The sequence below is a fragment of the Serinus canaria genome, chromosome Z (genome assembly GCF_022539315.1).
Source record: "Serinus canaria isolate serCan28SL12 chromosome Z, serCan2020, whole genome shotgun sequence".
NCBI classification, from domain to species: Eukaryota; Metazoa; Chordata; class Aves; order Passeriformes; family Fringillidae; genus Serinus; species Serinus canaria.
The window spans coordinates 50,945,047-51,089,225 of NC_066343.1; the positions used below are offsets into that span (position 1 = coordinate 50,945,047).

Below are 144,179 nucleotides of genomic sequence, written 5' to 3' on the forward strand. Positions count from 1 at the left end.
GCTTCCAGTAAAGTACTTTGGGGCTGGATGTAGAGGAAAGGTGCTATAAGATGGTTGAAAGCCATCCCTAACCTGGCTGCACCCCATCAACCTCAACCTCTTTTCCATCTGGCAAGTTTAACTTTCCGAAGTCCTGATCAACCCATAACCAGCAGGTTCTCTCTGTAATTTTGTCCCTACTTCCTTGAATAGATGATTTTTAGTGATCAGCCACACAAAGCAAAAACAATGAAAAGTTTCAAATTTTAGAAATGAATGCACACATATGTAAAGTCATGAAATTCTTGGTGAAAGACACGGGATGGTAATGGGGTTTTACTGGCTTCTTTCTCTCCTTTAGTGTTTTGAGAAATAATTCACTTTTCCACAGAAATGAGAGGGGAACTCGTCTTCAAGGCAAAAATGTTCATATGAATGAGTCAATTGAGTCAGGCATGTTCCTCTCCCAGGTGAAAACACAAAACCCTTTGCTTCAATGGCAATCTTTTTATATCCTTTCCTGACCCCTTTCCCATTGGTTGGGTACTTAGAGACTTAACAGTCTCTCCCACCGCCCACCTTTCTTTCCTCTCCCGTTTCACCTTTCTCCTCTTTTGGTTAGTGTTCAACATAGCTTCTTTCTTGGTTCCCAACAGCACTTAACAGTTTCAACGAACAGATCAAATTAACCATACCTAAACTCTAGGTAACAAGTAGAAAACAGAATTAACACTTTTCCTTCATTTACCCCATAGTTCTTTTGTGCTGAAGCAAAATCCTCTTTCATCTCTCACAGGGAGGTATCTTTTTAACCTCTGCTATGTTACAGCAGTCTGATTTGCTTAATATTAATCTAATGCTGTTACAGAGAAAGTATGCTGTCCATCTACAGCAGACAGGTTATGAATTAAGTTACAGTGGAGCAAGAGGACACTTGTTGAGACTTGCTCAGTCTCTACCCCCAGTCTGATACTCCTAACCCCACGTCTTCAGTGCTTCACTGTCCTTAACCAGTGAAACGTGGGCAGAAAAGCCTTTGGGAGTCAACATTAGATGGCTTTAAGAGCAGGTGAAGTTACATATCACGTATACCTAGCGGCTGAGAAGGTAAGGATGGCGTGGTTTGTCTGGGTCCATGCACTATGCAACACGAAACACGTGTGGAAGGGCTGGGCAGCAGGCTGTTCAACCAGCCCCTTTCGTGGGCAGCTCCCAGCTCAGGGCTGGTGCCTGCGGGGAGCGGAGCGGAGCGCTCCAGGCACCGAGCGGGAGCTCGGGGGGTGCCCCGCCCCACCGCGAGCGCGCACCCTGCGCTCCGCCGGAGGATGGCAGCGCTCTCCCTTCCCGAGGGCGCCGGGGGCTCCCTCACCCGTGGCCGGGTCGCCGTCGGTGCCGCGCACCAGTCCCCGCAGGGCTCCCGCCGCGCATTCCCTGTCCTATCTGGGAATGCTCCCTATCGAGCAGTTCGGGATCTGCTCTCCGGGAGCCTCCCAGCGCCGGGGGCTGTCACAAAGCGCCTTTGTTATCCTGGTCCCGCGGGCTGCCGGGGCGGGGGCGGCGCATCCGCGGGCCCGGGCGTGCCCCGCAGCGCTCCCGCGGGCGGCTCGGCGGCACCGCCTCCCTGCCCGCCTCCCTCCGTCCCTCCCTGCCCGGCGGCGGCGGAGCCTACCCGATACGCCACGCACAGGTAAGGCGGCGCTGCCGCGGAGGGCAAGCGAGGCCCGCGGCACCTGCTGCCCCGTGGGGCCGCGCTCGCTGGGCGGGGGGCGGTGGATTGTCCCGAAACTCCGAGGAGCCGCGGCGATTTTCCGCCGGCTGGGACCGCGCCCCGGCGGGCTCCGCTAGTGTCCGCGCAAAGCCTTTGCATGCGCTGTCATTCTCCTTCAGAGCCCCAAAAGGCGCAGAGGGATTTGAGTGTGGCTTTGTCGTTTTTTAATATATGTTGTTGTTGTTTGTTTTTCTGTTTTAAGTTCACTACTTTGCCATAAAATCTACTCTCTTCCCCCCCACCTAGTTTTTGCCTCAATGGGGACGAGGTATTCGGTCTTAATCATAAAGGTGCTTGCCTTTCTCATGCAGAGCAAAAGAAGTTTTGAACTACGTTACTCTTAACTTTTTTAATAGCCAAGAATGTAAAGGAAATGAAAGCTTTTCTGATGGTAAAATTCTGAGAAACACCTTTCAAAAGAAACACCTTTCGTTGGGGCACTGCTGTGCGCAGCTTAGAGATGTGCCAGGCTCTAAAAATCCTTCTTCATTTTTATGGACTTAACTCCTGCCTCTGTATCTGATCTTATACAAAAATGGATGAAGTTCTTCTCATAAATCTTTTAAGGTACACAGATGTGACTGAAAATCTACCACATGTTTTATTTTACAGAAGTAATTTGCTCTTTACTGCATGTTGTGGAAATAGGATATCAGGGGGCATTATACTAAGCGGGATTTTTCCACATAAGTAAAGATGGAACTGTATTCTGTAAACTCGGTATGAAAAATTGACAGGACAACATCTGGTGGAAATACTGAACTACTTAAATGCTTTTATTTTTCCACAATGGGTTTGAATATTAACTGAAACAAAGAAACTGATTGTGTAGGTGTATCTTGATATAATAGGCGACTCATCTAATTTGCAAGTTAACTTCTCAGTTAACTTGCAAATTAGACATTTATGCCTATGATTTACAGAATTTTCAAAAACTTACAGATTCTCCTACCAATTAGTTAAGTTGTATCTTTCAGGCTTAGCATCATTAAGACAAGCAGACATCACCAAACTACATCAATAGTTAAAAGAGGACTATGAGGTGGAATAGTTGCACTTCTCAATGGAAACTGCGCTTTCATTATTAGAACTATGTTTAATGAATTTTGGTATTATTTTTTTTTCTGGTTCTTAGTGTAGAGCTTGTAGCCCAGTTCTAGCTGTCCATGAAGGAGAAATACCAATTACAAAAGTATCTTTAAATACACAGAATATCTTCTTGCTTTGTTAATTATAGCAGTTTGGTGGATGGCCAAGCCTGAGGAATGATGAAGTGTCACAAGCTAGCACTGGAGCCCTCATTTGGATGAATTTGTAGAACCATGAGTTTCTGATCTGTTTCTTTGCTACCTTGTCATTCAGCTGTACAAGTGTGCTGCATGAACTCTTTAAAGGGCTTGCTCTTGTGCTGGTCCCATGGGTTCACAGTGCCCAAACTAGGGAATGCTAGTAGTAAATGTTAAAGCCAATAAAATTTCATAATTAGAAAGCTACTGTCTCTGTCAAAACAGATGTTAAAAGAGTGAGATAATACAGGTATCTCACAACATTATGAAACATTTTTTTTTTTTTTTTTTTGTTTCAGTAGCCTTAGTAATACATTTGATTTTATTTTTGTCTTTTGGTAATGTATAACCCACATTTCACATTTTTCAGGTTTCTTCACTCTAGGGCCCCATTTTCTTTTTAATTGAAATGAAAACGCTACATTAAGAAGGTTGATATGGGAATAGATAAAGAATGTATTTTGCCAACCTTGACAGCAGGCTTCTGTCAGAAGAGAAATTCTTCTGTGTTCTAAAACCCAAGACTGTTCTTTAAAGAGGTGAAGAAGTGTGGTCCTTTTTTGGAGACTCTTGAATTTCCATCTTAGGATTGCAAAATGGCTATGCTTTTAACAAATTAATTTGTACATATTTTGGTATTTTAATAGCCCTGAATAGGGTGATTTTTTATTTAAATAAGATTTAAGCTTCTGTTTGTCTCAAACTGTTGAGAAGAGTGACATTTTCAAAGGTGGTTAGCTGCACTACTTCTGTTCAGTTGCCTTCAAGAGCAGCTAATGTCTGGTGAAGTAATCAACACTAGTGCAAACTGCTTGATGATAAATGTGATAGGCAAAGGTTTATTTCACCTCTCAGTTTGAATAGTGTTAGAAGACAGTAAATGAATGTGCTTGTGAAGCTATGAGCTGAGGGTTCTGCTTTGTCCCCTCCCTATCCTCCAATGCTCTAGATATTCAGGAGACCCCAGTGGAAAAATGGAAGATCATGTCAAAAACCTTAGCTGTAAAGTTAAATCTATTACTTCTGTGAATGTAGTATTTATTATGCATTATTTTCAGCTTGCTCATTTTTCCCCTTTCATTTATTTTGTCCAAGATTGTACTTAAAAGAATGTTCTGTACCATATTTGACCTGATGGCTGTGCAGTGTTGTTCCTGGTGCTGGGGAAGCTGTGAGCGAGTCTTTGGTGTACGAACATAATGTAACTCAGGTGGCATCTATAAATTCAAGAACACAGTTTAGTTCTGTTGCTGTGCTTTTATAGTGGGAGCTGTGGGATGAGTGTTATTAATGGAGTCTGGCTTGCCTGTGAGCACCATACTGAAATCTCACAGGTTTTTAAGAGTATTAAGATCTGAGAAATTTAAACAGACTTTTTGCATGGTAAAAAAAAAAAAAAAAAAAAAAAAAAAAAAAAAAAGGTGATAATGGTTAGTTATGCAATCAATATGCAGAAGAGAGCTCAGTAGAAGACCTCTTGATCTGCATGTGTGCTAGACTTCTACAAGACATTTTGGTAGGACAAATATATTGGATTTTAAAGTATTACAAATGATGCTCTGAGTATTCCTGCTTGCCTTCCAGCAGCCTCTGGGTGGGATGTGTCCCTGCTTTATTGTTGTTTTGGTTGACTACAAATAGAGATTTAATGTGCCTGTCTTGAGGCACATATAGCAGTAATAAAACTAATTCTCAGTGTTTTATAGACATGAGTTTCTGTGTGACCATCACCAAAAAGAAATGTAGTTAAAAAGGAAGAATTGAATTCCAAGGCACCTCTGCAGCATTGTTTAGGGTTTATTTACATAACATATTTTTGGCATTCAGTCAGTTGCTTTGCTGTTATGAAGCAGCAGGTCTGTGGCACAGAGGTGGGGGATTGTGATCTGAAAGGAGAATATAGCAAACAGAAAAGACCTTATGTTTTGTTACATTTGAATTTATACCTGGGAGTATGAAATTCATGTTTTATACCACTGCCATCTGTCTGTAAGGCACAGTATTTTTGCACAAACTGATCCAGTGCAGCTTAATGAGCCGTGGAGGCTTGCTGGAGCAGCCACAGAGCATGAAGTTCAGTGAAGTTTGTACAAGTGATTGCTGGATTGCAGAGCAGCCTCAAAGCCAGAATCCTGTCTTCAACTTCTCTGTCTCTTTCTTCTACAGTGATATTCTTTATTTACAGGGAAGAGGAGAGAGGTGTGTTGCTGGTTGTGAGCTGGGTTGCTGAAGGATCAGGAAGTGCCCTTCTGTGTTTAGGAAAATGCTGTATAGACAGCAAATGCTAGGACAGCCAATAGTAGTCACAGTGTTGGCTGGTAGAAATACCTTTCTGCTGATCCTTAAATAATTCTTCGCCTTATCTAATTTCTTGGTGTGTACAGAGTAAAAATGTTTAATAACTGACATCTTACAGTGCAGATAAGTAAATAATGGATTTTTTAATTTTCCATTGGTTTATTTTCTTATTGTGGTCCTTCTAACATATCATAATAATTGGGGAACTGATGCTGTAAAATGCTAAAATTTATAATGTTGAAAAAAATTGAATATATGACAGTCTCATAATTGACAACCAGTAAATAAAATATTGCGTGAAGAATATTGGAATTATATATTCCAGCTATGACTGAAACCTCTGCTGCAAGTCTTTCCAGTTTGCACCACATCACAATATATGATTCTATTAACTTCTCAGCTGTTAAACAGGATGCTGAGAAGAGGGGTTTTTTTGTGTGTATAGATAAATTCTGCTACTGCTGTCATTGACAGTGTGGGCAATGCCTGAAACCAGACCTGTTTGTTTGTGCTGGTTTCTGTGTCAGACGCACAGATGTCAGAGGAAGGGATCAGGTGTTGCTCTGTGGAATTATGTGCATTCATGATGTTGGGAGCTTGACCCTGCCCTTGCTGTGTGGGGTAGGACTCTGCCTTAGCACTGGAGAGACTTTGTCTGTGTGGCATCTTGTGTGTGCTGGGGGCCCTGCCTTTTGTGGATGTGGGCAGTTCTTTGCTGTGCAGAGGAGGTGAATGGTGAGTAGTAAGCTGCATGTGTTGTGTCTCTTTCAGTCCCTTGACCTGAAATGGAGATTGCACAAGTGCTGTGCTGTAGCCAGAGCTGAGTATTTCCTCCCTACGTGCATCCTCTTCTTCCTGCCTCTCCCAGTCACTTCCAGCAGCCAGGCTGAGTTACTGTAAGCCCCAGACAGAGGAAAGACGTGAGCCATTCATGTGCTTTTTTTGCTAAACAACCAGCATTCTTCAGAGTGTGAGAAAAGCAAAAGAAGCCACTTAGTGCTGTGTGTTGATATTTATTGATTCTTCTGCAGAAAGCAATGAGTACCATTAGATACTCCTTTGCATCCAGGAATCCATGATGAGCTGGTTTGTCAGGCCAAGTACACAGGGAAAGTACTGATACTCTTTCAGCATGGTTCTGTTCTTGTCAGCGCTTGGTTGGTTCTGATGAGCTTATTCATCCACTCAGGATTCATGGTGAGCTAGGTACTTAGTATTTCCGATTGCTCAGGCTCCCGGGGGTTCCACAGTGTGATGCAAGCAAAGGGTGGAAGTAAGCCAGGATGGCACCCTCTCTCCAGAGAGTTGTGTTTATAATACAAAACAAGTTTGTTGTGCTGGTGATGAAATTTTTATCCTCCAAAGGAAGAGTTAAGTTATGTTTTCTTGCCCACACTTTCTGTAGAATAGGGAGACGAGACTGGATACCTGCCTATCGCATCCTTGCAGAGGAGGTAGATGTTGAGATACATCTCTTAAGGCTTTGGAGATCAGAATAATGATTTGACAAAAGCATCCAAGAGCAGTTCTTACTTGCTTGGCATGGTATAATGATTGTAATGTGCTCATGTTTTCTTGTAGTGGAGATGGTGGGTTTTAGTTTGGATGTGTTCCTTTAAAGATTGAGAACCATTGTAGTTGGAGGAGTTTTATACATTGGAATAGAGCAATGGTGTCACGTGGCTGACTGATGTGTCTCTTGTTTCAAACAGCCATGAAGTGATGCCCACTTCAGAGGAGCAGCAGTAATTGTGAGGGCTGGGGTAGATATTAATTTACATCATCTATTTTTGTCAATTGGCACTTGTGGAAGATTCTGCTGTAAACCACTCCTTGTGGAACTAATGTTACTGTTTCTTAACTTCTCTTGTAACTCTGTTTTCTTCTGTACCAACAGGGCTGTGCTTCCAGCGCTGGTGCTCTTAAGGTTGGGCTCCTGGAAACTGCAGAGCTTTGTCTGTGGAAGTGAGATGCCATGGAGTCAGCTGGAGGATACCTCCTTTTTGCACAGAAAATAAGAAGCCCCTCTGTCTGAATCTTGCTGCTGAATAGGCTGGCTGGATTAGTGTTCGCCTTGATATCTTTTTCTTCCAGTACGAAAGGTTTGGATGCTTTTTGGCTGAATCTTTGTGACCAGTGATTTTGTAAGGGATTTTGCCTTGTTTTAGAACTGCAGGAATGTGTGGATTTGTGAATGTACTTGGATTGATGGTCACCCGAAGATGAGAATTAACAAATTTGAGGTTTAAAAGGACTGTATGCATGGATGGTAATCTTTGGCTTCAACTGAAGCCATGCATTTAATTTCTGCATTTGTAGGCAGAGAACTTCTCAAATCCTATCTGACTCATACAATGCTGTGTATATACATTAACGTGCAATGAGCTGCACAAATGTGTTGTTCTTGGAAACTGTTCCCCTGTGAAAACAAGGCCACATCTGAGCTGAGACAGCCCTCTTTTAAGACGGGCTTCTTTTTGCGTAGCCTGTTTCAGCAAGTTGAAGAAGTCTTGTGCATAGTTGTTGAGCCCACCTTGCTGCTTGTAAAGTGTTGCTTCTGGTATGCTTTTTCCAAGAAAGGAATACCACTTTTAATCTATGAATTTTGAGGGTGTAGTGAATCTCAAGTATAATGATGGAAGTCAGAGTTGCTGTGCTGACTGTCACTGTATTAGATCTGGTGATGACTTGTCTCAGTAGTTTTCTGTTTATGGTAGTTGAGACAACCTGCCCTGGCTATGACTTCTATGAAGTTGCTGAAAAAAATCAACACCAGATACTTGGGATATTGGTGGGGAGCAAAATTTGCTACAATGCAGTTCAAGTTCAATTTTTTTACTTTGAGGGATAAATGCTGAAATTCCTGCTAATTAACTGGCTGCAGCTAGGAGTGTCTCAGCAGCTGGGCTCAGCCTGACCTGTTTTATTCACTGTTTCTATTATCTGAAATGCATGTGACATGTTAACTAATACCAGCTGCCCCTCCTCCAGCCTTACAAAGGCATTATTTCACCAGTGTTTTCTCATTCTGGGGAGATTTAGAGTAATTGATAAGCTTAATATCATTTCTCCACCTTGCCCCCACAATTCTGGAAGATACTGACCTAGTTTGCAGACTGAATTGCACATTATATCAAGGCCTCATCATGGGTATCTAGTAATTCCACTGGTTTATTCTGTTTGTAGATGCTGTGACAAGGGAGTTAAGCTGCTCTGAAGTACCTCTTTATGTAAGTCCTACAACACTAGGCTTCTGCCTGGAGAGTTGCTTTCTTTTGGGTAATAGCTCATTCAAAATCAGGATGAATGAAACTAAAATCCATTCTCTGATTTTCTGAGACTGGAGGTTGTTGAATGTTGCTGTCTGATGAGGCATGTGTGAAAGTGATAGTTTCCAGCACTGCAACTCAGCTCTCTGAAGGAAGTGTTAAATTATTTCCCCTTTGTGATAGTTATTTTGTTCTCCTTCTATTCTCAATTGCAGTTTTCAAAAGCAGTTTTATTGCTGGTAAAGAGACACCTCTCATTCACTTTCCCACAATTTTTGGTTGTTCTTTTTCCTTACAAAATTCCAAACTACCATTCTCTCAGTTTCCACAAAGCAGGAAATTTTGTGTTATGTAAAAAATTAAGTTGAAATTTATAACCAAATGGATTTTTTTTCTGTGAAACCTGAAATAATTGCTTAAAAGAGATGAACTCCAAGTTAAAAAACAAGTAGTAACATAGGTCAGGACATACATTGGATGACTTAAATTTTTTTTTGTGCCTTCAAGGGCATGTGATTGTGAGTATTAAAACTTGGTAACGCTGACAGTTATTATTAAGAAAAGTTATTGTGTTTTCTATACCTTTTCTGCTTTTCAATGAGGGTAGCAGGAGTACATGGATGATGCCTAGCAGGAAAATGAGAGAACACTGAATGGTTTTCAAAAGGGTGGTAAAAGATGAAACAAAGACAGAAACAAAGCAATTATCTGTTTATTGTCGTGAGATGGGGATGGAAAAGGAGGAGTACAAATAATCTGTACCCTGGAGTGTTTAAGGAACATATGATTGGTAATGCACCAGCATGATTTTTGATTGTATATGTCAGCTTCAGACTCGGAACCTCAGGCTTGCAAAAATTAGATGCAGTATCTTTAAAGACATCAGGAGAAAAGTATTTTTGAGGCCTGCTCATGTGATGTTTATTGTGTGGTGCAAGGCTTTAAAAACAAATTTTTACAAGAAAAGTAATAAGGGACATGGCAATATCTGATCTGACTGATCTGGTATCTTCTCACAGTAGGATAACCGACCATTTTGCAAAGGGCAATGCTGTGGTGTTTTATCCAGGTTGCTGAAAATGAAACATTTGATACTGTGTCTTGCAGGAAATTCTTATGGATGATAAAGAAGGGGAAGATTAATATAAAGAAAGATGTACAGGTACTGCAAGAGCTCTTGGGGTAGAGGTATTACAAGTGACAGTCCTTAAATGTCAGACTTAAGGCTACTTTAGTACCTTGATTGTAACTCTATGAGTCAGATGTAGGCTTGCAAATTATATGTAAACTTATTGACATCATAGTTTTGGGAGATGCTGGTTAGGACCGAGAAGAATTCAGTGATTACGTGGGAAGACTGAATTTTCCCACCTGCTATTCATGCCAGTGAAAAGTGGAAGGAATGGTTCAAAACTGTGCTTTTGAATACTAATAATGGTACATCTCTTATGAACAAGGGACTCACCAGGGGGAGGCTTGGAATGTTTTAGTCACTTGTAGTGTGTTGGATGAGAGAATGTGATTTCAGTTGTGAACATTCACCCCGGGCTTTGCACAGGTGAGAATCTGTACCAGATCTAAGTAAGCTTTGCTGGTTCTCGTCCTGTGCTTTGGTAACTTTCTTGTTGCGGTCTTCAGCCTCTCACCAGCCCAGGTGAATAAATACCAGAGAGGGCTCATAACTTGCTAGAAACCCAGTGAGGGCAGTTTGAATTGTCACCAACTCATTTTCTTGTGGGGGTAGCAGGTGGAGATGGTGTCTTTCTTGTGGGTCCCCAGTGTCCCAACATACCTGAGGTTAGTGAAGAAAAATGGACTGCCAGGGACTTGCAGTGAGAGTACCTGGGGTGATTTTCCCAGAACCTGTAGTAATTTTTTGAACAGTCTCCTATATTTATTTCTCTGTGTGTGTGGGGGAAAGATGGAAAGTTTTCTTTCAACCCACATCTGAAACTTGGAGAAATCTTAGCAGATCTTTTACTGACCATGTGAGGTTGATGTAGTTAATCTAATGAGTTGGTGTCTGAAAGTATTGCAGATTCACAATCTTGCACATCACAGTATTGTTCATAGTCAGAGTGCCTTTGCAGAATGTTTGGGAAGATCAAAGAGTTCTGAGTGTCCTAAAAGAGGGCAGTTACCTTCTTTAGTTAGATCAAATTATTTCATAAGTTCTGGGAACTCCTTCCAACTGCTTCTCCTTTACTTGAGTGACTTTGTTGGAAAACACAATCAAATCAGCATTTGAATTAAACATGAAAGCCCCTTCTGATTGTTCAGTTCCTTTGCCAGTTTTCATTAAGCAGCTCTCTGACAAGCTGAGCTTGTCTAAATGTTGTTCTGTCTCCATTGCCTGAATGCTACTTTCATGTTCCATAAGCAGGGATGGAGAAAACACCTCTGGAAAACTGAGGAAACATGACAAATACTTACACTGCTGTGAATTTGGGTTTCTCTTTGATGTATTCCAGTCCCTTCTAAAGGCCACAGTGGAACTCCAGAATACTGTGTCATGGCAGTTGCACACTGTGCACTTGTTGTAACTTCAAATATGTCACCATATGGTTCTAACACATTGTTTTCCACAGAAAAGTGGAAGAGATCAAAAGATAGCAAGTAATCTCTTCTTCCCAGCTTCTGTGAAAGCATTTTGTCCATTGAGGGAGGGAGAAATCTGCTGTATTCTGGATCCAAAATTAGGATATTTTTCACACTGTGTGTAAACCTGCTTAGCATCTATATCCACTGGATTTTACCCTCTTCTTTATGGTAATGATGCCAGTTTTGAGAGGTTTGTATTTCATGTCACATCGTCTGAGAATAACTGCAGTTTTGTGTTTATAATACACATTTTTAAAGATTATGTGTAGGATATTTTGTTGATTCACTGTTAACACAGCTGGAGCACATGTCCATACAGTGCAGCTGCTCCAAACTGTCACACTTCAGCATGAAGTGTGACACTGAATTGCTGAATTTCTTGGCAAATCTAAAATAGTATTTAATCCTGTTAGCCTAGTGATGGCTGTTCTGTTTTGTTACCTAAGAGGGAATGCTTTCCAAAAGCTCAAGGATCTTGCTGATTTGATATAATTTTTCTGAAATATAATTTAAGAATACTCTATGCAATTACTCTATTTTGAAAATACATTATTTAATACACTTCTTCTCTATTTAATTTTGGTGGCAGCAGTACATTAAAATCTAATTACAGCACACATCAGTGCCATGATTTAAAAAATAAATGGCAATGAAAAAGAAAATCAAGTATTTGAAGCACATTTCCTCAGTTAATTTGAGGAGCCTGTTTCTGCCTTCTAGAACAGCAAATTACTGTTAACCACTCTATAAAATTACTCTTTAAAAGCCAATCTAGTTTTCAGGATTGAGTAGCCAAGAATACATTGACAGTTCATAGACATCTCTTTTTTAAATGCTAATAATACATCTTTTAAGTATATAGAACTTGGATGTAAGTAGCTTTTGCCTTCCTAAATTATGCTTTTTTAAAGCTGATACAAATAAAATTATATTTAGCCAATTCTATCTGTAAGAGGAGCAGCAAGCTGAGTTTTTAATTTCATTGTGTACTTAAGACAGCATGTGGAATAAAACCTCGCTATCTTCTGGAAGACACTGGTCTCACTGTAGATGGAAAAAAGGCTATTCATGAAAGATGAAAGATAAAAGCAAAATATTTGATGAAGCACTCTTCAGATATTAAAGAATTTATGTACAGCAGTTGTTCCTCCTATTGTAAGCAGTTTTTAGTGTGGAGAAACAAATCTCCCTCATGGAAGTGTTCCTTCTTATTTAATGGTAAGTAACTGGTTTTTGTTAGTTTTGAATAACAGTTATTGATTACCAACTTTGATATTGGCAAAGAAATACCTTACATGGGGCAAACATACTGTGGAAGTAGTGGGCTCCCAAGAGCAGTATATAAGTGTTCTCAGATGTTTGTAAATTGTTTTCTGCTGGGAGCCTTAGGAATGTTTCCCATGGGAACTGGAGAGATAAATAAATAAATAAATAAAATAAATGCTGATCCACAGGATATATGCCCAGCAGTTTTGTGGAGACACCAAAGGGACCTCATCTCCCCAGGAGATGGTGCTGAAAGTTATGCATCTGTCTTTCCAAAGGAACTTTTCAATGTTAATTCTCTGTGAGGAGGCAGAATCAGAGGCTCCTGCCTTCAAGACTCACGATCTCCTGGAAATTATAACTTCCATTTGCTCTTGTGCTGCAAGGTGCTTACTATTCTTAAAATGTACATTCCTAAGGTATCACATGATCCTATGTAACCACTGGAGCTGGCTTAAAGCCCTCAAGGTCTAAGCCTAATTAACTTCTCTTGTGTTCTGTTACACAAAGTCTCCCTCTTAAGGTGTCCCTGCTCCAATGATTTTACTTGGGGACAGTTTTGTTTCTGACACTGTTACAGCTTCCTGGGCTAAGCATAGGTGCCCAGGAGAGAGAGGTGCTTAGTACTGATATATGGAAGTATTCCTACAGGGAAGTTTTGGGAGGGGGGGGGGGCGGTTCTCTGGCTGGGTTGGGGAGAGAGTAGGATGTGGCACCAGGCTGCTTGCAGCTGCAGTGTCTGAGGGCCTGGAGACTCTCAGACTTTGGGTAAGCTCAGTGATGGTCTTTGCCTGGGCTGGCTCTGCAAAGTGCCAAACACTATTCCAGCCTGCTTTTGCATGATTGGAGTGGGAAGTTACAGTAGGACTTAGATATTGATTGTGAGTAGTTGATTGATCCTTGCCAAGCTGTCTGCCTTCCCAGTTCCTCCATGCTGTAGTTGATGTTTGAAGAGAGGTGTAAGGGGATGATTTTCCATGGTTGGATTCAGCTTTTGTATTTGCTGTTCTTTCCAGGTAGTCAGTATCTTCTAGCATGCCCTTTGTGGAAAGAAGATGATTTCTAGCCTGTCTTGTCATTCTGTGCTTTCACATTCTTTACTCTTGCAGTGGGTCTGGCCATAATTCTGGGTCTGTCTGTGTAATCAGTGAGGCTGAAATGACTGTCTTACTTGGACTTCAAAACACAAAAAATAAGTGTGGTTTAAAATATAAATTTGTATTGGCCTGTCAGCATGCCTTTGCTAATGCACGGAGCTGTGTTGCACAGAGCTGATCCAGCTGTTGTCTGCTCTGGGAGCCTGGTCAGGTCAATCATGGGGCTGCACAAAATAGTATGCACAGGCTGGCCTCTGGGTGCCAGCTTGCTGCCAGAATGAGACTGAGAAAATGTATCTGAAGAATGGGACCTATTTTAAAAGATATGAAAGAAAAGAATGGGTGCTTCAAAGGGTGTCCATCAGCAGGCAGATAATTTTTGTTCCACTGGTATAGTAATTTTCTCCCCCTCAGTCCTTAATCGGATTTTTCTGGGCAGGGACTTTGTGTTCACATGTTTTTGTGTAGTGTCTGCAGCAGTAGAGCCCTGATGTTACACAGGACATGAGAATAATAACTAGTCTGATTTGTATATTTTAAATCAAGTCAACTGAAAGAGATTACTCCTTTTCTTTTAGTCAGCAGTTTCACGTCAGAAGGGAAGTTAATTTTCTTATTGCAGAAATTTTCTGACCTATGTTAACAGCTCTTTCTTAAGCTTCCTAATTCCACCATGCTACTTTATACATGAACATAAGTTGTTGTGTCCCTGACAGCAAAACACTGAATGATATTTTCAATGATAGATGAGCAAGAACATTAATGTATGTTTAGGCAACGGGTGTAAAATTTTTTCTATTTCTTCTGCTTTCTCCCTTCCCCTTTCTGATTTTTATTTTTATCCAGTGGTTCCAGAATTAAAAGATAACCCTTTTATTTATTTATTAATTACTTTTTTATGTTATGCTGTTACCATATAGGACTCTGAAAATTTTTTTCCAACTTAGCTGTTGTAACTGTTTGATAATAAGCTAAACACAGCTTTTAAAACTGGTGGTGGCAAGGTAAGGAAAATAAAGTCAGCTTGATATAAAGTGCTGATTTGCTATAAACTTGTGCTGTGGTTCAGATTGTTTAAAAACACTGATAGATTAATTCTGCATGAGTGGTCAGTTCCATGACTGTCTCTTATACTGCTGCTGACACAGAGCAGGCATAAAAAGCACAAAGCCAGCATAAGCTCTGTGTCATATGTTCTCACTTATGCCTTAGGAATTTAGTTTTTATATTTTTCATATATTTGTAATCCTGCAATTCTTTAGTGTATAGCCTTAAACTCCATACAGAGTGTTAGCTACTGCTTTCCCGTTTTGGCCAGACAATACAATTCCTCTCCAGGCCTGGGAATCAAGGACATCTCACTGTCTCAGGCCTTCAGAAATGTAAACAAAAGTGAGTTGTGGGGAGCAAACCTAGGGTAAATGACTTTATTACCTGAAACTGTAATTGGAGGATTAACTCCCAAAATGCAAATGGGCCAAACCTATAAAAGTATAAAAACCTGTGACCCGTCATCAATTTTGGGTGTCACCCTAAATGTACCTGGGGGCCCTTCAATAAATATAACTGCTTTTTATTCCTTTAATTTTGTCTGGTCTCTCTTTTTAGGTAGCTGCACCAGGCATCATCATTAATTCAGCAAAAATGAGGTTGTGTTCCCAGGTCTGACATGGGTCAGGTAGTGTGGCTGGATGTTGCTTGTGGTGACATGGAAGTGGTGTTGCTGCTAGCTGTATCTTAAATTGAGTAAAGGACTGGTTGAGAGGAATGGGGGCTAAACAGAAGAAATTCCTCAGGACTGAGGAGGACAATTTTTTTGTAATAATGCCATAGAAAATAAAGACCTGGAAAGCATTTGGACATACTGCATGTGCCCTAAATGAAAAGCATATGTCCAATACATGATTTTTAAAGTGCATAATGTTAGAGGCAGCTTAACAGCGTGCAGTAGCATAGAGACTTGCAGACATATGTATGTCATGACCTCTTACTTTGTTTCTTCTTATTAGAGGATTTTTTTCTTTTTTTTCTTTTTTTTTCTTTTTTTTTCTTTTTTTTTCTTTTTTTTTTCTTTTTTTTTTAAATTCAGTTGGATTCTAATTCCTATTGCTGGAGGCAAATCTTGCAGTTCTGAACAAAACCCCTGGTTTTTCTGTCTGTCTCTGAAGAGAGTGAACCTTTGGTGAGGCTAGTGAGGAGGTAGAAGGTGTAACTCATTTTGAGACATTGCCTTTGGGTAAAAGCCAGTGTATGCAATTTCAGAAACTTCCAATACAGCAGATGCATTTCAGTCTGTCACTGAAAAGGGAGTATTGCAATAAGCTTGACTGAAAACACAGGAGGTTTAAGGACGGTCTCCTATTAAACCCCATAAACAACATAAAACAACCCTTTATCTCTCTTCCCCTAATCAAGGCCAAAGACTTGTTAAGCCGAAGAAGCACCAAGTATGTACCAGGCACAGGAGGTGGGAGACGCCAGACAGGGATTGTTTGGGAGGGAGGAAGTTCACAGTGCTGTTTGTTCGGGGACTTGTGTGAGTGGTGTTTTCAAGCAGGGTGGGGAAAATCCATCTCTGAGGAGTAAACTTGGGCAGCTTTTATCCTGCTGTGAGGCAGAAGAGTCAGCTAGCTAATTTGTCAGTATCTCCTCCATCCTTCTTTGCTTGGATGGAGGAGATACCGACACTTTTGTGATACTGAGTACTTTTGTGGTACTCAGTACTGATACTGAGTACTTTTGTGGTCAGTTTGGATTTAATAGAGTATTTAATTTTTTCCCAGTTTAGGTGGGCTATTGACTCAAAAAGGTGGCTCTAACTTGTACCAGTACTTACTTTTTCTTTTAAAAAGGGACTGCATCTGAACCATAATGAGGAACTTCCTGCTTTTTCATATCAAAAGAGGGAAGCTTATTAGGAAATTAACTTCATTAGGAAATTTCTCTTTTAGTGCTTTTCCATTCAAGATAGTGCTGGGACCTTGCTAGAGGCATCCTTCAGATTTTGTTTTGGTGGTCACTGAACACTTCTCTTGCTCTTTTGTCAAGGGCACAGAGCTGCCTCAGCTGCTAGTCAGTGGACTTCCTGTGTGCTGTATTGCCTTAAGCACCTGTGGGGCTGATGCTTCTTAATTGTGCTGGAGGTATCTGTACAAATACATCATCTGCATTTCTCAGAAACCTGCCACATACTGAAGAGATACCGGCAGGTAGTTGGTGCATAAGGCTGATGTGGTTTGGAGAACCTGCCACGGTGCAATTCCCAATGTTGGCAGTGGCTTTTCCATTGGCTCAGGGGCTGAACACTGGCCTTGTGCTAATGAGTGAGTTTCTCTGGGTGCTGGTGGAGTTTTGCAGTGTGAATCAACAGAGGACTGGCTCTGAGAGAAGCAACTCTGCATGCATATTCAATTTTTATGGAAGTGTATGTGTGGGCTTTTGGACAATATGTAATGTTAAATATAACTCTATTAACACATGCTTGTCTCCAGGAATGTATGTGGAATTATGCTTATTACATTACTCTGGATAGAAGAAAAATCATACTCAGTTGCTTCTTTCTGTAAGTCATTAAATGGGGGGAAAATCCACCCTGGTTTTTACTGATATTTTTAGTTATAAAGTTAGAAAGCTAATGCTTCTAGAGAAATGTTCAGCTTTCTTCTCTTTTTTTGTTCAGTTTGTAACTTCTTCCCTTCCCTGAATGCAGTGTTGCTGTTTCATTGTGTGCTGAATCCCATTGCATTCAATTCAGTTGGAGGGCATGCTTTTTAAGCAAGTCCATGACTGCATTTACTGCAATCTGTAAACAAGATCTGTCTGGTGGACACTATAAAAACATCGCAGAACATTAGAAAGGCATATTTATAACTTTTTCGTGCTATTAATGTTTTGAATATGATTGACTTGTGTTCATTTAGAATTTCCCTACTGCTAAAATTTCCCTATTTTAGTATCTTTTGTGTAGAAGCGTTCACAGTTGCAGGTGAGTTGCAGAAGGGTCATTAAAACTGTATGGCTGCTACTGTTCTTGTCTAAGCCCAAGTAAACTATAAACATTTTCTGAAGTGACTCTTCTCAACAGTGACAAAATATTTATGTGAAATTGCAGAGGCCAATATCAGCTGACATAGAGGAAAATATTCCTGTTATTGCTGGCAATACTTGGAGATTTGCATTTACTTCAATGTGTTGGGACTTGTGTTTTGGGAACAATTAAGCCTTTGTTTTACCCCAGCACATAAATGTTTTTCTTACAGCATGTAATTACAAAGCTGGTATTTCTTTGTCCTGTTACATTTAGAGATGATATCCTTGAAAGCCCTGGATAAAACATTATTTCTCAAGCTATTATGCTGCATGCTTAGTTTAGTAAGGAAATTTTTAGTGTACTTTAGAGTGTGTTATTTTTATGGTAAAAAGCTGCTGGGAAAGTAGATTTATCCAGGCTATGTATACGTGGATAGAGAACAATTGTTGAAATTAAGCATAGTGGCTTGGATCTGGAAGCCCTCTAAAGATCTTTTTATGTTGCACCTGTTTTGCTGGGGCAGGTTCCTGGTGAGGAAGATGGTGGTTTTCAAAGTGGAAGAAGCTCAGCTCACCTTAATGGCCAGTTATTTATAGAGGGATGAAGTGTCTGGCAGCATGCCAGGGGTGAGGCATAGTGGAAGTGCCATGGTGATACCTTCAGCCCCTCCTGCCTGCCTGGATGCTGCTGTATTTCAGCTGTGAGGGATTCCTACCCCCATTGCCTCCTTCTCCTCACAAAGCCTGCTGGGATGCAGAACAGAGGCAGATGAGTGTCAGGAGGTGGAAGCTCTCCCAAGTCTGGACTTTGCTGCTTCCTACCCAGGACATGGGCTTCAGTGGACCCTGCTGCTGCATGCCTGACACTGTCACTGCTCAAGTGCCCTAGACAAACCAAGGGAAAATGTATGTCTGGAAAACCTGATTGGTGACACTGAAAGAGTGCATAGACCTATAAATCTTACTAAAAACACAAATCTTGCTAATCTCCTCCCTGGTGCCAGTGCCAGGACAGTGTCTTCCCTGGTAATAAAAGGTAGGCTTTACTTTATGGATCCCAGAGAGGTAAAAACTAACACTTCCTCAGCCACAGGTTTAATGTGTTTGGAGTTGAGTCTATGTCTCACTTAAGGTCCCCATAACTGCAATGTCTTCTCCCCAATTCCTGTGTATGCTTTTCTGTTTTTTATTTAAGGATTACAATGACAATCTTGGCTTTCTTTAAATTGATGTCAAAACTCCTCTTGGCTGCGATGGGCTGAGGACTTCTCCCATGTTCTTTTTCTTCTGTTTTCTGGTATCTTTTTGCAGTCAAAGGTGTTGATGCAGCTGAAGTTCTCTGCTGTTACAAGTCTGAAAGGTGTTTGAGAGATCTCCGGTTTCCATGTGTTCCTGTGGTGGTTCTGTAGAGATGAATACCTTTTTTTAGCCGTGCCTGTGTAAATCTAAGTAAGATAGTGGCTGGTCAGTCTCAGTAAGTGCTCTTTGACTTAAAAATTTGTTTTCTCTGCAAGTCCATCAGAATCAACATTCCCCTGCTCCTACCAGAGAAACGAGCTGTGGCCAGGGACTGTGTTTATTTGCTGAGATGGTGAAGTGGCACATCCTTCCCCTTGCTTTGATTAAGTGGGGACTGAACTATGTGAGGTTCACGTGGACCCTGAAAACATGCTTAAGCATACCTTCACATAGAAATCAAGCTCTTTCTGTTACATTTTTCCAAGTCTATGAGGATACAGGTAACCTTATTAAGGCAAGCAAAGACTTGGGAGAGAGGTTAGGCTGTTGATAAAAGGATGAATGAACCTGTTAAAATGGTTTCAAAGACATTTAGCAACTGGATTGTGAAGAATCTGGCTCTCCTGGATCCATGCTCTAACAGCTTTTTTGTATTCAGTATCCTTGGTCACTTTTCCAAAGATGAGGTTCCACTGTGACTTACCTCATTTGGGTTTTAGTATCTGGAGGATAAGCTTAAATTTTATTTTTAGAAATGTAGAAGAAAGAGTTGGGATGTGTTTCCAGTTTCAGTTTCTGGAACAAACTCAGACCAAACATCATTCTGTAGAAGGCTGAGAACGCTTTCTCATGTCAGGTGGTGTGTATACTCTAATCTATTTCTGTTGATTTTGCCCTTTTGTACTGATATGTGAGTTAGGGCTTAATTACTTACTTTTAAATGCCAATAACTGTAGTTTTAGTTTCTTTGTGCCTTAGTAGTAAAAGTCAGTGCCAGGGTTTTTTTTCAGACTTGAGATGGTGCTTTGGTCGTGCCTTGCAGAATGGGTTGTGAAGCAGTGGAGAAGACTTTCTCTCACATTTGGTGGCAGTGATGCTGGGCAAATGAGTTTTGTAAGTGTGAATTTCTCATGGAACTCCCCAAAAAGTGTTTCATTGCTGTTTATGCAGACCATTTAATTGCTGTAATAGTTAAGTGAATGTGCTTTGATAGAAAACCTGGATTGAGCACTCTGGCTCTGCCAGGAAGCAGTGCTTTCACAAAAGAGGTGTCATCTCCGAAAAAACTCCAGTAAAGCCTTGTGAAGCAGACAGACATTTCTTTGGTGGAAGACTAAATTACTGCATCTCATTGCAAGATCTAGCCAATGCTCCCCTCTTGACTGTGTGCCTTGTTAGGAAAGGAGGAGGAAGATGGGAGCTGGAATTGCTCCCACTCCTGTGACTCCGAGTTAATTTGTCCGTGGTGGAAAGATCTGTTCAGGTAGTTCCTGATGCAGCCTGCTCCTGGGGCTGGACTGACCTAGCCTGAGAGACTCAGGATATAAATACTTCTGCAGGGATTGAGTATAAAACTTGAATTACTTTCTCAAAGTATTTTTCTACGTAGGAGTTTTCTAGAATGGACTGCATGTGATCTTTTTAGGAAAAAAAGTGATTAAATAGGTCCTGTTACATATTTGGCTTCACACAGAGACAATTTGAAAGTAAACTGATACATGTTTTAGTAGCAGCAGCAGCAAGAAGAAATATGTTTGAAGGGAGCAACATGAAACAGGAATATCTGAAGTCAGGATAGAAAGTGCTGGAGACGATGATGATAGGAGCTTGCATGAATTAACTGTTTCTGATACCAGATGTGATAACTGTATAGCATCAAAAATAATATTCCACTATTACTTTCTGTGTTATCTCTGAATCATATACTGTATTATAGGGTTTAACCTCTTTGTGGATAATTTGGGGCTTTCCAATTGAATCACTTAATTGTTTGGCCAGACACAAGGTAGCTGCCAATTTGCCTTCTTTCTGTAAAATCTTTGCTTGAATGACCATGACTTTGATTTTCTTGAGTGTTGTAAGGAGTGAGATCTATAAAACTTGCTTTTTATTATGTACACATGAGCTTTCCACTGTCTTTTTTCCTCCAGACAAGGATTTGTGAAATTCTCCGTCATGCTTATACATTATGTAATGCAATTAGTTTTAGATGTTTCTCTGTCCTTTGTGAACCCTCGTTAACCTTTTTTAAAAAGGAGCAGTATGGCTAAAATTTGGCTTGAATTTTTTTCCCGCCATCAGTGGCCAACTAAGCGAGAAATGTTTCCACAGAATATCTCCCTTGTTTTGCATAGTTAGGGCAAAGAAAACAAGAAAGTTATGTGGCTATACACTTTCTCGGACTCAGGGGTCCAGAGGACATAGAGATGGTTTGGGAATTGTGGCCTCCAGTGCCCATGTGGAAGAAATTCTGCTGTGCTTCTGTTTACCAGGCAGCTGTCAGCTGAACGCACTGGAGCAGACTGTGGGGATCTTCAGAGACTTACCCTATTCCTGTATTCCACATTATTAATTCCACATTATTACTCAATAGACCCAAATGGTTATTCATAACTACAATAAATTATTTTTAAAAAGAGATTGTTTTAGTAACAACAGTAAAAACAGCAACTGCAATAATTATAAGACATGCTGGTTATAGTAGTGCAAAACCCAGAGAGAAATAGGAGAAAGTACTTTGCAGCCATAACAACACTTCAGGCCACTAAAAAGAGGGGTGTTATCAGTGTCTGGGGATGACAGGCATGTTTGCCCTCAGTACTGAACTCATAATGTTGTTTACATCTGTCCTTATGGGAAGAGGACAGATGTAAACAACATTATGAGGAAACAAAATCTGAGGAAGAATTTGTGCTTGAATCCAGCTTTTGCCTCTTCACCCCAGTTCATTAGATTTGTCTGCATTGAAGAGGAAAACACATGCAGAATTATAATTGTTATGAGTGACGCGAAGGATGTCCTTGGGGAAGGCAGGCTGAGATGTGAAGTTGTTGAGGGTGGCAAGAGTCACACCACAGTGAAGTGTTTGGCTTATAGTGAGCAGGGTAAGGACAGTCAGAGGCATAAGTGTGGTTTTCAGCCACAGAATTTTCTGTGGTACTGTGTTGTGCTTTGTTTTTTACGAGACTTGTTTATGGAGCTGGTGGGGTCAGTGCTGTGGTAGCTGTTTGAACAGAGCAGGGCAGACATCTTTGGAAATATGGCTTAGATATTATTCTAGCATGCTTTCTGCCAGGTGTTGGGGCAATTCTGCCTTATTTAGAACAACTGTGGCAGTCAGGAACTGTGCTGTAGCACACTGTCCTCCTCCTCAAGGAAATGCAGCTTGATCTAAATTTCCTCCCTCAGACTTGTCAGGCATTTGTTATTGTTTGCTGCTTCTTAGATCCTTTTCCTGTTCTTTTTTGAAGCTATTGTATGACAGGTTTTTCTTGGCTGGTTGCTTTCTATTTACTATAAAGAAACCCACAGACAGATATCTGGGAACTAGTGTTCTTTGAAACCGTTTGTAGAATTGTGTTGGTGCTTCTTTTTGAAAACTTAAGTCTAAGGTAATTTAAATCACTTCTGATTTTTTTTTTAATTTATTTTTTAAAACAAAACTTGCTTTTGTAAAAAACAAAATATTTGTGTTCAGGTTATTCTGATGCATTTTAAATAAAAAAGCCAATTATATTTGTGTGGGGTAAAATGAAAGGAATTGCATGAAAGACATTATTTAAAAGGCATTTTTTAAAATCAGCTTTGCTATTGCAGGCTTTAAAACAGTGTTGTTTTCTAAGTGGAAGTTAGAGACTGAAGATTTGTCACTGTATCAAAGCCTCTGTATAGTAGAGTTATGAAGATTACAATAAACTTAGACCTGAATTATACATCAGTGGGTCTGTTGAAGATGAGAAATTTACTGGATGTTTCAGAATGCCCTTTCAATTTCAGGGGCAAGCAAAATTTGACAAAGACATTTACCTCCTAGTGGATGCTGAGTTTTACTTTGTTTTTGACAGATCCCTGAAGAGACACAATATGTTTGCTGAGCAAGTTAGTGACAACACTCTTCAGTCCATAGCTCCAGGTGTGCCTTAGTTCATGTTTGTATTTTTCTGCTCTTTGCTCTACCCCAACTCCATTTCAAAGCTCAACATGACTGGACAGTTTGATATAACTGTTTTATGTCTCTGTGATGGAGAAAATGCAGGGATTTGAATGATGGGCTTTAGGATCCAGGCTGAGTTTGACTCTCCATAGGTGATCCTGCCTTTTGTAGCAATCCATGCCAATGCAGTATCAGATTAAGCTTTACTGGACTAGCACCATGGGGCATCCATTAAAGTACAGTCTTCAGGGATGACATAATTTTTAATGTGACTTGATCCCGTGCCACAACTGTTTGCCTCTGGTAATCCTAACACCTGCAAAAGTCCTGTTATTTCTGAGCCTTCTGTTGGTGCAGCTGTCAGCCTGGCTTGCAAGACCCTCCTGCTTGAGATGCTCAGAGTTCTGCTTGAGCTGCACATGGTACAGAAGTGTCTGGGAAACTGTTCCAGGGTGCCTCGCTGGAAACAGGCAGCTGTTACCTCCCAGCTGACTCTCTGCCCTGGGCTTGTCTCCCTCATAAATGTAACATACACCCTGCTTGTCACCTTTATTGTGTGCTTTGTGACCTTGTAATTTGTGTGAGATGTGGTGTACCTGTGCAATAGGATCTCCTTGTTTTCTCTTGTGTTCTAAAGGGGATTTAGAGTCTGAAAATAAGCGCAGAGTATGAAAAAGGGAAGTTCATTGCTGTTACGTAGTGGCTTCTCTGAACCTGTAAATGCTAAATAATTGTCATGGATTACAACTGGGGAAAATACAATGCTAGGCTTGTTCCAAGTTGGTTTTAATTTTGTCTGTAAAAATCTCAGCATATTCTGTGACACTGTTAAATAGTTGCTTCTGGGATAGGAGCAAAATCTGATGGCTACAGGCAGCCCTTAATCATGACAAAAGCCATGAACAGATTACAATAAAATGTGAGCTTAAACTATATCCCTGCTGATATTAGTGTTATTTTATGGTAGCCAAATTGCACATAAGGGAGCACAGAGCGCTTTATAAACAAGTAGTTGTGGTAAGTACATGCTTCCTTCTGCTGTTACTAGATTGCACATGTTCTTGTAGCTTTTCAGAGTACATTGGAAAACTTAAACTTGCCTTTAGTACATCGTGTTTAACTCTCCAGTGAGAGGTACAGCTTGCCCCTCTTTAAAATATCCTCTTTTAGGCATCCACCCTGCCTTAGATGTCAAAGAAGTAGGAGAGAAAAACAAAATGCTGAAGAGGTTAAAGGGAAAAACTCCCTGGAGTTGTTTTGAGGGTCCCAGCTGTAAGTAATAGAATTGGTGCAGCATTTAATCAAGTTTGCCAAGACCCTGAGCAGTGCATTAGTTAAAAGCTTTTGGGTTTTGGCCTGGGTAAATGCAAAGTCAGTTTTAATAAATAGATGTATTATTCAGAATTCATTTTGCAGGCCACAACCCCACTCTTTTCAAGAGCATCTAATTTTTCATAATATTCATCCAAGAATCTTTAATTCCTTCTACTGTGGTTGAAGAACCCTCACTTAGAAATACGAATTCTAGAATTAATCAAGTTGGTATTATTGGGAGGACTATCAATTTAAGTCTAATTGAATCCAAGTTCATCAGTATAAATGCTTGGTGCATGTCTAAGACAAATCAGTGTAATGAAAAGGAAGAATAAAATAATTCTGAATGAGCAGCCACAGCTCTTAGATGTGGATGAGAATGAAAAATAACTGATGTATTTTCCGAACACAGATGATGTTAGTGATTAATTTACATTATAATTACAGGCCATGGATACCAAGAAGCAGTTTCTGTGCCTGTGTTAGTGTGCACGGTGGGTTTCTCACCTGTGGTCCTTGGCAGCTGTCCCATCCCTTACAGAGAGAATCTGTCATGCAAGTTGTCTCACTTTCTGGTTGATCATGTAGAATGTGTCACCGCCAGTAATCACAAGATGTTGCTGGGTAAGTTTGGGCTAAGGATGAAAGATCTGCAGTCACTGGATAATGACTTGATGATGGCCGTTGCTTATGAAAACTTGCCTTCAACCTGGAACATCCTTGAAAGCTGCCCAGAAGGTGGTAGAGTTTGATTTGAAGTCAGAAAGCTTTTAACAGAGGTCTGGTGCACAGTTCAGAGCAGAATATCTCACTGTTTGGTCCAGTTTCTCTACTCTTGTGCTTTATTTTGTGGTTATTATGAAAAATTGTTCAAGTGTGAGAGGGGTAATAAGAGATTTTGTTTGTGCCCAGAGAGTTAAAAAGGATGGTTATTGTAACTCTGTCTCCATTGAAGGTTTTTCTGCCTTGATTCACTGTGAACACAGTTCTTTATTTATAATTAGAGCTGTTTGAAAGAAGCAAGAACTGTATCTTGAAGCTTTGCAGCCATAATTCTAACCAAGTGATGAGATATTTTATCTTGGGAGAAAAAGGTGGTAGTCAGAGGAGAATATGTTACTGTAGGCGGTTCAGTGTGCAGAGTGAACGTAATTTTTGCCATTGTTCTGTCAATGTTTATCCTTCATTTATGACTATGGTCATTCTTTGGGGAAAATATCATTAAACCAGTTTATAAGTTTTTTTTTTTTTTTTTTTAGTCATAGAGGAAGAGGAATGGAAATATCTGTGAAAATCTGTGTTAGGGTATGCTACTGAAAAACTCCATAACAAAATCAGGTGGGATTTTCCTAGTTTCAGGTTTCATTTCAAGCAAAAAATTGTAGTTAGGGTTTGCTGAAGAGTATATTTCTCTTTTGCAGAGTCAGCTGATTTATAGCTGAGGTTGGAAACTGTGTTATACTTGATTGCTTCACATGTTTTTCATTAAAAATTTGGTAGTTTGGGCTGTTTTCCTTTTAGTACTTTAAATTGCTGAAAATTAGAAGACAGGCAGTTTCCATGTCAGCCAGACTGAAAGAGATGCATGCAAGCTTTTGGGAAATAAAAACGTATCAGTTAAGCTCATTTCTTAGGCTAAGGGCTTTTTTCACAGTTTAAATCTTTCTACTTCTTAATGACTGGTAACTTAACATCTGAAGAATATTTTTTGTCTGTCTGTTGCAAACAGATGTAAAACCAATTGCCAAGTCTCATTCAAATATTGGCTAGACAGAGAAAAAATAAAGGCTGTTAGTTGTTTCATTTTATGTGGAGTAAATATTTGCTCAGCTTCTGAAAAATGTTTGCTCAGCTTCTGTATTTTAGCAATGAGGACTTTGTATCAAAGCCTGAAGAAATCAACTGTAGTTTTGTTCACAGGCTTATCTAAGCACTTCATCAGCTGAAACCCAACCCAGAAGCATCAGCAGGATGCCAGGGGTACTGAGAGATGCTTGGGCATAGCCAGCTGGGTACCTGCTTGCTTGAAACATGGGAAAAGGTTATCCTGGTTGTGTTGTGGCCAGAGAGTCAGAGATCATCTCAGCTGGTATCTGAGTAAGCTCTGCCAGGGCAACTGCTAGCCACATAGCAAAATTCTTTCAGTTGTGCTAATTGTTAATTTTCAGGTGTACTGTGATGTTTATATGGAAAAAGAATATGTTGCCCTTGCAAGACTTTTATCGATCTTGTATTTTTTGTTTCTATGTATTTTTCATACTTTGTTCACTTTTCTGATTAAAATACTGTACATAAATGAAATGTCATTGCAGCCAAAAAGGTTGGGACATGTGCCCCTATTGCCATACAGAGTCTCTGCGAACATTTGAAGTGTTAGACAAGCATGTCTTCAGCGTACTGTGGTGGGTCTGCCTCGTGGGCACAGTTGCACTTGAAGAGGTGACATCTCTTTTTGTGCAACAGATGCTGCTCTTCAGTGAAGCCAGGGTCTTTTGCCTGGTTTCTGAATAAGCAAAACAAATTCCTGGGACCTGGGAGTAATGCTCATTTACAGTGGGATCTGTTAGTACACTCCTGCCTGGGCAGTGCTTGGGCCCACCCTTGGTGAGGGACTCCTGAAAGCTTTCTGGACAGCTTTTTCTTCAACCCAAGGGAGGGTAGTCCTTTCCTGTGTCTCTCTCTGAGGTCCAGGCTTCGGCTGGGCTCATATCTATTTTGCTCTCCTCTAGGCAGATTGTATAATCTTTCTTTAACTTCTGTGTCCTTTCTCTCTCCTTTTGGAAAGTATCGTTTTGATCCTCTCTCCTGACTCTGAGCACCACCGACCGGAGTTGCTTCCTTGTGCTGTCCCCATCGCTGTATTTTTGTCCCCAAAGCCAAGAAAGCCGAGCAAAGCTGAGGGGTGACTGTGGCTGAGGGAGATCTGTGCACGGAGGGGGAGGAGAGGGAGGGAGAAGGGACTGGGGGAGAAGGACTGAGACTGGACAGTTCAGATGTCTCAGCACACGAGGAGAAGTCCATCTTCAACAGTGAGGTGATCAAGGGTTATCCCTGGACTCTTTTACATGCTCTGAGAGTTCAAAATGGGTGAGAAACAGGATCTAAAAATTTATGAGTATTTGGAAGTAGAATGAGAACTTTCCCTGCCTACTGTCCCTACAACTTCTCGTACCAAAGATTGGAGATGTCTTGACGCTTGACCTTGTCAGGATGCTCTTTTTAATATGAGTGTTATGAAAGATATGGGTGCTATCATCCGTCACTACTTAGGGCATAACACTATTGTGATTCAGTCAGTTTTCAGAGCTGCAGGGCTGTTTTTGTTGGAAAAAATACTTTTGAGTGACATGTTGTTGGAGAAAGCTATTGCACCATCTGCTGTTTTTTGGCCTCATTGATTTTTATGAGGATTTAGAAATGTAAGGGTTCATGGAAAGACAGAGGAACTATTTAGTCATAGGAGTTTTGGTGTTCAGGAAAAATGGTTGTATTCCTTTTATAAGGTGTAAGAAGGATTGGATAAAGAGAGCGAAGAGGTTGTCTAGAGGGCATTGCAAATAATTCAGGAATTTAGTGTAGTTGCACAGGTCAGGTGTAATTGGCCACATTATAGGAAGTTGAACAAAAGAAACAAGAAAGCATGACCCTTTTTGTAATCCTCACTTGTAACAGATGTCTGTGTGACAGCTGTGACAAGAGCTGCTCACTCCCACAGAGTGGTCAGATGCTGAGATCAGCATCTTGGTGCTAGAGAAAACTGGGGACTCAGCAAAGGTGCTATGCTTAGACATTTATTTGTTGGTGGGTTTCAGGAAAGGGGAAGGAGGGGTAGGGAGGAGGGAGAGGGAGAAGCCGATTTTGTTTATTGAGCTTTGATAAAGGATACTTTCCTTCTGAACTGGATTATTAAATTTATGGAGACAATCAGTATTAAATAATAAGCTAAGGACATTGTTAGTGCTGCCAGAAAAAAAGGAGAAGAGAATCTTCCCACAGTATTTTTGTTTACCAAAAATTTTTTTAAAAAAGGGAAATATGCAAAGAAGGAAGGGAGGAAAGAAAGACTAAAAAAAGAAAAAAAGAGAGAAACAAGAAATTAATCTGAATGAGAAAAATGCTTCCAAGTAATGCTTTTTTTCTTAGCACCATCAGGTTATGGCAGCCTTCCAGTACTGGCAGTCCCAAGAACCATCAGACATAGGTTCAGCATCTTTCTTGCAGCTTTTTTATCCTTGACAGATACAGGTTTACATTTCTCAGCTGTCAGAGGACGACTGGGAGCACGGGAGGGCACTTTGCAAGCAGTGCACTTTATGGACAAGGAGCTGAGGGCATCTTGGTTTCTGGTTGTTTTGGAGGCGCTGTCAAGAGAGTGAGTTCATGTTGTCTGGGTTACTTAACTGTGCTGGTAAACAAAGAAGAGCACTTGCTGCCAGCTTTGCCACAATTTACAGTTATTTTCAAGAGGAAGACTTCTCTTTTAGGTTTTTGTCTATTAATAGAAGCTATAATGTTACATCCTGAATTAAAACAAATTGCAGATCGTAGAGAAGGAAACAGTGTTTAGTTCCCTTTTGCGAACAAGGAGATTTTCAATTTTTTTTCATAAATGCATTGTAATTGTTTTCTAGGGATAGGTCTTGTGGAATGAAGCTACCATGTTGCTTTAGGGTCTGCCTTTGGGGCACACTTTCACATTTTCTGTGTCACTTTTTCCTTTATGGCTCTTTCCCTCTCCTTTTCTTCGTAATTAATGTTACTCTTTTCACTTGGTATTTCACATATTCCTTCTAAGGTGCACAAGCTCAAACCTGACTGATGCATGTCAGGGTTGTGTAAATTAAAGAAAACTCTGTCTGTGTCTTCTCTTCAGCTGGAATTTTAGGTTACTTTTTTTTCCCGTGGAAGGAAATGGAGAGGTGTGCAAAGTGCCTGATCTCCTTCACAGAATTAGAAAAACACTGGGAACAGTGGATAAGTGTGTCTAGGTCTAGTGAGATTTGTGAGGAGAGGTAATTCAGAGAATTCAGCAAGTTAGAGAAACAGATAAATCTTTGGCCCAGTAGAAGTTTGTCCTTTTGGAAACTGTGCCTGGCTGAGGGAGGAGGATGTTAGCCTGTGTGTTGTGAAGCAGATGAGTGTCTTCTAGAGCCTGCTGCTGACCCAGAAACCTGCATGGGGCAAGATATCGCAATCACGCTTCAAGCTATGGGTTTCCATCAAGTGTACGAGTCTCATCTCCTGCTCAGTGGAAGTAATGTCAGGGAGGAGGCATTTGAGATCCTTTTGACCATGAAGAGACTTTTTTGGGAAAAGCACTGAGCACTTGGAGATATACAGAGTGACAGGAGAGTGAGTACTCTAAGAGATACAGAAGATGGAAGTACAGAGAAATGGGGCTCTGGGGCCGTTCTACTGCTGAAGAGACCAGATACGAAGCCGTGGTCTGACCCAGACCTCAGCCTTCAGTTGGTACTGGGCTGGAGAGCCTTGCTCTTCTGGCTTGAAGGGTGTCCCAGCTGGTATTCTGCACTTGGGTGGAGCCCAACAAACAAGTGTCTTACACCAGACACCTCGAGGGAGTGTTTGGCTGCAGAACTAAAGGATGAGGAATACCCCTGCCGGCAACAGACACCATCTCCTGTGGTGTTTTGCATCATAGCTGGGGTCACCCAGTTAATAGAGTCACTTCATCTGAGGTGTAGGTGTGGCATGATGGTTCATGGGGCTGGTGGATGGGAGCGTTTTCTACCCCCCCTGCTGCTAAAACTGCTGGGGCAAGACTCCCTTTGCAATGGACCTATATCTTCTCTCCTTTTCTTCTGTAGGATTGATGCCAGTCTCTGGGAGTTGGTTCTCGTGGGTATGCTCTCATACCTGTCTGTCACATACCTGACTTCAAGCATTGTAGCCTGATGTCCCTCAACAAAACCACTTGTGTGGGTTTTTGCAGAGGTGGGGTGCACTGGAGACAACTTTATAAATAATCTCATTCCTAGTGGAGAAACGAAAAAATTAGCAGTAATGTGTAAAAGTATGAAGCCAGGAAAAAACATGAACTTGTCAGCCAGTTTTGATGTCTCCCTCTGCTTTTCAGTCTTGGAGTTTTTAGTCTCTTTCCAGGAAATGAATGAGATTCCGAGCCCAGAATGGGCTTAGTCATTTCTGTCAGAGAGAAATATTTGGTTTTAGTTTGTTTTTTTGGACATAGGAAGGGATTCAGGTGCAAGGAAGAACAAAAGGATTTTTTTTAAATGTTTAAAACAGACTGTTTGGCTCAGGTTTGTGTAACCCAAACAGAATGTTTTGGCTGGAAAACAGGGATGCAATGCAAAACAGTCTTGATAGTGCCTGTCATTTACAGCCCCACCTACCTTGCAGTAGCTGACCCTGTCTGAATCAGCCCGCAGCATGTCCTTCAAATCATTGGAGTGGTTTTGTTTGTACATTGGTGGAAAATGGCATTTTGTACCATTGAAATTAAATAGTATTTTATACCATCTAAATATGAATATATTGAAGAAGTCTTGTGCTTTCCTTCTTTTCCTTATTTTGTTCCAGCTTGCCACAGAATGCAGTTGAGTTATGTTGCATTTTTTTCCGCAAAATTGGTGGTGTATATGTTTATTTCTGGATAGTTCTCTTTCTGTTGTGTTTTCTTTGTGGTTCCCCCCTCTCTGCCTTTTTGCCACATTTAAATTCTTCCCCAGGAGTATGGGAAAATAAAGTGAGAAGTGTAGGAAAATGCCATTTGTTCTGCCACAGTGAGGAAGTATAAGAGATGGTGGTAAAAGAAGAGAACTGAAACTAGAAATTGTTCTTAAGGGAAAGAATTGCTAACCTCCTGTTGTTTCAGAACTTTACCATCTTTTGATGAAAATTTTTTCTTTATAGGCAGGTCTGTCTAAAAAAGCTTATTATCAGTCATCATCGTGTCTTTTTGATTTTTTTTTTTTTTTTGTTTTGTTTTGTTTTTGTTTTGGTACTGCTGATTCTGGAATAGGACAACAGCAGATTTTAGATGTAAGTGCCCCTGGAGGTGATGAGGTCCAGTGTCCCCAGAGATGATCTGGTCCTACCCTCCACTAGGAGCAGGGCTAGCTTTAGAGTTGTATCAGGTTGCTAAGGATCAGGTTTAGAACACCTCCAGGGACAGATAGTCTGTAACCTCTCTGGACCACCTGTCCCAGTGCTTCACCCTCCTTGTGGTGAAAAATCCCTGTACTGAAGAGCATGCTTACCTTTCCATTCATCCTTCTGAGTGGACAGTTTGAATTTCAGATTTTACTGTTGTGAAGGTATTAATAATTGCTTTATGTCGTTGGTTTCTGTTCACTCCTGGGCAAGCCATGTGGGACTAGTAAGAAGAGAGTAGCCCAGCAAACACATCATCTAGAGAGGTAAAGGACAGGGAGGAATGTGAGTGCTGTTTCTGACTAAGTGTATCGGGGCTGAGAGCAGACTGTGAACCTGCTGGGTGGTTCAGCTACCATGTGCATTCAAGCTGGCCATGAACAAATTTAGCATAAGGTTAGATGGAGGTTGTTAGGTTAGGCAGATAAAGATCAGTTACTAGACTATTTGTGGTGAGATAGTAGAAGTTATTGTTTTAGATGGTGGTTTCAGAAGACAAAGATTAATTACGGTTATTTTTAAAACTTGTTCTTTTGCAGCAGACTTATTCATACTGCATTGTTTATAACATTTGGCTGCCAGAAGAGTAACTTTATTTGCTGCAGTGTTGGAGCAGAGAAAAGGCTATTCCTCATCAGGGAGAGGGCTATCTAAGGGCTCCCTTTTTGCTGAGTGGGAAAGTGCTAATCTTATCATCCTCAGAGCAAGCTTATCTGGCTTTTTTTTTGCATTGTTATAGTATACATTGAAACCCAGTGGCCACAGGCCAATGTTCAGAGTAAAGTTTGCCTTTTTGTTTCAGTGCATTTAGTCTGAGGATGAGGGTTGCATCTACAGATACTTGGCATGCTTAATATTGAATTATATGTTTGCATGTGTTTTAATTAGATTAATTTGTCCGCTGTCTTGTAAGTTACAAACAGTGTAGTGTAGTATGGTCTAGTTGGAAGCATCTGAAGAACATAGCTTGATGTCTAAAGTGGGACTTTAGCAGAGTTTCAGTGTTCCAGATCAAGGAGCAATTCTGAAAAATTCTTCTTTTTTTTTTATTTTTTCCTGTGAATGTATAATATTTGTTCAGGGTCTGCATTGTGGACCACATAATTTCCTGGATATTTAAACGTGAACTCCCTGGTGTGCATATTAACACTCCAGACAAGGTTTTCTACTGGGGTCCAGATGGGTAGCACAGCCTTAAGTCTGCTGAAGTCCTTTCAGGGGAGACTCTGAAGTACTGAAATAGCACTGGAGCCACTGCTCTCCATGCAAAGCACATTGATGTTATCAATCTCTATTCAGATACACAGCTAGGGAAAGGGAAGATACTTGTTGAATTGTTGAATTGTTAGGTCGTTCTCCAAGTGAGTGAGAGATCCGGGCTTTGAGCATTGTTTTTCACTTCTGAGGATGGCATAATGAGAAAGGCATTACAAAGGCATCCACATCTAAACAGCAGAGACTTCTCCTAGCTGATTGTTGCATTGCAGTCAGCCTGCTGTTTTCTTGGTCTTGTGCCCTGCATCCCCTGGATTTCCCTCTGCACCATGCCCTGTTTTCAATTACTTGCAATGGAGGGAACATGGTATGCTTCCATGAGATGAAAACAGACTGGTTTTTTGGAGGAAATTTGAGGATATGTGTGTTCAAATCACATCTGGCTGAGGGGGAAATTGTACTGTGGTCTCTCATTTTTGAAGTAGCACATCATCCACAGGTTTTGGGAAGACTTAACTGTGCTTATTTAAATATTCCTCCATAGAAGAAGGTCTCAGATCCAGGTGGACAACGGTGTTTGATGAGAAGTGTTTGACTGGGCTTTGAAGCAGTGAGTTTCAGTCAGATCTGGGCTGCGTTGGTCAAGGCGAGGTTAGGTGGTGCTTTGAGAAACTTCCTCTAGTGGAAGCTGTCCCTGTCATGGTAGGGTCTTTGGAGTAGGTGGTCTTTGAAGTTTAATTCCAACCCAGGCGTTTCTGTGGTTCCATGTTGCTTATGGTTCCATTTAGCAAAGCAGTTTACACATGCTTGAGTTGGATTCAGTGGCATAAAGGCTGCACATGCTCAAAAACTTTGAAATATCTGTGCTATCTCATTTTATAGATGTGTAAACGCTATAGATCATGTAGGTGTTGGTAACTAAAATGTAGCAATGATCATCCTTTCCAAAGACTGAAATTAGAAACACTTTGTAGACCTTGGAGGAAAAAACTACCCCATGATTCACTACTTTCCTCTGTAGCTCTGGATCCTACAGCAGATCCTGTGCCCAGATGGACATATATTTTCCTACAACCTGAAATGGGAAGACCAAGAAAAAATTTTAAAGACTGAAACCTGTGGAAAAAATTGTTGCATAGGTGGGCTAGCAGGTCACATATTGGCTAGCCACAATAAGATGAAGTTTAAAAAAATAGTGGTGTGGCATTTTATATGTGTGTTCCACAAATATTTAGGTACATATTACGTAAATTTTTAGTGATATTCTGGTATAGAGAATTCTCCCTGTGTCTTGTTAATGTGTCTACTTCTGTTAGAACTGCAATAAAAATAGTTTTCAGATGCTACATTCAGGTGTGCCGGCTGTTAAAGTGCTAGAGTCTGTGCCCTGAAGCTCCCTTTTACTCTGATGCCTGTAACTTCTTTCATTTATTGAAGGAAGCATGGCGTGCTTTTTCTGGGATTTGACTGTCTGGAAGTTTTGATTCCACTTGAAATGGAAAGGTAAAAAGTCTGCATGGGTTGCCACCAAATAATCAATACCAAATGCTCAGATAAAAAACTGTATCACCAGAGGGGATCCTACAGTGATTTTCCCTCTGTAGTGGTAGGGAAAGTTCCTTAAGTTCCTTGCAATTCTGGCTCTATGGGATGTGGAGATAAATAATTTTTTTTAATATAATAACACTCTTAAGTCCAGCATTTTTGAAAGAGGCTAATGACTTTTCCCTCACTGCCTCCAAAGACATTCAGCTTTGTAGAAGGCAACTCTTCTGTTAGAATGTCCAGAGAGGATGTATTTGGCTGAGACATGACAGCAGCCTTCAATTATGTAAAAGGAAGCTGTGAAGGGAAAGGAGTGGAAATTTCAGTGACGTTTCTTAAATCACTGGAAACCTAACATATTTTTGCTGATTGTTCTGAAAACTGTAGAGCAATGGTCCCTAACTTGACCCTCATGGAGGAACCCTCATGTTTAACTTAATACCAAAATATCAGTGGAAGAAACTGGTTGAGTGGCACTTGAGAATATTTTATTGCCTTTAAGTTGCAGAGACCTTTTGTTTGAGAATATATGTATTAAGGCAAATAAATCCTTCCTTGAAGACAGGCCAGGGAATGGTGTGAATGATGCTTCACCATCCAGTGACTAAGTCATGGTTGTGTACTCTTCTATTTTAATCTTCATCCCCTTGACAATTATGTGCTAAAAAGTGGAGAGGAGAGGAAGGATTGGCACATGAAGTCACCTTTTGAGAAGAGAGAAGCAGGAATTATCTGGCGTATTCTATGTTTGTGTGTATTATTTTATAGCTTATAAGCTTACATGGATCTCTTACTGTCCTGATAAGAAGCCTTTCCTTGAGAAACCATATCCCTTTTTTTATTTTTTATTTTAGATACTTGGCTACGCTGCTGGATGTTTTGCTGAGGCGAGGCAAATTACAGGAAAATTGTTTTTTAACTATCTTCTACATTGGGACATTTACTGGTACTGAATGCTATATTACATACAGAGAATGAGAGAAATAATAAGTAGCTGGAATTATCTAATTCCAGCTGTTTTCTTTGACAAACAAATTAGATTGCATTTAGCTGTTCTTTAGCTCTGCATGTGCAATTAAGTATGTAACTGCTGGTTTTAGTGAAAGACCTAAAGTCTTGTGCCAAAAGAATTTTGTAGGCCTGAACCTGAGCTGTGTTATTTCTGCAGATGATAATAGGTGTCTTTTGACACTTACCAGCAAGTAAAATGTTGGGGTTTGTTGCTGATGATCTTGATCTGCTTGCTGTGGTTTTTTCTAAAAGCCTGAACAAAGAGAAACTCTTCTCCACCTTGTGATGAAGTTGGGCTTGGTTAAGCTTTCCCTGTTCTTGGCAGCCCAGCCTGGAGGGTCATCAGCATTAACATTACCTAATGAGGATGGAGCTACACTGTTAGATTTGGCTTTGAGGAATGCACGCTCCAAACTTGTTGAGATCTTTACAAAGTGCTCATAGTGGTTTGCTCTTTTCTATGAAAATGTCTTGTCATTTAAGGGATGTTGGGAGTACTGTTGTTTGTCTGGCAAAAGTTGCCTATTTTGTGCTGGTTTCTGCTTCTTTTTGCCAGTATTATAATTTTAATCGGTAAATTTGCATTTACAATTGTAAGTAGTTTATTATTTGTGTCCTTCTTTACATTAGAAGTCAGTTAATAGTCAATTAAATGACAGAGGACCAGCTGCACCATCAGGTACCTCTCTTACTTAGCACTGTGTCAGCTGAATCCTGACACACTAAAAACAAGTAAAGACATTCCTTAAAATATATATATATATATATATATATATATATATATATTTATATATATATATAAAGCAACAATGACAGTGCTGCAGTTATGACTCTGTTTTGCTGGAGAGCTGCCACACTGACAAGTAACTTCAAGGACAAGTGCTTTGTGGCACCTTTCATCTGTCTGGAGCTCTGTCTGTACAGTCCTGAGGAGCTGCATGGGGTGTATGTATGTGTCTTGGGATACCAAATGGTAAGCATCAGACACCCCTTCTTACTTTTGGCTTTTCTTTGCAAATAGAAATACGCAAGAATTGGGATACATTTTTATTTTGGTATGTGGTTCTTTCAGTTTTGGCTCCATGCAGCTTGTAGGTTATGTGAGACTTATCTGTACTTCAGCTTAAAAAAAAATACAGCATGGGTACAGTACATTATGTTATGACTGTCTCATTTGTTTGTTATGTCCAAACAATACTGTATTCCCTTGAGATACTTTCTGTTTTTCACTCTTGTGGGATAACAAATCTGCTAGCTGCCAGTTGTGTCCTACTGCTATATATGGCAACATTGACAGGAAAAGGTACTATTGCTCATTTACAGCAATAAGGAGAAATAGGTATTGTCACAGCTTGTTGTTCTGGCTTCTTTAAGTAGTGAAAAACTGTCTTGAGCTAACATTGTTTTTTCCCAGTTGATAGCTAGAAGTAGCTCTGTGTTCTTAAGGCTGAAAAGAGTCATTGGTACATTTTTGTTTGCCCAGCTGTGTTTTCAGTGGATGTTTCAGATTTTCTGACTCTGTTTTTTTGGGGTGGATGTGTTGGGGTCCTCGTGGGTTGTGCTGAGGGCGAGCCGGAAGCTCCCTGTGGCAGTGCTGTCATTCTGCCCATGTAGAGGGGATCTGCTGTGGCTAAAAGAGTTTGTCATTTCAGCTTCCAAGGCAGTCAGTCGCTTGACATTTCAAGAGCAGGGATCAGCGAGGGTGCCTGCATACAGTTTGTTCATTCATCTGGAGCTCTGGTGCTGACGTTCAGTCACACTGCACAGCACTTGCTGGAGTCAGACATTAAGCTCTTCAGAAAACACTTCTGGGACAGACCTCTTCTTTACCAGGTACCACAGACTTTCTTCATGATTTCCAGCTGCAGACTTTTCAGGCTGGATTTGTTTTGATTGGGTAGCCTTTTAATTTAAGCTGCCGTGTCACTGATCACCTGTATAATTTTGTGATCACTGCTGTGGGTTTCTGCTTTGTGTAGGTGTAGCACGTTGTATGTCCGAAGCTGGGGCATGAGAGGTGTTGAGAACTTTGTAAAAGCCTCTTTTGTCTCCCAAGTTGTTTTTTAATCATGGTGGACTCTAAAGGGAGTATCTTTCCCTGAAATCTGTGTCTTCAATTGCATTGCCATTGTATTCATGCTTGTACTTTGGAATATTTAATTTAGTTCCTTTCTTCCGGTAGTGTAATGCCTGTGAGCCTTTATCAAGAGCCAACCCTGGTCTATTATTTATAGCACAAATACAGAGTACAGACTTTTTCTATGGAGTTTAGTTTAGTTTTTCTTATTTTAATGTAAAATGTCTGAAGTACTGTTGTCATAGCCTCCAGGACATCTCTTGATTGAATAAAATAAAGAGAATGCTTGAATGTATAAGTTCTTTAATAGCAATACAGATGCTTACCTGTATTTTTAGATTGAGAGTGCACAACATACATAAGGCTTGTGATCTAAAAACACACTAATGTTGGCTTTTTTTCTGGTCTTGAAATTCAACTTTTCTTTTCCATTCTTAGCTTTGGGTTTCCTCAGTTGTGCACTGATTTTCCTTGTGTTATCTTTATTTCATGCTGCATTTTTTTAACCTTAGAAAATTATTTATATGTTATGTTTAATATAGAAATGTAAGGCATGGCATACTCTTTAGTCCTTATGTATAATCTTATGTAACTACGTTCCTGAGGTTTTGATTTGTTTCAGTACAAAAAGGTTACTCTCTGTAGTTTGCAGAATCCCTGCAATTTGTGTGTGGTTTTTCCATTAACAATAATGAACTCAAAAGGAAAACCAAGACTATAATCAAGAATGTATTGTTATTTATATGAATGCCTTTTTCTTGCACTCACAAAGTCCTTGTTTTTCATTCAGTCGTTGAAATGGAAAAAGAAAGCGTGGCATGTTAGATATTCTCAAAGTCTCTGAAAAGCTAGAAAATTTTGCATTTGGTATTTTAAGGAAAAAGCCTACTGCCCTGGATGTGTTGGTTCCCCTTTTGCCATTCCTCTAGTTGCAGCAGCCTAGGTTCTGTTGTGGGGACCTTATTCCCATCCTGCTCAGCATTAGTGTTGCAGCACTTTCAATCAAGCAGGAATAGACCAGAATAATTGGGAAATCATGTGGTTTATTTAGTTATTTTCTTATATACAAGCTGTTGTTTTTAGACTATGTATTATGTCCAAAAGGAAAGGTAAAATTAATTTTCCTTCTTTGCAAACAAGAATTTTGAACTCTTTGGTTGTATCTAAAGCATTGGGAGGCATTTATAAATTTTTGGTAGGTATTAGAGATTTCATAGTATGTAGTCTTTTTAAAATAGAGATAGAATTTACTGCTGTCCTGGAGTATTTCTTTCATCTACAGAAGACTAAGGCTGTACATCTGGTGTCTCAAGACTGTATAAATGACCACATTGCTGCTTTATGCTTGAGTCAGAAAGTCATGAACTGAAGAAAGGGAGCTTTGTCTCAGTTATGGTGGCATGTAGTGTTGGATTTTTGTGAGATGGTTGCCTCATCTACTCATGCAAGAAAAGCATGAATCTTTCTGAAGTATATTCTTCACTCTCTGCTGTGTCAGTTCTTTCAGTTCAAACAGCAATGGAAAAGTTAAAGCAAGCTGTCAGTAAGCTGAAGTCACTTGTATGGGAGCCATGCCGTCATTCAGCAGTTCAAAAGTAGAAACCCTGTGGCCACTCTAGGCAACAGAGATGGGGGAGATAGTTGACATTGCTGAAAAAGAATGTGAAATTGCAAAATTCTGTGTGACCTTCTTAGGGCAGAGATTGCTGTGTGGTGGTGGTGCCTGCCAGTGGGACGTTGTGGTTCATTGTGCACCTCCAGTAGAGACCTAGATGGCAGGAGAAGGTGAACCACGAGGCAGTCTGAGCTGCTGCAGGCGGCACAGCCAGTGCCGGGCAGAGGTCCTCTTGAGAGGAAGAGAGATCTGGGGACTGATGTGAAATGTGATTTGAAATGTGTCAGAGTAATAAAGGAAACCAGAATGGGCAAGCCAGGCTAGCCATCCAAAATGATTAAGATAGTTTATGATCATTTAAGTAATTTTTTTTGCCTGATGATGGACAGATTTAATAGTTTCCTAACTTTCTTTTGACTTTTTCTGCCTGTCAGGTGTTCAAGTGGGAAACTACCTAGCACAGCAAGAGATGAGCAGAGAAAAATGCAACTTGCCCCACTGAGATTGGGCTTCATGGCTTTCAAATTAGTTTGGCTGCAGTATTCAGCCCAGGATCAACCCTGGCTTTTTCTTTTGTGTTCAGGTTACCGTGTCTTTTCTCTGTTTGCAGCTCCTAGTAGCTGGCAAACGCACAGACAATCTACTAGAGGGAAAGACTAGAAGCAAGCAGAGTAGTAGATGAAAGGACGCCAAAGAATCCATTCTTTCTTCCTCCCACTTTGTTTTTCATTTCTGAGAGTAATTTTTAAAATAGGAGACTGTATCCCAGCCTCCTCTTCCTTTTGAGCAGGAATGATGTAGTTGGTGTGTTTCTGAGTGAGGGAGCAGCCTGGCCAGGGGCTACAGACATGGGGAGTGGAGTGTCTCCTGCCTTCCAGACTGGATCTATCATGTAGTTAGAGTTTAGTCCCAGTTTATTCTCTTTGTATTACCTAGCCATCAAAATTGCTTACTTTGCAGGGATGCTTTTAATGTAAGCGAGAATTCTGAACAGAGCTGTTGTGCAAAGCTGATGTGCTGCTTTTCTCATAGAGAAATAGGTTGTAAGCAGTGAAGTGCAAACGATAAATCTTTCAATCTTTCATGTATTGTAAGCAGGAGATGATTTCTCTGTGTAGTTAAAAATAATTGATTTGTTTTCCCCTTGAGAGATTGCTGTCAGTTTCCTCTGGAAGGTAGCCAATAAAATATTCCTTGTGGAATTTCTCTCAGTCATTTTGGCATTGCTCGTAACATAAGTGTTTGTCAGTCTTTGGTATTGCTCGTGAGTTTTCAGATAAATGTCATGGGCATCAAATACAGTTACTGTAATTTTGATTTTTTTAATAGAGTATTAATTCAAATGAAGTTGAGACAGTGGAAGGTCCAAAAATGCCCTGCAGTACAGCATGCTGTGTAGAAGGTACAGTGTTTTTATTCCATAATGTTGCAATCTTTCAAAGCTCTAGAAAGTTGGCACAGATTCATGCACTATTTATTTATTCAGAAAGATCATGTTTCATATGGTTTTAGAGACCTGTTAGTAAAGAGCAGTGGAATAGGTAAGTCATACATTACAAGAGTTTTGTAAATTATGATACTCCCTACAGAGCGTTGGTTTTCCAATGTCAAACTGAAACTGTTCACAAAATATTATGACGTTTATAGTGACTGGAAAAGCCTTAATTGATTCCATTTTAGGAGCTAGAAAAACGTCAGGTGGTTCCAGGAGAGGGCAGTGTTTAACTGAATGAACTCTCCTGCAAATTCCAGTAAAGCCTAATAAGTTAATAAAGATAGGAGCAGAGTAATGATTTATATGGGAGGTTCTGGGATATGGCCTAAACTTCTTAGTATGGCATAATTTGTTTCCATTAGATGTTCACTATTTTGGTGAGCAGTTTACCTCTGCAAGGAGTGTGGGATTGCCCTTGTGGGTGAGAATGCTCTTTCATTACCAAAATACCTCCCTGTGTACTTCAAAGCAGGCGTGCCTTAGAGCTGAAGAGAAAAATCACAGAAAAGTATCATTCTTCAGCATCAGAAGTATGAGGCTTGGGGACTTATATATGATTCTTAGGAATGAATTAAAAGTTTTTATCAGTTGTCCATTTGTTTATGTGGCTGGCATTGTACATTTGGATAAAGCAACAAGCTGAAAATTGAGAGCTCTGTGAGAGGCTTGGTTTTTCTCTTCAGCATCTGCTGGAGACAGCCTTCTTTGAGGGCAGCAGAAATCTGAGCACATGACAGGACCAGGACCAGGATCTGATGCAGGGAAAGAAAGGATGGGGACTAGCTGGAGGGCATCAGCTAGTAACTTCAAGTGAACGGGTAAAATAGGGACAAAGTCATGAAGTTAAATGTGTGTGCTGCCATTGCTAGTGCTGAAATAATAGCTTTATACCCAGTTTTTCTGGCCATCTTCAGGCAACAAGTATTCTGCCATTAGAAGTTGAATTTGCAGAGAAATAATAACCAGTTGTTAGCAGTTACAAGCTACATATCTGTTATTGTAAGTGCAAGTGAGAATTTATTCTACGGGTTTTGTGAATGACCTTGGTGACACAGGTGAAAATGCATATACTCTAGGTGTTCACCTGAGTGCTCTGCTCTGATCAGGGTGGTCTTTTTGCTGCTCCTTGGGGGACAGAAAGTGAATGGCCTTCATTTGCAGTACTATATGTGGCAGTCACTTGGCCAGTGTGACTTGTAGGTGATGATTACTTCCATATTTTTCATAAAAAGCAGCTTTAACTTGGTCAGACTTGCATAAGCAGAGTGCAAACATCAATGGGTATTCATACCCCAGAGAGAGACCATGAGAGTCTCCGGATCAGGACATCTACTCTCATTTTGGGTTCTGATAAGCAGCAGAGATATTTGGCATAGGCACACCTAGCTATATGTGTTTTGAATGGAAGCTGTATTCTTTTGTGCTTCAGGCATCAGAGTTACTTTGCACATGTTTTAAAAGAAAAAAAATTCATTTCAGCACCTGGAAAAGCAAGTTTGTAAGTATTGTAAGTATATTTTGTAAATAGCCAGGACCAACACAAACAGATTGTAGTAAACATGTTGCATGTTCTGTGCTCTGTGATATCTACTTGTAGACATGAGAAGTCTGTAACTACTGTTTGTATGGTTTTAGTCAACAAAGCTTTTTCATCTTCTGATATTTTGATATTTAATCGGTTACCTTATTTCTGCAAGGAAGACTGTTTTCTAACCGCCAAGTCAAAAAAATTAAAAATCACTGAATGGTGGATACTGGTGACTGGTGGCTTGTCTTAAAATTTCCATTTGCCAGCATTCAGGAGATCAAAAGAACTTTGTTCCAGATTGAGTTAAAATTTTTGCTGCTGGAAGCAAAAATTATATGAAATTATTGTGCTATTTTACTACCTTCTGAGTTGCATGCACTGAACTCCTTTATAAAGTGTGTGCTAGGTTCAGGACCTTATTTTGGCACACTCATGTCATGAAAGTATCCCCCTCAGATTTTAAAACTGCTGCCATTCCAAGAAGCAGTAGCTACTCACTCCTGAAGTCAAGATCAACAGGCCTTTAAAACCCCGTGCTGTCAGAACCAGTGAGCTGTTAATGAGAGGAGGCTGACATAGCCAACCTCCTCCATTTCTTGAGAAATGCCATCATATGAAAGCAGTGGGTCACTGTAAGGTGGTGCTCCTGTAGCAACTTAAATTCAAATATATGGAGTGATTAGTTATCCTGGCAGGATGCAGAACAAAAGGTGAAATAAATGGTATTTTGGCTAATTTTATAGTTTTTACTTTTCTCTTTTCTGACTTTGAAATTCCATGCCCATGAGTTGACTGAACACTGTTACCTGGAAGATAAGCCAATTGTTGCTATAATAGATATTGTCTAGACAAAATGGCTTTTTATTTCTGACAATTGTGGAACTGAATGATAATAATGACAAATGCATATCAATACTGTAGAAAAATCTTCTCATGGAAACTTTAAAGTAGGTGTCTGCACTTACAGAAGAAATTGTCTGTTCCTACTAGCTGAAAGGTGGTGTCTGGAATGTTTAGTTTAACAGCAAACAGGGATTTTGTGCTCTGAGGTTGTGCTGCATTAGAATGCAAGGAGAGATATATATGTGAGTGCTGCAGGAGTTTAATTAAAGAGGGTGGATTAATTAAAAATGAATGATTGTGGTACTGATCAGCATGGACCCAGTCCTAGCTCTTGCCACTGTCCAGGGGCCCTGCCAAAGTCAGGGACAGCAGGTTGCAATGGGCACACAACTGCATCCCAGAACTTCATGTCCAAGAGACCTGCTGGTCAGATTGTGTGAGTTAGGTAACGGGCAGCTGTCTTTGAATTGTTTTTCCCAAGATGTATTGATAGAACTCTTTTTTTTAAAACCTTGAGTGTATACTTTGTTCAATGCCAGTAAAGGTCCCCAAACTCCATATACACAAGGCACCCTATGCTGCCTGCTAAAGCATACTTTGTTTAACTGTTTGCTGGAGCTGGAGAAATGAAGAGAATATCTGAGAATTAATATGAACCTGGAGATGAAATATTCAGTATAAAATGAAGCATATTTACCACGATGATTCTATCTATCTGATTTCAATATTATTTTATTTTAAAATATGTTTGCTAAACAATAATGTTCCTGGAAGCATGAATGAGGCTTGTGTTCATTTATATTCCTGTATCGAAATTATTCTTCTTTGCTGTTTCACTGTAGTCTTTCAGGCTGCATTTAGGCAAGACTTGAAAAGTGTGGGAGGTGGGGTTTTTTTGGTGTTGTTGTCTCCTTCTCCACATCCCTTGGAAGAAAATAGAAACTAAAACCCAAACAAACAAAAAAAAGAGTGACAGTGAAGTGAAGATATTTTTTTACTTTTTGTGTTAAAAATGCAAAGTCTAATTTCAGAAAATGCATGACATGCCTGCAGATGAAAAGTGGAGTTCAACTGCTCTGTGGCACTGGTGTGAGGCACAGTCCTTGAGCTGTTGATTTTCTGGGTGTGTGGGGGTTAATCAGCCCAAACATAACTGTGACAATAACATAGCACTTGTTGTGCATCCAGCTTGCATGCTGCCCACAGGATCGCTGCTGCGCGGGGATGCATGGACTGCCCATGTCCTTTGTTCTGGCTTGCCTGCGTGCTTCTTGTGTCCCCTTTCCTTACTGATAAAGGAGAGAGACCAGCAGCAGAAAAAGCAGACCCGGACTGAATTTTCTTGGTATGAAAGGCAGCAATCATTGCTCTTGCAGGTCCTGTGAGCTTGGCTTCTGATGAGTTGTCCCAGGATGATACGAAGGTACAGATTTCTCTTTTTACCAATAGCTAAGCTTTATTTAGGCTGAGAAGCAGCAACCTCTGTGTGCCTACCTGAGCTAAGAAATAAATTCTAGCCTGCCCAGCAACACTTGCTACTATTTCTATGCTGCAGGAGTAGTTATGTGTGTAGATGATAATTATTTGAAAGAACCTGTGGGTTCTTTCTAGTTGTGGGTTGGAAAGCCGGGTTGCAGAAGCAAGCTCTGCTTTTGGACCAGAAAACTCCTGTATTTATGGTGAAGCTTAGTGCCTTTAGGGAGCTTGCAGCTGCCAGTTTGGGGTCAGCACCAGACCTACATCTAGCATAAGTTTCATCCTTCAGACAGCATGGTTTGTTACATCTGAAGAGTTAGTCTCTTAAGGGAGACCTTGTGGGTAGATGTGAGTCCTTAACGGGATGTAAATGGGAATAATGCTTGATGCAAAAAAATCCTGCATTTAATGACATTCCCATTGTCATCTGCTTGGAGGTATTTAAACAGCTTTGGGGAGAGACCAAAATATGTGAGAAGTGCCATTACATCTGTATTTCTGTCAGTTGTATTTGATCTCTAGTCTTATATTCTGCTTTTTATTTATATGTATTCATTTACAAAACTGGAAAATCTTTGTCTTGATGTTTCTTAAACACCTTTAAAACAGGAGCTTGATTAGTACCTTGGTGGGAATGAAGCTAAAATAATAATTTAGATCGAGAGGAACAAAATCTGGTAAAAGTGATGTCAATACCAAATGACTACTGTTTGTTTTGGGTTCTTTTAACAACATTTGAATGTAGTGGAATATTGCTCAGCTGACACGTAAGGTAATTTTTATAAATGTGGTAATCTCTTTAGGCTTTTTTTGTTTGGTTGCTTGAGTTTTTTTAATTTTTGTTGCCAGCTGTGAGGAAGATTGACCATTTGTTTGGAACTCACGTGTTGGTATTGTAATCTGTGACATCTCAGAATTAAATCTGCAGTATGCACACATTTTGGTGTCTATGCTGAAAGCGTGTGTTGGAACAGAGTGTTGCAGCTCATGAGTTTTGCAGGGGGGAAAAGAGTCTGGTACCATACTGATTGTCTCTTGTTTTGATCTGTCAGAAAGGCTATAAGAAATCTGAATGAACATTTCTATAGGTGTGAACAGCTCAGGCATTAGAAATATTTCTAATCATAGAAGATACAGTTCTTTTCTCTGTGGCTTGTAAGAGCACAATTAAACTTTGTAAGAGGCTGAAAATCAAAGTTTGCATGGGAAGTAAGATATGATTTGGTCTCTTTTTAGATTTTGGTTAGGATTTGAGTCCTTAAGGTTCACTTGCATACGGAAGTAGCATGCCGTATCAATTGCATTTATGAGAATGGCTAAAATGAAGTGGCTGCTGCTTGATAGTGTTTGAACTGAATTCTGGAAACCTTAGTTTGCAACTAAGCATAAATACAGTGAAGACAGTGTTCGTCTTCAGAAATATAGCTCAATTTTTCTGTTTCTAGCCTTTCTGAGATTTGGGGGTTCCCTCTAAAGAACATGAAGATCATGTCTTGTTGGCCATAGGTAAGAAAGAATTTAAAATTTTTACTTCCCAAAAGCTGCTGATAGGTAGTGTCATGTCAGTTACACACAAGATAGTTTCTTTCAAAGAGGAGAAGGTTATTGACATTGCAGAGTAACTTGCTGAAAGATCAGCCAGTTGCATCTATGTCAAAGAGAGAACCTCTTTTATCTTGAGCATATGTAGATGGTGTAACCAACAGTGCTGTGATGCCAGGACTTTTCAGTAATGTGTTAGGTGTTGTAGGAACAACCACCTTGAAAATAATATCTGATAGAGCAAACATATGGGACTGAAGCCGTATATGTGGCTGAAGGTGAAATAAAGTCTGTAGAAATGTTTAAATGACACAGTGAGTAGTCGTGGGCCTGGTAGGATAGTATAGCCAGCTGTGCTGGACAGCACATTTATAGACTGAAACTCCACTGGAAAGGTGTTTTCAAGCCTTGTGGAAAGCTACAAGAACAGTATACAAACATGGGCTCATGGAAAGCACAGCAAGTTGGAAAATATAATGTGTAACTAAGCTCTGCAAGTGGGAGCTGCTGTGCCAGGCAGAGACTGCCAATCTGACATCACTGGCCTGTGGTCCAGTGCTGAGCTCAGCCCAAATGGAGGCATTCTGCATGCAGATTTTGGTGGTGCAAAGTGAAGATTCACTTTGTGTGTGCAGGAAGGAAGGGAATAGATGTGCATGCATAGCGGGGATATATGTTAGAGGGAAATGAGCTGAGATCAACTAAGAGACAGTTCTAGGATAAGAAGCTGGCAGCCTATTTTATTACCTCTCACTAAACCAGCATCTAGTTATCTATTGTTTTAGTTATGCCAAATACCTGTACTTCAACTATTGGATGATGATTTTCTCACTGTCTCATACAGGAAATATGAGAGCACCATGAGGGAATTTGGGCTAGTAGCAAAAACCCTAATATTCATAGTCATTCTAACTTTGGTGCTTTTGAAAACAGGACACTGTACCACTCTTTGCCTTGCTCAAAAATGCAAGGTATGTGGGATGTTAGTGCCCATGTGTTCAAATCTGTTTTGTCATGCAAGACCAAAGTACTGGACTGTACCTCAGTGTAGGAGTGTGTGGAGCCACTGGGGAGTGATTATGGTTTGTTCATATGAAAGCCACATTTGCTCTGGTCTTTGTTCCACTTATACCATCTGGACAGAACATAAAGTAATTTAAAAGCTGACAAAGTAGAAGTTCTCCACCCTGAAATGATAACTGATATTTCTTTTTCTTACTCCTGAAAAGGACTCTTTCCTTCTAAGACATCATTTTCACAGAGTTGCTTGTGATAGCTGAAAGGCCCTCTGATAGTCAGGCCCTCTGGCTTATTCTCTGATGCTGGATTGGGCAGATGCATCAGACCCTAAGTCCTCTTGGAGGAACAAGCAAGTGACTTTGGCCATGGTTCGTACTGTTAGGAGAGGTAGTGCAGATTTTTAGAGAAGCTAAGAGGGTAAAAAGAGTGGTGAATTTGAGTATGATTTGAGTATGACAAGTTTTAGGTGCTTAAAATTTGATTTAAATAAATTTTCTTAGGCATCTTATTTGCATATAAAGTAAAATAATAATGTTATTATTATGTAGATACACATCTATGTGTTCTTACATGTGTGTATGTGAAGTGTGTCCTGAGCACAGGATTATCTTGTATTAAACTGAGAAAAATTCCTTGTTGTAATGCCTATATGTGAAAGAAGCAACCATCTGTCGCCCTCTTTATCTTAATTACTTTAGAGTATGTTTAAGAGTTGACTTGTTTGTGGAAAAGCTGCAGTGAAATCAGTTCTACTTGTTTTAGAAGTCTCTGTAACTGAGAGTTAGACTGCCCTGTGTAGGGACTGGAGCATGGACTTGCTGCTGGCCGTACTGTGGGCCCGTCTCCAGGCTGTGCACTCAGGCTGGCCAAAACACTCATCACACAGACATCCAATGGCACTTTGCCATTGACCTCAGCAGGGCCTGAAGGGCTTCCAGTGAGCACAGTGTATGAGATCTGATGGGGCTGAATTGCAGGCTAGGGAATGAGTGGACTGTTGAGTGTGCAATAAAAAGTGGAAGTGGAGAAGGATGAAGAAGGATGGAAATAGAGTTTGGTGACAGCCAGAAATTTGTAGGTTTACCAAAGCTATGTTCACTGTTTTATGTGAATGTAAAAATCAGCATATGTTCTAACCTGACTCATTTAACCATATTGCTAAATATCATAGGTTTCTTACCCTGAATTGTTTCAAACTCTTCTTATTAAAAAAAAAAAAAGTTTGCTTGGCAGTGCTGTTAAATGGCAGTGGTTTTGGCAGGAAAAGCACACAGTGGGGGATTAGAAGAGAAATTCAAATAGTTGACAGTGGGGGAGAGGGAAACAGCTAAAGGGGATTGAATGAAGAAGAATGAATAGAAATAAGCAAACTCTGGAATCTCACCAGTAGTTGGATGAGCAAATCAAAGAATACTTGTAAGAGTGAGAATGCGAGTGCTCTTTGAGTGGGGGTACAAAGTCCCCCACTTCTGTTTCTCCTTCCTTTCCTATGTGGTTTTTGCTTTAGAAATCTCCACAAAAAAAATCAATGTTATCATGGAATGGTTTCCATTGGAAGGGACCTACCTTTGAAGTAGCAGTGGCTACTGGAAGGGCTCTCCTGGTCCTGCTCTCTGTGTTCTTCCTCAGATATCCCTTTCAAGCATGTTGGTCATTATGGCACTTTCCCCACAATGTTTGGGAAGTGCCTTTGCAAAAGTGTTTTCAACATTTGGTAGGATACTAAAAGTGCACCAACTCTCCTTGCTCCCTATTTTCCTCATCTTTGGATTGGGACCTGGCTGCCTTAGCCACCAGGTCTAGTACTGAGTCTTGTAGTTTGGTTTTGAGAATTGTAGTTCAATTTTTTTAATGCAAAATGTTTCTCATCCTCCAGGATCTCTGAAGACCCCCAGGGATATCAGTCCTGGGAGTGTGATAGGCCAATAAGAAGCCAAGTAGATGATGAGATTTGGGTTTGCACTATTCAAGAATGGAAGGAATAGGAGTAGGGCACAACAGGATGCTAGACCAGGCTTAATGGGAGGCTGTAGGGAGACACTCCAGTGCTAGTCACACTTGCTGGTGTTCTTTCCCCTCTTTCTGTCTCCTTTGGAAATTGTTAGAGATCTGTTTTATGTTTACGAGAGAAAAAACTGCTAAACAAAACCCAAAACCAACCAATGAAACATTGCCTTCCCCATGGACTTTTTTTCCTTTCTATCATTTAAGGTAAACATGCTGGAAATGCTGAGAGAAAACCACTATCTGTTGGGAAGAACAAATAAAAGGAATAAATGGAAAGCAACAAAAAAAAGGATTTCTTTTTTCCTTTCAATATCATGCATGTGTTTTATTGCCAGGCATTGTCATCCTCAGAATCAGCAACCCTGTACATTTTGGGAAAAGTCTAGAAGGTGACAGCTGTATGCTGTTACTGCTGGGCATGTAACAGTGTGAGCAGGTCATGGGTTTTTAAACATTTTTAATTTCTTCCTGTTCTTCATAGCTGGTTGGGAAAAATAATGTTTACAGAACCATTTATAAAGCTGCAAAAGTTTCTCTTTTCCATTAAGAAAAGTGACCCAAACACCCAGTTTTTCTTCCAAGGAAATACAGCTTTCTGCCCCAACCCCCCCTAAACTTCAGGAGTGGCTGATGATGGTAATTTTTCAAAATAATTTCCATGATCTCCACGTTACATTGCCAGCAACATAGTGGTGTCAGTCTCTTCTATTCTGTTTGTTCTGCCAGTGATGAAAAACTCCTGGAAGCCATGTTTTGTCAGAGATAAAATTACTGATGCCAAATTTTTGGCAGTTCACTGTGTGACCAGGCAGCTACAAAATATTTTTAGTAGAGTCTGCCCTTTGATTTTCATGATTCCACAGACATCCCCATTTAACCACAGATCAGTTTAAGGAACGGAGCATAATTGCCATAATGATCTTTTTTTTCTGTATACCGGTGGGCCTGTACTGAAATATGCAGAAAAATCTGGTTTCAGTGTTGCTGTTTTGTTCTTTTCTTTGATTAGATGTCCTCACCATGGTGGGCAAGACTTAAAAGTGGTAAATTTTTTTTTCTTTTAAGATAGAAAAAAGCATGGTCGTGCTCTCTGGAGTTTTTTCTTTGTGCAGTTTTTGTTATGTCTGTAAAATTATTATATTCTGTACTTACTGTGGTCATATATATGTATTTTGCTCCTTTTTTTTTGTGGTGTTGTGGTTTCCTTGTTTTTTGTTCTTTTTTTCTTTCCTCTGGGATTTTTATGGTAGAATGTTTGCATTTGGAAGTGTTTGGAGTCAAGTGTGCCTGTTTTGACATTGGAACTACAGGAAATAATTTTATGGTTACTGATAGGTAAGAGTGAAAGTTAGTGTGTTAAGTGTTGCCAATTTGAGACAGCTACAAGAGTCCTCTGATTCAGGCTGTGCAGATCTTTTCTGTTTGCAGTCAAATTTATATTCTTCTGGCAGCTTTCCATCCTATGTTTGTTTTAGGTATGCTTTGAGAGAGGCAGAGTGATCCTGAACAGCATTTCTAGTCCAGGACCTGCAGACTTCTGCTTCAGTTTCTCTCTTTAACAGATTTCTAACAAGACTTTGGGCATATCACTTATCTTTTCTCTGCAACTCATTTTTTCCTGAAAGAAAGAGGACTGCAGAGAGCAAGGTGATAAAGGGGCACTACAGTACTTGGATGATTTGAGATATGCAAATACTCAGACTGGTTGTGCTAGTCCAAAGAAGTTCAGTTTGTGGTAAAGAAAAATTTAAACCCCCTAATTTTTAGTCAGAAGGTAGATGACTTGAAAGTTGCAGAGGGAAACAACCACTGAATAAAATTGCACAGTCACCACTGCTGCTAATGATGGTGACAATTGTACTCTGGGATTTTGGTCTGCAGCTCTGACATCTTTTTGCTGCTTCTTCCACTTCGCAAAACCTTTGGATAGCTCCTTGCACTAGAGATGTACCTTGGGGTTAGTCTGTCACAGTACTGCCAGCACCAACCCTTAATTTAAACATGACAGTAACTTATTTCTGTAGATAAAAATGTTCACATTTGTTTGGAGTGTCTATAAACAATGCAACATTGAAAACTGCAGAATAGTTAAGAGCTGCAGAAGATACAGGAAGTCACATTTTCCTGGGAAAATGTTCACAGTTCAGGCTGTGAGTTTAATTAAAAAGCTAGGGAGAAATCTGGAAGAAGCAGCATTAGGCATTGAAACAAGCTTGTTCTTGTTGCTTGGAGTTTCTTCCGCTCTCTTGATTTTCTGAGGCATTATAATTCAAGCTAACCTCAAAAGGAAGAAAGAAAGAAAGAAAAATCAACAAGCTACAAACATACGGTTTCTGGCTTCCCAGAATTTGTTCTATTCCTCTGCCTAAAATCTCGAATAAATTTGCTCAACAAAATAACCCTTCATAAAGGCGCTTTTTAAAAATTGATGTTTAAATTACCTTTTTTTTAGCCTGTCTTCTGCCCAGTTTCATTTCATGCTAACAAAAATGAGCAATCTGCAATGTATCTAATGTCAAGTTACTCTGTAAATATGAAATACAACCCAAAAATATAATATGAAGTAAACAGTTGTGGTCTTGAGCGTGCACACAAGAAAACATTTCTCAGCTTTCTTCCTGCTCAAGAGACAACCTTCCCTTGAAGTCTTCCCTGAAACAAAGAAAATTGGATTTTTAATGAGGTGGGTATTTGGTGAACTTTTTGGCATCACAGTCTGCCAGTGTGAGTGTAGACTCAATAACCAAGTCATTGGCACTGCTTCAGTAGAAGCGAGGTCCAAGTCAAACTTCGGTTTGCTTTCACATGAGGCAGTATGCACAGTCCCTGTTCCTGCTCTCACAGGCCTCCATGGAACTGAAACAAGGAAGACTAATCCCTTAGTTCTGCTGCTTTTGCAAATAATCTCTTATTTTCATCAGGGAGCTTTTCATCAGGATGCTGAACAAAAAAGCGACGAGCTTCCCACCCACATTTGTTCTGTGTTTCCCAGCTAGTCTTTTGATCTGAATAGATACTGGACAAGGAGATCATTTAAGCAAATTATCTCTATATGTGCTTTGCTTACTGGTTGTTTCAAGAGTCAGGGCACGCTGACCGCTGCCATGTGAAAGTAGTATTAATGAGCTTCTTATCCTAAACTGAGCTTGCTTGCTACCCTACAGTGATCTTGGTGTTTTATAAAAAGGATAAAAAAGTAAATATCTGCCATCAGCCATGAACCAGACATCAGAAAGGTCTGGGTTAGAGGAATGCTGTGAAATCCTAGCAGCATGTGAGTGACCACAAAGAGTTTGAGACAAAACCCAAGATGATGCAGAGTGTGTGCCCATGGGCTCTTTGGAGATACATTGAGTCAGTATTAGGCACAGGTCATGTTTTTGCCTAAGTTTTGTAAAAATATTGAACCCTTCTCTATCCCACTCTGGTCAGTGCTTTCCAAGGATCTTGGAGTACTAGTACAGTTTGTGCAAAGCCTTTTCTTTTAAATTTGTGAAGGACATTGCTTTTTAGTTTATCAAAGAAACAAGCCTGAAGTACCACTACTTAGAAACAGCTGCTTTTCAAGAGAGGTACCTATGGCTAAGACATCTTTGTAGGAGAATGCATCATTCATTGAATATCACAAACATAGTATTTTTATCATTTATACAAGTATTATTCTTATTAGAGGTGTTCCAAGTGTAGTTGTCACCCTGCTTTCAAAGAAAGCATTAGAAAAGGAACCTCAACAAATAATTTAGTAATTCACATTAAAATTTGAAATGTATCTGCTTGGGAATAGTAAGGAAGTCGATAGAAATTTAGATAGCATGGTCTTCTCTCAGTCTGGATGATTTGCTGCAACACTGTGATTCCATATGCCTTATCTGGGAATGATGAAAAGATAGAGCCATTTGGAAGTAAATGCAATTAGGCATAAAAACTCCTGGACTGGCAGTCCAGCTTAAAGCAATCAGAACGCATTGTGCATAGATTGCCTCTGCTTTTCCTGCAGCCTGCCATGATTGCAGTGTTTCAGTAAACTTGCTGTGTCTTAGAACAGTGCTTTTGGAGATGGATGGGGTGCTCTCCTGGTCTGTGAAGGCAGCAGCTGTTCTGTGTTCCTTTCAAGGCTAGTGTCCAAAAATTGCTCAAATAAGTAAATGAAAAATTGACCCAAATTTCTAGTGCTGCATTGTTATCTTATGTTTTTCATTATTATTTCTGTTATCTGTCTACACAAGATCTACAGAAGATCTACTTGTTACAGTAAGACAGGTCTCAAATGTGGATGAGTTTTGTCATCAGCTGTTTGAATGGAAGAGTGAAGAACAGAGCATGAGTGGGACATGTGAGCAGGAGATTTCTGGGCTGGCAGTCAGGGCCATTTAATCTCATGGCAGAATGTGGCTGGCTTTGATACCTAAGTCACCCAGGACTGTGCTTTTCTGGGAGTGCAAATTCTGCTGCTTTAAACTCGTAGTGGGAGGAAGAGGCTCTGTGATGCTGAATGGCTATGATCCTCCACCCTGTTGAAACCTGTGGCTTCATCAGGGTTGAAAGCCTGGAAAACAGGCATATACCTCATTAATGTGTATAAATTATGAAAGGGTGGGTGTCAAGAGGATGGACCAGGCTCTTCTCAGTGGTGACAGGCAATAGGGCAAGAGGCAGTGGGCAGAAACTGTTGCACAGGAAGTTTTATCTGAATTTGAGGAAGGATTTCTTTACTGTGTGGGTGACCGTGCTCTGGAGCAGATTGCCCAGAGGGTGTGGAGTCTCCTTCACTGCAGATACTCAAGAACCATCTGTGCTCAATCCTGTGCCATGTGCTCTCGAATGTCTGCCTGAGCAGGGAGATTAGACCCGGTGACCATTGTGGTCCCTCCCATCCTGGGGTTCTGTGATTCTGTTTGCAAGGAAAGCATGCGGTGCAAGAAACTCTGTGGTCTTCCTTCCCCTGCCCTTCCCAGCTCTGATCCCCTCTGGGTGATGTGTTGGTGGGTTCACAGGGTGCTGGAGAGGGAGATGGAATCCACCAAATAGTGCCGTAACATTGGGTACTGGTGGTGGACAGGGACTCCTGCCTGGACCATTTGAAATCCACTGCTGAACAGTTTAAATCCCAAACTACTGGGTTACTTGTGGGAGACCTCTGCTTGTGAAATAAGAAAATGATGGACCAGGTTCCTTAAACAAAGAGCCTGAATCTCCCATCAGAAACTTAGCAATAAGGAGGGTAATAACAACAGGTGAAGGAGGTTATCAACCAAGATCTCAAGGATCTGGGCTTGGTCCTTTGCTCTTTAGTGATTGGTTCATCAATGATTTGGGAAAGGGAGAAGGAGAGAATAGTGATGTAGCAAAGCTTTTCTAACTATTCCTATGTAGACTTCCATAAGAAAGACCCCAGTCTTTACTAGAGAAGAGGAATGGTAAAACTCATGTCTGTGACTGCCATCTTCCAAGACCTGTGAGGATGTTGACAGCCACAGTCTGCCACAGCATCATTGTTGTGGGCAAATAGAGTGTTTCAGTTGGAGGTTGCTTGGTGCCTGGCATCTGGTTGGTAATGTTTTCCTTTTAGTTGCCTTTAATTCACATTTGCTGAGTCTTTTTAAGGCTAATTAGGGTAAAGCAGATAGTTTGTGTAGGTATATTGTCTGATCCTCTCTGTGGGAAGATATGCTCTAATTAGTAAGAACAATGGAGTGAAGAAGGTAGGGAAGTGATGTGTGCCTGTGGATCACAGAGACCAGTGGCAAAGATCACCTAACCCTTTCTATTCTATTTTATCTTGTCAGATGCTTTGATACACTTTGAGAAAAGATTGCAGGCTTCACTGGGCCTGGGACAGAATCAAGCTGGGGGAAATAAATTTCATTGCTGATACCGGGGGAGACTGTTACTGGAGCAAAGTGAAGGGCAAAGACCCAGAGCAAAGGGTGCTATTGGCAGAGCTTTTGTTCAGGTGGCTTTCATTCTACCTGTGTCCAAAAGTGACCCTCTCCAGCTCTGTTTGTGGTCATTAACCACATTTTCCACCCTGTATATGTCCTTTCTCCATCTGGGGAAGGGGTGGTGGCTCAGGGCTGTCCCCTTCTGCTCTGCCTGAGAGAGAGCTGCCAGCTATGGTTTAGCAGTGTGTGGGGACAGGCAGCCCACCCACTCAGTACCATAGTGCTGCTCACTGCACGTGCAGGGAGGCAACAGTGCTCTTGCATGGAGTCTGCGGATGTGGTGACATTCCTTGGCTTCCTTCTGCCTTGCCATGAACCACAGGAATGGTCTGACAATAGACAATACACTGTACTATCTCTGAAAAACATTTAGATTTTATGAGTGTATTTAGGTAAGCATTGGTTGAAAGAATTTAAGGCATTACATTATTTATCAAAAGTGTTAGCCTTAGATAATACACATAAACCCCCATAGGTCTTTATCTTCCCATCTGTACCTTGGTATATATTATGAAAAATATTTTGTCAGTGCAAAGAGAGGTTAATATTTTCCAGCTAAAAGCACCTTTTATCTCGTAAGCAGTCAGATCTCTGCAGTAGCTGCCTGCAAATTCCCTTACTTTGGAAGGAAGGAGTGGCAGGTGGAAAGTGGGTTGGATCACCCTACAAAGTGCAAGAAACAAAATATTTTTAGTCAAAGACTGTAGGGCAAAGACCTTCTTTGTGACAAAGAACAGCATGACATCTTTCACGGTTTCTCCTTTCATAAAGGAGTTTTACAAATAAGAAAAAAGAAGCCTTTCACAAGGCCCAAACAGAGCAAGGAATGTGAGTGATATTCTATTAACCCTTCAAAAGTAGGGGTTAAGGTTGATAATTTATCTGCACTTTCAGACTGGCATTGACAAATTCCCGTGCAAGATCCTATTCAGGAGAGGTTGCAGTGTGCAGGTGAAAAGCCTAAGAACTTGGGCAAAAAAGAGATGATAAACAGCAGGAGTGCATGTTCAAGGTTTTATCACTGCCGAAATTTAGTTGTTGGATTCTCTGAGAATTATGTAATAGGGCTGCTGCTGAAAATTTATTTAACAATCTTAATTACTTGTTTGTGTTAGAATGAACGAGGCTTGTTTAAGGAAGGGAGGACAGGCAATAACTGAGCAGTCAGTGCAAACATTTACACAGTGTACAGAGGTCATTCAGGAAAGTAAATGTCTCGGCATGTAAAATATTTTAATGCTGTTAAATACATTGGCTGCATTTCCTCATGGTGACTGTTTTGTTCAGCTCGAGTCACCCCTCCCTAAACTGAACAGAAGTCCAGAAAGACCAATGAGAGTGAGTTCTTTTAGCTGAATCTATAAGTGAAAAAATCCAGATTTGCAGAAAATGTTCACAAATGGAAGTATCACAGAAGTAAGCAAATTTTACCATTTCTTATAAAACAGAAGAATAATTGATGAAATTGAAAGGTGAGAAATTTTACAACAGCTCTCTACATTTAAACTGCCCTTTTTCCATGGAACACTGCCGTTTATGTATGTCTGAAATGAAAACTTTTATTCTCGGTGGTTTTAAATATATCCAGTGAGCCAGACTGCCCACTTGTGTAGGAAAAATTACTGTGTAGAGGGGAAATCTTCTCTGTTGGAGCAGTTGGGAAAGCTTTCCTTGATATTCTCTGTCCTATCAATTTTTCAAACCATGGGCATGGTGGGAGGCAGGCGAGTGCCCTGGGTGGTGTGCAGGTGGGAAGGACTGCATCAGTGCCTGCGTTCCTGAATGCCCAAGGGATTTATCAGTGCAATTTGAACCTAACATTCCAGGGAGTGGAGATATTTTGAAGTGGATGCTTAAAGCATGGATTTATATCCTCCCTGTATTTTCCATTGTCTGTTGTAATTCCTTGGGGCTGTTAATTATACATATAAATCAAACAAAGTCTCTGAGAGTGTCTAATATTTAAAGTGAAAGTCTAAGGCTTCCAGTGTCTGGGGTGAATTATTCTTTTCAGGCCTAACAAAGCTGGCAGAACTTCAGTTGAGGGAAGGGCAGAACAATGATGTGTTTCAACTGTGTTTTATGTAATTTGTGCACTTTATGAAGGGCTTGTATAATTATTTTATCCCTGAAAAATATGATGGATATTTTTCTAATGGGTTTTGAATTAAATTTGCATTTGAATTGCGTTACTTCCTTCAACAAATACATTGTTATCTCTGACTGAAATGTGGATCAAAGAATCACTTGAAACATAATACAGAAGTAGCACTGCAGACCCTAGCAGCTTGAAAAATAATTGAAGTGGAGTAAGGAATGTTAACAAGCTCAAATGTCATCATCTTCCAAAACCTGACATTTAAGCTGATCCACATTCTCTCTCCTCCTTTATGTGGAATACAAAACCACATACATTGTGGGGTAACTAAAAGAAATGTTTGCTGGAGTTGGTTAGGAAACAGTGGACATGTTATTTTTGTGTTAGCTCTTGTATAGCCTCATATAAGCCTGTTTGAAAAAAATGTAGTTTGTGTAGCGTAAAGACGTTGGGGGGAGGGATAATGAGTTCCTACTGAATACTAATTGCCTATGAGTTGTTCAGGGAGACTGTATAAGAATGGAAGATTTGTTGTAAATTAGTCACTAGCTGTATTGTGCATTGCAGTGAGGTTAGACCAGAGCTGTAAAGGTGCCAGCTCTACAAAATCCTGATGATTCACTGTCTAACTTGGTGACTGTGTGGAGGAGAAATTACTGTGCAGACTAAATATTATTGGAAAAAATGCTTCTCTAATGACAGTGTAATCTTTCTTCACGACGGTTAAGTTTTAAGCTCAGTTGAGCTAGAAAGATGGGAGTGAAAGATTTTGAGTGAGTTATCACTGCTTTTCCAGATGCAACATCCCAAGGTCTGCCAAAATTATAAACGCTGAGAGGAGGGGTGTTGCTCTGGAGTGATACAGATCCCAGCAGATTGATTAGTCCTCATAGCTTGGTGTTCATCTTTGGCTTCCTTAGTTCCAGCATTTTGCCTGACCTTAATTTGAGATCTTCTAACCCCCACTTTTAACATGGAAACAAAGCTTTGCAATAGTTTATTTGCTTTTGAGAAGTATTTTCTCATTCCTTACCCGACTTCTATTGTTTTCATTTGCATCAAAATGGAAAGGTGAGTTAATGATTCATTGGCACACAGTGACCTTTCAAATAGCTCTGGACCACGATGCAGCAGCTCAGCTCGAAACTCTCATACTTCAGCCTTCTTGCCTTTGCTTTAATATTTGCAGCCGATCTGACTACATGCCTGGATGCCTGAAGAGAGCAAACATTTACAGCTTCTCCCTCCCCTGTGTTTAGTGGGCAATTTGATCCTTCTTTGTCCATTCGTTTATTCCACATTACTCTTAGGCTTGACTTGCTATTGAGAACAACAAAGCACGACTTTGGGAATCTGCTCTCTGTTTATTTAGCACAAAAATGGACTCAGACTCTGATTCACCTTTTAATTACTCTTGGCCTTCCTTACCTAAAATGAGGATTCGAAGAAGGGCATCCAAACCAGGTAGAAAAAGCTGTCTTCTTTTAAATGACTCTTGCTTTACAGCTCTGACTCCTTTTCATTTTCTGCTTCTGTGAAGGTGGCTCTATAAACAGCTTGTGTGAGGTAGATTTTTTTCCTATCAAAAGTCCATTTCACTGTTTTTAATGCTTTTTTAGATAATGGAGTTGGAATTCTATAAGAAAAAAGAAAGTATTTTTTCTCCAGATTATGTATTGTTCTTTACAATTGTTTTATTTCTTTACTCTCTTAAAGCTTTTTTTTCTCCTTCTTGATGTATGTGTAGCTCTAATGTGAACAATTCTGACACCCTGGAGCTGCAGCTGAAAAAGTTCTGCTGGTTGCAGTTATTTTCACTTAGGGAGAATTTGGTAATTCAATTATGCCTCAACAGCTAACAGGTCTTTGGTTGTTTTTTTGGTTTTTTTTTTTAATAATATGAAAAAAAGCATACCAGAATGAAGAGAAAAATGAAATGGGTCAGTTACTGTCTTTGCACAATTAGACATTATCCTTCTTTGTGGAGAAATCTTTGGGAGGTAGGGATTATAAATGCTGTCAGTGTGAGAAAGGAGGGTTTTAAGGAGGCTCAAAGACACTGACTGGTAAGTTTATGTAAGGAAAAACTATGATTGGAAGTTTTAATGAGGAAAGAATAATTTTTACTACATGTAAAAGGAAATTAATAAAGAAAAGAGTGGCAAAAAATATGATTTATGCTTCCTTTCATAGAATTGGGAGGGTTTTTATGTTTCAGAAAGGGAAAAAAACAGAGAAGGGAAAAAGGGAAAAAATCAGAGAAGTAAGGTGCATCAGTGTCATTAAATACAGTAAGCCAAGAGACTCATTTTTAGACAGACTGAGACTTTGACCTAGTTTAGAGTGGAAAATGTGTACAGAATGCATGTTTTAATGTGCCATGCACTTCCTCAACTTTTTCCTTCTTTTCGTGAGAAAATCCAGTATTTTCCCTCTGCACAGGAGTTTCTGCAGTGTGTATGAATGCAAATGCAAGGTGAAGAGGAGAAATGAGTTGCAAGTTGCACAGTATATGTTTACTCCATCTCAAAGGAGGATTCATTTAATCTGTAAATGCTGTAACTGTGCACTTACCCTTCATTCACCTGTGTTTAGACAGATCTTTTTAAAATACTTGAGCAGTTGTAAAGCACTGGATACAGATGTGGTGTTTGTGTGTTACGGTATTGCACCTTATTTTCCATCCCTGTTAATAGTATACCAACACAGTATACACACAGCTGACCTTATATGTGGGGGTGTTGGAGCAAGAAGGTGCTTTTGGGTACCTGTGCATATTTCAGTGGTTAAGTTCAAGGGTTTGTTTGTGCTTGGAGGATCGAAATTCTGTGTGTTGATGTGGTGGGAGAAATGCCTTCGGAAGGGGAGAGCAGGCTCATGACCTAAGCTTGTGATCTGTGTTTTTTTCTGCAAGTGTTTGAACATGGCCAGTTGATCCTGGCATGCAGGTGTGGGACACCTAGCTTATGGCTGCATTTCATTCCTATAGAGGTTCAGGTCTCAGTGAACTTGAGTCTCAGACTTGCAGTGCCTGGCAGGAAACAGTGCAGGGTTCTTCCAGCCACTCCACAAATCATGAAATCGTGTGTCTGTGCTGGGTGCTCCAGCTGTTCTGGACCATGAAACTTCAACTGCCACCCTTCCCCTCTGGAACATCAGGCTGTTGGTATCCTGACCAAGGGTTGCTCCTCTTGGGAGGCTGGGGAGCTTTGTAGACTGTCCCACTCTTTGGAATGGAGAGTCAAAGTTATGACACATCATTTCCCATCCTGTACATCAGTAATTTCACATTTTAAGGCCCGCTGCTCAGGAACCTTTCAGGCTGCGTGGGCAGCCCCTGCCCGTCCCTGAACTGGAGTCTGTCAGGAGCCAAGTGCAGACTTCTCTCCTTTGGGACGTGCATTGCAGATTGCCCTCTCCTGCTGAAGCTGCACAGGGGCAATTTAAAGGTAATTAGGCTACAGAGAGAATGGGAACATAACTTTTTCTTAGTGATTGGACGGGGAGATGATCTAGAATTTCTCCTTGTTGCAAGACACCAGAGGTATTTATTTTATTACTTTATGTGAAATTGTCACCAGGTATAGTCCTTACTCTGCACAGTCCTACCTGCTCAGAGACAGCCACTCTCTCAGCCTTTTTGTGAGCTTTAAAAATGTTCAGGGGTGCTGAGAAGATCTGTCTCTGATAAGTCTGTCCTAGTGCACTGGGAGGAGGGAGTTACACACTGAGTCCGCTCGTGCAGAGGTGTGAAGTGTAAACAAACATCCCATATAATGGAAAAGTTTGCTGGGTTTTTTTGTATACTGTTCTATAAAATGAGACACCAACTTATTTCTGTTTACATCTTCATTTGTGGAGTAGGTAAGGCACCTACTTCAGGGAGGGAGTCAAGACTGAATCCCAGGTTGGAAACAAACCACATTTAGGTAAGCAGGGCCAAAAGTCAGATTGACAACTGATTTTATTCTTAGTGGCTGCTTTAGGACTACATCTTGAACATGCTGGCATTATTTTCCAACATCTACATCCCTGATTCCCCTTGTTCAGTATATAGGTAACACAGTGTTTAATTTCCACTTTGTAGATTAAAGACAGTTAAAGACATCCATGACAGTAGGACTTCAAAGCCTTCCTAATTTACTCTCCATATAGGCTTATTCTCAAGTACTTGCTTGATTTTGCTGTCAGGAGAAGTTGTGCTGTCTGAATGAAGCCCTAAGAAACCTCAATTAAGGATGCAGTTCTTCCCCTGAAACTGATTGTATGGTTCATTCTGTAGATGCACAGGTCGTTTCAGTTGGACTCATGCTGGGAACTTCTTTCTAAAAATTCAGGTGACCTGTTTTTAGAGCAGTATATCTGCAGTCCTGCATGACCCATGCGCTTAGCTGTTTGTATTTTTCACTGACTTCCAATTACACATTAACCCCTGCTCAGATTGCTGGGGGTAAATGTGATGAGCTGTCTGAAAACTGTTCATGGTATCTAGAGAAGGGAATTTGTAATTTCTTTCCTGGCTCTTGGCTTGGTCATGTTGATGTATTTAACTGCTCTTTTGCTGTGTGTTCTCCCATGAAACAAGTTAAGTTTTGATTTTTGTGGGAGGAAAAAAAAAATCAGTGTTCTTGCTATTTTCTGACACGGGCCATCCAAGGCTCAAGGCTATACATTTTATTTCACCAACATAAAACATATTTTTAATTACTGCTATGATGATAATGTGTTTCTTTAAAGTTACAGAATTTGTATAAGCTTTGTGGCTGGCAAAATGCACAGACCTTGCTGTATAACTCTACAGTATTAGAGAAGATGTGAACTTGTGCTTAGTTAGTCTTTGATCAAGGTCTTTTATTTTACCCATGTTTGGAGATTATTGTTTCCAGCATGACATCTAAATAGCACGTACATCTATCTTGTCTGTTTATCAGGCAGATGGCAGAGAGCCACAGGGTCTTCTAAAGAAGGCATGTCTTTATTCTTTTTCTCTGATCACAGTGTAGAGCCAGAGGGTGTTCAGTTCTGGCAGAAGGATCAGCTTGTTGAGCTGTGCTTGCTAGGTTGTTTCAGTAGCAAAGGTAATTCTCCTCTGTTCTATTCAGATCATTTTTACTTTAGTAAGCATCTTGAAATCCATTTCCAATACCTTACAGAACCTAAAACCTTCTGGGGACACCTTTGCCAGTTTGCTCTGGCAGTCCTGTCTTTTCAAAAACTATGCTGAATTTTTGCATCTGCAATGTGAATAACCTTTTGGAATGCCCAGGGGAGATTTTTGAGACATTTTATTTGAAAATGGATTTTGTTGATAGTCTTCATCTTTCAGGCAAGTGCAACCTTGCTGCATATTACTGCTGGTGCCCAATTCACTGAGCTGTTACCTGCTGCCATGTTAACCTGGAGGGGAAGGTCTCTGATGGTCCCTGTAAGATCCAGAGCACTTGTAGCCAGCAAGGCAGGCCGGAGGCAGTTAATGAAGCTGTAGGAATGCAGTGTGGACATTTGCAATGATTTTGTCACTTTTTAAACTATGTGGGCCTTTCCAGTGGAAATAAGTCACTAGCGCAGTCAATGTGTAATTAACATTGCTCTCCCTCACATTCAGCAAGGCTTTAAACTTCTCATGTTACAAAGTTTGATGCTGTCATTCCTTCACATGTTTGAAATTGAGGGGGTGGATTAAAGAGTAAAGAGGTACAGTGGGGTCATACTGCCATTGCACTCAATGATCTTGAAGTTCTTTTCCAACATACGTAGTTCTATGATTCTATGAAGCCTGAAATAATTTTTTACCATTTAAAACCCCAATGAATATTTATTTAGTCATCTCACATTTAACCAGAGGCTAACTGGAGCATCTCCAGGAAAACATATGGCATTTAACACAGATAATTAATAAGGGTTTACAGAAGATACTGCAGGTAGCATATTGTGCTATAGCTTATACTTGCAGCATCTTTCTCTGGAATTTGTTACTTAGGTTTTTACTCTTGTACAGAATTTTAAAATAACACAACATGTTATTAGAAGGGGGATTTTTTTCTTTCTGGCTTGGGATGTTGCAGTCCACTAAGTGACTATGAAGACCCAATGTGACATGCAACTTGAAGGATAAGAAATCACCCAAAGTGCTTATAAATGCTTATGGTCAAAATGAATGGCAAAAGTCAGAGAGCCTACAAAAGCTTACAAAATTTTAGTAGAAAATTACAACGTGGCATGGAAGTTGTTATAAGGTAGTTCCTTATGTCCTCTTCTAAGCACACAGCAAGAGATGGGTTGAAAGGGAGGAGAGAGAAAGGGAGATGTACTAAAGAGGGGGAGAGAGAAAGAAAGGGAGATCACCACTCCTGGCTTCAATGTCAGTCCAGCTAGTGGGGTGTCCGGGGTCCTGGGGCTCACATACAGCCCAGCTCTGGAGGAGTGTGTTTATTTAGATAGCTTTTTTCATACTCAGGAGCTAAGTTTCTTGCTTTCTATACAAATAAGTTATCAGGCACAGTTCATTTTTCTAGATCTTTCTTGAACTGGGTAAGAGGGCTTTGGGGGTCTTGGGTTGTCTTGGCCCCTCCCCTACAGTCCATGCCTACTTCTTTACCTTGTTCCTGCACCTGAGCTGTATTGTGTTGTGCTTATCTCCAAGATCCAGAAGAATATTTGTCTCAGAAAAGTGCTGCCCCACCTCTTGAGCCACATCCTGTTCCTTCTCACAGCATGTCATTATGGACAATCCTTGACAGCTGGCTCTGCAGCTGTCTGTCTATTGGTGTTTGAGGCATACACATCAGCCCCCTTATCTTTGAGTCAAGATAGGGACTTGACTCTGTCAGTCAAGTAGGGACTGTTGCTGAAGTCAAGAAACTTCTTAGGCTCGGGTTTACACTGTGATGTGGGAATCCCTAATGCCTGGGTGGTTTTTGGGGGGTATGTGTTGCACCTTTGCCAGCCTAACACTGGAAATGTACACCACCCTTGCCTGTTGAACCCCGTGGGTTTATGTATGAGAGGGAGTGCAGGCTGGGGAAGGCATTAAGCATACAAGAAGCGATGGAGACTGACACTTTTTTGCCTGGTTGTTGGTTTAAGACCAACCCTTGGAAAGCTTTATTTGCCACAAGAAAGTACTGTCAATTTTGCCAAATCACATTTCCATATGATGGGAGCTGCCAGAGTTTGATGAGCTGCTGTAGAAAACAATGCTTTTATATTATTTATAAACAAAGGCTTTGGGATCTTGTCAGACATAAGGAAATGGTTTTCAGCTTTAGCAGTTCTCAATATGAGAGTCACTAAAATCATGTTAAAATTCTTGCATTGATGGAGAAACAAAATGAGATGTGCAAGGATGTTTTAATGGTATGAGATCCCACAAGGCCTGCCAGGACTTGAAACCAAATATTCATACTGTGATGGGAATTTCCATCTTTCTCTAAGTATAGAGGTTACTGTTCTTAGGCTTTATGAGATAGAATCTTAAAATTAAATAAAAGCTGTGGTGTATCATTGCAGATTTGGCAGTGGTCTGGGACTTTTTTTTTCAAAGCAACAAATGCACCATACCTTAATAAGTATTGTGTCTAATCCAGTTGTATTTTTTCGTTATGAATTTTCTTGCAATCTGATTCCTATAGGCATCTTGGATGGGCTTTGAGCAACCTGATCTAATGAAAGATGTCCCTGGGCATGGCTAGGGGGTTGGATTAGATAACCTTTAAACTTCTCTTTCAACACAAACCATGCTATATGGCTCTGTGACCTTCCAAAAGCAGTTAGGTTGCTATATTAATATAGTGTGAGGAAAGTCTTTAGTGATATCTTTTCCTTTACACCTCAGTAGAAAATAAATTTCTGATGCAGCATGAAAATATTTAAATAATAATATTCAATAACAGACAAATTCAAATTAAATTTATTGAGTGGTTTGATTTTGGATATTTTACTGGGTGCAATAGTTTCCTCTATCTCATCATTCTTACGCTGTTGTGTCTCCATTCATTTCCAATGCCAATGCTTGCCTTACAGCATTTTAAGGAAAACTGCATTATGACTGTGATTTTTTTTAGCCTGTTTTCACACAATTTGCAACAGCCTGGTTTTGTGCTTTGTTAAATTTTGTTTGTTTTACATTCAGAAGATAACCCAGCTCAAATGCTGGACTGGCACATGCTCATCATTCTTATAGCCAATTTTAGGAGAAGTGAGCCTGCAGGACAGGATTTTTGCTGCTCAAAGGCATAAAATACACTTCCTGTCCAGCTTTTTTTAATATTTGTAGTCATAAGCACACTTTCAAAAACTAAACTCTGGATTTCTTTTAATCATTTCTGGTGTAAGTGTTCAAAAGCAGATCAGATGCAATATTCATCCTAAACATCCTCTTAATGGATCAAGTCTTGCTTGATTGCTGTCACTCTGTAAATGCTGTATTAGTGGTATTTTATTTATAGCTCGTTTGCAATTTTATTAGTTTTTAAAAAAATTTTGGTTTTTTGTTTGGTTGGTTGGTTTTCTTTTAAGAACATCAATCTGATTCTTTGGTCTAAGGTTAGTATTTATGTGGCTGCCAGTGGGTAGAATGCTTTAGGAGAATCATTATTTGATTGCAATTGAACAGTATTTCATTTATTTAATGTATCAGATGTCAGGCATTTAATGTATAGGCAGAATCATGCATAATTCTTCCCAGCCCATAAATCTTGTCCTGTGTTCTTCTGCAACCACAAATCTCTGCAAAGTTCTACTTAGGTGGAAAATAGAAGCTTTTGCTAACCAATACACAGGAACATTTATTTTTTATTTATGTGAATGATTCTGTGGTAGCCTGGAGAGTCTTGTCAGCTATAGGCTTCCTGGAACATATAGCAAATGCTGGGTAGTTACGAAATGAGCACATTTTGCTGCGGTCACAGAAATATTACTCAAATTGTAATGCTAAGATCTGGTTCTTAATGCTTAACTTTGCCATTTTTATGGTAGTACATATACATAAGAAGGAAATGATTTAAGATTTAATGGAAAATTTCCCATACTTTTTATTTTCCAGAGCACAGACACTCTACCCTTGATGTTCTTAGGAAATTGAAGTCTGCCCCTACTTTCTTTGCTGCAACCAGACTTTCTCCCATGCTGAGTGGAAGTGATGAAGTATATGCAAACTGCATGGTAGTAGACCAAGTAAGCTTATATTTGAACTTCTGGCTAATTTTTCTTCATCTTCTGGTAATTTTAGTTGCATAATAGTAGGATCTTCTGGATCTGTCAGCAGTGCTGTCAATTAAAAAAAAAATAAATTAAAACCAGTAATATCTTACTCTTTTCAGCTATATTTTATGACCTTTATATGAGGTCTCTTTTAACAGATTCAGTTAATTATAGGAATTACTTTCCCTAGTCTGCAGGAAGAACTCTAAGGCAGGCTGTCTCTTCTGTGTGTTTGTGAGCTAAACAGCATGTACTTCTTAACAATATTACTTGTTCGTGTGCATTTCAGATTTTTGAGTTCTGTGTACATTCACAGTACAGACGAATTTGCTGGATAATTTCAGAATTTAATTATAAGCTCACAGTGAGGCTTACAGGCTCAACAAAAACAAGACATTGCTGAAAAGGTGAAGCTGATGTCCTGCAACTGTCATGGAGCATTCTGGTATTGGAGATCCTCACTAGAATTCCCATTTCTGATTTGTCACCAACCCTGAAGATGACCTAAAGTGGCATTTTACATCACCTGGAATCTTTCTTTCATAGTCACACTCAGATACCATAATTTAGGGTTTGCGCAAGAGTCTCACTAGTCACAACTTGTGTGTGGTGGCGGGGTCTAGCTGAAGAGATTCAGCTCTTGTGAATAAGCAGATTCTTGTGGTGTGTCGTTATTTTTCAGTGGTGCTCTAAGATGTTTATTTCTTTGTAACCTGCTTTGAGCTCTCCCATGCCTGAAAGTTGGAATATAGGAGTAAGAAATTATCAGATAATGTTAGAAGTCTGAGATTTTGCAAGTGTGATTTTTTCCCCCCCCTTTCTTTTCCTTCTGCCCACCCCTACCCCATTCCCTGAAACATTTCACCCAGTGCATTCACTGCAGATCCAGTTCATGTGACAGCTGGAATGGAAGTTTAAGTCAGAAGCTTTTTTGTGTTTAAAATGCCCTGAAAAGATGTAATATCTGTCGCACATATATCTGTAAGGTATATATCATATGTATCTGTAATATATCTATACCTGTCTGTATAAATAGATCTATATATCTGTAATATATATCACAGATGAATGTAAGAGATGAAGGTATGTAATAATGATGCATGAGTGAGCATCTGTCAGGGGACTACAAAGTGCAGTCTTTGAACCTTGATTTGAACAATAGCGAGGTTGGAAGGAAGAGCTGCAGAACTACATCTCCATTTCAGATGGAGATGTTACCCAAGTGTATTGCTCAGGGGGCCTTCAGCTTGGGTTGCTAACCTTTGCTCACTATGTGGCCAGATTCTACTTTTTAAAATTGCTGACTGGGGCCAAATTCTCCCTTAAGCACCACTCAGCAGGAGCCAGAGTGGCTGCTGGAGAAAGTCCCTCTGGTGCTGAGGAGGAACACTGCCCAGACAGGAATAACTTTTCAGGGAGGAACAGCTGCACAAGACCTGGGAAAAGCATTTTACCTTTGTGCGTGTCATGTGCACAGCGCAACAGAAGTATTTCCAGACTTGCACGTGCTGTATTTTTGAATGCAAATTCAAAATGGGCTGCTGTAAAAATGCCAGCAGTTCTTCCTGTCCTTTACTAAGAGAAGCATAATTAAGATGGGGATGAAAGCATATCTCAAGAGGATGTGAGAAAAGAGGAAGTAAGCAATCAGAAACACCAGGACTTTAGAGATGCTTGCAGTCCTTCCTTTATTCTTGATTTTATACAGGTGTTTTTTGGAGATGGAGTGTTTTAACTGGCAATGTGGCTTTTCAAAATTATTCAGTATCTAATTACATGACTGTTGCCTCTAGCTAAAAGACTCAGTGAACTGTATTTTAGTATCTTCTGCAGTCAACAGGGAATTATCTGTGACTAGAGTCTAAATCCTGATCCCTGTACCTAAGAAAACAGAATTTCCAAATCCATTCCTGTCTTTGTGCAAAAGGAGAGGTGCTTCAGGCCCCAGACTGCTTAATGGCAAAAAATAAGAGTAATTTCCCTTCCTTCCCTTGAGAAAGTCTGTTCCAGGTCATGTGTATTTATCTCAAAGCTTAGGAAACTGGTGCTGAAAAATCAAAAGTGCATTATGTGTAGGGTGATTTTTCCAATTTAAATTGCACAATGTTTGAATTCTCTTCCATATGTCTCCCACACTAATGTATTATGCATATTTTTTGCTCAAATTAAGGATAGTTTTTAAATAAAATCTATAAATATTCATATCAGTACATTTAAAAAAAGATATAAATATGAGTGAGAAATTCAGAAGACTTGGAAATACCAATTAATTTGCTCCTCTAATTAGGGAAAAAATTAATTTAAAGTCTAGAATCCCTTAGTCATATAAATTGCCTTAAATTCATGTGGTGTAAAAAGTAATAAGGAGAAAGCCCACAAAACATATAGCCACAAATAAAATGGCAAACTTCTCACGTCCTTGTTTCCTGACAATATGTGTTGTTGTTGCCTCTTACCAGCACTTATTTTTTACCTGCAGGCTGGAGACTTAAATCCCAACTGCATTCATGGCGATGGTGCCAGCAGTGAAATGTGTCTGAGCCCTTCCAGCTCAGTCTCCATGGATAAGAGCTCTTCATCTCTCTCCCTTGAGGAGAATGACCAATTTATGTATCTCCCGAATGAAGAAAGTCAAAGGCCAGTAAAAAAAGAAGAAAACACAGGATTAAAACCTGCCATTTCACCTTCTCATCTGTATGTAGCAGATTCGTATCTTCCATTCAACACCCATGGATTTATTAAGGATCGGGGCCAACTTTATGCTGACATGAAAAGAAGAAGGTATGAAACTGACTTGATGGTATGGCCAGAATAAGGATCATTTATTACCACCTTTTGTTTAAAAAGGTGAAGCAGAATCTGAAGTAATAACTAGTATTATTGGGGTGAAATCTCGGTTTTTCTTCACTAATATTTATTGTCTTAATAATCTGTTTTCATAAAATAGCTGTGAAGACATTTTTAATGCATAGAAGTGTCTTCTTAGTAAATGTATCTTGAAAGTAAATGGATACTTTTATACCTTTATTTCTTGTATGCAAATAGTCTTGATAAAATAACAAAAAAAAAAAAAAAAAAAAAGAATCAGTTCTTCACTGTCACTGCCCTTGTGGCATTTTTGACAGATTACAGAATTTCACTGTGGTTTTCCTCAGTTATACTTTCCATCAAGAAAATAATCAAAAATCTGTTGAAGTCTCTGGGAATCTTTCAAGTCTTTAAATAGGCCTGTAGAAGGCCTGCTCCTGATTGCATAGCTATTTATCTCAAAAGACACAGTGCAGAGTGCAGCTGCTGTTTATGACAGGTTCAGACTGTTTTCTTCTCTATTGCTGGTACACAAGGTTTGCTGCCATTTGTCTGAAGACCCTCCCTCAAATGGCTTCAGAAATGCAGAGAGCTTTGAAGACAGAACTATAAATTTGGTGATTAAACTTAGGGTTTTAACAATTAATTTAAAAATTGAGCAATTTAACAATAAATTTTCTTGATGAAAAAGCTTTATTACTTCTCTGAATGGATGAGATTCCTTCTTTTGCAGGAGGAAATCTGAATCTTGCTCACACCTTTTGGAGAGTATTAGGACTAGTTGGAGGTAGAGCATCAGATCTCTGTAAAAACAGCAAGGAAGAGAAGGGCCAGCCAATTATTATTTAAAGTGGGAAATAACATTTTCTCTACCTTAATTTTGAGTTTCTTATGTAACTATGAAGTCCCACTAGCAGGAGTATTTAGCACAGATAATATAAGAAATGTCAGATGGAGTTTTTCTTTCACACTCCTTTTTTGGTATTTGTTGTTGTTGTTTGGGTCTTTTTTTTGTTTGCTTTTTTTCTTGCTAGCTATAGGGATGTCATGTAGAATACTATAATCTTCCTGTGCCTCTAGTCAGAAACATCTTTATCCTGTGTATTTTTAGATAGCCCCATCCTTTTAAAGACCTTGGTTAGGTACCTGTATGAGAACTGTACGGGCATATACCTGTATGAGAGTGTATATAAATTTTTAGAGACATATGATTTGCCTTAAGATGTCACATGACAAATGTAATTGATCCAAATATTAGTCACAAAACAAGACTAGTAGTATGTAATTCTATTTTTAAACCAGCTTCTTATGTCAGAGAAGTTCCCTAGAGACGTTACCACAGTGAGTCATGGATACTTGTCTGTTGGCATAGACATGTACTGCTTTTTCAATTTTAACATGTGACAGTAACTGATAATGCGTTTATATAAGTTGTTTCTGATATGTCATGTGGGCTGTTATTCAGAAACATTGCAAAACATTGTCCCCAGAATTGTAATAAGGAAGTAGTTACAGACAGTAGTGATAGATTAGTGCTCCAAAAAAGTAGTGGTGTGTGAAGGAATTTTTGTGCTATTATCCATGGTAGGAACTCTGGCTATTTAGAAATACCACACATAATTTAAAGTTTTATGTTGTAAGGCTGGAATGCTATTGCAAGCAGTCAACCATTTCTTTCAGACACGCTGATGAAGGGACCATGAACTTGCTCTTGCAGGTAACAGGTCTCGTCCTGGGAAACTGATACTACTGACAGGCTTAGTGCACTTGCCTGCTCAGGAACCCTTTCCAATAAAATAGTCTCTACATGTCTGACATATTGATTTAGCCAGAGATTTTTCAGTCTGCTTGTTGCTCTCTATGTTTTTAGATGTCTATCTCTTGAACTAAACCTCATAAACTATCTCAAGACCCTTGTTAATCTTTTCTAGGTGTTTTTCTCTTCCATCTTCTGTCTTGAAGTCACAGATGTAGATAAAAATACATCTGTTAACAGCCATGTCATATCTTCCAAATACACACATGAACATAATATCCATCTATACTCACATATACTGAAATTGGAGGTAGTTCTCTCAGTTCCCCTCATTGTCTATGTTCTCCTTATCTTCTTTGAAGCACGACAGGTTTATGCCTGGAACAAAAAAATCTAATTTTTTGGGAGATGTTGAACATCTGTCTAACACTCATGCCCCAGAGGTGGCTGGCCGTGGTGGGAGAGTGCGTGATCATGGGTGATGCAAATATCTGCCTTGTAGATCCACGAGACTGCGTCAGAGGGTCCTGGACAGGGAAACTGACTACCTTGACCAGGTGGCTGCAGACCTGAGAGGCACCTCAGGGCATGGTTTACCTGACATAATCATGGTGGATTGGGCTGTCATTGGTCAGAGGACTCAGCCGTGTCTTGGCGTATTGCATTAAGGTTGAAGTAAGTTGCTGTGAGGAATTCAGGGAAGTTAAAGACTTTGTTGTCTTCTTCAGTTCAAGTCTTGATGATCTTGAAGTAGACAACGGAAGTGGAGGTGTGTTGGACAGATCCCATGTTCACTACCATCCCCTCAGCTCTTCAGAGGCCATGGCTTCTAGCAGAGATGGACTGGACTTACCTGCCAGTCTGCAGCCCAAGGTATTTGACCCTGTCTTGGTTTGAATTGTTTTCCTTTTAAGTAAATCACTGAAAATATACAAGAAATGTCTGAATCTGAAGGGGAAAGATGAGTTCCCAGCTGGCAGTGCTAGTCTCTCCAGGGACCACTCACATTGAGTTTTGAAGCTGAAACTCCCTGGCTGTGGCCGAGCTGGGCAGCTGCCATAGAAAGAAAGAGTCCGTCAGAGATTTACCTCAGCTTTAAAAAAAACACCATCTACCAGAAGTGTTTCAAAGGAAATATTTCAGGTTCAGTGGATCAGCATTTTTAAACCAAAATATATTTAGCGAGAAAATGTTTAACCAGTTCTAGTTATGTGAAAGAGCAATGCTTTGTGAAGTGTAAAACTGGCCTGCTGCCTGTTTTAAAACAGTTTCTACACTCAGGGAAATTCAGTTGGGGTATCCACTGATTGAAGTAAATCTCTTTGTTATGGTTTTCTGAAGTATCCTGTCTACACTGATTTTCATTAGACCATGGTGCAATTTCTGAGACCTTCAGACACATACATAGTTATTTTTTGTTTGCAGAGATTCTTCATGATTTTTAGATGCACTTGTTGCCACTGTATCTGACCTTCAGCAAATGATTTCAAGAAGGGAGAAAAAGAATTCAGTAAAAGCATTAATTATGTAAGGCTACTTTAAAAAACAATAAGGCAAGCACTTTACAGGAGTTTCAGGAATAGTCTCTATTTAAGTGTAAATGACATATGAAAAATAAGGGGGTTTCTTTCAGGTCTTATTGTTGAGATATTTGGTAACTGGAAAATGTTTTCAAATATATAATGATAAAAAAAGCAAAAAACCACATAGAGAAAAGAAAAAGAGGTCGCCTCCTTTCTTTGGAAACTCTGACATCAGTAATTACTAAGGCATGGCCAAAGTCTCCATGCAGTGTTCTTCAAGTATTAAAGTACTAAGATTAATGTCCTCCTCGGTAAAAGAAGATAGCTTGGTCATCAGAAGTAAGGATAATAATGATGGCCAACAATACTGTGTGGATGTCACCTGTTATCAAATTGGAGAAGAAGGTAAACTTTCTTGTATTCTCTTAGTCTAACTTGCACCCACAACTTATTTTCTGTAGCACACAAAAATTTTATCATGGTGGAAGTATGACAGACTTCCTAAGAATTCACATGAAGTTCTCAAAAATTCAACTTGAAGCCAGGAAATTTATGCGAGTGGTTAGTTGTTCCTGATTTGTTTTGTTTCTGTTGCTGATGCATTTCAAAATGACACAAGATTTCATTTGCTGCAATTTCTCATAGGAATGCACAGTGTTTGGGATTCGGTCACGCTCCTATTCCTACTCCTCATCCAAAGGTTTGGTAGGAAGACCTCGCGTTCCTCGCCACTTTGCAGTTGGGGATTCAAATGGAGGTCAGTTCTTTGGCTTTGTATTGTTCAATACCTGCCTGCTTCAGGCCCAGTGCTGCTGTGTTACTTTACAGAGCTCACCAGTTTGGTAGCCTTCAGGGCTAGTAGTAGCTGCTAGATGGTAGCCCTACTGTTTTGTGGAAGCAAACAAACTCCACAACTTTGTGGAAGTTGTAAAGCCGGTATGTTTATTGCAGCGCTGGACCCATGTGCACATTACTCTCCTTAAAAGACATGTACCTCTGGGAACCCCAGATCCTTTTTTATCCCCCTCTCAAATATATATGCATGCAATTTCACAATAGGTTTACACGTACTCATTTTTACAGATTTCATGTGACGTTTGCTGCTAATTCTTCTTTTTCAGAAAGAATTCCTGCATCAGGTTGACCTGCTCTTGTGGCAGTCTCTCTGTCTGCTCCCCCCTTTTTCTCTGTCCTTTGAGTGAAGCAGTTTTCTCTGAGCATAAGCTTTTTGCAAGAACAGGCAGTCAGAGTAAACAGCTATGTTTTTAAGCTACAGACAACTCAAAGATGTACATTTCTCCTAAATCAAAATGGATTTCTACTCTGGAAAATTTCCACTCTGTCTCACTACCATCATCCATCAATTTTCTCCCATCTACAGTCCCGTCATGCCCGCATCATGCCCATGATACAGCGACTGCCCTTGACAGGGCATACAGAGAGAGCAATAGCCAGAAAAACGAATGCAGACAAGGGCAGTAAGCCTCTTATTGGAAGATCCTTACCCTAGCCTCCTGCTAAGTGTCTGACAGAGACCAGGAGGAAGCTCAGAATGATGCAGAAGGGGCATCAGAGAGGACAGATGGTTCCAGCTTCTCACAGATCCTAAGCAATCTCTGAAAAGCAGGTGGACTGTGGTATCTCTACAAGCTGGGAAGCAAAACCCACCCACTTCATCAAGTGGAGTCAGAGATGTCTCTGAAAGAAGCTTGTAATTTTTTATGACTTGTTTCTGCCATGCTTTATTTCCAGACACATAGTTTCCTATTTAGAAGACAACACACACTTTTCTCGGTGAGGATATGAGTTATATTTAAAACCGTGCAAAGTGTGAGATGCATCACTGCGCTTTTCATACAGCTCACATCACTTAAAAAACACCTGCATTTCATTTGACCTCTGTCTCAGTAAGCCTGTCCATTGCCATACTTCCAGCTTGTTTATCACTCCAATATACCTTCAGTTTTTCACTATTCCAGGGCAAGAGACAGGACATGAGAGCCACAGTGAACAAAATGGATTGGACATCTGGAGAAGTTTTGGATGCTGTATCATTGGAAGTGTTCAAGGCCAGGTTGAATGGAGCTTTGAGCAACCTCATCTAGTGGTGGCATCTCTGCCTGTGGCAGAGGGGTTGGAAGTAGATAGAATAATGTAGTTAAGGTTGGAAATGACTCCAAGGTCTACCTATTCAATGAGGAAATTCTTCCTGACATCCAACTTGAACCTGCCTAGCAGCAGTTTGAGGCTGTTTTCTCTTGTGCTGTCACTTGTTGACTTGGAGAGCAGGCCAACCCCCACCTGGCTGCACACTCCTTTCAGGCAGTTGTAGAGAGTGACAAGGTCACCCCTGAGCCTCCTTTTCTCCAGGCTAAACACCCCCAGCTCCCTCAGCCGCTCCTCACAGGACTTACTCTCTAGACACTTCATCAGCTCTGCTGCCCTTCTCTGGACATCCTTTAGCACTTCAGTGTCCTCAGAGTTAGGGGCCTAAAATTCAGTACAGGATTCCAGGTGTGCCCTCACCAGTGCCCAGTGCAGGGAGACAATCCCTGCCCTGCTCCTGCTGGCCACACCATTGCTGATCCAGGCCAGGATGCCATTGGCCTTCTTGGCCACCTGGGCACACCCTGGCTCATGTTCAGCTGCTGGCACCAGCACCCCCAGCTCCTTTCCAGCCACTCTGCCCCAGCCTGTGGAACTGCCTGGGGCTGTTGTGACTCAGAGGCAGGACCCAGCACTGAGCCTTGTTGAACCTCACACCATTGGCCCCAGCCATGATCCAGCCTGTCCAGATCCCTCTGCAGAGCCTTCCTGCCCTCCAGCAGATCAGCACTCCGACCCAGCTTGGTGTCACCTGCAAACTGACTGAGGGTACACTCGATGTCCTCACCCAGATCAGGGTTAAAAACACCAAACATGATTGGCCTCAATGCTGCCCTGTAAGGAACAGTGCTGCTGACAGACTCAAAACTGGATATGACTCCTTTCACCTCCACTCTCTGGGCCCAGCCATTCAGACAGTTTTTTATCCAGTGGAATGCACCTGTCCAAGCCATGAACTGCCAGCTTCTGCAGGAGATGCTGGCTGGGTCTGATGATCTTGTTGTTGTGTATGTGCCTGCCATCACACCCAAGATATTCTGTCCCATAACCTTCCTCAACACTGAGGTCACCAAGGTCAAGCTGACAGGCTGTAGTTCCCCAGATCCTGCTTCTGACCCTTCTTGTAGGTGGGCACCACACTTGTAAATCTCCAGCTATCTGATGTGTCCCTGGTTAAGTAGAACTAATGATAAGTGATGCAGAGCTTGGAGAGCTCTTCTACTGAGGCCAGCTGCCTCAGTACTCCAGTGATCTTTGAGATCCTTTCCAACCCTAACCACTCTGATTCTTTGACATTCAATGTGCGTGAAACATACAAAAAGTGTGAAAATGTTATCATTAACTTTGAAAGAATTTAACAACTTCAAAAACTGTTGTGGGAGTGAGATACACAATGTATGCAGGCTTCTTTTTTCTTAGGAAGCTGAATTAAGCAGCGCAGCAAATAACTTCTTTGGCGTTACTCAAATTCATTGTATGATTTCATTTCACCTTGTAAGGAGGAGTAAGTAAGTATTGCAGCCTGCAGCATGCAGCTATGTTGTATTTTCATCATCTCCTAAAGTATTTGTAAGTATTTATATTCAACACTTTAGGTGAGAAGTCACTGAAAAAAACGAGGCAGAAGAAAGAGCTAAAAGTATGTCACAGAATTAAAACCTAGCAGAATAGTAAAGCCCTGTGTCATGCTTAAAGTTAAAACAGAATTCCTTTGACACTGCAGCTAAAGGACTTTGTTGGTGTCACAGCCCCTTAAGTTTCACCCAGTCACCAATACTTGCCCTGATTTGTTATGGGCTTGGTCTGTTTCCTTTTCATTCTTTCTCCCCTTCCTTCTGGGATAGTCATTGCTGGACCTTTACATGTCTTGTGGAGAAGGTGGAAACCCTTTCTTGTCCGGACTTCAGAAGCAGGGTGTTCTATGCCTGCACCACAGATGCGGTGTAATGCTGGGAGGGAGGGTGGTGGTCTGCTGAGCTTCCTGCTCGCACTTCCTTCCACCAGCACCTCCTGCACTGTGCCTCTTTTTGCCAGCATTTTGGAAGGATGGGAGCATTGAACACAATGTTTGGCGGCTGGCAGTGGTGATTATTGTGTGAGGCAGGCACACCCGTGCTCACTTTGAGCTGTTTTATCTGGGTATGAAACTAGCCCAGGAGCTTGGTCCAAGAAGCTGGCTCAGACAGTTCATCCTGATCCCTGTGGACTGCAGCAGAATTATGTCTGGTCCTGTGCAGGAGTCTGCACATGGAAGACCTCCCCCTTCACCTCTGCCTAGCTGCCAGCACTTTGGACACTGGCTTAGGGCTTAGCTATGCAAGAAAGAGGTGTAGCTGCCCTTGCACAATGCAAAAAAAAATTCTAAGCCAAAGCAGATGAATTCAGAATGACAACAGGATGTTTTTTTCCACACAAAATACAAGAAAGAAAGAGGCAAAACACCATCCTTTTCCTGTGGAAACTTTAAAATATGCTCAGGTTTAAAACATATTATCTGCCTTTATTTGAGAGGGTATTTCCAAGCTGTAACAGTAAAGGATTTGTGCCTGCTCTGTAGATGACGTGCTCATGAACAGTGGGTCATTCCTCCTCCAGGCCCTTACACTCTCTAAGTCTCAGCTCCATGGTGCTGTTTTGTATGAGGCTGTCTTCATCTCCCATGGATACATGGCATTGGTTTCTTACAGAAGTGTTCTGTGGCACAGGTTGTGCCTGACAACCAACTGAAATGCCCTTTTTGTTTTGCTGCCTCTTTGGTAAATATTCTATCTCTTGCTAAGCTGATGTCTACATGTGTCTGAAGAAGTGTGGACTCAGCAAAGGGTGTTCAGGCCTGTATCTAACTTGAAAGAAAGCATAGTCTGGTGCTTTGACTTAGGCAAGCACTTATCTTTCTGAACAATACCTGTGATAGCTTTGCTAAAAACATCTGCAAAAGGAAGGTGGCTTTTAATTTGGAAATGGTAGTGTTCTCTACAGTTTTGGGCTTATTTTCTTCCAAAACAACCCAACTGAGTTGTTTATCTTTTATTTTGCTTTTTAGAGAGCTTATGAAAAGTATCTCCTTGGGTCATCTGTTTATAGGATCACAGAATTGTAGAAGATACAAATTTGTAGCACATTAAACATCCTGGGCAGTACTTAGAGTAGTAGTATTCCTCTTTGTGTAGAAGGATTAATTTTTTTTTTTTTTTGGTAAAGCTGCATAAGATGTATAACTGCAAATGTTAGAAGAATGTCATTAAGATATTTTGTCGCAAATTATATAAAAAGCAAAAGTAAGGGAGAGTCATTCAAATCTGTGTTGTTAAGAAGAACAAAAGAAATAATTTTTGCTATTCTTAAAAGCAGACTGTTTGCAGAGACTGGCGTTCAGTGATAGCCTTCTCAGTTCTGTCAGAACCTGTCAACTAAAAGCCTAGTAGAAAGTGGTCTTAACCTAGAAAAAGCCGCTTCTAATGTATGTATGTTTTTGCCTTCCTAATTTTCAAATGACCTTGCAAGCCCTTAAAGGTGGGCTTACGGCTGGGTGGAGGCTGCGAATTTCAAACACCCGCGGTGACCTTGCAGTCTGAGTGTGGCTGTTTGTGTCTTGCAGAGCGCGCGTACAGCCTGCCCGAGCAGTCCTGCCAGCAAAGGTACGGGCGCGCGTCACCGAGAGCCGGGAGCGGGTCTGTGCAACAGTGCCATCCTGGGAGCCCTGGGGGCAGGAGCCTTCCACGTGGGCTTTGAGCAGTCGGGTAGAGGCCCCTGGCTTCTGTGAACTCGTGCTGAAGCCGTCTGCCAAGCTCAACCCAGCTTTCACCACGCACGTCCTGCAGCAGGGGTTTACTGGGACATGCAAAGTAGGGATGGGCTCCTGCCTGCTGCTGGGGCTCCGTCCGCTGCGGGAATGTCCAAACCACTGCAGTGAAAACAGGGGAGCCTTTGATACTAACTTAACATAGGCTGGCCTGTTACACATGGCACATGCAGAGCGCTTCTTTTGTCCAGGGATAGTGATCTTTTTCATAAAGTGTAAAAACCCACAGCAAAGCGTGTAATTGTAAATGTTGGTGAAACAAGCGCTGTCCAGATTCTGGTGTATCTTAATTAATGGAGTGTTTCCACTGGAATGAGGAACATTTTTTCACTGGTCTCTATTTTAGGATTCAGGAAGAGGGATGGAATAAATACGTTGTACCCTCAAAAAATGAGTCTGAGAAATATAAAGTGAGTCGGACTTTCAGCTTTCTGATGAACAGGATGACCAGTACACGGAATAAAGGCAAGGTAATTTGGGATTCATGTCCATATTATTGTGTATGATTATGTCACTCTAATTAAATGAATTATAGATGGAGTGCTAATTTTTCATGTAAAGATAAATTGTTTATTACAAAACCACAAAAGTCATATGAAGACTCTTTTCACTTTTCTTTTTTTTAAATTCAAAACACATGTAGGTTACCCTGAAATAGCCTTTGTATTAAAAACCAGCTTTCCTTTGATATCATTACTGATTCTGCTTGGTGATTTAGCCAATATTTAAATGTATGAATTACATTTAAGAAATACTTTCATTGTTAAATAAAATTAAGAGATATGGGCCTGTTCTTGGAATTGCACTCAAAATGTAATTGAGTATATAAGCTTATACATTAGGGTGTAATTAGCTGAATTTGCCTTATTTGAAGTTAATGGGAATTCTTGCATAAGTAAACAATGGATAGTGTTAAAGAGTTTGAGAATTGAGGCCTGCACAGTTGAACAGGCCTACTACGGGAGATAGATTACAACATTGTAGTTTAATTCTAAGACATCTTAATTTTAGATTAATGACATCAGTTAGCAGCTTGAAAGACAGCCTTGGCCTGCCTACAGGCTCTTTCTGTGTGGCCTTTTGATGGTTTTGCAGGCTGCCTAGTATGCCCTCCCGTGCCCCAGGACATCCTAAGGTGTACGGATGTGAAGGTGTTTGTCTGAGGCAGCACCTTCAGGAGTGTCAGAACTGACCATGAACATGTGAACATGTATGTCTGGTCATGCAGCTTGTGTCTGTGTGTTCTCCTAAAGTATAACAGTCAGTAACTCTAAGTGTAAGCTAAATATATAGTTATGCCAACAAGGGTACTGGAAAAATAGGCAGAATTTACTAAATTTTTTTACTACTCATTAGAAATATGTTGTTTCTAATGTCCTCTAAGATCCAAAGATAACTTTTCTAAATTTGCTAAACTGCACCTCTACCTGCAGAGGCATGAGCTAAATACACGTAGAGGATATGTACAGTGTGTACAGTGAATGAACAACACTTCTAAAATTTTGTTTCCTGTCCCTCCTCTTTTTTTAGATTTCTAAATGTATTTCTGCCAGTCTTCCTTGATAATGCTTCCAGGCCCAGCTGCCTGGGAAGTAAAAACAATGCCTATATGATTTTAGGGCTTCAGCAATATTGAGTGTAAGAGCACAGTGTGCTGTTGCAAGTCTTCCAGGACAGGGATTAAATATTCTAGAATCATTTGGTTTTATAAGGGAATATTTTATTGTTTTTAAAATTGAATAACTTATTTATTTGTTGAATAACAATTATTTTTTTTCCTGCCACTGTTTTTGGGGTTGAAGACAAAAAATAAAGATATCAGAGACAAGGAGAAACCAACCAGGCACAATTTTACAAATGGGACTTTCCCAGGAGTTATCCCATGTATGGTCTGTGAAAAGGCCCTCCTAGGAAAGGAGTCACTGCAGTGTTCTTGTAAGTAGCTGCTGGCTTTTACTTGTGCATCTACAGTGCCCTGAATGCTGTTCTGACATCCTGGTTCAGTGTGTTGTTTGAAACCTTGTCATCCTTTGGATGTACCTGCTTTATGGAATGAGCTGAGGTTGACAAGGGAAAGGGAGGAAGGACAGCAGGTAACAGATTCAGAAAGAATTGCTGGTCTTCTAGCCCTAGCACATTAGGCAGAAACTTCCCTCTAGCCTATATCTGTACTCAGAGAATCCTGAGGATCACTTTTATGAGTGAATATGAAAAAGGGAAAACTGAAGCCTCAGAGTACATTTTCTGCAGACTGGGGACCCTGCTTGGTGCCAGGCTTTGAAACATACCTTCTCTTTCAGATTGCAGCGTGATTGTGCATAAAAGCTGCAAGGAGTGCGCTCCTGTGTGCACCAAGGTAACCTCCTACACTGGTCTTACTAGAGGATACTTGCTTTCTGAGGGGCTGGAAACAATGAAGGAAAAAAGAAAATACACACAGGCTGCCCAGACCCAGTGTCTGTATGAAGGGCTGCAAGGGGGTCAGATTGGCTAATGTGAGCAACAGAGCAAACACTGCTTGCTCTGTTTGCTTGAATAACAATTTTTAGTTGGGGGTTGAAAATGAGTTTCAAGAAGTATTTATATTTTTGAAGGGTCGCAAGCTCAGACTGTGAAATGGTGTTCCTGGAGGGTTACAGAACGGATTGAAAAGAAAGGCTTCTCAAAACCCCAGAGAGAAAGAACCCTTGTGTACGGGGGGGATTCCATATGTTTGGAATAATGGAAGGCAGAAATGGAAGGGGCTCTGGCAGGTGACTTCATCTACCTCCTAACCCTTGGGCTGGGTCACTTCTAGGTAACAATTTGTGCAGATGTTTGTTCTAGGTAACAGTTTGAGCAGATGTTTGTTCTAGGTAACAATTTGGGCAGATGTTTGTGTCACCCATTCTGGGAAACCTGTGGAGGAGGAGACTCCACAGCTGCCTGCCTAGACAATTGTCCCCAGTGTTCAGCTGCTTCTGAGCAGGGCAAAACCAGCGCTCAAGCTGGTGGATACTACTTCAGTGGTTAAGACGGAATGCATGCGTGGTGAGGTTATCATAACAAAGCCATAATCTTGAAACCGGTTTAAGGCTACTGCTCTCAAGAAATAAAATGAGACTTGGGGAGAAATGTGCCACAATGATGCCGGTAATTTTTCACATTTGTGGGGTGTGTCTTTCTGGTGTACCACCACATCACGGTGGCTTTCGAGGAGTGCATGATTCCATACTGATTCTTTAGCATAAACAAGCATTAAACTTTACATAAATCAAGTGGGTTTAATTTTGTTTATAATTTTCACATCATGGTCTTGCACTAATTTCTGGGAAACTTTAGGCACTAAGACTGCTGAACTGGTGGCTTAGGTTCCTGGGGATGGTGGGTTACTTGCAAGAGGACACAAGAACCCTCAACTCATCTCAGCAAGAATGCAGTGCAGGAAATGTTCACTGACCCACCTGAAGTGAAGTATATGCCCAAGTGCAGCAGGCTTTTGATGCAGTTTTTGCAAAAGTCCACTTTGGAAGGGGGAGCGGTTCTGCCTTTTGTACCCATGCTTCAGATAGTGTACTACCACAAATGCTTTGATTTTATTTGAGTATAAAGCCCTGAATGTGCACTTTTCTTGCAGCCAATACTCATATAGAGAAATTAGAATGTTGTAACTCAGTCTGCTTAGAAGAAATAGTTTTGTATTGTACTTCAAATATTCAAATATTATTATATTTGAATAAAATAATATTAAAATATTCCGCTTTGAATATTATAATCTACCATTAACTAATAAAATTAGTTATTAGAAGGAATTAGTACCATAATTTAGGAGCACTTTCTTGTAGCCCTTTGTGTGATGGTGAAAAAAATACTGACTTGACTGTTAAGTATATTATCAGCTATGTGATTTCAAAAAATCATTTTTTTCAGAAATCCCAGGAGAAATACCATAATAGAAACAAGCTCCAAGTTGGTGTGACAAGTAAGTTAGGTATAAACCTAGCATTTCTAAGGCAGGCCTTGGTTAAAAATCATGTTGCTGACAGCATGAACTTTCCCATGTAATTTCTCTGTTTTTAATTTTTGTTTCTGTATTTGTAAGAATGGGTGTTTGTCTCAAGTATGAATGGATTATTTTTTTTTTTTGAGAGATCACTGTGGAATTAACTCATCCTCTACTAAAATGAGTGTGAATTTACTTTATTTTCAGTGAAAACAAAAAATAAAGTAGCCAGTTGTGTCTATACCATTTATTTGTGCACAAGTATTTGCACACCTATAGAGCCTGTGTGATTTGAAATTATTTCCTTGTCAAATGATAGCCCCAGAGTGGCTATTCCACATTGCCTACAGGCTTATTTTTGTATTCTGTGAAGGAGCATTGTGGTCATGTACCTTGGCAAGTGGGCGATCTTGATACCTGATGTAGGTCAATATGAACACCAGACAGCATTTCTCAGTATAATTCTCAGTGCTGTTGATGACATCCTCTGTTAGACAATGACAAACTCATTGTTTGTCAAAATGTTGTGTTGTGCTTTGCCTCACAGATTCCCTGCCTGGAGACGTTTCACAGATGGTGCTGTCCTCAGTGCATCCTTCTTTCTCTGTGCCTACTGGACTGTCTCCTGGAAAGAGGGAAGCCTCACAACAGCCCTACCCCTTGTCCAAAAGTGTTCCCAGTGCCAGTTTGGAAAGGTAGAGGGGCAATTGCAATGGACTATTCTAAATACATTCTTCAGGATTTTTATGAAGATTTAAAGCATGAAATAAATGTGGGTTTTTAAAATTTTATTTCTGCTCTAGAAGAGCTACACAATTTTCCAGACAAGACTCTGAGACTAGCACCTGGAAGTCCAAGTCACAGTCTGAAGAGATGTTACAAGCATTAGGGACCTTTTCTTCAATGGATGCTTTTATGATGGAAGGTGAGAATATTGCACAGATGTTGCATCTTATAGCTAGTATTGGAAAGTGAAAACTCTTTAGCTGATTTAGGAAGACACTTCATCTTCTCAATGAAGAGCACTTCTTTTTGATAATTTCAGTTACATCCCTCTTTAAAATGAAATCAAACAGATTAGTCTTAAAAAAGAACTTTTCCTTTCTTCCTTGTAACTAACTATTTTATAACTTTTGGAATATTTTAAGTATGCTATTACCATTTTAAAGTAACAGGAATAAATGTACTGGCATCCTTGCAGAAACAGAACAGCAATACACTTTTCTTTTGCACTCATTCAGTTGACTCTGTTGACAGTGTCCATTGCAAATTGTAAGCCTGCAACACTTGCATTTCCTCAGCAGCCCAAATTCTTAACTCCTAATGGTAAGCTGTGCTCTTACAATAGCTGCATAGCCTTATGAAGCAAATAGAAGTAGATTTTTTGTGTAGCTAGGTGTGAGACTGAATATGAAAGCTGAAGGGCTTTCACTCACATAGGATGGTGCACTGGGCATCTGATATTGGAAATGTTGAATTTTATTTTTAAATATTAAAAGGTTTCTGCAAGCAAAGAGTTATAAAAAGGATTTAATTTGAGGAAAGAAGAATGTTTCTTACCTATCCTCCTCCCCTTCTGTCACAAAAGCAATTCAACACTTTGGTAATAATACTCACATCTGGCAAACTTTGCTGTAGTAAAGATAGTGCCAGCATTTGAAGAAGTCTTACCTATAGTTCATCTCTGTGATGTGTTCCCCTGACTATATGAATAGATCTGCATGTGCCAAGGAACTTCCCTTACTCTTTGTATGTGTGGTGTTAAAGAAATACAAATTTTGTCATAGATGATGTGGATTTGTCTCAGTGGACTGATCTCTGCACAGATGCAGAAGAGTTTGAGGCAGACTCCTGGAGTCTTGTTGTGGATCCAATGTTCTGTAGCAAGCAAGAAAAGGATGTCGTCAAGCGGCAGGATGTCATATTTGGTCAGTATTTCAAAGCTGTGTGTAAATTTAAATGCAATTTGGTTCATCAAATAGAGAGGGAACCTACATACTTTATGGCCAGAAGAATGAGTGCTTCAACTCAAAACAACAAGAAGGTTCAAAGAACATTTTTATCACAAAATACAATGTCTTCTAAACTAAGGAAAGTTACCTTCTGGTAGGTGTGGCTACCAGAGACACACCTAGCCTGCTCACAGAATGGTTGAAATTGGAAGGGGCCTCATCCCAACCTCAGCTCAAGCTATTACAACCACAGCTTGTTCAGTGCGATACAGAGGGAATTGTGTCAGAGCCAGATAAATTAAGTTTTCCTACTGACATAATCGATCAGGTTTGATTCACACCAAAAAAGAAATTATGACTGTGTATTTGATAGACTAGTCTGTCTTATAAGGTGTGCAAAATATTCAGGTGATTACTACACTATCCTTTTTTCTTTTATACTGCAGAGCTGATGCAAACAGAAGTACATCACATCCATACCCTGTTCATTATGTCTGAAATATTCAGGAAAGGGATGAAGGAAGAGCTGCAGCTTGACCACAGTATAGTGGACAGAATATTCCCCTGCTTAGATGAGCTGCTGGAGGTGCACAGGCAATTCTTCTGCAGAATGAAGGACAGGCGGCAGGAATCGTGTACGGCAGGGAGCGAGCGTAATTTTGTCATCAGCAGAATTGGGGACATCCTTGTGCAGCAGGTAGAAGTATCAGTTCTGTTAATCCTTTAAGTGCTTAGGGTTCCAAATTAAACAGTTTTTTTACTCCAAAACTTCTGTGGGCAAGAAGACGATTATGGTTGCCTCAAAAAGATTCAAAACCTGTCCTGTCCTGATTATTTCAGGATGAAATAGAAATATGAAAACATATCTTTATTGTCAGGTAGCTGTGGTGAACTTGGGGTGCATTTCTCCCTATGTGGTATGAGTGACAAGGGAAGTGATGAACTTGGTCATGTTTGCAGTAGAAGGCTGTTGTCATACTATGGACTGCAAAAAAGGGAAGTAATGGATTCAGTTTATCAGCTGAGGAGAGATGGAGAGGAAACTACCCATCAATTTCTTGCAGTAATCTGGCATCCCAGATCAGTTACATCTCAGGATACTGCTCAGTAGGGAAGGGATGGTTGCAAGGTGTTTCCTGTGGTTGAAGAACAGCTAACTGATGGCTTGGCATTTCCCCCTCAGTTCCTTGTGAAAGGGAGGTGTAGCTTTTCACCTTCTGTCAACTTTTTTTCACTCCTCTGAAATAAAGAGCTGAGATGTTAACTTATCTAGGAACAATGTGGAGATCAGACAAAAGTAAATGATCCTCAGAGGGTTGTGTTTGGAAAGAGGTGAAGGAAATGCTGTTATAGCGTTCTAGCTCTTACTGGCAAGAGTACAATGGAGGTTGCTTTTGGTCTCTCCAGCCTGCATTCCTCTTTTTGCTCCTAAAAACATCTAGCAAATTTTCATTCTATAGTGACAGGCCTACAGACAGGTTAGTGAAATTCATAGAACTTGATAAACCATTAATGTAAAAGTTCCCTATTTGTACAAAATTCACTAGTTAAAATTCACTTTTCTGTCAGATAGAATGTTGAGCATGATTCACTTATTAATTTCTTCAGTTTTCAGAGGAAAATGCAACTAAAATGGAGAAAATATATGGAGAATTTTGTAGCCATCAGAAAGAAGCTGTTAATCTCTTCAAAGAGCTGCAACAAAACAAGAAGTTCCAGAATTTTATTAAAGTAAGTTAATGTGGAATCATGAGCACTACTGACAAAATGTTCAGGAAAAAGGTACATAGCTATTACTTAGATTTAGGGTTGGAATTATATTCAGTCACTCACTTTAAATGGCTAATAAAAATGGCAAAAGTTTTTTCTCCTTAACTAGTGAGCTGATAAATCACAGTTTTCTTTCAATTTTAGAATGCTATGGCATCCAGTGTGCATTACACACATGTTCCTGTTACAGTATGCCTCATCCCTCAGCTCAGCAGCTGTTACTTGGGGATGGTTCTGATTACCCAGCATTTGTTTTAACTTATTCTAATGCTTTTAAATCATATTTCTTATTAGTCAATTGGTGGTTTAATATGCATTTACTACCTAAGGTATATATTTACATCTGTGCAGCTGAGAAATAGCAACCTGTTGGCACGCCGCAGAGGAATCCCTGAATGTATTTTGCTCGTCACCCAGCGAATCACCAAATACCCTGTTCTGGTTGAAAGGATATTGCAATACTCAAAAGGTAGATAAAAGCTAAAGTGTTGCTTCATGTCTGAAATCCTAGCACACTTCTAATGTAAGGAATTTGCACAGATACAATATCACAAAAGATTAAATTCACTGCTCTGCTGAGATACAACCAGAGCAACATTAATACCTACTGTTCAGGCAAATGTCACCTGAACAGGGCTGTCTGGTCTATATAGGTCTTGTCAAGGGTGGTTTGGGAAGATTTCTGATATTCCAGCCAGGCAGGACATAGAAGTCCAGAAGAACATACTTGTTTTAGGAAAAGACCTTGACTAAAGTATGTGAACTAGCTCAGATACACATGTGTACCTTTGGAATTAATTCTGGGGGAGCCTATTCTAAGTAGGACTAGGCAAACATTTTGTAAATTACTCTGTGTTTTTTCAGGCAAAGCTTGAATGCCCTCTGGAACTTAGTGCAACTTTTTACAATTACTATTAACTTAAAGATCTTGCCTCTTAAATGGGCAGCAAATGAGCCTTGTAGAAAGTTGCATATACAATGCAAATCCTTTGTACTTGCAATCCTGTTTCAAGGGTACTTTTGTTTAGCCAGAAGAATAATATACTATATGACTTACTTAGCCACTGATTTTTTTTTTTTTTTTTTTTGAGTGCTTGCACCTTATAAATATGTCAGGAACTATTCAATGTGTTGTTTTGGCTAGTGAATAAATCTGAGGTACAGATCATCTTTTAATAGGTGAGTCAAGTGTATATACCTCTAATAATTCTAGTAAAAATGGTTTCAAGGTTTAACTTAAATTAACAAATTTATCAATTTAAGGTTTGCATCAGGCTGATTGTTTCCAGAAAGCAAGGAATTATATCTTCTCTTGAACATGCTGACTAGTGTCTTGTTTATTTTTTGTTTCATACAGAAGGAACAGAAGAACATAAAGACTTGTGCAAAGCCCTCCGTCTAATTAAGGATATAATAGCAGCAGTAGATTTGAAAGTGAATGAGTATGAGAAAAAGCAAAAGCTGTTGGAAATTCTCTGTAGAACTGAAAACAAAACATATACGAAGCTGAAAAATGGCCATGTTTTTAGGAAGCAAGACTTGATGAGGAAAGAGAGGATACTTCTTCATGAAGGTTTAGTGTGTTGGAAGACAGCAACTGGTCGGTTCAAAGGTATTTAATCTGAGCAGTAAAGTCCTTTAACTCTTTATTTGCAAATAACATTCAAAGACTGGTTAAAGAGTGAAAACACTTTCTTGTGCTATATTGAAAATAAGAATGTCTGAGGTAATGGTATTGCCAATGTCACACTAATTTCTGGATGATCAGTTCCAGAAGCCGCCATGATTTGTGAGTAATCTGCGTTAGGAACACAAGTTCACATTCAAATTCATCTGCATTTATTCCTCCAATCCCCTCCTTCTAGTTTTTTGGTTTTCAATTTCATTTCATAATATAATGTTTTCTCTTGTACATTTTAATTGTTCACAGTATTTGCTATTGAAAATAGCTTATTAACAATTCATTGGTAATGAGACATCTGTAGTAGAAAAGAAATTCTTAAGCCACATTTGGCTGGAGCACAATTTTTACATGCAAGCTCAGATTTTGATTTTTGGTATTAATCATGTGTTAGGGGTTGGGGTTTTTTTAGACCCTTCCGGTTTTTGCTGTACAACTTTATAAAGCTGTCTGTTGATCATTATTCTAGAAATGCTTTTACCAGTATAATACTGTGCTGTGAGTGTATGTTACAGCACAGACAAAGCAAGGTTATGTGAGATAGCCTTTGCCAAGCTTAGGGAAGTTGTACTGCCATTGGTGCAAGGATTTCTTCTTTCCCCGGGTCTGTGTTGCAGCATGGTGCACTTTCCTGGGAGATACAAAGTAGGGATGTGCAAGTGCTTCATGGGCTAATTCAGATATTTCCTGTTTCGTTTACTGTGGGATTCAACAAGATATTTCTTCATTGGGGCTTCTCCCTTTATAAAGTAAGAATTTAACACTGATTGCACTAATTTTAATTAAAAGCCATTATTTTCCATTTCTAATTTTAAGACACCTTAGCTCTGCTTCTAACTGATGTACTACTGTTCTTACAAGAAAAGGATCAAAAATACATCTTTGCAGCTGTTGTGAGTATATTATCAGATATTTTAATACATATGTTGTATATTTATCAAAAATTAGGTCCTTATCCAGTGCATTCCCACATCTTATTTTTTTCTAAAATCCTAGAATTGTATATCAGTATATAGAAAATTAATTTTTTTTTTCAAAAGTAAGTGGTTTTCAAAAGTAAGGATAAAAATAACTGAATTATATCTTTAATGTTGTGCCTTACATGACTGTGAAGATAGGAAATAATACAGGCTCTTTCGGTTGTCTATTATAAATTTTAATTTTTTTTTCCCATAAAACAAACTGAAGAGCAATTGTTACAGAAAATATAGTAGTAAGCACACATAAAAAACATGAAAGGTTATGGAAAGATGTTCCCAAAATATATAAATGTAAACATTATATGAATATTGTGTCTAAATATCAGTGAGCCTCTGAGATTTTCTTTTTAGCACATATCTAGTGCTTAATTTGTTCGTTGACATATTTTAAAGAATAGTTTAAAAGGATGTCTGATTACTCAAAACTTTCAGTAGTCTGACTATACCAGGACTAGTGTTAGTCCAATGAATTGAATAATCATGTTCTTCCTAGAGTGTGGTGTTTTATAAGAAAGTAATTAATTATGCGTGTGCTTTGACTGTTTCCTCCAGGACCAGAAGCCTTCTGTTATCTCCCTTCAGAAGCTCATTGTAAGAGAAGTAGCCAACGAGGAAAGGGGGATGTTTCTGATCAGTGCCTCCTCTGTGGGGCCTGAGATGTATGAGGTTCATACCAGCTCCAAAGAAGAACGTAACAACTGGATGAGGCATATTCAAGAAGCAGTGGAAAGGTAGGGAAAAAGGTAGTAGTAGTCCAAAGCAGATGGGAGGTTGGTTGGATATTCATGGCAGCATGTTCTTTGTTCTGCATTGTACTGGGTCCATCTGTGAGTCTGGGTTTTCCTCTGAGCTCAAGGTGCCAAAACCTCTTCATAACTCCTGCCATACTTCCCATATCCTTCCTGATTTCCCGCTGAATCAGCAGACCCTTTCTGTTCCTCATGAGACATCCTTCCCAGCCATTGTACCAGCCTTCCCTCATCTTTGCCTTCGGCACTGGCTGCCTTCCAAGGTCCTGCACATGTCCATACAGCCGTTTTGAGGAAATCACAATTCATGCCTCCTATCTTGGCGTCAGCACATTAAGAATGGTGGGGAAAACATTGCTTCTGATGGGGCCCAAGCTTGTGCTTGGGACAGCAGACCTGTGGGTGTGCACCAGCCACTCTTGCTGCACAGTGCAGCCTTACCAGAGCAAGAAGGAGTCCTACACTTACTGCTTCTTAAAAGAGGCAGACGAATGGCATGCTTCTGGGTTGTTGCAAAAGATGCTGGTGTTGTGTTCTGTTTATTGTGAACATAACATTGTATTGAAGATGAATATATGATGTGCAGATTTTGCTTTATCCATCTTTGTCTTTTATTTTTGAAGTTGTCCAGAGGAAGCAGAAGAAGTAAAAATGAGTGAATCTGATGAGGACAGACGTATTGCTGAGGCCAAGGCATACAGAATTCAGAAATATCAAGGTGTGGTACCTTTCCTGCTGCTCTGAGAGCTCCAGCATCCTCAGAATTCAGGATGAATTAGTCATGCACTCATACTGGCTGGTGTGTTCAAAGTGGCTCAACAGGCAGAGTCACAGCAGAGACAGATGAGGTGGTCTGATGGTATAACGTGGGTGTGGTAAAAGAGAAGCATGTTTTTCCCAAACACTTTAATATTTTTGCTACATTTCTATAACTAAAAAATAAAAGTAAAAAATAAAAAGTAAAAAAAGATGTTTTCAAAACAAATACTAAATTTCACCGATTAGCATCAGGTAATTCCGAGTTTGTGAAAATACCTTGAATCTTCAAAATTGTGTGGCTTTGTGCTTGTTTATGGCACTTTGTCCTTTGCTGCTATTATTTTTATCTGCAAATATAGCTAATAAGGATGAATTCTGCTTCCTTGGTGCCTCTATGCTAACTCCTACATCTTTATACTGCTGTGAGGAGAGAAATTGCAGCAATGTCTGTCCTATTGAGAGCCACAGGGAAGAGCATCCTCTGCTGAAAGTAGGTGTTCTCTGAGGTTGAGGCCCTGAGTTACTAGCACACAAGAGCCAAGTGCTTCTCCAGGAGGTAGAGCTAACAGGTTGTTGTGAGAAAAGAGCAGTAATGAGGGCTAGAGAGGGCAGCCAAAGCTGCCTCACTGGGGTAGGGCTTTGGCCTAGACTCTGCAAGGGTGTAGGTTAGCTTCCATTTGGACAGACTATGGGATGAACTTGGATGAATTTGGCTCCTTAAAAGAAGCTTAACTTGAATTAGCACTCTTTACATGGTATAAAGATTGGAAAGATGAATGAGAAGCATGCTTTCCCTGAAGGATAAAAAATAACACAATTTTCAATTTTACACTGTTCAATTTTGGTTGACAGAAGCACTGAGTAACCAGGACCAGCAAATCTGCAGTTATTTAGAAGAAAAGTTGTGTATCTATGCAGAACTGGGAGATATGTGTGGATTTGAAGATGTCCATGTAGAACCTCACCTACTTATCAAACCTGATTCTGGAGAAACTCCACAGGCTGCTTCACTGCTGGCAGCAGCGCTCAGAGAAGGTGAATTTGCATGGCAAGAGGGGGTTGGTGGCTCTTCACGTGGGCAGATATTTTAAGGTAACCAAGTGCAGACATGTGGCCTTGTGGTGAAATTCTGTCAAGTCTCAAGAAGTGGCAGTGTCAAAAATTGCCAGAGGGCATAGAAGAAAAAGCTGTCGCATTTATTTTTGTCAGATACAGCAGATGGTACCTGCCGGATTCTAAAATAACGTTTATGTTTAGGGCATAGCATCAAATATAAGCAGGCAGGGACGTGGTGTTAGGTTCTTAGCTGTCCTCACAGTACAGCTCTGTGAAGCACAACAGGGGAGAAGCTTGTATGCAGTATGATATTGCACCTGGTCCCCAACCTTCACCTACCTTGGCTGATTTTGATGTCACTTCAGAATCCTGTGTGATCACATACAGAGCAAATCAAATTTCTACCAAGAAACACCTGCCACAGTTGCTGTAGGAGCCCTGTTTTTTTCTGCCTGCTATCCAACAGGATGTTGGTAGATGGCTGCACCATCTACAGTGCTGTCCTACAAAGGAAGGAAGGGAATGGTATTTTTAGATACCTTCCCTAGCTGGATTTCAACTAAACTTCTCCTAAACTCAGTGGAAAGGAGCCCTGGTAAACTGAGTCTTGATTTTAGCACCACCTAAATAGAGAACTGTGTGCTACTAACAACATTTCAACCTATAAAGCAGTGGAGCTTGGTCTTCATCATCATTATAAAGTCAAAGAGCATTTTATTGATAAAATTAATTAAATTTGTGTAGGGTACAGTAACTCAGTGATGAAACAGAAATGGCATACTTGAAATGGTAGCCTATATTTATTACACACCTTAATCAGCCCACTTCTGTATTTTTCACTTTCTCTCATGCTACTGTTGATGTTGGTGATGTCGTGGATTTCAGGACTCTACAACACTCTCTGTGAGCTTACAGTTGTTTACATTGTAGACAATTTGTGGGGATCATTTTCCAGGATGGCAGACTCTATGGGAATAAAGCATTGCTCACAGTAGAGAAAGACAGAATTACATAGTGCTTAAGCAAATTAGGTATACCCAAATCCATGAGATGAGATGGGATAAATCCAAGGCTGCTCAGCAAGCTGGCCAATGTCACTGTGAGGCTGTTTTCTGCCAACTTTGAAAGTCACAGTGATCAGGAGAGGTTCCTGATGACTTGAAGAAAGCAAGCCTCACACTCCAAGAAGGAATATATAGAGAACTACAAAAAACAGTCAGTCTCACCAGGATCTCTGAGATAATCTTCCTGGAAGGCATTTCCAAGAACCTGAAAGACAGGAAGATGATTTGGAACAACTGTCACAGATTAATTAGGGCAAGTTGTCTCTGACTAACCTGACAGGTTTTATGGTGAGAGAAGGGTACATATTAGTTACCTTGACATCTCTCAGACCTTCCACACTCTTTACACTGGCTGTAGTGTCCTTACATCTGAATTGATGTAAACTGCTTAACTGGGTGGGAGACAGGCTGGACTGGTGGGCTGAAGGGACAGTCATATGACTCCAGTTGGTATCATGTTATTAGGGGATTCTCTTAGGGGCTGTATCCTGAGACCAGTAGTGTTCAACATATTTATTAATGCAGCTAGCTTTGGGATTGAGCCCACTCTTAGCAAGCCCATGACTGTTGTGGTGAGAGATGGAGCATGGAGAGACCTCTACAGATTGGGAAAATGGTAAGAAGAACACTTAGATATTTGACAAAGACAAATGCAAAGTCCTGCATCCCAGGTGATGTAATCCTGTGTGTTGGTACAGACTGGACACTGATGAGGTAGAAAATACTTTTGGAGAAGTGGACGTGGGAGACCTACTTGACAGGAGGTTGACCATGAGGCAGTAATTTCCCAACTGCTTCCTGGGCTGCTGCAGTAGGAGGAGAATTGCCAGCAAATTGAGGGAGGTGATTCTTCCTCTACTTAACCCTGACAAGTCCTGTCTGGGCTGCCATGACGAATGTTGCGTTTTCCCTGGCCAAGAGAGACGTTGACAAAGTAGAAAGGCACCAGAATGACGAGAGGACATAAGGTCTGAAGACAGGCTGAGGTAGCAGGCTTGCTGGGATCTCATTCTGTCCACAGCAGCTTAATGGGAGGCTATAGAGAAGCTGGATTTTTGCAGAGGCACATGACAATAAAAGAATGCACGGACAAGAGACAATAGTCCTGTGGTGAAACGTAGGCAATTCCAATTAACTAAAATTAAAAATTAAATGCTATGAGAATGTTAAAAGATTGGAACAGGTTGCTCAGGAAGACTTTGAAGTTTCCATCTTCAGAGGTGTTAAAAGCTTGTTGTGCAACACTCTGAGCAACACAATTTAGACTGACTAGGTTTTAGTGAAATGCAGGACTAGGTGACCTCTGAAAGTCTCTTACAAGCCAAATTATTCCATGTTCAATAATTTCTATGTCATTGAGGAATTTAGTACATTCATGCACTAAGGAGCTGTTTAAGGGGTGTCTGTAATTCTGCATGTTTTCCTCTTTAGTTGAAAGTCTCCAGATTGCTGTAACAACTTCACAAGTGAGTGAAACAGACAGCTCACCAGAGGAAAGTACTGAGGAATTAAGTGTGAAGCAGAGATTCACTACCAGTGAAATACTGGAATCTGTTCTGCACGGTGAGTAAAATTTGACGCTTTTACATCTTTTGAATGCTAAAATAATTTATACCAGATTGGTTTTTTGGAAAGCCTCCATGATCTAGGACAGAATCAATAGAAAATAATGTATTAGAAATTGTCTTTGGGCAAATGCTCAGGTAGTGTAAATTGTTACATAACTTTGTTGAAAGTACACTTTCTTGTCATTGTTGTTAAGCTCTGCACCAAGTCTATATTGCAATATAGGCCATTTCTCTTATTGTCAGGAGGCTTGAAAACTAGGATTAATATTCCAGTAATTTCAGCTGCAAAGGGTAGCATTGATTTCTCTCAACAAACTTGGGACTAAAGTTGTGTAAAAAACATTGCTACAGAGCATTTTTAGTGATATGGTTACACTTATCTCCAACCTTTCATAAATGAAATAGTGCTAATTTGTAAGGTAGGAAAAGTGGGTTGAGCCATGTGTGCCATCATGGCTTGCAAATTTGTTTTTCCCCAGCCTAGGATCCATTATGTAACTACAAACTATTAAAATCACTTTCTCATAGTCCTGAGTAGCTGTAAAAAAGCATGCTCTTTGTTTTTCTAGTCAATATATGCTTTCATACCTTTCTTATGTATTTTCTTGGGGCTTTATTTGTTAGATGCAGAAAGAAAAGAAATTGAAGAATCACCAGAAATGGATCTCAGTGTTGAAAAGGAAATGGCAGGTGCCGACCTTGAGGATAAGGTATTGTACCCAGTTTTTCTTCCTGCATTGCAAACAGCAGTCTGGGCACTGTGCATGTACATGCTATTCAAATTTTTATGGGGATTTTCACTCAGATCCAGGTAATTCAGTCTAATAGAGGTCACTGCAATTAATAATAAAATTTTAAAAAACAATCATAAACAATCCAAGCACAGAATGATTTTCTTCAGGGCTTAACATCAGTGAGTTGCAATACCAGGCAGTGTTTTCAAACCACTTGTATGGGCTGTTCCTGTTCACAGGATGATGAAAGTCTCCTGCAGTGACAGATTCCTCAGCTAATGCAACAAGGAACACTTGTGCATTGGAAGAACTTCATCCTGAGAACAGGCACATAAGATAGGATGAATGTTTTTACACCAGCTTGCTTCAGAATTTGAATCAAAACAAAATGGGGCAATTATAGAATAGGAGAGAAAGTGCCTATTTTGAAAAGTCCTATAGCTGATCAGCAAATCTGGGGAGAAAAGCAGAATCTAAAATCAGTTCTGGACAAGACTAGAAATGACAAATTTTATGTAACAGCAGAGTGTTGGAGTAAGCAACATGAATTACTGTGTGAAAATAAAGTAACCGTAATAGTGTAGTTCTTAAGTGGAGAATAAGAATCACAAAAGGAATAAAGGGGAGAGACAAGAATGTAAGATAACAGACTTTGAAATGGAAAGAAAAGTTTGCTTGAAAGTTTAGCATTAACATACAGTCATTGCATCGCGTCTGAAAGAGGGCTTGTGTGCTCGAAACCTTGTCTTTGTTTTCTATATTGAGAATACTCTTGCTAATACACTAATCTCTATAGCCTCACCTTATGCTTAGCACTAGATCATCTTACTTATCAGACTGCTGATAGAAGGGAGCAGGAGGAAGAATGTGAGTGGAAAAAAATGTTTGAAAGCAAAAGTCCAAGTGAGGGAGCCGGTGAAGAGGAATAAAACCTGGACAGGGTAGAGGGGCTCAGATATAGCCCACTAAAAATTGCAGTAGCTCTACGTGAAAACTTTGCCATTGGGGTTATAGAGAAGGTAGAGCTGGGCTTTTTTCAGAGATGTGCAGCAAAAGGATGTGTCCAAGATTACAAGTTGCAGCAAGGGAAATTCTGAGTGTATATAAGGAAAAAAAAAATCAGTGCAAGGATGATCAAGGAGCAATGTTTGTCTAAAGAGGTTGTGGGGGTCTCTGCCATTGGAGGTTTCCTGGATTTGACTGGAGAAGTCCTTCAGTAACCTCTAACTTCGAAGCTATGCCTATTCATAAAGCTGGAGGGACCTGCACTCAACTCTTCCACCCTAAGTCATTATCCTGTTATTCATGGTCTGTTGTTTGGGCAAGGCATGTATCACATATTCTGCTGCCATGTCAGAATCAGACTTACCAGGAGGTGGCAGAATGAGCAAAGAAAACAGGCAAGGCAAGGGCTTCCAGGGAGGTGGGTGTGCAGTCCCAGGGTTGTGGGGTGATGGCTCTGGACTCAGACCAACTAGCTTGGGAAAACAGGATCTGGACAGGAGGGCAAGAGCTCCCAGCTTGGAGATTAGATGCTGACTAAATACTGGAAGGAAGGGCATAGTCCCTGCAACATAAGGGTTCCCCAGTGGGCAGCTGTGAGAAGTGATCCCCATCTTGTCTCCCCTCCTCCTGCCTTTTAAGTGTCTCTTTGCAGGCATTGTTCAAAGCACAGTGCAGCCGGCCCTGGGATCTGACCATCCTCATCTCTCTGAACCAGGGGGATCAGGAAGAGAGGTGGTGGTGGCCTTCAGCACAGTTAAACACCTGAAATTACTGCTTCACTCCTAGCTGGACTTCCAGGGCACATGCCAGCTCAGATAATCCTGCCTCAGCAGACTGGCCACTTGCAACTCCTTGGTCAAGCCAATGCCAGACAAACCTTTCCCCTATGCGCATCCATTTTCAATTAAAAAGGGCTTAAAAACCTGAAAGAAACAATGCTCGTGTTCAGTGTACAGGCTTTTCCTTGTACACTCTGCCTCACCCTTCCAGCATTATCTTCTTTCTCTCCCTCCTGGCCCTGTGCTGCCTCCTTACCCACTGCTCACCATACATCCAGCTAAGGAAAAGCAGAGTTATCTTGAGTCCATTTGTGTGCTGCACAAAGACATCTGTGCAAAATCCTCTGCTTTCACAGCAGAGCTGAGCTTTTCTATGGCTTGGGGATACAGTGAGGAGGAGGAGGTGAAGATGTGGAGGGGGAGTGGAAGGAAATGCTGAAGAGATATAATGAGAGAAAGAGTAGTGGAGGAAATGATGCAGCTGGTACTCCCTTTGCCCCAAGGGTGTCTGTGTTGGGTTGTGTTTAGGGGGCTGGTCTTTCTCATTTTCATTTTCAGTTATTGCATCTAAAATGTAGCAGATGCTTTGCTCTCTGTGGTGGAAAATGAGACTCAGTAGAGAACTTAAGAGAAAACAAATATTCCCTGAACTCTCCTCAGCTTCTTTGGGAAAAAAAGAAACCAAAAAAAAAAAAAAAAAAAAAAAAAAACACCAAAAAAACCAAAGAAAGAAAAATCATACAGGAAGTCTTTTCAGCGTAGTCTCAGAAGGGATTGTATTTGAAACAGTCCTCACCATTTCGTCTTATCTTTCTCAGAGGAGCTATTCTTCATGCTGGAGGGATTATGGGTAGCTTCACCCCATAAACTTAGAGAGCTTCTTAGGAAAAGGGAGCAGGATGGAAAGTGTGAAGCAGCTGTGCCTTGCTGCAGAGGACAGTAGTGACCATGCTGGTGCCTTTTGTAGTGTGTACTGGGCACAGCATCTCACAGGGCACCTAAGGCATTTTTTGTGATCAAATAACATGACTTCTTGCTTGTTTCTTACTACATTATCTCTATTTTTGAAGAGTCTTATGCTGTTTCGTCCTACTGTAAGTGATCTTAACCCACTGTAGAAATCTGGTTACTGTATTTCAAAATTCTTAGGTAAACAAAGAATGAATTGAAATGTCTTTTCTGTGTGGCATTACTCACAAGGGAATAAAATTGTGGATGAAATAGTTTTATTTGTACAGTTGTGTTCAGAATCTCTAGTAATTTCTGTGGAAACTCCATTCTTGGAGTTTCATGTATTGGAATATATGATGTATTATTAGTCTTCATAGATTGTTGCTTCTGTCTTTTTTAATATACCACATAAAGGGTTGACTCAATGCACATTTCCTAGCCACATGTCCCCACTAGTTTAAAAAAAATTACCTTGATGATACAACTTTAAAATTTAAAACAACTTTTTAAAGCTACATGTGTTTATTTTAGGGAGCAAGTATGAATTTTTCAGAATCTACAGGGACAGAGGTGAGTTAATTTAAACTTCAGACAGAATCTAGTAATTATTTAGTTAACAGTGGTCAAACCTTTGAAAATCCTTCTCTTTTATTTTCTAGATTGTACAAGCAATCCAGAACTTAACCCGTCTCTTATACAGCATGCAGGTGACTACTCCACTACTAACTTCAGAGAGTAATTAATTTGTCCTAATAATTTTCTTTTAAAGAGTGGATTTCATGTTGTCCTACTTTCAGACATTATGTTAATTGATCCTGATCTTTTCTGACTGTTGCATAAGTTGTCATGGAATGTAGTTTTATTCTACATCAGTGGTAGGTTTCTTTTAAAAACTGAATAATACTAACCTGCTTGGAGATCAGACATCCTCCCAAAAGAGGATGTCTGTACAGTCCAAAAACCTAGCAGGAAAATAAAATGATGGCTCCACTTGAACTGATGCCATTCCACATACAGATTTCTGAAATTATAGTTCAAAGAATTGAAAAAAAATTGTATTTTGATTAGACTGTTCTGCCGGCTATTAATAAGCAGTAATTTGACCAGGTAGCAAACTCAGCCCATTTTAAGTGCTTAAATCTCACTTCCTTTGGGCCTTACTTACTTTACTTACTACACTTACTGTAGGGCTTTAGTATGAAGTGTTTGCCTCTTTTATGCTAAGTTCGAATGTCTTAACTTACGTCTTCTTATTTAGCTGCACTTTTATAATTCTATTTTTAAATGTTTCATTTGAGTATACTTAATTTTTAGACCCTATTGACCTTAGCATATTTCATAATAATCCTGGAAACCCTGGGCTTAGAAGTTAAGTGTATTGAAACAATACAAAAGCAGAATAAAAATCCTGTAATTCACACAAAAGTTTTTGAGTAATTGAAAAACAAATAGGGACAGTAAAGTAAGGTTTAGGATCATGCCTTAACTGCTCAGACCATGAATGGACAGTCGGGTGCTGAGAAATAAGCAGAGGATCTTGTCCTGTTTACAAGTCACTGGAACTGACCCAATACTGGAGGAAAAGCCAAGGAAGGTGCAGGTGGCACATTGCATGAAGTTAAAAACTTTCTGTGGTGGACAGCACAGGGCAGTGGGGCTCTGGGAGTGACTCCTGAAATAGATTCCCATGTCAGCTTTTGAACATAGCGCAATAAGGGCCTCAGCAGATCTGGGTTTTCTTGCTTTTCTTTCTTCTTAATCCCAGCTATTTGTTTTTGCGTTATTGGAGGATGTCACAACCTTTAATGCAAACAATGTCACAACATCCTTGTGAAGGATGGAATATAGAACTCTCGACTGTAAAATAGGAACATCAAACCTGAAACCATTACTATACTGCAGGTTTAGGCTGGCACTGACACCTCGGTCAGGTACGTGTAGTGGTACAGTCCTGGTGACATGGCTGTGTTGGCAGGTGCCTGCAGGACTGGTGTTAGTTGGGCTGCAGTGCTGCAGGTTAGCAAGGAGAGCCTTAGAGCCGGAGTGAACTCACTTGGAAACAATACAGTGTTATGTGTAGAAGCCACAGCTGTGTTAGGAATACTTGGGTGTGTTTAGCATTCCCAATGCCTTATTGCCCTCTTCAACCGTGAAATATTGTTTTTCCTGTGTATCTTTACATCCTCTGACAGAACAGAACCCCAGCTGTAATTGAAGTGCGTATGCACAGCTGTAACATAAACATGTAGTATAATACTAAGTGTAAACCAGAAGCTTTGTTAAAAGTGCTCAAAAGAGTTGAGTTTTATTTTAGAAATAACTCTATGTAAAGGCATTATCACAGAATTTAATCTATTTGCTTGAGGAATAACCTCCCAAAAAAGTTCAAGCATTTTTATATAGTGATTCTATGTAAAAACACAGAAATGAATTAATGCTGATATTTAAACATTTCTGTCTGATTTGATTGTGGTGTCTAGGCAGCACTGGCTATCCAGGACAGCCACAGAGAGCTCCATAGGTTACTACTGCAGGAGAATGAGAAGACCAGTCGGAGCCATGGTTCCCGGCTGAACCTCATTTTGGAACAAGAGAAATGTCAGAATCTGGAAAAACAGAGGGTGGAACTGGCCAACATACACAAAATGAAGCAGCAGTTTCAGCAAGAGCAGCAGCGGTGGCTGCGTGAATGCGACCAGCGGCAGCGGGAGCAGGAGGCGAGGGCGGGCCGGCTGGAGCAGCGCCAACGCGAGTGCCAGTCCGAGGAAGAGCTGCTGGAGCAGAGCCGGCAGAGACTGGTGCTGCAGCTGCAGGAGTACCAGCAGAGTCTGGAGAGGCTCCAGGAGGGCCAGAAAATGGTGGAGAGAGAAAGAGACAATGTAAAAATGCAGAAGAAACTCGTGTGGCACTGGAAGCATGGTCAGCAAAACAACCTGTTTTCACACACGGGGGACTATGAGGTTTGTGCTTCCCCATTCTAATTGTACCCCTGACTGCATTCCTAGAAACCTGTCTTGACGAATAGGCCAGGATGTCTGGATATTGTTGGTTCTTAAAGTAATGAGTGAGCATGTGGTAAGCTGAGATTCAGGCATATCCAAGCATTTTCTTTCAATGTCATGAAGTTTAAGCAGGGAAAGTGTGAAGTCTGGCCTCTGGGAAGGAGCAACCCCATGCACAGTAGATGCTGGTGATCACCTACTGGAAATCAGCTTGACTGAAAGGAGGTTGTAGCAAGATGGGAGTCAGCCTCTTTTCCCAGGCAGCTAGTAAGAGGACAAGGGGAAATGGCCGTGAGCTGTGACAGGAAAGGTTTGGTTTGGACATTGGGAAGAATTTCTTTGCTGGAAGTGTGGTCAGGCATTGAAACAGGCTGCCTAGGGATGTGGTGGGGTCACCGTCCCTGGAAGTGTTCAAAAAGTGACTGGATGTGGTAGTTGGTGGTATGATTTTGGGCGGTGTGTTGGGTCAAAGGTTGGACTTAATGATCTTGGAGATCTTTTCCAGCCTTTATGATTCCATGATTCTGTGCAAAGGACCTGGGAGTCCTGGTGTGGAAAATGAGCAAACAATGTTCCCTTCTAGAAAGGTGGTACATAGTCTCCAGGGCTGCACTGAGTAAAGTATTGCTGGTAGGTCAAATGCGGGGATCCTTCCTCTCTGCTCTGGACATACCTGGAGTCTGGCACCCCCAGTACAAGAAAAGCATAGACCTGTGGAGTGGAGAGGAGGTAGAGACAGGAGGATGGATGTCTGGGGAAGTGCCTGTTTGAGAGGCCCGGATATCTCTCCAGTAAGGAAGGCTGAGACTGTTCAACCTGGAGAAGAAATGGTTCTTATTAATTGGGGATACTTATTAATGGAGGTTCCTTTTAATGTATAAAACCCCTAAATGGAGGTTCTAAAGGAGATGGAGCAAGGTTCTTTTCAGTGGCACCCTGTGACAGAACCAGAGGCAATGGATACAAACAAAAACACTAAAGATTGGTTTTGAATTATTTTTTCTTATGGAGGTGATGGAGCCCTGGCACAGGTTGCCCAGGGAAGTTGTGGAGTCTCTGTCATTGTAGATATTCAAAAGCCACCTGGACATGGTCCTTGGCAACTGTCTCTATGTGGCCCTGCTTTGGCAGGGGGGTTAGACCAGATGTCTTCTTGAAGTCCTTTCCAGCCTCAACTGTTCTGTGATTTTAACCTAGATACCTACAAAACCCAAACTTACGCAGATGTTTATTAAAATGAGAAGACAGAAATTATAAATATGAGAATCTGCGTTTTATTCTGCTTTACTCTTGTGTTTATAAGATACATTGTGTCTGCATCTTGTAGAAAAATTTAATTATTTTAATGCTTAAGCATATAAAGCACTTAATGAAGTTTTTCATTACTGTTCTTTTTCCTGGACCACTAGCTCCAGGGATGAAAAGGTGCACCTTCAGGAGTAACAAACATCAGGCTCTTGTGAACCCCACATATCAGGCCCTGCTGCCCTGTTCCCTGAAACAACCACCCCTAGGGGAAGAGGTTGGTTTGTAGCTCCATCCCTGACAGTATAAATCCTTGGAGTGTTTATTATTTGGGGGTGCAATTTAAGGTAGCCTCAAAGCTGCTTAAGTGTTGGATAATAAAAATTATTAAGTTATTGTGGAGGGTGAAGGATGCAGTCTACCTCTGAACTCAGATGTCTGGGTGCTCATCTGCCAGGTAGGTCTTCATCTCTAATACCTGCTTTGTGGTTGTGGACTTGATTTTCATAACTGTTCTTTAAAGTACCTGAAAATCAAAACATTTTGTCTGGCTTTTCCACATATGGAAAGCTCACTGACCCAAACAGCTTCTTTTTTCCCCTCAGGTTCTCGTTTTCACAAGAAAATCGTTAGAGCCTTTCTTCAAGCCCATCACCTCATAGTTTTTCAGCAGGCAACTCAACCATAACCATTTGGCATCTAAGATTGTGCCTGCCTGAGGGGTTAAAGGATTGGCCTCTGACCTCCCCCTTTTTATCTGGCTTGTGTGAACACAGTGTGAACATCACTTACCCATATATGCCTGCTAGCCCAAACAACGAAGACGCTTTCTACTAGCATAGCATGTGCTTCAGTTTTGGCTTGTTTGGCAGTGCTTAAGAAGTGGATGATAAATCCAAAACTGAAGTTTCCCATCAGCTTTAAGGAATGTGACTTCTGAAATCTTTCGAGGAGGGAAGTTGAAGGATAATAGTCTGATACAGTGATATCTGGATCGCACAGAGAGGCAAAATAATTCAATGCTGAGTGTCACAGAGTAGTAGTTTTTGTAATATAATATTTCATTTTTAAGTCTGCTTGTCTTGTTTTTTCAAGTAGACTACAAGGCTTTGAATCCATCCAGACCTTAAGATTGTCTTTCTCCTGTGTTTCCACTATCATACTCCGTGCAGCAGTGGAACAGGTTGGGTGATTGTCAGTCAGCTGGCATTCCCCCCCAATGTTTTTGTATTACACACAGCCTAGATAATTTTGTGTGACCAAACAATGCAATAACTCACTCTAACACTCTTGCTTTTTTTTGTGAGATTGGCCTTAATAAACACCTGCAGACAAAGAGTCTGCAGGAGTTGCATTTTCCGCCCTTGGGAACCTTGGCTTGCTTGCTAAAGCTGTTTGCCATCCCCAGCTTGACTGTTCTCTGTGATTGCCTGTCTATGTGAGGTACAGTGTTATTTTTGGATTGCAGAGTACACAGATTTACCTATGAGAAGTGGCACCTTGTTGAACCATGAGGCAAAATATTAACCCTCTGGAAGTAGTCAGCAGAGCTCAGTGCGTCCCAGATAGTGATCCTTTTTTATCTGTCACTTTGCAGTTATTACTTCTTTCAAGGTGAGCTAAGACCAGATCTGCTAGGTTATTGCTGTTTATTCCTGAATGCACATAAAATGTAATGTGTTTTGAGGTTAACCTCTGGCAGATTAGATGACTATTTGCTATGAATCCCCATTCTATCTGGCAGTTAATTTTCTTTATCCTGCTATAAGGATTATTCAGGATGATGCTTATAGTTGTACACTTCAGTTTTACAAAGTGAGGGCAGGGAGTTGGACTCTGTGATTCTTATGAGTCCTTTCCAACTTGACATACTCTGTGATTCTCTGGTTCTGTTACTTGACAAAGGTGGAAATAAAATTCTCTGTTTTGTTTTTTGCTGTTTTTTCCCCCTTCTGCAGATAATGGGACATAATCAATTGGACAGCTTACATGGTGAAAATGCATTCTACTTCAATGAAGCTGTAGTGTGTGTGTCTCTAAGAAGAATCAACAGATCAAATTCTTCTCTCGTTTATGAGGACGGTGTGTATGGGATGAATATCTCAAATTCTGATGTAGCAGGGACTAGTGAAAATCAGGTGGACCTCAAAATGGACACTTCTTGTCAGCCAGCATTAACTAGTGCACTGTGGAAATCCACTAGTCCTTACCAGCAGATGTCTTTTTCCTGCAAAAGCAACAAGGATTCCTTTAATAATGGTAATTAATACTTTATTTAATTAAGAATTAATACAAGCATTTTGCCCCCTCTCTGGCTGAACAGTCCTAGGAACAAAGACAGCTTGGTAGTAGTGGAAGCAAGAGATTTTGATAAAACAGTTGCATGTTTCCTTGCAAGATTTTTGATGATAGGTGAGAAAATCAGCAGAACAGAAATACAGAAAATTACTGAAAAACCCCACAAAACTCCTTTTTGTGTCTGCATAATAGTACTCAGAATGTTTTTTTCTCTCAGTCTTTTCCCAATGCTTTTTGACCGATTTTTTGTGAGCAGAAATCACTCTTCTTCAAGTGCACTTTATTGATTGTTTGAGATCATATGTATATTACTTGATGATTTCTGGTTAGAATAGCTTTTGATTTCCTGTCTTAGAATTCCTGTCTCAGTATTCAAACACCCTTTTCTTGCTTCGTTGAGGAATGAAAATATCTTGAAAGATCTGTGGACAGACAATGGTATAACTTCTAAGGAATAATATAATGTTTGAAATAAGTTACATCAGTAACTCTTACTGCATTACCTTTCTTTATTCCTTCATTTTATCAGTACCCCCAAAGATACGTGGGCTGTGTGGCAGTTACTGATGGTGGCTACCAAAATGAGAAGAGGCTGCCTATCTGAGCACTGCATGCACTGAAAATTCCTTGAAGGTCTTAACAACTTATGAGAAACTCTGAACTATTGGGGGTTTATTTCTCATTTTGTACAATATTAGTTTTGATCTAACTTCTTTCATTAGCGTGAGTTGTAGACCAGGATGTAAAAACCCAGCAGCTAAAAGTCTTGGGGGCCAATGGTGCACATTTGGTGTAAGAGATTAAATGATCTGTGGGGTTTTCTCCACAGCTGTGAAATTCAGGAGACATGGCATGGCAGTGCTGCAGCAGTGCCTGAGTTCCCATTTTTGTGCAGTTGGCAGTGCAGAATGGCTTCTGTTCTCGCACCAGCTTCTTGCAGGTCAGGTCACAGCAAAGACCAGTGGGCAGCAAAATTAGGAACTGAAAACATACACAGGTACAGGGGTTAATTGTCTTACATTGGTGATTAAGGAACTTGCTCCTTAGTACTCCTTGTAATGAATTAAACAGACATCCAGTACAGCCTTACTAGTCTTTGGTATGTGGATTGCCAAAACAGCATGTTATAACCAAAGGTAGGGCAGGCTAGTCACATCACTACAATCAGCAAACCAAGCTGATTAGTAAAAGAGATTAATATTTCTAAAAATGCCTAAATAAGTAGCCTGGTGAAACTCGTTCTAGTTTGGCTTCGGTTGTCATTTTAGTTAGTGTGAATTTGAGAAGGAGCACATATGTGGGTTTAAACCTCTCAAAAGTGCCTTAGCTTGCACTGGCAAACATACAGATAGAAACTAACCAGGACGCTTTCTGTTGAGCCCACATGAGAGCATGTTTTTTAATTAAACTGGCTTGTACCAGTTAAATTGCACTGATTCTAAGATAAGCTGGTGGAGCGTCTGTGTCTCAAGACACAATGGACCAGCTTTGTGTTCCGCTGTTGTCAATACATACTGTGTGGACATCATTATCTTGCCCTGGTAGCAGGGCACCAAGGCAGTCCCAGCACTCCTGGGGACAAGCTCTGGCTCCAGAGCCCACCCAAGAGGCCAGTGTAAGTCTCTCTTACCAAGCTGTGTTGGCAAAATGTGCAATTACTGCCTGGGTGGTGCCACAAGACATGTTATGCAAAGGAGCGAAGCAAATCCTTCCAGCATTCAGTTGGTTCAGATGATGCTGTGAGGCCCACCACTGCATTGCTGGAGCAGACAGGGCTGGAAGCCTGCCCCCGGAGAGATGTAACATCACATTCCATGATTGCGTTTGTTATTGAGAAGGTGACAAGAATTTTATGCTCTGATCATGCAGTGCATGAGTCTGCATGAGTCAAACTTGCTTCTGTGGTCTTGCATCAGGACCACTGTACGGGGAGGAATGAGAAGAGTGCTGAATTTCCCCAAGGGACTAAACACATGGAAATTATGCAAATCACTCATTCCTAAGCAATGTCAATCAAATTGAACATTACAAACATTTCATACTAGGAAACGGATGGTTTTTTTTTCTCTCGAGTATTTTTGGTCATGTTTTCTTCCCCAGAGAATTTAGCGGAGTTTCAGAAAATCTCCAACCTTTGCCTCTGCTTTCTGACACCTCTGCAGGATGCAGTCAGTTCCAATCACTTTGAAGTAAAATCAACTTAAATGCAATGAGGGAAAGAACGTAACAGTTAGCGGAAATCTTCAATATTTTCACGTAGATGAATGTTTCATGGCGTTTTCATGTGTTTCCGTGCATTTTCTAGCTAGCTTTGTGTATAAAGTCTCATAATCATCTTTAAAAAAAAATTCTTAAATAATTTGTCAATACAGAGCTAAGAAACAAATACTGAGTATGGTTTACTGCATATAACCATGCACCACATACATACATAGCCAGACCTAATATATAGTTAAAGTTTTGTGTGCACACAAAAGAAATTTCTTGGGTTTGATTAACTTCACAGAATTATTAGGCATTTTGTAAGAAGTCTGCTCTGTCAAAAAAACCCTCTTAAATTATTTAAAGATAAGCACCATCTAAACTCGTTTCCAAGGAGTTAACCACACTGCATTCTGCCATATGTTAAGTACTATTCAATTAAGCCTCATAAATATACAGAAATGGAAACGGCTACATTACTGTAGTGCATAATTTTCCATTCATATTTCCTAAGGTAAGACATAGGTTGTTTCTTCCCATAGCTAACATCATGATTATGTATCATTGTTCTATGTGAATGGGAGGGAACTTCAGTAAAGACCTTCAGGCAAGTTCCCACTGAACTGAAACTGGCATAAGTAACCTCACTAGAGAAGGTGTGTCAGTCAACAGGAGGAAAATATGATTGAAAGAAAAATGTGTTAATGCTTTACAGTAATGATTATGAAATTATCTGCATGAAAGAAGCAAGTAGTTTGGCTAATTAGAAGGAGGGAAGTATAGGTTTTGTGTCAGACTAGACTGAGAATTGAATAAATTAGTCTTGCATTTAATTGACATGTCAAGTTAACTAGCCAAAGTGATGCCTGAGGATTTACCTATGGATTCACCTCTTTGATTTCAGGAATCAGTGCAATTTTAATTCTTTTAAGCTTTGAAGAGAACAGCAGTGTTTGCTGCTGCTACCTTAACTTCATTTATTCAGACATTGTAGCTACAGAAATAGAATTGAAAAGTGATAGAACTGGAAAACTCCTGAAATTCGAATATGGGAAGGTTTTACCTCAGACATTTAGTATGAAGGACCTATACATGTGACACAGTGAAAAACATAGTTTAAATCTTTATGGGGAACATAGGAAAACCTGTGATCTTCATAAGCAGCCAAATGCAAACCCAGGGAGTAAAAAGAGGACTCTATTTGAATAATGTAATTTAAATATTTTTTAAAGACAGAAATTTGTACATATGTGAGTATAAGCAAATTAGATTTTTGATTTTGGAAAAATAATTTATTTATAGTGGCTTTCATCAAAATAAGTGGTTTCTAGAGATGTAGAATATTTAATTTACAACAGAAAAAGCAAATATTCCAGAAACAATGTGTAGTATCCTATAACTCCATTATAGTTTATATGAAATTTCCTTCCTATTACCTAAGGCAGATTATTCTAATGGTGATTATTCTGTTCAACCTCTTTTTAAAACCATATATCAGATTCATTTGCTTTGGTTTCCCATTGTTAATTTAGATGGCATTTAGAACAGTGCGTTTTCTGTCTGTGCTGGTTTCAGCTGGGGCACAATTAATTCTCATCTCAGAGGCTGGCATGGGGCTGTGTTTGGATTTTTGCTGCACACAGGGTTGATAATACAGAGATGTTTTTGTTATTGCTGAGCAGGGCTTGCACAGAGCCAAGACCTTTCTGCTTTTTTTTTTGGTGCAGCCACACTGGGGAGGGGACTGGGGGTGCTTGGCAGGTTGGGAGGAGACACAGCCAGGACAGGTGACCCAAACTGACCAAAGGGATATTCCAGACCATGTGGCACCGAATTCAGTGTAAAAGTGGGGGAAAGAAGCAGGAAAGTGAGGGACATTTGTGGTGATGTCCTTTGTCTTCCCAAGTAATCATTTTGCATGATGGGGCCTGGCTCTTCTGGAGATGGCTGAACACCTGGCAGTGCATGGGAAGCACTGAATCAACTCCTTGGTTTGTTTTGCTTGTGTGCACAGCCTTTGCTTTCCCTATTAAACTGCCTTTTTCTCAACCCATGAGGTCTCCAGCTTTCATCCTTCTGATTCTCTCCCCAGTCCCTTTGGGTAAGAGAGGGCTGTGTGGGGCTTGGCTTCTGGCTGGGGTGAAACCACCACTAAGGCTACATTAGCTACCCAAAGTTGTGACCTAATGACATTGCCTAAAAGTATCTGCTCTATGTTTGCATCAGGGAGGTTGAGAACAATAGGCCTGGATCTTTTATCATATTTGTGTTAAGGTGAATTTGTTGCAGTCAGGAGAGATATACAATGTAAAACTGATGCAAGTGTGATAAAAACCAGGTGAAATATGCTTTGCTCTACAGTGTTAAAAAGCCATCTGAAGTGGTACAGGCGCTCTGTCTATGCTTCCAACTCAACACTGGATTTTGGCAAGGAGCAAATCTCAGTAACTCAGGGCCTTATTCAGATAGCATAGCTGCTGCTGCTGGTGCTGGAGGTGGCTGATGAGATACCATGATGAGAACTTAGTTGAGTAAGATTACTTTCATCACTTGGAACCTGGTAAATAATGATTAGCAACACCCCCAAAAAAGTCACTGCAGTTCCATATGTGTTATCATTGGGAGTTAATTTGTATACTGTTGCTGAAAGAACTCCTTCTGAGTACATCTGATTTTTCTAAGCTGGAATGTTACTGTGTCCCATACAGCGCACACTTTAAAATAGCGTTCTTTGGAGTCAGTGACAGTCCAGCCCCTTACCACTTGCAGAATTACCTGTGAAGATATGTTTCGGCCCAATTTTTTTCATGGTATGTCTAATAATATTTTTAATAGTGCCATTTTTTTTTCACTGTCTGATAGTGACCAAATTATTTCTGATTTTCTTTCAATTGGAAAGAGGGAAAGAGGGAAATTTTTAAAAAGCAAAGGATGATATGACCCACAGAGCTCCCAGTTTGTCAGGGAGCCTCCTGAGCAGGTGTGATATTTTGAGCTACTTTAAATTTTTGGGTTTTTTTAATTGAGTAGATGCCACATTGAGAACACTTCTTAATTGTTTTTTCTGTGTTTAACATATCCCTACTACTCTAAGTGCGGATGGCTACACAAGTGAGCACAGGGCCCATTCAGTGCTCAGTGTAAGTTATAATGACAATAAAATTAAATGGAAATATAGTAGAATATGAAGTTGAAGAACATCAGCACCAGCATCTTCCAAGTTCAAAATCTCATTGATTTATTAGAACAATTAAGCTGTTACTTTTGACTCTGCAACAGACAACAGCAAATTTGCCTCTTATCCATGCCACAAAGCATGCTCTGCTGGAAGATTTCCATCTCTGAGATACTTGGAGGAAATAAATCAGAGAGGAAATATTTTTTTTCCCTTGGGAATAACTCTGCTGTTTGTTTAAAGCAAATGGCAAAGGGGATTAAATCACATGGCAGTGTGATACCAAAGTGAAAAATATGTCACCTGCAACTAGTATATTTCAAGTAACACTTGCTTTTCACCTCTGTAGAAGTCAGATTTTGTTGTTCTGTGACTGATTTTCTCATCTCAAAACACTTTTCTCATTTCTAAAAATAATCACAGTAGATGCAGCACTATAACATAATCCTTTAATTAAGACAGCTAATGATATTCTGGTTTTATTTTGTACATCAATGTAAGTAATGCCTATCCTGTGCAATGCCTGTCTGATTTTATTATTTCTATTATCTTCTCCTTTAGAATTCATTCATTTGTGGAGGGAAGTTTAAAATAGTGCACATCTTTAAGGTTTTGAATGGAGTCAAAAAAGATTGCCTGACCCTGTCTTTTTAGGTACCACTGGTGTTGGTATAAATCTGCACTGGTGTTGGTATAAATCTGGTTTAATAAATCTGCAGACTTACTAAACAGCAAGAAGATGATGGCTGAATCTTTCTCTTTTTTCTCACACCCTTCCACCAACTTCAGTGTAGTGGTTTGTGGAGTCAGTAGAATGAGTGCTGTCAATGAAATTGGAATTTTGTGGAGGATCCCCCTTATATGCAGATTTTTTTTTTTTACAAAGATTGTGTTTTTCCAGTAGGTAGAGGTTTTAGGGAAGTAGAGGGATGAAAGAAGAACATTTCAAAGAAGAAAACCGTGGCAGACGGTTTTTAGCCAGACAGCTGGTTTATAGAGAGCTGGATCCTGAGCTCCAGCTCAGGGATGTGCAGAGATGTGACTTGGATACCAAGTCTGCAGGAAAAGAGGTGATCTCTCAGGAAAAGGGCCCCAAAACAACTGTCTTCCTGGTTGTTTGATGGCAAGAAGATTCCTTTGGAGGTCTTTGTTTTCCTTGGGAAGTGCTCTCTGTGGGTGGAAACCTGGCTGCAATGCCCTGCTTTAGAACATTAAAATATTTTGTATGTATCTTATAATGAGGTTAAAGCCTGAAATAGATGCACTAGTGTAAATAAATAATTCCTTCTAATAGCTGAGAGAAGCCGTTTATGGATGATCAAATTTTGCAAGACACTGAGTATGCAAACACACCCTGTAAAACCAAGTAGCTGAATCACCAAGTGTATCTGTCTGGCTTATTTTGAAAAGTAGAATCTCATTTTAATTATTTAGTATAATACTTTACATATTCCAAGAAATGGCCTGTAGCATGCTGTACAAAAATAATCAAGTGTTAGTAATATGAAACCTCCTCAGCATCATCTGCTGTTGAATATTTATGAGGACCCTGGAGAAGATTGTCTGTCTTGTGCTGGTATTCATCACAGCAGCACCAACTGCCTTCCAATAAATTTTATTGGCTGTCACCAAACTGGTGGAGGAGATTTCATGGAGTATATTGTTCTCCCTTGCCAGATACTGTAGAAAACTTCTTTTGGGTGTAAATTTTCAGTGGGGCAGTAGAGAGGAGGAGCCTTCGTGCTGGTATGGAAGTTGGTGATAGTTTAATCAAGTAGGAAGACTTCCAACAGTCACCTGCTGAGATTCCTTAACTGTTCTTTGGAAGTTTGATCTGGAACTGGGACATAAGTAATAAAACATAGGTATGATTTTTCTATATTTGTTTGGGTCTGTTGTAGAAGAATCAAACCCATGTACAGTTTAAAAGTCATTGAATATATTCCATGATAAAGAATATATGAGAGACAGGGAAAGCAGGGTATTTGGCAAGGATGATTTTTTTTTCTCTTTATTAATTGAATTTGAAAATATAAGGATAATGGTTGCTGACAGAAAAACTGCAGGGAAGCTGTCTTCTTTGCAGAGCAATTTGCTATTGGAGCACAGTGCCACTGGGGAGGGGATGAAGATATCAGGAAGGCTCCTTCTTTAAACACAGGCAGTTTAGAGCTGAAGTGAAAATCAATACAGACAGGTATTTTAACACTTGCAGTAAAGTACTTGAGGTAGAAGGAGGGATGATGAATTCGGTTTTAAGGGTGAGACCAGCGTTGCTCATACCAGGAAGAAGTGGGAGCAGAAGTGAAGAAAGTGGATCCAGGTGCTCTCCATGCAATCATGGGATGGACACACATGCTTATTTGATGATTGTGGGGTTTTATGGCTTTGATGTACAATTTTTCCTTTGCCTCTTATGCAGACTGTTTCATAGAAGTTGTGTGTTCACGGGGCCTTTAGCAAACAGTTAAAAAGGGCATTCATTTCAAAATATTCAATCGCGCTGAAAAGTCCTGTGGTTACAATGCAAAATGTGGGGAATGTGCAACTTTTCCATTTTTTTTCTGGATTTTTTGAAGAACTCCAAGAAGAAAACATGAGCGCATATACTTCCTGCCAAGAATGAATAAACATGGCTGTGCTAATACTCAATATGTAATAAAAAAGTAGTGAATATTTCCCTCAGTTTTGACCTTGGGAGAGAACCAGTATCTCTGGGACTATACATAAGAGGCTTCTCTGAGATGTTCACTCATGTAGTCATGCTTGTATTTTTTCCTGCATTAATCAACAACAGCAGCTTCTGTTAAAGGGTAAGATTAGCATGTAATTGATTTGAAACAGGTGCTTTGTCTGATTTTTTTTCTTCTGCAGCAATTCTATATATTGACTTAGTGCTCTTCTGCTGGTCTCTTTGAGTTTTGATCTTGTCAGCTTTTATGAGTAAGAAGTGGTGGATCTGGTCTGTTGTTGGGAAATTACCCTATAAAACCAAAGTGCTTTGGAGGAGACTTGAGTGTTTTATAAATTACCTCACCCTTTTGGCTTTTGTAACAGAGCTGTGCCCTTCTGCTACTCAAGAAAGTGTTTGCCAAAGTCCAGAGCACACTTCTTTATGTTGCACCTGAAAGACTGGCCAGATGCTGGGGACTAAACTGATTTTTTGCCAAAATTAGTTTGATTTGTCTTTGATTTCACGTTTATTTCAAAGTGAAAAAAATCCAAACCAACAAAACAACCCACAACTAAAGAGCGTCGGTAAAATGTGAGGCAGTTAATCAACACTCTGACATCTGTCTGTGGTAACAGCTCAGAAGAGGAGTTTTGATGTGTTAATGTCCCCTTTTGTTTCAAAGGGAACGACTTCATGTTCCACAGGCTGCTTTTTCAGGGTTAATGCTAGCTGTTTCTCTTTTTTCGGGAGGGAAGGAGATAAAGCCTCACTGCAGTGTTTTATCTTCAGGGTGCAAATTGGGACAGTGAGTGAGGGAAGTGTGGGGATGTGCCGGCAGGCAGCGGAAAGGGGAGCTGGTTCATTGTCCCGTGAGTCCTTAGCAGTGCTGTTTGTGTCTGTAGCTTTATGGGGTTTCTGTTTCTCCACTAAACATTCAAGCAGGAGCGTTCCCTTCGGATGGCAGTTTGTTTTGACTTCATCCTGCTGGCCAAATGACTTCAGCAGGTGATGGGCTAGGAGGAAATGGTTGCAGACCACTTACTTTGATCACATCTGCATTGGGCACCTGAAAAAGGAGGCTGTGGGGGTCTTCAGTGCTTCCCCCCCACTTTTGTCAGTGGGCAGGCGAGTACCCCTGCCCCTGGAGAGGTGCTCTGCGTGGGTGTGCTGCTGCCCTGGGTGGGGCAGGGGCCCTGCGGCGACAGCTGGTCACGTTCCTTGTGATCCTGCGTAGGAAGAGTGTTCTTGGGGTTTTATGGTTCTTTCCTCTTGATCATTTGAGTGCAGCTGTGTTTAATGAGCTGGAAAAAAAGTAGGTCAATAAAACATGTGTTCATTGTTAGCAGAATACCTGTTGGACCACGTGTTTGTCTGTAATTGACCATCTAAAGCTTCAAAGCTTAGCACAAAGACAATTTAATAGGGAATTCATACTTAAATAAATTAATAATAAGCAGAAGCAGACAGCTGTCAGGCAGTCTGCCCTCCCAAGGTGAGACTGTGGGTATTTAATGCACAGACAAATTATGATTTCAAGTCAGACCTATTTTTAAGTCTCTCTTAATGATATGCATTAGAAAAACAGCATGCCAAAAATAGCTTAGAATCCGTGTGCTTCAAAAACCAATACAGCTGATAACATAGCCATGTAACTTGGTTAAAATTTTAATCAACCTAATCAATTTTAATCAGCATGCTATGAATTTGATGTCAAAGTGACACTATCAGTATTTGAACTTGAGTTAGTTTTAAAATATTTTCTTTAACAAACACCAGTGTTAGAAATAGTATGTTTACTGAGCCTTTATAAAAGAAAAATGACTGCATCACCATAGTACTCCAAAACCTGGAGCATGAGTTGGAACTTTATGATATATGCCATTTCGGTGGAATAAATATGTATTTTGCGTTTCTTGTGCCAAGAATTAAGTCCAAATTGTCTAGACAAAATTTCTCTGAAGACTTGTGGCAAAACCTGAAAATGGACCTGCCTTGTTTTACCTAAGCCAGCAACTACACAAAGAGTAGAAACATGCAGAAAAAGAGTAGAAACATGCAGAATAATGGCAATGCCAGTAATTTTACTCTGATCAAAAATGCAGCATACAGATGTAGAGAAGAGTTATGTCGCGGACCTTATTCATCATAGACTTTTAATTCCTTCTGTTCTCTGTCTTGTAACAAAAAATGCACCAAAAGCTGCTAAGACTAATTAATGTAGGATATTTTCTGAAATAATTTCTCATCTGCTTTTTGTGTAAAGATCACTTACTCAAGGATCTGCTTGTTTGCTTAAAAAATACAGCAGCTGCTTTTTCACAGGGTTGGGCTGGTCAAAAGTAAATAACAGCATTACAATTCCCAGACTGATTTTCTTGCCTTATTCATTCAGCTGGGAAATGGATTAGGCTCCTCTTTCCTTGCTAGCCTTAAGGTAAAAATATTTTTTCCCCAGTATGTTTTTGAGACCCAGTACCAAGTTCAGTTCCTGCTGTGAAATCAGCTTTACTGAGTTGTGAAGGGCCTGGTTTGTTGATGGTATGTGGGATCTCAACTGCCAGTGAAACTGCTGGGAATTGTCCTCAAATCATCAAGGCTCACACATGACTTTTGTATATCAAGTGTTCCATTCTGGATCTGTAGCAGCAGCATCTTGGTTGTTTCAGGTGATGCCCCGGTGTTCCAGGTGCCAGATACCACTGCATGGTGTTCCCTTTCTTCCACCAACTTTAAACAACTGAACCTGCAGTATGGAAAATCCATTGCAATCTGGGAAAGTCTTAGCAGGCATTAAAAAAGGAATCAAAACCGGTCCAGGGTGCCTTTCATGGTGAGGAAAGGGAGAGAGGATGAGGTGCTTGGAGTTCCCTGGGGAATTGGCTGTCTGTTGCTAATGAATCCGCATGGAAACCGCTGGGAGCATCATTAGAGACAAAGAGCTGCCGTGGGATTTGCCAGTGGGTTTTTCAGTGGATCCCATGGGGGTTAGGCAGCCATTTGCTGTTGGACTGTGGTGGCAAATGAGAGCCTGTTACCCTTGAATTCCTTTGAATATCCCAGACCCGGTAGGCTTAGCCCTGGTTGTTAGGTGTCTGCTTGTGCTTTGCATTATGCATGAGTGCCAGTGTGGGGATTAAATAGAGCAGCTCTGCCATTTCAAATAGCTGTGGCCTGAAGCTGATGTGTCAGCTGTCAGTCCAAATGAACTTGGTACCAGTTGTTACACGTACATGTAAAACCGAAATCTAACTGTTTATTATATCAGAAGGTTAGGGGTTTTGTGACTCTTCAACGTATTTGTTGCTAAAAGTGGCATAAATCGTCCTTCATTTAATGCAGTTTTTTTATGCAGTTTGATTTTGTGAAGAGGGTCAATGTGATGGATCTCGGGGAGTCACAGCAAGGTAATTGTCCGCAAAATCCATGCGGTGTGTTCTTTCCCCCCTCCCCCCTTCCCCCCCACCCCCCTTTTTTCTTCCCCTTTTTTTCCCCCTTCCTTTTTAGAAATGACTAAGAAGCAAAAAAGTATCCTGCCTGGCCTGACCTCAGAGCTAACCCAGCTTTGAGGAGGAGTTTGAATCCGAGGCCTTCTGAGATCCCTTCCAATTTGAATTATCCTGTGATGCTGTGAAATCAGGGTCAGAGCTGAAGGAGGAACACTAAGGACTTTCTGTTCAAAACACAGAGACTCGAGAGGTTTTTTGTTTGGAGTGTTTCTTAGTGCCTTGGTTCTCTTGTCCTTTCCACAATCTTCACTGTGTGCAGTCTAGCCTTAACATCAAGAGCTCTGATCCTGGGGGAGAGAGAGGAGGGGTGAAGGAGAAAATCTGTGGCATTTATTTGATGTGGAAGTGCTTACCTCCTATGACAACAGACCAGACAGGAGGTGAGAATCACTGTGACTAATGAGTTGTTTACTTGGCTTTTGTATCCTCTGCCCCCCAGGTACCTGGGCTGTGTTTGTTTTTATATGTATTGATTTCAGATTCCTGCAAATACCATTCCTTTGTCCTTCACCTTGTCAGCAGTTTGTGAGATACTAGTAATCCTGTCTCTTAATGCTGTGGAAAAGGTAGGGTAGTTAGGATGCAGAATGCTACTTGTTTTTTCTTTCTTTTCCTGTACAACAGTGCGGTGTTTTTAGCCAGTTGTTGTTTCTCAGAGTTTGGACCCAGACCCTGTTTGGAAAACTGAGGTCCCCTTATAAACTCCCTTGAGAACTGATCCCACATATGACAGGCCTGCCATCTGCCATTGTTTTTATATTGAGGTGCTCTAAAAAAGTATGGAAAGAGTAGAGTGCCTCTCTGCAGTTTCCTGATGCTTGTCCTCACAGTACCAGACCTAAACCCATGGAAAATGGGAAAAAATTGAATTTGTTTTTAGTGTTGAATTTGACAGTGTCTGTGTGAATGAGACAATTTGTGATTGGATCTAGAATTTGTTAGAAACAGCCTCTAACTCCTTTTGCAAAACTTGGTGGGGAAGACTGCTGGGAAGGCCTGGGGTTTCTTTATTCAATGAAATGGTCTTAGCTGAGATTAAAAGGAGTAAAAGCTGTACTTTAGGAGTATTTAATACTGAGGTGTGGCGCGGGCTACAGGTCCCAAAAAGGCTGAAGTGCTATCACAGATTACCTAATATTTGGTCACCAGCCTCAAGCACACCCTTTTTTTCCTTGGATGTTTGACCAGCCCAGCTTTGAAAGAGTGGATTTCTCTGGTCTGCTGTTCACTTTTACCTAGGGTATCCATGATGCAGCTGTGGGTCTGGCTTGTTCTTAAGGAAAGACTTGCCTGGAATATTGTAGGAGAAATATATTTTGTGAGAGAAACAGGTGAGGGGGGTTTCAGTTTGCTCATAAATTCTGGGGTTCAGGGTTCAGAGGGATGCTGACAGCACTTGGCTGGTGCAGAAGTGGGAGGGAGCAGAAAGCTGTGTCAAGAACAGACTGTGGAAGGATCTGAGCTACAGCTCAGTTTTGTTAAAGCTTTGGAAAGAGTCCGGGAATATTTTCTGCATTTATCTAACTATGAAAGGAAAACAGTGTAAATGAGCAAGTGGATGGCTATGGCCAGGTACAGTCCTTTGGTTTGTCCTCTCTGAGAGGGGCTGGGAGCAGGGCAGCCGGCAGAGCCCAGCCCGGGCAGCGAGGGTGTGGGCAGGGGCTGAGCCCAACTTCTGCCGAGGGCTGGTGATGTGGGTGCTGGTCTGGTGGGCGCGCTGTTGAGCCAAACACAGCCTGCCCGAGAGAGCGTCTGGTGATAGCTGGGAGGAGAGCAGAAAAAAAGGGTAAGTAAATGCTGCATTTAAACAAAGGGGATAACACAGAACTCATTTTATGGCTGATTTTGACAGGTGAATTACAATCACATTGACGGAAGCTCGTAAAGGGCCAATGGTCTGTCTTTGCCTGACTCTTCATCCATAGTGAATTCTGACATTTCCCTCAGTGCAGCTGAGAATGGGCCTGGAGAGGGACTGGGGAGTTCCCATGGGTGCCCCAGCTGCTAGGGGATCATGGAAGAACTTCTTGGGGGTCACTTTCTGGTAGGAGCCCCTTTGCCTTGCTGTCTGCACAAATAATCAGTTTGTTTTCCTTTTTTTTTTTTTTTTTTTATTAAGCATCCTTAGCTCTCAGAGTTCTTTAGCAGACATCAGGTGATGTTTTCAAGTCTGGTTTCAGAAGTTTCCTCCTTGTTTGGGAGAGCATTTTAAGAGGAAGATTTCTCCCACCTTTTTCCTGCTTGGTGACAAGGGCAACTCTGTTTCCCCATGCTACACCAGAGAGCTCAGGGGAGGCTTCTTGGCTGCAGTTACTGTTCTACATTACAGCAACCAAGGCTGACTGGCAGTTCAGTCCACTTTTCTCAGTCTCCCTTCACCTGAAACTGTTGTTACCATTTCTAGCACTTCTTCCACACTTCACATGCATCCACCCTTGGGGCACATCACGCTGCTGCCTGTGATACCAGCTGGTCTGCTGGCTCAGCTGCTTCCAGCATGGCACTGGGCAGAGAGACAGCAGCCACCCTTCCCGATGGCAGGCTGAGTGTGTTGGCCCTGGGGACACAGTGTGCTTTTATTAGGCAGAGTCTGTGTGGAGTGCCGCCTGAAGTGCATCCAGAATCAGTTCCTTCCCTCCTCAGTGAGATTAAGCACAACCTTTCCAGCCTGAAGCCACTTGGTGTCCCAGCCACAGCTGTGCTCTTACCTCCTGGGTGCTGCCCTGCTGTTCAGGTTTCACAGATGCAATGTATTTAGGAAAAAAAAAAAAAAAAAAGAAGCTGAACTAGTGATAAATCATTTATTTTGATAGTGACAGGATCTGATTTGTTTTTCCAGAATGCTGAGAGTTTCCACTGCTCAGCTTGTAGTTATAACAGTTAATGAGAAATGGTTTGGAAACAGCTACTGTTTTAATTGCTGAAGCAATTACTGTTTAATTTTGATGGTGGAAAATAATTGCATGTAAGGTGTTTCTTTTCTGTGTATTTTCAAATTTGTTATTAGGCTTCTCAAATTATGTACTTCATAAACTTTGGAAATAGATCTTTCAAATAAGTGTTTACTCCCTGGTATTTTTATGTACATAACTTGGGTAATGTGAATAGACTCACACGACTAAAAAGAAATATTAATGGAGGTAAAATTACCTGAAAATGTAAGTGTTTAGAAGCAGAGGAAGGGCTGCTACTTCTGTTCTTTTTAATAAATAAACAAACCAAATACATCCAGTTTTCATAAAGACAGGCAGACATATTTTTGCTTTCTTCAGTGGGCTGCAAATTGCAATCTTTTTCTAATATAACCATCAAAAAAAAAAAAATGCAGACATCATCTTCAAAGCCTGTTTGGCTAAGTTAGGGAGTCAAGACTTTCTGTGTTAGTTATTGCAGATAACTCACTTGCAGTCAAGACTTACTCTGGATTTTCATCAAGACTGAAACTTAATCCAGTATAAAACGGTAAAAGAAAGACAATTGAAGACTAATTTTTGTAACATTTTTCTGTGTCATCCCACTATGACTAAGCTCATTTATAAATACCTTGTTCCTGCCATTGACTCTGCAGTCTTGGCAGCAGGAATAAGGTGCACGTGGTTTATGCTGGGAGCTGCAGCCCCAAAGCCTGTTTGCTCCCTCCAGCTGTGAGAATATCAAAGAGGAGAAGATGCTGAAGGCAGAGGCTGCGATATGTGTTCCCACATGCCCATTGCATAATCATCCCACACTGCTCCACACACCCCGTGCCAGGGAGCAGCCAGAGCGCCTAGGCTTTTCAGGGTGCCAGCAAATTTGTTTTGCCTTGAACTCCTGCCTCAGTGAGCAAGACTGATGAAAGTCACATATATTTGGGGGATGCCAAATGTGGGCATGTGTCATTATGAATTGCCAGCAGCTACGTGACATGGTGTGTAAAAATGCAAATAGTAGCTCATAGTAGATTTCCATTGCTCATACATGTGAGAAGTAGGGACCAGAGCAAGCATGAAATGTCTCTTCAGCTCTGCATGAGTGATCAAGGCTCAAAGAACCCAAGTTCTTGGTTTGCGTGCTTCTGGCATTACTATGCTCTACAAGGAGTTCAAATCTCCCTTTCTTTCTACAGAGTCCTTTTTTGAGAGGGAAGAATGAAAATTTAACCCTCCTGATGTAGTAGAGGAGTCAGTCAGGCTAAGATTACTGTGAAAAGTATTGCAGCATATCCATTACAGATATTTTTCATTGCTGTGCATGAGGATACACACTCGTTGTTACACAGCTTGTTTTTTATGGTAAAGTTGCTTTGAAGAAATCCAGCCAGCTACTGAGATGTAGGTCCTGAGGGCCCAAAGTGCTACAAAATGCTGACTAGGGATAAAAGCCAACTCTAGTTGTGTTGTTTTGGTTTATAAAGCTATATATGGATCATCATAGGAGTGTTCATTGTGGAATGCTGAAAAACAAGCATCTGATTCTCTGCATTTCTGGGAGAAAATTGGAAAGATAACAAGATAATTGTGAAATAATGTTCTAGCATTTGGATGCAAGTGTTTCTCTCCATGTCACACCAAAAAGATCAAGACAGAATAGAGTAGGTATTTTGTGTCAATGAACACAGGTAAACTTGGTAGAAAAAGCTGAATGCAAGTGCCAGCTCTGTAGATTTTTAGCTTTGCTCAATTAATTCTTTTGCATCCATAAAAGGAAGGCTTACAAACAAAATTCTGTATAATGCTGAAAACTGTATTAATGTTACAACTGTATTATTACTAACAAAGGTACTGATTATATGCTGTGTGTTTCCCTCCAGCTCAATTCTGACCTTGTTTATGTCTTTCCATTGTTGTGTGTCTGTTTAGTTAAGTATAGCTACACATTTATAATTATTGTTATTACTTGAATAGATTTCACTAACTTTGGGTAAAGTACCTCTCACCAGGCTGTAGTATAATTTGTTCTAGAGTACTGTTTTCCTTTCCAGATGCACAAACTAGAAAATGGTGCTAATGAAAAAGTGAGAATTTGCCCTTTTTGATGGCATGGGCATGGCAGAAAATGCATTGTCCTTCTCTTGTATGTTACAGATCTGAACACATCAGAGACCCAAGGTTCCCAGACAAGTGTTCCAAACCAGGAATCCATCCAGTCACTACAGGTAGATGAACTGCTGCTGAACCACCAGTCTGAGAGCCTGCAGGATGAAGAGAGTGGAGCCAGAGTAGAGGAAAAGATTGTTTACCTTTGATCACTTGTTTTATAATCTCAGTAGCACTTTGGAAAGATAACTGTGTTTGCTTTTCTAAATTTCTGTAGTCATTCTCTGTATGACCATCTGGCTTTAAGGGTAATATTTAATAGTAAATGCAAAATTTTCCCCATAATAAATATAGTGAGTAAGTTATTTTGAAGCCACTGCTGTATAATCTTTAATTTATGACATGATTTCAAATGCTTTGCAAGAAGCAATGAGTAGCAGGGGAGACATAACATTTTGAAAGTGTAAAGGTGGCACCAAGGACTGTGAAAACTAGTGTTGATTTTTGCGAATCCTCTTCTTACAAGGATGAGCTGAGATGGGTCTGCTACTTGAGATTTCAGAGTGTGTATCAGTAACAACTGTGATATAAATGAGAAGACAGCAGTGTAACAATGATGGCTCTAGTCTTTGCTGAAGTGTTCTACATACCCTTACCTGTTGGGTCATTTTCCTTATCTTCTAGCTCAGGAACTGCTCAGAAGGGGATGTTTTTTATGGTCTGAGCATAATTGCATAATTGTGTTTTTTTTATGTCCCAAAGCTTATTACCATTTTGATACTACTGCCAATTTCTGTGCAGAGATGAACTAAGTCTTTTATTGTATTATAGCTGTTCCTCATTTCAGAAAGTGTCCTTACACATTCAAATTTACCAGATGAAACCATTTCACTGGTCAAAAGAAAATAAAGGGGATAAATAGTAGGCTTCAGGTAACTAAACTCTTCTGAAACTCCACTGCTTTCCTGTGTAGAAATCAGATAACTTTCTGCTTTCAGATTCATGGGATTCTCTGTCTTAGGCAGTAAGAAACCTGTTTTGTGCCTTTTTGTCTTTCTGAAAAATTTGTACACTTCTGTCAAACTAAATAAATGTTGTGTGCATTTCTACAAAACTGTAGTTTTGATTCATTGTGAGATCCCCCAGAGAAATAAAAAAAACAGGAGGAAAAAAAAAGTGTCTAGGGTTTGTTTGCACTGAGCTCTGCTGCAGATATGTGTTGCTGGTCCAGCACAGCCGAAGCTGTGTATTTCAGCTGGCAAAACCAAGGATGTGCCTATTGCCACTTAGCACGGATGATGGCCTTGGCAGGGGTGCAGCAGAAATGCAGCTGCGCAGCTCCTGGATGCTCCTGCACGGCTGCCTCACATCTGCCCAGCTCAAGGAGCAGAGGAACACAGAATTGCTTCCACCCCTTTGACTCGGTCAGCCCCAGGTGCCAGTGGTTTCCATTTTACCCTAAGCCTTGCGTTGTGCAACATCTTTTGCAGGGCACAGAGTTTTAGACGTGTGCATTTGTCACCAAGGGTTTCCTGATTGAGAAGGATTCTCTTCCAGGGACTTGGGAGCTTCGGGGGAATACCCAAAAGCAGAGCTTTCTGAGCTGCATCTTACAGGACTCCAGAGTAGTTATTCACTTGGTATCTTGGGCAAGCAACTGAGCACCTGGCATGAGGAGCAGGATGTGACTCTCAGCTGTATTAACTGATGAGCAAATGCCATCAGGGAAAGACTGGGCCTGCAGATGTGGTTTCCAGTGTCTGTGTTCAGCCTTCAAGACTCCTGCTAACCTGACAGCACTTTAAAAATATGTCTCTTTATAAGAGAAAAAAATCCCAAAACCCAGCCTCTTTTAGAATTTCTAGAATTGTTTTTACAATTCCCAATCTTTACTTTTCACAATTAGATTAAAATTAAAATGTGAATCCAACTTCTCTTAAGGGCCCTGCAGTAGGGACAGAGAGTCAGCAATGAATTCAGGGTTGCCACCTGAACAGATTTTTGGCAAATTTCTGAGTACTCAGACTAATTTCTTGGGATGCTGTATACCCCAAGATATGTGCCTTGCCCAGAGACCCATGGGAAAGAGAGAAAAAATGAGCAGTATTCTCCACAGTTACTCTCTGCATTTTATTATGCCTTGGCTGAAACATCTGGTATTGGTTACTGTCAAATCCAGACTGCTGGATGGATTGCTGCTTTCCCAGTTTGGTGTGGGAATTCCCATGTAAGGGTCTTGCCACTGAGAGAGGAAGAGATGATAATGCTTCTCTCATCAGTTTTAATTGAGGGGCTGGGAGCTGAAAAGCAGCTGGCCCAGACTTCAGCTGTTGTGCAAATTCTTTAAGTCCCTTAAAATCAGGCAGCATCTTATTTTGCTCACCTGTGTTTACAGTAAAACTTCTGGCATTTCAGAAAGGCAAAGGCAGGAAACAGGTGGCCTCTAGATTTAGGTATTTTAATTGTAGAATATGTTTAAAGTATAGGCCAGTATGGTCTTGGCAGGTGCTCTTTATAACAAGATGTATTATGCACCCCTGAACTCTGTCCATTATTTAGGCATTTCTTAATGCTTAGCAGAATTTAAACACAGCCCCAGTGAGACTCAGCTATTTTAGCAGTCTGTGTTTTCAGTTATCACCAGGCATGTATTAAAGCTGGGTCGTCTTTTTTAATTAGAAAAATATATTCAGAAATTCTCTTCACCTTTTTTATATTATTTTGAAGCTGGCTTACTTGCAAAGCCTGTTGTTTTTCACTCATCCCACATATTGTGTTTTCTTTTTGCTATGCTTCTCAAAGCATCTTGCATCTGAAAACTCAGAACCCAATTTAGTAATTAATTTCAGTGTTTAAATTAAGGGAACAATTGCTGTACTACAAATATCCATGGCACCAGGATGAGGTTGATTTGTTTTTTCATATTTTAATTTTTTTTCTCTATCTTCTAACAAAGAAGGGATTTCTTTGCTGTAATGCCTTGACTTTTCCAGCATTTTCTCCTTAATGTATGCTAGTAAAGTTGTCATATCGAGCAACTTTAAAAGACTTTTAAGAGAAACTTGCAATAAATCTTTTCTTCAGCAAGTCTGCAGCAATGGTAGAGAAGAAATTGGTGAAGAGCTTGAGCTTACAGTGTGCTGGATCCACACCCTTGGATTTATGCATTCAGTCATTTGTGGAATGAGGCCAAAAGGAAGCAAATTCTTCACTTGGATGCTGTTTGAGTATTAAGGTAAACCACACTTAGCTGCATTTCTAAAAGATTTTTCACAATGGTCATGTTATTTTCAAATTACTAAATTTAATACAGATTAGGCTATCAGCAAAACTCCCCAAAGTTTGTTTACTGAAATGATTGTAAAAAACATGTTGATGTTCCATTTAAGGAATACAAATCATTTTACTTAGAGAGGGCTGTTAGCTGCATTAATTTGTATGCCACCCCCTTTGTTAAAAAAAAATCAGTAAGATTTTTTGCTGCATCTTAATCAAGTAAGTGCCAATTTTGTAATGTGCCATATTGCTGCTAAAAACATTTTTGCAGTGTGATGGTGTTCATTCAAAGAAAAAGACCTTGTGCTTTGGTAAATAACATGTGCAACTTGCTCAGGCTGAATTTTGAAAGCAATGGAGAGTTGCAGATGAGGCAGTTTTCCTTGTGCATCTGGTGACAAAATGGGAAATAGTGTGACTATTGATGACTAATGGGATAGTGTTTGGATAACTCCTAAAAAATATTCTGTTTGACCAGAATTCCAACCCCAAATCTTTCCCATCCAAAACCTTCACTTCTGTAATATAAACTGTGCCCACTTTATATTACAGAAGTAGAAACAGCACTGGTTTTGGATAATTAGCATACTGGAACAGGCTGGATGTCTGCTTTTACAGAATTGTGGACCTGCAGTTGATTTCTGCCATTTTTCCAAGGCAAATGGATACATTTGTTGTTTTCTCATCTCTAGTAAAGATTTGTATGTAGAAGAACTGCAAAAGTACCTATGAGTGTTCTTGATAATCTTAGTCATAAGGACAGCTACATATTAACCTCCAAAAAGATTTTTTTCTGAATTGCTGCAAAATAGTGAGATAAGTCTGTGAGGATGGCCTGCATTCAATGGCTTGAATTTTGCATAAAGGCTCCTTTTGGCAGGCTGATGTCAAAGAGTGTTTCATTTCTTCAATATAATGGAAAACCCTCAAAGGATAACCTTAGAGGCATTATTCTTAAGTGAGGCTGGCATTATTCTAAAGGGTTGGCATCAATCCAGCCCTTTGCTCTGAAATAGTGCATCAGACAATAATCTACTAGACTTCTATGAGGAGCTCATCAAAGGCTACACAAGGAGCTCATCAAAGGCTTCCACATTGTGGAAGAACTTGCAAGGATATGAAATGATCCAGGTATCTCACCTAGAAATGTCAATGTTTTTCCCTGACATGCAGAGCAGAGTTGGAAGCAGCTCTACGTAGGTCTGTAGTTGGCTCATACATTCCCAGAGAGCTATGTTTCTTATTCCATGGATCATCTCTGCTGAAGTTTCTTCCTCTTCTCCTCAGTCCATCTCAGGCCCAGATCAGGATGTTGCCACCTCTTACATGGAAAGTTTCTGCCAGAGGGAGATCTGGAGCACCCACCAAATTCTGACCTTGAGTCTTGAAATATCCTGGGTGGAGACCAAGAGAAGAGAAAAGGAACATGAAAAGCTGCTCTGGGTGTAGAAAAGGCAGGAAGAGTGTCTTCTCCAATTAGATGTTTCTAAGCTCCTTTGTGGAACAAGCTTTTTTATTCAGAGATAAGACCCTCTATTTATGACACTACTATTGATTCCATTGCCAGAGAGAGCAATGGAATCTATATGGATGAAAAGGACAGTGCAGCATGTAAGTTCAAACAAAGAATTTCTCCTGTGTAGGCTTAACAGACCCAAGGGAAATTTCTTACCAGATTTCTGCAAAACTGCCAAGCCATACTACAAGAGCTAAGGAGAGGCATGAACCTCCCACTCACCCAGGTTACCACTGCTAATAACAAAGACCGACGTGGGTAAATAATTGCATGAACTGAAGACAGCTTGCGAAGATCAATGTGAGCCCTGGCCTCCCCATGCACGTGAACAAACAGGATGTCTGCATTCCCTGTGCCTAACTCATTGAAGATGCTCAGGCCAGGCTGTGAATCCACTTGTGCTCCTTTTGAGTAGTACAAGAAATGTGAGAAATTGGTGTTGCTCCTGATTAAAGTAAGTAATGTCTCATTTGAAATGAAAACTGTGACATTTCCTGCATGCACACAGCTGTACTAGCATTGTTGAACAAATGCTAAAACAAGTCATTATGGGTCAATTCCAAATACAAAGCAGCCAAGTGGACAAAAAGAACTTTATTAGCACGGAGTGACCATCTCCTGCTTTCAGTCAGTGGAGACTATCCTTATCCTCTGGGGTTTCTTTCCAGCTTTTAATTAAGGAGCAAGTTTTCACAGTGTCATACTTGAATTGTCAGTGAAAAGAAAAACATTCAGAGTGAAAGCTACAAGGATATTCCTCTGGATGGCCCCTAAGAGAAGTGCTGGGTGTGGAGGAGAGGATTCCAGCTCCGGGGTTTGTACATGGATATCATCAGTTCAATGGTGCTGGCAGCTTGGTAATCCGGAAAACCGAACCTGGCTGTGGGACTAAGCCATATGGTGTCACTGAAGCTGATGCCTGGAAGCATGTCTGCGTGTTCAGTCTTGCTTTGCCATACAGCAGAGTGGTGGGGCCCTTGGGTAAGCTGTGCATTCACCCACCCAGGCCATTTCACTGCCTGGCTCCCATCCCTTCAGTGCCTATCTTGAAGCTGAGTGGCTGTGTGCAGCCTGTGAGAGATGGCTTGCAGCCTTGGTAAACCTCTCTTGGCATATAAAATAAATGCTGAGCACTGAAGGATATTTCACACAAAGTAATTACTGACAGGAGGTAGGATGCCGTTTTACTGGAAGTCACCATTTGAGCAGCAGAAGTTCAATTTCTAATCCTGACTCCAGCTGTTCTCATTTAATTTACAGCGTAATTCTTCAAAGGGATCAGGATAACACATTCAAGGGCAAGATATGGACCCACTAAAAGGCAAAGAAGTTTAGTTTATTAGTAAATGGTTGGCTACTTCTGCTTGTCCTACAAGCAGGACTGTTGGAGTCTCAAGAACTAAAAACCCCATGAAATGGCATACTTCCAACATATTTCTGAAGGAACTGATCATGTGGTCTCTGCGTGGTTTGCAAACACCAAACTCAAAATATTCTTCTTTCTGTGAAATTTGAAGTTCAGAACACCTGGACTATTGAAATTCACCAGAATGCAGTCCTTCCATTTATCATTTCAGTTAAATGGAAGTCAACTATGCTCACCACTTGATTTCACAATTGCATTCTGATAAGCAGAAACATTTCCCTAAACACTGGTCAGATGCTTCCAACCTATTATTTCTGCCACTACCATCAACAGTTCTGGGGTAATTATAGAGATGGGCCTGAACATAAAAGAGATGTCAGATATTTGGAACATGCAAACCTGGATCCAAGCATGACAGACTCAGACAAAATGCTTTACTTCCACATAAAGTTAAATTAAGAACTGTCAGACAAAGTGATACGGACTCAAAAATAAACGACTGTAGAAATAAGCAGCACAAGCCATAGTGGAAACTGCTTCTTTTGTACAGCATTCAGTGAGTCACTGACAAAAACACCTGTATAAGTATTCTGTGAAATTACATTTTTATAACAACGATGTCTTATTATTTGATTAAGCATTTTGTTAATGTGTATTTAGTATATAATTAAAATACTAGCTCTTGTGATGAAAGTAAAACTGGATAAGATGGACTGGGGTATAAAATCTTACGGCCATGTAGCAGGAAGTATTTTTATGGATTGAGAACCCACAGTGGGCAAAGAAGGAGAATGAGATTGCATTGCCTAATCTCCTGGAGATATTCTTGCCTTTTTCTGTCTACTGCTGCGTCACGATTGCCTCCCCAACACAAAATCAGGGTGCTCTGGGCCCTTTGCAGCAAGCATCTGGCCAGGGTTTGTCTCCCCAGGAACAGAGATGCTGGGGTGTGGGGAGCCCACAGATGTGTCGTGAGGATGCTGCCAGCAGCCTCTCTATGCTAAAAGAGGGATTTTAGCAGGGAAACTATGCACTACACGTGTCACACACTCAGCCTTCTCATATATTTGGTGCTCTCTTTCATGTTGCCATGTAATAAAAGGCAATTGACAAGGATATTAAGTACTGCCTTCTAAAACGCAACATCTCTGTGAAAATTCAAAATGTGTTCAAATTTTTGTGGAGAAACAAGGGTCAAGTATGGTTATAATAATTAACAACATGTGTGTTGTTTAATCTTCAAAGCAAGCTTTACCTTTAGACGTCCATAATTTACTCAGTAAATATTGTTCCTCTTACTTCAAAAGGAAGCAATAATTAGATTATGCCTGGACTCAGATTAACATTTAATTTGTGCATACTTTCAGACCAACATAGTTGTCTGCATACAATAACAAAATAATTATTTTTAACTCTGTATGCTGCCAGTGTTTAAAGTTGTAATTTAATACCCAGAGGAAAGATATGGCAGAGTAAGAGATGCAAACACTCAGAGGTTTTCCAAGCCAGCATTTCCTCCATCCACTTGTCACTCGTGCACTGCCACAGACTAAAGTTGCCTGCTCCTGCCTCCTTCCCATTCACTGTTTTGTCAAAATCCCTACTTGAGTCAATTGTCATGGCGTTTTTTGGAGGTTTTTGTGTTTGGTTTTTTGGATGGTTGGGTGTTGTTTTTGGTTTTGGTTGGGCTTTTTAAAGTGGAATTTTGGAGCCTTTTTAAAAAGTCCTGCTCTAGCTCCACCAAGGGAGCCTGGCCTACAGGCACAGGAGTCCTGGGCTGGCCCCCTTCCTACAGCTGTTCCTGGGGAATGGGCTAGCTGGGCATGTGCAGAGTGGAAAACAGCTGAGATAGCAGTCCTTCCTGCTTTGAGGCTGGCCTGAGAGGATTTATCTAAACAGCCTTCTAAATAGCCAGTGCTGTGCTGGCTGTGGGAGAAGATGGCTTGTGGGCGATGGTTTGTGACTGACCTTCGGCCATCAGGACTACCTGCCCTAGGCAGGGCTGAGACAAGTTTTTGATTCCTGTCAGGGAGTTCTGGCACCGTCATGATGGAGAAATCCAATCCAGTGCCTCCTTCATTGTAGCTGGGTACAAAAGAAAACTGAGAATGAGGGCCCATTGCCCACAGAATAACTGAAATAAGTAGCTTTTCTATTAGCTGAAACAAACTCTCTTACTCCAGCCTCTATTAGCATCTAAATGATGGGGATCACACCTTGTATTTGGAGCCTAAGCTGACAAGATAAGAGGACTAGTGAGATAAGAAATACACCAAAGGAATTCTTATTTGCTACAAATATTTTCATAATCATCTTTATGATATGCAGATGCATCACTGCAAAACATTCCTATCCATTTTATGAAGCCTGAATTTTTTTTTTAAATATAAAAAATGCGGTAATGGACTTCTTTCTAGGCTTTAAAAAAGAGCGTGTCTGCTTTAATGTGACTTAGCTTGAATGCCATTATACATTTTAATGAGGTAATGTATGAGGAGGGGTCAAGTAGAGCAAGGACTCATTCTGTTCACATCGGCTCTGACACTACTTTGCTGGCACAGGAGTAGTTCTGCAGCCACAATTTGAATAAAATATGGAATGTAAAGTGCTGTATTGAATATTCCAAATCAGGGTAGTCTGTTGAGCATTGTTGCCATGGGGACTGCGTGAAGGTTGGATTAATTAAGGCCTGAGCAGATGCTCTGGAGTACGTGGTGTCATTTGTGCGTTCTGCTTGTAATTAACATGCATGTGTGCAGGGTGAGAAATAGGAGAGGAGAGAGAAACCCACCTTTATTTGTGTGTGATGGCTTCTCAGGTAATATGAATTATTGGTATGTGAAAAGTGATTCCTGTACGCATACTAAAAATGCATATTAAAAAAGAAAGGTAAAACGGGATAACCAAAATCAGCATCTCGCTGAGTCACTGTGTTTACTATGAGAATGCCAGAATCAATGACAAAAACTTCCGTCCTTGTTACTACAAGATTTAGGAATTCAAAAGAGCCACCTCATCTCTGCAATAGATTAAGATTAAAGAGTATCTTTTAATGTTGTCATATAAAGTTAAAACTTATCATAGCCCTGAGGGGTATTTTTATGCATACACAATTTTATGCATGCAAAGAGGAAGGAGATAGTTTATTCTAGGAGTGTGTGTGTAAAGTTAGGTCGCCTTTCTGGTTTTCAGAAGTCTGTTTGAGCTTCTGAGCTCAAAGGAAGCAGCAAAATAAAATTTCAAATCACTTTCCCAATGCTCAATAGGCATTTGCTATTGTTGTAGCAGGGTTTGAGACCTTTAAGACAATGTTAAATCTTTTCTGCTTTGCCTGATGATGGGAGAGTAATGCCCAGTTCTTTATGAGTGCTTCAGCACATGCCCTGAGCTTCACAGGGAATTTTTTTGGGGCACAAGGGATCACACTGAGGAGCAACATCTTGGTTGGTGGTGAATATGGTGGTGGTCACCTACTCTTCCACAGGCACTCCTGTTCTCTCTCTACCTTTGCACAGAGATGTGGAGATTCCCAATTTTTCAAAGCCTCATTCAAAAACAAGAGAGAGGAAAGGATTCATAACTTATCCCATGAAAAAATGTTATATGAACTTTTTCTTTTGAGCATTTAGAAGTGGGGCACATTACCTCAGAGGAGCCACAGTTGTAGTGTGAGTACCTGGTGGTGCTGGAATCACAGCTGCTAGAAAAAAAAGTGCAAAAAAGTGCTCACTGTGTTTCCTATGAGTACTCAGTTGAGAAGAAATCAACCTCTCAAAATTGCACACATTTTGTACAGTGAAAGAAAAGTCATCACAGTGCTTCCAAGTCAAATTCTGCAGTAGTCCAACAGCTCCCTGTTTTAGGACAACAAATCTCCAGCCTTTCATGATTAGAAGATGGGCTCCTACCATTCACAGTAGTAAGACAAAATTAGGCATTTTCATCTAAATATGTGGAGGGCAAAAGCAACGATATTAACATACTGAGTGCTATTAAATGAAATATTTCTGTAGGACAGTTATCATCTTGGGTCCTATTTTAAAAAATAATTTTCTAGGCACTCTTGCAAACTTTTGTACCTGAGCCTGCTGCTTATATAGCAATCAGGGTCTTGAAATACATTTTTTTTAAAAATAAAATTATTTGTAGTGTAAAACTCTCTGACTTGACTGTGTGACTGTGGAATGGAAAGTGATGGATGTTTTTCTCCAGATTGTGAGAAAGAATAGTCAAGTTAATGAATGCTGAAGCATGTTTCTTTCCCAGGTGCTCAATACTCTCTCTCTCTAATTTGCCCACTAAATCTGCTGCATTTTCCTCTCATTTCTTAATGTTTAAGGATTATCTTATATGCTCTCTTGGGAAATGTGGCTTGCTTAGGGTAATGGAAGTAATTAAAAAAGATTGCAGCCTGCTTTTTGAATGAGTCTGGATTTATTTCTGTTTTTCTTTTTGCTAATGGGAGGCTTGCTTGTTCTTGCTTTGATTTAGAATTTAGGGTTTTTTTTCCAGAAAGAAAAGTATAGTCTAATTCATAATGTGAGAAAAAAAATGTTTGAGTGAAAGCTGAAAAATCCACAGAAATCGCTGAATGCTTTCGACCAAATAAACGTGCTTAAATTAAACATAGACACCCTTTTAAATAGAAAGGACTGGAACAGACTGGAGGTGTTGATTCAGTTACTGTGTCACTAAGAAAGTAAGAAGATAAATGAATCATTGAGGAAGAATATCCCCAGATTTGTGATGAAATCCAGGTAAATTTACACTTTTCTCTGTCCCAGCTCTGAACCTTGAAGCAAATGAAATCTGTACCCTCTCTATAAGCAGACATAGACTTGTCTCTTTAGACACATGGACAGTTTAATCAAGAATGTACTTTCTTTCTCCAGACTTTCCTTATGAGAATAGTTTCTGAACATGTATATTTAATTACCACCTGCTTGATTTCAATGACAATTTATATTTTTTCTCTGTTTCAGGAAAATGTCGAAATAAAATTTTGCCCTGGTCCCTGCTCCTTGGCTCTGGGATTTTGTGTGTTGTTGGCTGCTCTTACAGATACTTGCCATCTTTTCTGTAAAGAACTATTTTCCCCTTCCATTAGTAATACACAGAGGGATACTGTTATGTTTTTATAATATTTTCAGGACAGCCTTCCTCAAGTTCATTATTAGGTCACCCTCACTCACTATTCTTCCTTCCTGGCCTTCAGATTAGTCTGTATTTTCCCTGAGGTCCTTATTTGTCTGTCTTCCTGAATGAAACAGTAAATGAATGGTAAGTCTTGAAACTCTCTGTGTCTGAAGGCCCTTGGAATATAGCTACACCAACCAACACCTTTGAAAGGATTAGAAGCCTTCAGCTAGGTACAACTCAGATAGCTGGGAAGCCAGACAAATTGTAGCTGTGACAACCTCAAGAGGCCTATGTGCCTTGGCAGAGAGAACGGGCTGTAGTGAGTGCCATACAGCTCTGTCTGCAGTGTTTGTGGTATCCAAACTAACTGGCTGAAATAGAGCTTAAATATTGGCAAGGCATTTTGCATCTCACATGTAAAAAAAGCCCCGGGGTGTCTCAGAAATTGTTTAGTGCTAAAACTGTTACATAGGGCAGGCATCCGTGTTCTGTACTTATGCTTTAATTTCTTTCCCTGGCACTTAATACTAAATTTATGACTGGACTTATTTATCAAGACTTTTGACATGACTTCTCATGTTACTTCTAAAATCAAAATGGATGGGGTGTTTGTCAATAAAGAAAAAATTCAAAGCCTTGCATCTGAATAGTGCTGAACAGCAGCAGCATCTGAGAGATCCAGACCCAAGGGACCTGCAGACCCAGAAAAGGAGTGGTGGGGCCCAGTGGAGCTGCCAGTAGGTCGAATGAAACAATTATTTTTCTCCATTTGATACTTGTGGGGCCATTTTAAGATACTATGTCCAACTAGGGGACCCAGCACAATGTAGTTACCGGAAACTGGAGCTCAGGAGTCCAGAGAAGGATGCAGTGGGTGCTATCTATACAAGAAGAGTCTAAAGTAACCCCAATGGCTTGGGCCATGGATGGCAGACCTGGGCTGGGATCTTGCTGCTGTCTTCACCTGCCTAATGGGGAATAGAGAGGAGGGGGAGCTAGGTTTCTTGCAGAGTTGCCCAGTGGAAGGACAGGAGGCAGCAGATGGGAAGAGGCAAGGGGAATTCCTACTTCATTTAAAAGAAAAACTTCACCAAGGTGTAGAACTCCTGCTGAAACAGCTTGCACAGAGAGGCAGTGCCATCTCTATCCCTAGATATTTTCAAAATGTCTGTAGCCAAGATCCTGGGTAGCAGGACTTAACCTGGAGTTAGCCATACTTTGAGAAGGAGATTGGATCAACTGCTTCTAGAGAACTCCTTCCACTAAGATTACTCTCTGATTTTGTGGGAATTGCTAATAAATTTAATCTGTTCCATCCCATGTACGATCATATCAAAACTTTATTGTCTGTATTGCTCCATTACAGCCTCAAGGTTCTATTTTGGGTTTTTACCATCTCCCTACCTCTGATTCTGATTTAGAATCAGAGGTTTTAACACGCATTTACTACTGTGAACAGATGAGTCTTTACTCTCATTTCAAATTGCATCCTCTGCAATTACACAGAATTATTTTTTTAATCAATATGATTCTAGTGGTCACCATTATTTACTCTGGATTTTATTGTGCACTCACTGGTCTCTGAATGGGACAATATGTATCTGTGTTACCTTAAATATAAAGCCAAAATGGAGTTTTACTTCTCTGGATGATTTGTTTCATTTTCAATTTTGCTAATCTTCTGAGGGCAGTAGATTCAGGAGGTGGACTGGAACATTTTCTCTTAAGATATCCTTTGGACTCAAGAACAAAAGCCTTGGCTTCACATGCTGTATCGAAATAACACCTAAGGCAACCAAGGATCTATAACATGATAAACATCAGTCTACATTGTCTCATTCAACAAAATCTTAGCTAACATAGACTTTGTTGCTGAAAACCTGTGATCTTAATAGGTACTTTTGCATACCAGCTATAGTATGTACTCAAAGCAATTTGTGCCTTTTTTTTATCATTTAAATCCTACTAATTATTTTCGAAACAGGGTGTTGAATTTCAAGTTCTTTCACTTGCACCAACATGTAGTTTGAGGTTATGTAGGGTTTTCTTTAAGCTTTTAAAGAAATCTAATGAAACAAAGGGGTAGAGTCACACTGGCTTTAATGAGCCCAGCACAAACATCCTTGTGAACTCCTGGGAGAATGTCAGCCAGATACTCAGTTGTCTCCTTATTTACCAGGGACAGAAACAGTAGTGGTGCAAAAGCCATTGCCAGACCTCACCCGTCACCCGCAGGGGTGACAAAGACAGTAGGGGAATTTGGTCCTTCTTCCAGTGACTTTGGAGGGGGTGCCTGGAACTGCTGGCTGCAGCCATAGCTCAGGAGTGAGTTTCTGCCTCCCCAGAGCAGCAGTAGAGATCCCTAGCTCCCATGTGGATCTGCCAGAAGGGGATGAAGTCATGTTATTTAATGACCAGCTGGCCAGTGCGTGAGGAATTGGTTTTTCAAGGAGGTTAAAGAATCTGGCCACTTCTGCTGGGGCCAGTTCAGAAAGACAAATCTTGACAGCTGGACCTAGCACCAGTAAAAGGAATGTCTGATCCCATGTGCTGAGCATGGGGAGAAAATTTTCTGACTCCTCCCACTGCAGTGTGCAGCTTCTGCCCCGGGGTTTAGCACTTAGCATTAGGAGATGCTGCTGGGGCCCAGGGCATGTGAGCAAAGACTCCAGCATTTGGTTACTGCACTGTTCTTAGCTGATGGCTTAAGGATAGGCTTTAGGAAAGGATGCAAGAAATTTGCAAATCATAGCAATGAGGAGATGATGAGCTGTTTGACAGACACTGAGCAATTAGTAACCATTTTTTTAAAATCAAATAACCTCTACTGTTCTTCTATATAAAAAGTAGGATGTCAGTGCTGCACTGACCTGAGATGATGTATTATTTGGAATTTTCAATATGTTTTTTTCTCATTAATCATGAAAGTTGGGTTTTTTTCCACCTTGCTAAAGGATAGGCCAAGGGCTGATGGGGGTATGTGTGGCATTTGCCACATCTGAGGAGCATGTACCCATTTGTTCAGTTTCTTAAATGTTACCACTTCCTCTGATAATCTAGTGTCAGTATCTGGGAGACTTTCCCTTTTGACAGCCAGGAAAAATTATTTGGAAAACAAAAGCAGTTACAACCTCTAAAGATTCTTGGGGGTCTGGCCAACATAACTGCATGCTTTTCCCCTTGAAGCCCAAGTGGGGTAAGATGTGAGAAAGAGAGAAAATGGGCACTGGTTTAGTGGTAGTGTATCATTCAACTGTCCATGTGCTAGAGAGAAATATGGGACATCGTGCTTCCTGTCTTTCTGTGGTCCGTAGAGAGTCAGGAAGGGTAGGGTTTGCCTCATTCCTGACTCATCCTGGCCATGCCTTGTGTGACTCTTCTCTCACTAGTTCTAGTTTTCTGTGGGAAATAGGGTGTATGATTAATCCTCCCTTGGGTTGCAGGCTGCAGTCCTGGGTGTCTTCCTGCACAAACAAACTTTATGCAACTGCAGGAGCAAGGGAAACTAATTTTCACTTTATGCTTGAGAGTTGAAGAGCTGATTTACTAAAGCAAATAGTGACAGAGTTTTCAGCACCCATGGCTGATCTCTAAGGTCTGGTCCTATTCATCACAGAGCAATGTGATGAATAGCAGCACTTCCTAGCACAGAGCCCCTGGAAGGCCATGAATGCTGTAAAAGCAAGGGTCTGGGGAAGCTTTCATGAAATTCTTGGGGCCATCGAAGGGCTAACAGACAGGAAATCTTCTACATGGATTTCCCAAGACTCTCCTATCTGCCTGATCACAGCCTAGCTCTTTAGCATGTCAGACTAGCAATATTTCAGGAAGCACAGAGATAAGGTACACTCAGGGAAACAATTAATTCAAAGTCCTGCAGGTGTGTCCTTTCATACAAGCAGGTGCACTTTACTTATAGAGAGGGAATGCATATAAACAAACAGACCAAATCAGAAAAAAACCACAGCCAACAATAAACCTCCTGTACTTCCACTAGCTGCAAGGGTTTTAACCTGCTATTTGCATAAGAAAGTTGATACTTCTGCCTATAAGCATTCTCCCTTCTGCTGATTCAAATCAGCTTTGTACTGGTCAGCTGGACCTGCTGACAGAGGAGGTATGAAAATTCAGGTGTATTGCTTTCTCCCTCTCTCACTCTCTCTCTGGCTCTGCTCTCCTCTCTTTTCCTCTCCACCTCTGTATTTGCTTGTCTGACTATATTTCACTGAGCAGATATGGGGCCATTCTTGATTTATGCTGGTGTAAACCTGTAACTCTGTCTTTGACCTCCATGCCCATCTACATCTCTGGAGAGTGACACATTTGTTCCAATAATTTGGCACTTCTCAAGCTACCTCCTGTCACCTCAGGTGGGAGACATGAAATAACAGACTAGTGTCTCTGCTGAAATGCTTTCCCTCCATAGGTTATCACTTGGTGAATGTATCTCAGGATGCAGAAAAAAAAAAAAATTGTTTCTGTTTCTGTTTTAACAGTTTTTAGTTTTGTTGCCTTTGAACGCTCTCTGGAAACAAATACCTTTTGTCTTTATTTTCCTCTGTGGTTCTGCTTGGGGCTGAGACCACCTGGCTGTGGGATCATTCCAGTTTCCTAAAGGAGAGTCTGGCACGCTCCTACAAACAAGTGCCATGGAAGAAAAGGCTAGCACCAGCTTTCCCCCATCACCAAGTCTCTTTAGAGACTAAAAAATCCTGGAAAATGCTAACTGTAATTTGATGACCTTGGCACCTTCAAGGCATCACTTCTCGTACTCCTGCTTTCCTGATGTGTGATACTCCTGGTGCTCCTGAGATAGAGTAGACCCTTAGAGAGGCTCCTTAATATTTCAGAGGCCAGTTTCCTCCAGGAGCCAAATTCCCTCTGTCCATACAATGATTTTTCACTGCAGAAGATGAGTCAAAACTTCCGGGTCTATCAACAGGGTTTGAACTTCTTCTGACCTGTTTGCTTAGAGCAGGGATGCATGCCCTGTACCTCATAATTTTCTTTTCACACGTGTGAGCACTTTTAAAATTAATTTATCAGTTTTCCCCATCTTGTGACAACATGGCAAAATGGCTTAGTGTTTGTACTTGATTGATGACCTAGAAAATGAAGGGACAGTTGTGATTCTTCTGACCTAAAACAGACTGTCAACAGAAAGGTTGCCACTCATTTCCATGGGGACCAAGTCTTTGCCTTTGCCCAAAAGGATGTGATCAAGCTTTGAGCTGGGTCTCTGAGGTCCTGGTTTTATGAGTTGGTTTCCAGCCCCTCAAACCAAGCCAGATTTGTTTCCTCTTGAGGAAGTGTCCTTCTCTGTGCTACTTTGGAGCTGGAACTGAATCACAGCATTGTTTTCCAAACAAGAACTCCCAAAGAACATGTATAGATTGAGAAAATGGTAATTCCTTCTTGAAAAATTTGAGAGACACACAGTTATGAAAAAGTCTCTTCTAGTTTTCTCCACAATTTTAAATCATCATAAGGCACCAGGACATTAGTTCCTACCTCTAAAATAACTCCATTTAGTTTTCTTAGGGACAGTCTGAAGTAATTTATTTCTTTTCACCACATGTATTATGCTTGAGGGAAAATAAAAAAGCAAGAAACAAGTCTGCACATATTCACCGGTTTTCACATTTGATTACTGGATGCACAATATAATATGGTTCTTAAAATGGTGATTGGCCTTTGGATTGAGGAATGTTGGAATGTTGGAAAAAGAGCTTCTGCAAGGGTAACATTTTCTCTCTTGCCACTGCTGGCACTTATTGACATAGAAAGCAAGATCTGTTATGAGGGAAATGCAAAGGCTGACATCTGACATGAAGAAAGCAGGGTGGAAAAACTCCAAACACTGGGCGTGAGGGACAGGTGTGTCTAACACTGTTTGTCTTTGTTGTTCTGGATTAACTCACCCTAGTGTCTATTGCATGTATTTTAAAATTAGAAATGATATTGCAAAAATGCTACTGGAGCAGGGAGGATGATTTTCAGAGTCGGGTGTAGAGCTTGCTTCATTCATGGGACATTCATTAGGACTTAGGCATGCAGGAATTCTTAGTTATTAATATGTGATTCATTATTCTGGTTGCATCATACAGAGTTATTTGCACTTTTGGGAAGAGTAAGCTCTGGCTGTAAAACATGCAGAGGTTTTAGAGGTTTTACATTAATTCTTTTCTTTCATTGCATATGGATTGCAGAAAGCTCAGAAATCACATCCATGAATATATATATATATATATATATATATATATAGTATTTATTTATTTATTTATTTATTTATTTATTTATATATTTATATATTTCTTATATATATATGTATGTATTATTTCTGTATTAATAATATCTCCTGTAAATGCTATGGCATGCTTACAAGGTTTGATTACTCATCCCACCCCAAGCTGAGAAACTGCTGATCCCCACAAAAATAAAAAGGGAAGACTTTAAAGTCTTCCAACATTTGCTTGTCACGGAGTGAATGAACTTGAAAGAGAACTATAAGCCCTTACTTCTGATATAGTAAAGAGCTGGCAAGTTCCTACAGATTTTTACTCCCAGATGACATCACTTAGTCTCCAGCAACTTGCAGCTTGTCTAGCACTGCAAGGTAAATATTGCCATGCCACACAGTGCTCATCACCTCAGAAAGCATCTTCATGTCTTCCCATTCTGAATCCAGAATGCCAACAAGCTGCAGAGCAGATGGTGTATGAACCTGCAAGGGCAGATCTACAACCAGTGGGCACTGGCATATCTCCCATGTAGTGGAGACAGAAGTTTAGCTCATTTATACCCTTTGAGATTCTAGCCCAAGGTAATGGCATCTTCATTTCTGACTTTAATAGGAGCAGGCGCTGGTGTTGGGAGTGAGGTTTCCTTCCACTAGAGAAAAACACAGCTGGAACACAAAGTTGAAGGAAGAGTAGCATTAAAAAACTGCCACAACAGCAGTGGTTAGATTTAAACACTGTGCACACCTTTAATGTTCCTAAGAGCCAAGTTTCTGATGTGTAAGTGCATTTTTTTGTCTGGTGCCAAGAAAACAGATGTGAGAGTTATTTCCTAGTAGCCAAAGGCATTGTCACATGACTAATTCAGCATATTCCAAAACTGGGTGCGTGCCTAGGCATGTGATGGAAAGATGGGAGGAAATTGCCTGGCTATGTGGATTCCTTGTGGTAAGGCAAATTTAGCTCAGTGAAGCCCATGACTACCAAGCAGTCAACTTTTCAAATTATAGAATAGCAACACCCTGAAACCTGTTGATAAGCTTTCACAAAGCTTGGAATTTTTGGATGAAAGCAGAGCATTATAGGATTCAGAAAGAGAATTTCATGGTGGCAAATAGGTGTGTGCCATAGATGTTCTATTTTGGAATTAAGCCAAAGCAAAATCCATTTGAGAGAGAATGTTCTGCAATTGTAACTGGTTTAAGAAGTAATGTTAAAAAAACATTACTAGCCACTCTTTGCAGGTTATTCTGTTTTGTAACTGCCTTGAAACTCATGTGAAAGAATTTCATGGTATCATCTTCTGGCATGGAGCTGTGGAAGTAGGCTACTCTCACAACAAACTATTTCATAGACCATTAAACTAAAATTTTTCATTTTATGAAAATATCTCAACATTAATGATGGAACTAGAACATCATCCTCTGATTACCTTGCAATTTGTCATTCTCTAATTACCCAGTGAGGTACATCCTGCTGCTTCATCAACTCTCTGCAGCACTCTATATAGCTCTGCTGTTGGCTGCCTTTTTGTTTCTCTGCACCTCTTATCTCCCAGCATGCCTGGCCAGGAACAAAACGTTTAACCCTGTCAGCTCTGCAATGTTTCCTGAGCTATGTCTGTGCTGCAGAATCACCTCCTTCAGTCCAAGCTAAAATTTTGACTAGAGCTCTTTAAAACTGTACATGATCCTGATCCACAGTGTACTCATCGCTCTGTAGCCAGCACTTTTTTCAATGTCGTTTGTCTCTTTTTTTATATTTGGATTGCCAGGTTTTTGTCATAGAGCTTGTGTGTGCTAGCTGTGTCCACTACAAAGTTCTTGTTTGAGGTTTGCAGCTTACAAGCGCTACAATATTCACAGATCACAACCATAGAGTAATATTAAGTTTGCAGCTGAAGTGTGTGTATCTAATTTGTGAGTCAAACTCATAGTGAGAAAGTTTGTTGATCTACATTCAGGTAAAATGCAAGGTACTTTTCTCTGAAACTTATTCCCAAAGATCCTAGCCTATGGAGAGGCTTATATCATGCCCATAGGCATATGTTTAAAAATATCTCACCTTAATGCAAGGAAAAGTTAAATGCTTTCCCTTTACTTTTTTTTATTCTGCTTTTTAATTTTATTCTTGCTTTTTCATGTTTTTTTATTCTCGTTCAATAAAAATGAGATATATATTCACAAATAAAAAATTTACCCAATATGATCTGAATAATCACACTTTTAAAAGGTTCCTGGTATCATAAAAAAGTCCATTAAAATAGCTGATAAAAACATTGCAGTGGCATCAAGTATTTTTCCATAGATTAAATTCAAGTCCCTGTAACAACATATGGTCAGCTAGCTGACCTGTGGTGTAGGTGGTCAACCTAGAACTGCCTGTGGTGTAGAACCCTGGTATAATTTTCTTTATTTATTTACCTTCTATTTATATCAGATAGGTTGTGTAAGTTGCATGCAGGAGGCAAATGAAAAAGACAGGCTGAGAAACCCCACCCATGTCTCGAGTCTATGATCTTTAATGAAAAAATGAAATTAATATGCCAACACAGTTGTGGGCAGTTGGGGGACACCCTTTGTAAGGCTGGTGGATCCTGACAGGTGCAATGAGATTTTTACATCTAGAATTGCTGTATTTTGCACTTCCCAAACAACCTGCACAGACACACAAGCTGGACAGGGTCTTCACCAGGACGAAGGTGGTGGTGTGAACTTTTACTTACAGGTGATGAAGGGTTGGTGTTTTTCCAATCCTGGGGTGAGGGGGCCTTCATGTTGTCTGAAGGAATGGAGAAAATAAAAAAATTATCAACCTGAAGACAAAGAGAGATAGCTAAAGGCATACTCTGAAGAGCACAGGAAGCTAAGGACATGGGGGAAGCTAGGGACATCAGCAGGTATGGGCTTGGTGACCACAAAACATAGCTTTGGCTGTCCTTCTAAGCTGGAAAAGACAGGCCCTTGTGGAGTCCCAGAGATCTCAGAGGAGAGAGTTGTTGGTTTGGGAGATTTTTCACTTAAGGGATATACTATTTTTTTGTGATGGTATCTGACCTCAAGTGTTTTATTTCATAAGGAAATGCAACAGTGTATTTACACAGTCTCTGGAAAGGCTATTTATATCTGCATGTCTGCTTTCTTCTCCCTGTCCAGGGCCCCACAAAGGTATTTTTTAGGACAGAAGATTCAGCCTGTTGTAAGCTCAGATGAGCTTATGCTTAAAAGGCAGGACTGCATCTGAGAAACAGAGACTAGGAATCCAAGTGTTGGGCAGAGGTTGTACACCAGAGGTCCCAGGGTTAAAAGGAAGGTGACATGGCTGGACTAAGAAGCTATCAGACACCCTGGGAAACAGGGATTGTATCTCATAGATCTCATGGGTGATGAGCAGTAAGGACATTTGGACGCATGCCATCACAGGTGAGTCATTACATGCAAAGCTGAGTTATTCCCGGTCTCATTTATAAAAGTGGCTACTTCAGGAGCATGTACAACGCCCCATTTAAAATTCCCCATTTCAATAAACATATGGGCACTTGAAAGAAATTGTAGCTGCTTATGTTTTTGCCCTGCCACACCACAAAACTCATGTGAAACTCATGAAACTCACACCACTGTGTGCCTGATTCTAGATTAATATGCATGAGTCTAGTAGTCACTTGTCAAGAAACAGACTGTGCTGGTCCTGGAACTGCAGCAGCTGTCCTCAGTAATTTTTTGCAAGAAGGAGAACAAAAAGCAAAGCTCATCAAAGGAGAGAAGTGAATGCAGTGCTAATATTCTCCATGACTCCCTTTCCCTGCCTTCCTCTTGGTGCCATCTCCTCGGAGCTGCCACATCAGTGCAGATCCTCTGCAAAGGATTGTAAACTGGTCTGGAATGTCCTAGCAGCTCGTAACCCTCCATAGCATTCTCAGAGCCCTGGCAAGGGACACAGCCCTTCTGAAAAATAGCCAGACACGTTGGGTAGTTTAGTTTCTATTCTTTTAAGCCCCTTTTAAAATATGTTGTTGAGTGATAGAACAGTAACTCACATTCGTTGTAGCCCTGATGGTTTAAAGGCATGAGGAGGGCTTAGGAGAGCCCTGTAGAAGGGCTGTAGAAGGCTTTGAAGTGGATAATACTTTTGTTTAAACACAGAGTTCACATCCCACCAGTTTTACCACTGTTTTTATATGGAAAAATAATAGATTAATTAGGAAGCCTGTTAGTGTAACCAGTGGCATTTGTTGTATCTTGGTCCAAAGACATGTCACTCTTCTTAAAGAAAATGCCTTTAATTTTGGGTGAAAACTTTGAGGTTTCTTTTAAAAGTACTGCAGTGCCCTTGTTTGGGTAAGAAATTTTTTCTTGCAGTGTTTCATCATTTCTGCTCTCATGCATCATTTTTCAAATCTTCCCTCATCAAATTACCACAGCTTTAGGGGTCCTGAAGAAATTAGTATAATCACTCACTGTAATTAAATGTTTCATATTTTATTAGACACTGCATGCAATATGCTGCATGGAGATCTCATACAAGGCCTGCCATATCTTTATGTATCTCTCACACACCTGATTGAATCAGTAAGTGCACAGATTTATTTCCCTCACATCTTTTGTGTTGGGGAGATGATGTATTGTGTCAGGGAGGATTTGTCATAGAAATTAAATTGGCAGCTGTCATGAATGGTCTCACCTGAGTCAGATAATGAGGCAAAGGGAGACAACATGAACTCATGTTGTATAGACAATAGCCTGCTTTTCTTAAGATGGAGAGATAAAAAAGGACTGAATAGAGGCCCACAAAACCATGGCTGCTTTGTCGTGCATCTTGGTACAACCAGCAGTCCTCAGTTGAAGTTCTGAACATCTCTAAAAGGGAGTATTCTGCCTTCATCCAGGACTTGGTCATCCAAGTTAAACAATTAAAATTGTCCGTGTAAGTCTCAAAAAACAGTCAAGAAGTTAGGAGTTTGGCATTAAATTATATTTCTGGGGGGATTTTCGTGGTCTCAGCTTTCAAATGCTGAAGTGTCATTAGTGAATTTATGGGTGACTGTGGAAGGAAATTTTTATTGTTGCAACATAAATTACTGAGAAGCCTGAGAGAACTAGTTCAGAAACAAACTAAGAGAACACAACCATCAACTCATAAAATAAGGAGAGAATGATGTTAGCTATAAATGCATTATCTCCCTCATCTCCTGTGTTGGTCCTGAAGGACCTGCCTAGGAGTTCCTAGGAAGTGATGCTGTTGCTCCAGAGGGAATGAGGCCCTTCTCCACATTTATTTATCACTTTGGATGTTTTCTTTGTTTTCCAGACCTAGTTTTCTCTATCTCCTGGGAGTAAAATAAAAAAGGAGAAACAATGTAAGAGTCACATGAAATGTATTACTTGAAACCATGCTCTCCAGAGAGAGAGGAAACCATGCAAGCAGACCTGCAAAAGAGAGGAAAACAAAAGAAAATTAAATAATTTGCAACAGAGCAGGAAGTTCAATGACATCAACAACAAGAGGAAACAAAAGAAGAAAAAAAAGAATCGGAACTGTAAAATTCTGAATGAAAGCAAAGAAACAACATGAAATATTTATTCCAGAACAGAAGGAGAAAAAATGAAGGAAGAACAACAATAAAGGAGATATATTACAATTTACCTTAAACATAATGTTGAATTTATACCACCACACAAGTTTGCCAGGGCCTTTATTTTGTGACATAAGTACATTAAGCTCCGGATATTGCCTCAGAAACCTGAGCTAGGGTCGTGTACTCCAGCAACTGTGTCCACATCATTGCTCCTGAAGTCCTGAAGTCCAGGCTGTGCAGTGAGAGAGCTAGTATCCTCTATTTTGGGCATTGCCAAAGTTCTCAGCCCTTCTTTGCAGCAGGGGAAACAGTCATAATTTAATTACAGCACGCTGCTCAAGTTTCAGGTTGCCATTATTGTTAACAAGCTGTTTTCCCATGATACTAAAAAGTGTAATCCTGATGACAAGGCTGAACTGGGAAGCAGAGAACCTACCTGCTCTACCCAGACATACCCTTGCCCAGTTTTGGGATTAGGGGTGCATGTTGCCATCTTCTTAGCAGGATGTTATGATTGTGCTATACATAAAATACAAGGACATATATAAATGTCTTTGTGTGGATGCATATATATACACGTAAATGAATACATGAAGTGTTCTATTTTTTGCCTTCTTGATGCTTAATGCAGGTTGCCTGTATGAATGGAAAACCAAATTGCATCACCCATTGTTATTTTTGACTTAGTAGCTCTCTTTAAATCAGTAATATTCAGGAAAAACCACGCAGATATAGCGCATTTCCTAGATACTGTGAATCTCAGCAGCCATCAGATCCATTCCATCTCAGCAGTCCTGATCCATTCTGCTGCCTGTGCTAGTGCTGGCTGGAGATGTCACACCTCAGCACTGATGCCCATCCGTGCCTGGGGAAAGCAG

The 144,179-nt window shown here is 40.4% G+C and overlaps 1 protein-coding gene across 5 annotated transcripts; it reads left to right on the top strand.

Annotated features, from left to right (window-relative positions):
* Positions 1-1,609: 1,609 nt before the first annotated feature.
* Positions 1,610-121,331, top strand: ARHGEF28 (Rho guanine nucleotide exchange factor 28). 5 transcript variants are annotated; one of them, XM_030237256.2, is made up of 29 exons: positions 1,610-1,666; positions 7,229-7,433; positions 65,891-66,021; positions 68,528-68,829; positions 71,341-71,485; positions 72,781-72,892; positions 77,840-77,879; positions 78,390-78,513; positions 79,846-79,978; positions 80,344-80,399; positions 81,953-82,004; positions 82,573-82,720; positions 82,829-82,950; positions 83,813-83,953; positions 84,424-84,674; positions 85,586-85,708; positions 86,099-86,216; positions 87,105-87,359; positions 88,245-88,321; positions 88,961-89,139; positions 89,781-89,875; positions 90,769-90,951; positions 93,468-93,599; positions 94,229-94,314; positions 97,605-97,643; positions 97,733-97,780; positions 99,554-100,033; positions 103,279-103,579; positions 120,239-121,331. In XM_030237256.2, the coding sequence occupies exons 3-29, from the start codon at positions 65,971-65,973 to the stop codon at positions 120,397-120,399; spliced, it is 3,954 nt and encodes a 1,317-aa protein (XP_030093116.1). In that variant the 5' UTR covers positions 1,610-1,666; positions 7,229-7,433; positions 65,891-65,970; the 3' UTR covers positions 120,400-121,331. The 5 variants fall into 5 exon arrangements, with proteins under 5 accessions (XP_030093116.1, XP_050843164.1, XP_050843165.1 ...); XM_050987207.1 differs by having other exon boundaries at positions 83,852-83,953; XM_050987208.1 differs by lacking the exon at positions 97,733-97,780.
* Positions 121,332-144,179: the final 22,848 nt, after the last annotated feature.

What these genes read in the sequence shown, in the direction of transcription:
- ARHGEF28 (XM_030237256.2), top strand. Translation starts at nt 65,971, where the DNA reads ATGCTGAGTGGAAGTGATGAAGTATATGCAAACTGCATGGTAGTAGAC. An exon ending in GAGCAGTCCTGCCAGCAAAG is followed by an intron (nt 77,880 to 78,389) that starts GTACGGGCGCGC and finishes TCTCTATTTTAG; the next exon opens with GATTCAGGAAGAGGGATGGA. An exon ending in ACTGGAATCTGTTCTGCACG is followed by an intron (nt 93,600 to 94,228) that starts GTGAGTAAAATT and finishes TTTATTTGTTAG; the next exon opens with ATGCAGAAAGAAAAGAAATT.